The sequence below is a fragment of the Fundulus heteroclitus genome, unplaced genomic scaffold (assembly GCF_011125445.2).
Source record: "Fundulus heteroclitus isolate FHET01 unplaced genomic scaffold, MU-UCD_Fhet_4.1 scaffold_42, whole genome shotgun sequence".
NCBI lineage: Eukaryota > Metazoa > Chordata > Actinopteri > Cyprinodontiformes > Fundulidae > Fundulus > Fundulus heteroclitus.
Window position 1 is genome coordinate 1,801,466 of NW_023396835.1, and position 119,013 is coordinate 1,920,478.

General features: G+C 42.3%; 1 protein-coding gene across 1 annotated transcript; it reads left to right on the top strand.

Moving 5' to 3' along the window:
• Nucleotides 1-24,411: 24,411 nt before the first annotated feature.
• On the top strand, nt 24,412-115,255 carry myo10 (myosin X; the record flags this gene model as incomplete). Its single annotated transcript, XM_036131219.1, has 40 exons — nt 24,412-24,558; nt 35,708-35,866; nt 53,733-53,920; nt 71,919-72,053; nt 72,144-72,268; nt 73,536-73,549; nt 73,820-73,904; nt 74,010-74,113; nt 74,642-74,771; nt 75,557-75,675; nt 76,373-76,519; nt 76,691-76,791; nt 77,851-77,917; nt 78,483-78,575; nt 79,999-80,067; nt 80,207-80,289; nt 80,452-80,560; nt 82,015-82,095; nt 91,622-91,746; nt 93,037-93,151; nt 98,432-98,538; nt 98,618-98,842; nt 98,930-98,969; nt 99,585-100,544; nt 103,603-103,723; nt 103,870-104,113; nt 104,221-104,316; nt 106,269-106,362; nt 106,480-106,535; nt 106,669-106,811; nt 107,018-107,209; nt 108,568-108,725; nt 108,805-108,928; nt 109,977-110,274; nt 110,364-110,571; nt 111,363-111,499; nt 111,592-111,712; nt 112,734-113,210; nt 113,304-113,495; nt 113,581-115,255. Coding segments are annotated over 40 exons (6,300 nt in total), but the record flags the coding sequence as incomplete, so codon positions are not given.
• Nucleotides 115,256-119,013: the final 3,758 nt, after the last annotated feature.

Consider the following 119,013-nt stretch of genomic DNA (forward strand, 5'->3'; position numbering starts at 1 on the left):
GTGGTGGCATCAGCCGTCTCCTATGGTGGAGTTTGTTGGAGCAGCAGTTTATCTACAGCGGTTAGGTGAGGGAGAGGTTAGATGATGCCCGTCTCCACCCGGTGCAGGTGATGGGAGACAGAAGGTAACAGTAACGTCACTGTTGGACAAAGCTTTTATGTGAGCTGAGTTGGAAAACTCAAAGTGATGCATGGTCGGTGTAAAAGCTGCCTTTGCAGAGAACCTGACACACAATGACCAAGACCTCTGTGAAATCCTGCGCAGGTCAACTCGCTTTGGTGCAGAAAATAAACCTTAAAGTTTAAAAAGAGAAACAAGCAAACTTTGATTCCTATAGAAGAATCTACCCATGCACTAAAAACCTTTTTGATGTTTGGAAGATGTTACAGTTAAACGTGTAAATTAAATTCTGTGTAGAAAGTAAACGATTTTGCCAAAAGTCAAAATTAAGATGTACTTCTTATGTCTGCATTAACCACAAGCAACAAACATGGCCTGTAGATAAAGATGCTACTTAATGCGAAATTCCTCAAAGTTTCGGGGGGAAAAAATTTATAAACTCTAAAACAAATAACAAAATGAGATTATCTCACTGCTGCAAATTTCTTTAAACCCACTTTAAACACATTAGCGACACCTAAAGTACGCGTCTGATCCATTAATTGTTACATAGCCAAAAATCGCCGATCTCTGCGATTTGGAAATTGCGTTGTGATTAAATTTCAAATGCAATTAACTGTCCAGCCCTGGTAGGAAGTCCTTCTCACTCATTCGCAGGAACAGCTTTTAATTTGAAAGGGGCCGTAAATTTCTGCTGATGTTTTCAGGTCAAAGTGAGCTACGGCTTTAATACCTTCGGCCCCGCAGAGTTTCTGTGGATAAGAACGGCTCCTCATTGTTCAACCAGGCGTTTGTCCTTTGTCTCCTAAGAAAGAGGAAGACGGTGTTTATATTCCTGCTCTAAAGCTCCACAGCCGATGCCAGGCCGCCAAAGCTGGGTAACACATGGCACCTTTGGCCCGTAACACACAGATCCAGAGATCCAGCTCAGAGCACTGTGCTGAAGGCCATTCTCACTTTCACTCACTTCTTCTATAAACAACAGAAAATGTTTAGACCCATTTCCATCTGCATGAATACACACAGCAGGAGAAAGTAGGTCAGGTGGGCTTTATTTAAAGAAGTTTTAGCCTTTCCCCCTGTGGAGCGATGGATACCAGCCTAAGCCTGGTTAGCTTGGTGTTGGTCTAGAGCTGCACATCTGCAGAAAGTCTTTGCAACCTTTTGTTTATTCTTTGTATCTGTAACTCAGCCCATAAAAAAATGACTTTGCATGCATGATTATTTGTTTCTTTACAAATGTAATCCTTACATGTGATGCCGCATCGTATCGCCCCCTGTTTTTCACTCTTCTGGCATAAATAACGACATAAAACCCTAATTTGCAGCCCTTCTTTCCCCAGCACCGATCCTACTTTGACTAATAGCTCCCAAACAAGACAACAAAGTGGCTTTATTCAATCAGGAACTTGGTTTCCTGTGGTCTGGTCTGGCTTTAAGAAATCTGGAAAGTATAATCTGGGGGTTACGAGCAGAATGAAGAGATGTGATGGTGGAATATTGCACAGCGACGGTGGTTCGGTCGGTCCTTGTGTTTATTTGCATGCAGCACTTTGTGGGTCAAACTTCTGGGAAATAGCTGTGATTAACTTTGGAAATGATGTGTGAAAAGATTTTAGGACCGGACCACCTTCAGAATAATGCTTTCTGATGAGAACCCCGATGTTCTGACTAGGCAGCGGGCTGAGATTCTCACGGCATCGTAACCTTGTGCCACAGTACCACAGGGTGACAGTTTTTACACAGGAATTTAAAACAAAAATGGCCAACATGATTTTATGATTGTCTACTATTGATTATTGCACAATATAATCTTATATATTTATAAACATAAGCCAATATTTATGTTAAATGCCTCTCGGTTCAGTTGTGTTCTGTAGCTTCTCACTGCGCACAGTTTTCTATCATGTTCCACTTCACTTCAAACCCAAATGTGTTACAAGAAACCCCCAAAAAAAGCTTTAGGCATTTGATTGCTTCAACATGTTTAAGTTGAGAAACCTAAAAGTTTTTTTCAGAAATTATTTCCAGTTAAAGTAATTTGTTTATCAAGTCAACAAAATCTAAGAAATTAGGTGGTTAATTAGTTCAATTCAATTCAGTTTTATTTATATAGCGCCAATTCATGATACATGTCATCTCGAGGCACTTTCCAAAGTCAGACTCCATCAGATCCTCCAGGTTGGTCAGAAAGTTTCCTCTCTAAGGAAACCCAGCAGGTTGCATCAAGTCTCTCCAAGCAGCATTCACTCCTCCTGAAAGAGCGTAGAGCCACAGTGGACAGTCGTCTGCATTGTTGATGGCTTTGCAGCAATCCCTCATACTGAGCATGCATGAAGCGACAGTGGAGAGGAAAACTCCCCTTTAACAGGGAGGAGAACCTCCAGCAGAACCAGAACCAGGCTCAGTGTGAACGCTCATCTGCCTCCACCCACTGGGGCTTAGAGAAGAATGTTGAGATGTGTGCTTTAGTTTCCACACTCTGATAAGCAGTAGGTGGGGGAGGGGCAGCGTTGCGTTAAGCCTTGTTTATCCTTGATGCAGCTACGAGGTCCGCTCGGCCGTATCAGTCAAAGATGGCGAACAAACAAGCGCTCCTTCTGGCAGAGGTCGTAAATATAGATATCTTTATGATTCAAACCATAAATTCTTTTAACAATAGCTGGACAGCAATCGCCGTCACTCTTAGAAGAACGTAAGAGCCTTAAATGTTGGAAGTATCTGTGTTTTCTACTTTTATGTGTAGTGGGGTGGCGTAGGAGCACAACGCTGCCCTCTAGAGTCGAGGAGAATAATGCTACTTCAGAGGAAAAGCTGCACAGAGCATAAATGTTGCAAACGTACCTGCGTCAAACACAAAGCAACCTTTAGAACGTTCCGGAAACTACATCAATTTCTCTGGGCCTCTCGTTAAAAGCAATCAAGCACAGGATTGTTTTTGGTTGTGTGAAAACCAGACCTTTAGAGCTTCAGTTTGCTGTTTTGTGTCCACTTCCTGTCATTTTACCAGCCAGCCAGCTCTGGTACATGGCTGCTTACACATGGTTTAGTTCTGCTTCTGCTAAAAGGGAGTCTTTCCTGCCTACTGTTGCCTCCTGCTTGCTAAGGGTTGAGGGATTGCTGCAGCATTAAAAACTTGATGCACCCAGTCCCTCTTTACCCCCCGGCCTTTATAAACTCTGCTGAATTTGATTTGACTGTTTTTGTAATGAACTGCTTCACCCTCTGGATGGTAATCTCTGTGGTGGTTGTTCAAACTGGTGAATTCTTGCTGCAGACGATGCAACATGCGACCGTGCAGGTATGGTTGCCGCAATTTAGGTTCAGAATATTAAAGTTTATTTTTTAGCTGCAGCTAATAGCGGATCAAGCTAAACTTTGTTTTTCTCTGCTGTTGACTTTTCTTCCTATGGTTAAAGTGCTCTACTTTTTAGACGTTTGGCTTCTTTTTATCCGGCCCAGGTCAGTTTTTGTACCAGTGATTCAAAAAGGAAAGTACTACTTCTGTCCAAGAGTTGGAAAGAGTGGAAGAAAGCAGTGCCCAGAACCACCGCTCCTCCTCACAGCTTCCATGTCAGTATTTCTCTGGAATAGTTTTAGATGCTACAGGCTGAATCAGACCTGAATTAATCAAACATAAATCTGTCCTGCGTGCGATTTAACAGCGTAGATCTGCAGCCTCCGTTCTTCACCGGATGCTCCTTCTCTTCCGATCTACACCACATAAAATCTCTATAAACAACGAGACAAGATTAATGGAGTCCTTCTGCCTTCCAAACACGTTAAGCAGAGGTTTGCATGGAAACAATTGTCACGACAGATCCAAGAGATCCACTGACAGAAGAAGGAGAAACCCTGAAAACTGCCAGCCCATAAGAGGCAAACAAACAGGCCTTTGCTCTTTTTTTCTGTGGGTGTTGCATGTTTGCATCAATGAGAACAAAACCCGGGATCTGCCCTGCAAGCAGAACTGAGATTACAGCCTGGGTTTGTGGGATTCCTGCTCACTTTGTTCTGCAAAACCCCAAAAAAAGAGGCCTAAAAGCATCCAACTCATCCAAAAACATCTGCTAAAGAGACGCTTTTATTCAGTGACACGCAGAGTTTTTACTGTCAGGCGGCATTCAGTGACAATCGTTTCGCCGCTGCAATCTGCCAAAGCGCATTAGAAGCCAACAAAACTCTGTTTGTTTGTTTCTTCTTGTCAGATTCTAGATTATGAAAAGGAACCCAAAGTGGCCACTGCTATAAAAAAAACAAAAATCTTCCCAGCAGAAATCAGGAAGATCATCTGCAAACCTTTGGCTCCAGACAGGAAAAGCAAATTGGAAATTCCTCCCTTCAAAGCCGCTGGCTTTCAAAGCCCATCTCTTTTGAACGTGCTCAGCTGTTTTGCATGCACAGGATAAGTGTGTTTATGTTCTAGTTGTTCTGGTTGGAACTTTCAGCCTCTTTTTTTTCTTACCCCTCTGTTGTTTCATGTGGCTGCCTTGAAACAGGAAACCCAAAGCATCGCTTGTAGCGGGGCCAGCATCCAGGTGCCGGCACTAAATAACGAGCCATTCAAAGAAAAATCAGGAGGTCTCGAGCTGAAAGAGAAGTGAATGTGCAAAAGGTCAAACTGTCCAGGTGGCTGCGCCGCGCTGCGAGTCTTGGGTCGGAGAAACACATCAACAGGAAACAGCTCCTCGCTTTGATTTTTAAATGGAGCTGCAGCCACAGATCCATTACTTACTCTCTCCTTGGCTCTTTGTTGTATTTTGTCTTTCTGTAGGATTAGATATCACATCATTTGCTCATTATTTTTCATACTTTCATATAATCGGTCTAACCGACGGACATTTTTTACTATTTAGAAACAGTGCTGCCAACAAGAGTTACACACACACACCTACTGGAGCAGGATTTCTAAACACCAGCTGGTGGCATTTAAAGGCCGGGGGGTGTTTATGAAATTGGATGCAAGTGGATGTTAGTAATTTAACTGAAAACATCCATTGTGACTGCACCACTCTTTGGTGCATCAACCAACAACCCATCTATCACTGGTGGTTCTTTCTGTTTCCACAGAGACTTTTTATTGCTCTTTTTACACTTACCATGCACGAAAATAAATGCACCTCAAGCTCGTCCACAATCCTCCGGAGGAAACCAGGGCCATAAATGGCTACATCTGGTAAATGATCTTGTCTTATAGGAATGGTCAAATGGTCAACGCCCCTCATTGTGCCATTGGTAGAGTACGTTGCTTATTGCTACTAAAAATAACAAACATTAATAATTGTGTTTTTATCAAATTACGTCTTTTCACTCATAATACATTGCATGCAGAGCATTTTTCTTCATCATATGAAAATAAATTCAGGTATAGCTTCTTTAATAAAACCTGAAAAGAATCACCCAAGGTTTTCTCAGAGGACATTGGTCAACTCATCTAAATCACAGTCTGAACCCTGATTAAATTAAATTTAAGCCAAATGGTGAATGCCAAACACTTTAATTAACTCCAAACCTGATTTAAAAATAGAAATAGATAAATTTAAATAGTTTCCTGCATTAATAATTCCATTTTCTACATGTAGAATGAAAGGCCACACAAAATTAAATTGAATATAATACAAAAACAAATAAGGTTAAAAACATTCAACACACACTCAGAGCTGCTCTGACCATGCTTGAACACTGATTGGTTCTTGGTGACGTCAGATTTTGCAAAGATTGTACGTAGAGTTGGAAGCTAGCCCATAAAAAGAATTGCTCTATACTGAAAGTGATAAATAAATATACAAACCGTTTGCCGTATTTGTGTTGTTAAAAGACAATTTTCGTTTACCAGACACGCCCTGCTCCATCTCCACTGAGCTTTACGGACTAAAACCCAGCAGCCGGGTCTTCAGCCTCTGGCACCTCATTGGAAGCAGACATTATTGTATTGCTTTGGTGTGGAGTGCTTTAGCTATTTTTGCTTCCTCTGCCCTTCTTCATTGGTATTTAAAAAATAATAAAAGCACATGCACACATCCTCATCTGAATGAGAGTGATGGTCTGAGACTGACTGCTTGTGCCCTACCGTCTTCCACTATTCTGCCACTAATTCAGCACACAATCTGTATTTCTGTCCCACGTCTCCGCTATCAAACATTTCACGCAGTGTTTGCAATAAGTCATGGCCCAGTTTGACGCGTCAGCTGTAAATATCCCACTCCTGAGTTTCTGCTTTTCGCATTTGGCTCCCGCTCACAAAGGCCCCTCGGATGCGGTTCATCCCAACAGCTTCTTTCAAAAACAGTGAAGTCAAACTTTTGAATTCAAAACACCTGTTTTCTCCATCAGCCTGCGCTCAAACTCGCCCACCTCTCTCAAATATGCAGGGGGAGTCGATGCATTCCAACATTTCCACATCCAACCCCCGAAAAAACAAAAAGCCTGTTTTTACATGTTTTCTCTGCACAATGTCATTTGTTGCTCCTTGTTTGTTTCCTGGTATTTAGGCTGTAATTAGAGTTTGGTTAGCACTGATCTGTCCCACATTCAGACTGGATCCTTGTTGTTGGGGCGAGACTCTTCGTCAGTGGGCCAGCGTGTTTGGCTCTGGAGGCCATGCATGAGTCAGGAGCGAGTTACCAGAACAACATAATGACAACAATGAAAGATTAATGATCCACGGTGAGTCAAAAACTCATCAGCAGGTTCTGGACAACAAAAGCTGGTCGTCATCAGGGTTTCATCAAAACGTTTGAGGCTCTCTGTCGTTGTTTGCTTGCCCTACATAGACTACGGCAGTTATGGCGTGTCTGAAAATATTAAATGACTACTTTCTGTTACATTTCATACACTTTCTGACAGTTAGAAAACCACCGGTACAGTCCAGAGAAGATCTACAATGACAGTAATAATAACTTAGGAGAGAATGCTTTAACGGCTAGCTAAAAGCAGAGAAAACAGAGAGAGTCAGGGCTGGGAGTGAAAACGGCGCTGGACTCAATGTTCTGGCTGTGTGCAGGCTTATGTGTTGCTTGAATACGTCCATGGAAGCGGTGTTGATGTGAACAGGAAGAGCATCCCAGACGTCTCCAGCCTGGCGAGAGGAGCAGGGGAAAGTAAAGAGTTAACAGGGAGTCTCGTCTGTGGAAGCAGGTAAAGACAAAACGACGTGGAGAGACGTTTCCATGATTAGGCGAGAGCCACAGTGGACAGGGTTTTGTACATTTTTCCAGAGCTTTTCTTGCTGTCTCAAACAAACCATTGTTGCAGTGAACCAGACAAAGCGTAGAGGATATATGAATGTTTAATGCAGGGTCAGGAAGGGATGACCAGAGGCTTGACTTGTGTTTGAAACAAAGAAGATTTAAAGGATGATTAACAAGGTTTTTTCACAGTCTGGAAAAGTATGGATTTCTAATTTGAATAATGTTAATTCCTAAGTCTAAGAAAAGTGTGCAATATGAAACCAGAGCAAGTCTTTTTAGTCATTCGTTTGTCTAAAACATCTATCCGTCCTTCAATCTCCATTATTTATCCATCTCTCCATCGCCTTCAGTTTTTGAAGGGTCCCTATTTCTAAAGCCTGACTGCTGTACAAATATCTAAATTCATAGTAAACTGTTGTATTTATGCTTTAAAATAGGATATGAAAAAGAGCAAGATCTCAACAGTTTGAAAAGATATGGCACTTTAAAGCTTAATGTGTTTCTTACTACAGTAGACGGAAAGACCCAAAGTTTTGGAGTCTTGAAAGATGTAAAGATGGGAAACACATCTGTGCCTAAAATGTTTCTTCCACTGCTCCTGAGACTTTTGTTTGTGGATTATTTGGTTACTCCTACTGCTAATTGCTTATTTTCTTTAAAAAAAAAAGTTATTAATTAACAGAGTGTTTTTCCCATTAAGATCTTTTGTGTTTTCAAAGTGTACCTTTATTGTTTTTTTAGAGCTGTGTTCTGTCCTACTCCTATTGCAACCATAGGGAGTTTTTTTTTTTTTTAGCAAGAACAGACTTAAGTTTAACTGAGGCTTTCCTGTTTGTTTATTCATTAAATCCTCCGTCAGTGTCGCTGTAGCAGTGAACTTTCACACACCCAGCTGAATCAGATGAGTTTTATCATCAAACCTTTCCAGAAACAGTCCAACATGTTCCGTCATGTTCCTGTTGGACATGAATACATTTATGACTGAGCCACTAATGAACTGAGGGAAAAACGTCCATGTTTGGACGTCTTCTCTGGAGGTTTCTCTGCGACATGAGACACCACTGCGCTCTCCACAGAGGTGTATTGAATGTCACATTCCTTAATGCTTCACCTTTCAGCTGCTGTCATGAGAGTGAGAGTGAACCATTTGTCATGAGAGAGGCGAGGCGGTCGCTTCTGCCGTCACAATTTGAAGACGTGCTGCTGGGGAAGTCTGCAGGGAATTTTTAGAATAAACAGCGTTCCTCAGGAAGACCCAGGATGTCATTTTGACTGTGTGCACAAAATGCAGCGTGAAGCTAATCTAAAGCAGTAACTCTAAGAAAAAGTTTTCTCTTCAGTGAAAGTCAGAAGTCTGCAGAGAACACGTGGCATCTGACATGAACAGTAACCACGTTTAAGGCGTAAACACGTCGGCGCGTCTGCTGACACGTCTGACACCACCGCTGTGGCGCTGCTTCCAGGGACGCCGCTCGCTCTGAAAATCCCGACGACATTTCTGCACATGTTGCCTCTGCCGAGTCAGCTGGGAACTCGCACGGATCCACCCTACAGCTGCTGGCCACATCCACAGCGACGGGCCTTTTAATTATCCCCAAGCAGCTGAGCGGGACGGAGACGTTCATCTCACGGGTGAAACTTTTGGAGTGCAGCGTGGGAACGTTTGGTGCTTGTTTTCGTGGATTAAAGAGGATCAGGGCAGATTTTTACCAGTAGTTTGGATAGCGCGACCTTGTTGAAGTATAACAATCAGTGGCTGAGCTCGTAGAGGCGTGTTGAAGTCTCTTTGAGCAATTAGTTGCTGATAACCCGACCGCTGACAGGAGGAAGACGAGCTGCTGCTTCCTGTTGTGCCTCAAGTCATCGCCTTTGTTCACACCCCCTTTCTGACACCCGTCTGCTCCGGGATGTCTCCCCTGACCCTTCCTGACAATTGCTCTGTCAATAATTCAGGTCCAGCAGGTGTTCTGTGTTGTTAGCAGGTTTTAGCTCGTCTTTCCGTTCGCTCAGGGGCTTACAGGCGTAACCATCACAGTGTCGCCAAGAGTTATTGCTTCATGATAAAAACCTTGTTGATTCCGTCAATGCAACGTTTAGTTGGCCAAAAGCTGCTGAAATGCTGATTTGGTTCATTAAATGCATCTAAACTGTAAAACTCTGATGTTATATTCCTATCTGTAAAGGCTCTGATGCAGCATGTTGTTTTAGTTTCGTAAAGTCAGATAAAATAGTTGGAGGTTAGATACTTTTTATGCATCACTGGGAATATTTCTATAAAGCGTTTTCTGTTGGATTCAAATCATTGACCCCAACGTACAGTTGTGCCTGTGTGTTAAACTCTGCACAACATTCGCATATTTGCACATTTTGCATCATGGCATCTCCATCTAGCATTAGAAATGCTGCCGAACTCTTAGTTTTTAAGTGCATTCTTGCACAAATGCCCTTTGCACAATCAAATTCTGTACACTCACCTGTACACTGTGACTTTCTCCTGCATTGTTTACATTTCAATTGCTTTACTTTTAAATTCAGTGCTGCACGTTATACTGTATTTTAAATCTACTGTAATTCACAAGCTGTATGCAACGAAATTTCGCTCTGTACGCACTCTGTGCATACAAAATGACAAATAAAGTTGTCTAAGTCTAAGTCATGCAGTTGTTGAGTTTATGCAATTATCCACCGTGGCTTTTGATGTTATCGTGTATCAGCTGCTCAGACCTCAGTGGAAACATTTCTACTGGTGACTGACAACCATTTAACGCCAATAGAAGCCATCAGCACTGAGTCGTTTGTTCAGTGTTCATTTATGGAACAGTTCCCCAGCCTACAGAGTAGTAAGGTTTAAACACGTCTACTCACCGACCGTTTTAATAGGTCCAGGTTGCCAGTAAAGGGTTGGACCTTCACAACTCATTCCACATGGTTTACATTCAGCGTCTCTATCCACATTGACAGGATGGCGGCGCACGGTTGCTGCAGATGGGTCGTCACCCACGATGCAATTCTCCCACTTCACTTCATCCTAAAAGAGAGATCTGATGACAGTGCAGCAGGCTCAATGTCATGTTCAGGCGTCATGGGTATTATTGGCCAATTAAAGCCTAGAATAAAGGACTTCTAAACGTTTTCTTGGTTTTCTCTTTGTGTACAGCTACACGGTTCCTTATTTTTTCAGCCTATAGTGTGTTCAGGTTGAATTCAAAGCTGGTATTTGTGATTAAACTTGTCTTTTCATTGTTTACGTTATTTTTTGTCTGTTCCTTGACGTATGTCCTAGCACATTCTGCTTGATGCAGATGTTAAATCCTGTTACGAATACTAAAAATCTTTTTCAGAGTTAGTTGTTACCTAATATTGGTTTGGTCTAAACTTTTTAAACAATCCCAGCACCTGACTCATTAGATGATAAATAATAGATGTTTGTCATTGCAGACTGAAGTAGCTCTCTTTAAGTCTTGTTATTTCAACCAGATGAGAACGTAAGGTGGAAAATATGGGAATAAATTGAAATTGTGTAATTTCTGCTTCAAAATCCTCTTAAATTACACATTTTTGACAGTTTTGGTGTCACAAAATAAGGCAATTAGCTGGGTGTAAACACTTCTAGGTAGTGAGACTGTATGAATTTGGCTCACTGTGGTTGGGGAACTTGTTCCAGATTTCTTGGATTTCTTTTTAAGGAAAAATCCAAGAAATCTGATGCCAGGATGGCTGAAAAAAACTCCAATAAATGATCCGTTTGGGCTGAAGATGCATTTATTTTCTTGCACCTTCATGATCCAGGATCTCATTTATCGTTTCCTGTAAAGTAAAGATTAATCCTCAGTAACTGGAGTCTTTGTCATTGAAATAAAGTAGCTGCTGCTTGTTTTGCTGTACGAATAACTAAGCTGTAATGTCAGCGGAGAGAACTGAATTAACTCTCCCGGTTTGAACTCTGCTCACCCTGAAAGCCACACGGCGTCTCCGTGAACAGAAAACATCTCCAAGTTGAGTCTGAACTCTAAATATATTCCGACCACAGAACATCTGAGCCCACGGTGACGTTAATCTGAGGTAAAACACGGCGCGGAGGCAAATAAGTGAACGGGTGGAGCTTATTAAAAGGAGATCCTGCGGTCGCTGGGGGCTGGATTCTTCTGGATGGGGCCCTCAGAAACAATTACCTTTTGTTTAGATCCAGCTCAGACTTTTGTGTGAAACTGAGCTGTTTGGACTTGTTGGACTTCACCTCAGCAGCTCCAAAATTACAGAATAAAGTTGCCAATAAATATTAGACAGTGTTAAGTCTCTCTTAAAGCACACCTATTTCCAGTAGCCTCAGACACGGTGTGAGTTAGTGTGCTTCCTCTTTTATTTTACTACAGTACATTTAATTCAGCTTAATTGCTTGTATTTCAATTTTTACCGTTATTTGTCTTTGTTTGATCTGTTTTTTTAAATTTCAACAGTTTCCTTTGAAATAAAGATTCTGGACTCGAGCGTGAAAAGAAGTTTCCATCACGTCGCGTCTTTTTAGCCATTAAAACAGAAACAGCTTGGCACGATGCACCAGGAAAGTCTTGGTCCAGGCAAAGCTGGTCCGCTCAGGCGCTCAAACACTGATCAGTTCCACCAACATGGCAACGCCCGGTATTTAAACGGACCTTCTGTGGCATCTCGTTTAAAGCGGAGGATCGGAGGAAGCCGAGATCCAGAGATCTCCTCGTTATGAACTAGAACTAGAAATTATCCGGTCCTTTTTTGAGAATTTGGCCACTTTTGGTGCTTTTGAGCCACCGTAAAGTTAACGAGGGGACATTTTAAACGACCGATCTGTCTGCTGGTGTTTGGACCGGCCCCTGCTGCTCATTAGAAACCTCAGTTTTTAAAAAAATCTTGCCAGAAACGCAGTTCTCCGCCTGTTTGGTGTTGAATCCCAGGGTTTCACCAAGGCCACAGCTCCCCAGGTCAGCCTCATCCATTGTGGATCCACCGCCTGAGTTATTCTTCTTTCACACTCAAAAACGGCCTTCCTATTTGTTGGAATGCTTCAGGTAATTACCTGCTGCTCTAACCGCAATGAGGGACCACAAAACCCACAATTATCACCGTTGGTTACATCACAGCGATCTTTTTAAATCTGTCATGCCGTACGATCTTAGTCAGTGTTTTTAATTGCAGATGTAAACTGCTCAGGGACAGGTTTTCACCCGTTTTATTGTTTTTAAAAATGAAAGCAGGCTGCCGCGACCATCGTAAAGATGCCAGCGTTGGGTCTGCAGAGGCAGATTGTGCAGTCAGCAGGAACTAAATTGGCCCAAACGTTTAAGCTCAGGTCGTGTAAGCAGGTACATGTGTGCGGCTCTTCTGTACAGGCCTCGTAAAACGGCTTCATACGTGGCCTGCAGTCAGATTATTGCCGCTCATAAAGAACTAATAATCCCCACTTTAGGCGCAGTTCAGTCGGCGACTCCTCGCAGCGCCTGATTGGCTGCTGTCGACTCGTTCGTGTGTTTTATGGCTGCAATCAGTCCTGGATTATCGGGGTCATCCGGCCACGGGAGCGTCTACGCCTCATCGTCCTTATCTTCCTCACTCAGCACAGAAACTACCTTTCCCATCATGCACTGCTTCACTCGCCCATGTAGACGTAGCCTGCTTCAGGAAGGCCGGCGGAGGATTTCACAGCTTTGTGCATCCGGTATCTGCTTCCAGGCCTCACTGAAACATCTGTAAACACTTGCAGACATAGGATAAACTTCAGGTAGGGTTAGTTTCTGCGTGGGGAAGGATCTCCAGCACGTTTTAATAAAAAAAAAAAAAAAAGAGTGAGAAGCAAGCTCTGGTGGATTAAAGGGGAAATGTTTGAGGAGAAGCTGGACGTAGCTGCAGCGCTGATGCGGCACACATGGTTTCAGTTAATCGCCTACAAGCAAACAGTCGTGTTTCTCATCTGGATTGGCTGGAATTTTGTCTCTGCTGTTTCTCACAGACGGATCCAAAGTGATTGGCCCACTTTCTTCTACTTTAGGAAGCTGCGGATGAAGGGAGTCATAAATCAGCTCCTTGATGCTCCTCGTCCTCATCTGCTGCTGGAAGGCATGTTTTTTTTTCTGCAGATGCAACGGCCCTGGCAGAAGTATTGCTTAAATCTAACGTGTCTTTGAGGCCTCAGTCCTTTTAGGGTCTGCTGTTACGTGGCTCTGCTCCCTGCGCTGGGTGGTGGGGAGCTTTGAAACATCTAATTAAGGTGCATTAAAGTCTGGAAACTCAATAGGGGGAGCTGAAGTAAATGCAGCATTTGGTTTGAGAGATGAAGTCTGAACCTGTGCCTCAGGCCTTGCCAAGTTCTGACCCCTTGCATGTTTCATTGCCTTCAGGTTTGGGTGCTTTATTCTGAAGGCGGATGTGTGATGTTAAAAACGTACCAAAAAAAGTATTTTTCTAAAAGATCAAATTATGAGAAAGGGAAATAAAGTCCGATGTGTTTGGTCACAGTCTGCAGAACATTTTACACTGCAAAAATGGATCTAAAAAATAAGTAAAATGTTCTTAAAGTTAGTGTATTTGTCCTTGTTTTGAGCAGGTAAATAATATTATCTGCCAATGAAATGAGTATTCTGACCCCTAAAATAAGATAATTAGACCTACTGGACTTGAAATACGATGATGGAGATGAGTTGTTCCTATTTTAAGTGCAAAAATGTTATTCCATTGGCAGATAATCTTATTAACCTGCTCAAATCAAGGACAAATGCACTAATTTTAACAACATTTTACTTATTTTTAGTTCTGTTTTTGCAGTGTACTGGCACATCCTGTAGGGCTGGGTGTCGATTCAAATCGACACTCAGGATTTAGAATCGATTCTTTTTGAATCTGAAATCTGATTGCTGGTATAACAAATTTTTTTATCTGAATTACATGACTATGCAGTTATGCAACGTATTGATACTAGTATTATATTAACATTTAACAGCAAATTCATAAAGTAATGGTAGCTAACGGCCTGTACATGAGGCGTGTGCGCTTCCCCTGCACCCCCACCACGCCCGTTCCAAGCTTAAAACCTGGGTAAACACAGCACTCACTCAACGGCAGAGGCAGTTCTGCACCACATTTAGCAGGGTCAGGGTAGAGCCAATGTGTTTTTTCATGGTGGCACAGAACAAAAGATTGGGGGGAAAAAACTAAACAGGTCAATAGGTCATCATTTAATATATTAAGTGAGCCAAAGAGGCAACTGCAGCTCTGAACTGCATGCTGCAGACCCCTGATCCTGTCTCAGCACGGCTGGAGCTAAACGTGAAGCAGCTTCATTTTTAAATTATTGTTAGAGTAAAACTGTGCAGGTAAAAAATACAATTGGTCCAAGTGACCAATTAGTTATGGTATCTTTGTAAGAAATGTATTTAATATCATGTCTTTAGTACAGGGGCCATAACAGGATTCACCCCTGCCCAACGATACTGATGCACACTAATTTAAATGTTTTTGTGCATGTGGGGAAGAAGACAACAAACGTCTGACATAGTTATGGAAAAGAAGCCTTGATCACAATTAGTGATTGAGTTTGGAAAAGATTGCATTTGTTGCACCTAATGAACAAAATGAGAGCTAATGGGAGACAACAAAACGTTGTAAGATGCTACTAAGTGGTACCTTTTGGAACTATCAACAGACAAATGCAAAAATAAACCTTTTTAAATCATTGTATTGATTTAAATCATTCTATTGATTTGTTTAAATAGTTTCTTCTCTGCATTAAATCTACCTGGATTGTATGCATGTTAGTTTACATTTAGTAAAGTTGCTCCTTTTAGTGTCTTGACTTGCTTTTAAGTGAACCTGTGCTGATGCATATTTCAGGTACAAACGCTGCTTTGTAGGATCTGTTTTCTGTATTTATAAAGCATTTCATAATGAAAACTTCCACACATCTGGATGGAGTTATACTTTATTGTAAAGGGAACATCGGATCCCATCAGTTTTTTTTCTCTCTGTTCGCTTTCCTGCCTCCGTTTTATCGTCATAAATCTTCTGTTTGCCTTTGCTCTACAATGTTTAGCATTTCCACAGTTTCAAATCTGAATTCCTCCTGCTGATTGGCTCGCTCCAAAGCCGCAGCACAGTGATTGGTCTGTGCTGCGCGCGGGCAGAGGGTCATGGTCAGTTTGCTCTCATGGACTTCCTCATGGCTGTTTCCCAGGCTGCACTTTCACACTGACAGTATTAAGGACAATTTCCCTCGTCTCTTGCGAAATCTGGAACAGTTCTCCTTAAAATCTGCATTTATATCCCTTAAAGAGATCATTTTTGATACAAACGCATGCTTTAAAGAGCTTTATTTCCTCTCCACGACGAAAATAAAAACACTTTTCAATAGTATTCATACTAAAGAGTGCAACTATCATAAAAGCTATCGAAATCAGAAAGATTAATTAAAGTTAACAGTAAATAAGGGTAAATTATCACAGCTATCCATGAAATGTTTTCTCTTTCATCTCAACGAGACAAATTCAAAGCAGGTGAGGTGAGACAGTTGCTCACTTTAAACCCGGGCCATAAAAAGAACCAGTTAATAATTAATTCGACCCAACGATTGATCCAGCACTTATCTCTGGAAAGCAAAACAAAAAAGGAAAACACGAACGCGAGCAAACCCTGCAGGCCGAACGGCGCCTTCCACAGAGAAAGCTAGCAGAGAACGTGTGCTGGAGGAGCACGGCAGACCTTTCGGTTCCCTCTAAAGTGCCGTTAATTGGTCAACTGATGGGAAAATGATCAGGAAAAAACAAGATGGCGTATGGCTTTGATGGCCCGTTAGAGCAGGGAAGCTCGTACGGGCCTGTAATGTTTATTGACTGAGTGGCTGTGCTGTTAATGGACGGTTTTATAGCGGCTGAATCACGTGCATTTCATGTCCTGCGGAGTCTGATTTAAAACCGTTAAATGTTGGGCAGGTGGGGTTTAGTCAGTTAAATTTAATAAACGTTTTCTCTCTGATGACTTGCTTTAAAATGTCTGCTTCTGAGGAGGTTTTGAAGCCCTGCTGGGTCAGCGGAGCGCAGAGGAACAATGTGCACACCTGCACTCAGAGTCAGGATGGACAACCTGAGCACAGAAGCCTCTCAGACGCCAGATACACATCAGTGATTGTTGTCTTGCTGCTGCTTTGTTCCACTTTAGAGTCAAGTAGCACTTTAAGCACAAGGGCTCAGGCTTCTCTTCCGTGTTTGGAGGCAACATGCATGAAAGCTTTGCTGTCCTTGCAGAAATCAGACATCCCCTCTATGTTTGGCCATGGGGATGGTGTGTTCACACTGCAACAACGGATCTAAAAGTAAGTAAAATGTTCTTAAAGTAAGTGGATTTATCCTTGGTTTGGGCAGGTAAATAAGATTATCTGCCAATGGAATGAGTATTTTTACCCCTAAAATAAGATAATTAAACATCCTGCACTTGAAATGAGATGATGGAGATGAATTGTTCCTATTTTAAGTGCAAAAATCTTATTCCATTGGCAAATCATCTTATTTACCTGCTCAAATCAAGGACAAATGCACCGATTTTAAGACCATTTTACTTATTTCTAGTTCACTAGTAATGATACTAGCAGGGCTATGTGCAGCGAATGCTTTACATCTCATATAATTTTGTATGTAGGGAAGAAAAACGCTTGACGTCTTTGCTATGATCCCCATCACCCACTTTATTTTAATTTTTTGCATGTTCCATATTGCAGACAGGCCTTCTTATTGCCTTCCAGGTAACGGTGGCTTTCTTCTCACTCCTGGCTGATGGCCAGGGAGTAAAAGTGTTTCTAGTGAGCTTTAACGTTTATTGAAGGGACTTGTTGGAGGTGCGTTGGTAACAATTTCCCATTTTCTCATTTCTGCCTCGTTGAGTTTAGAGACGAGTTAGCTCATCACTTAGAGGTTACATTTATGAACGTATCTCTCCAAATAAGCTCACGTTAAGTGCACAGATCTGTGAAGCGGCTTCAGCTGGAAGTATTTGACGGAAGGCAGCTGTTGGAGACGTTCCTGTTCGGCAGCACAACTGCTCAGCGCCAGCAGCAGAGAACGACCGGACCCCCTCAACCTGTTAATGCCCGACGTTCACGTCTGACGGCCAATCCGGAATCAGGGAGTCCACGTCAGAGCCGCAGCTTTAACGCTCACATGAAGACAGAACAACGGCCTCCCATGTCGACCCCTGGGGGGCCGGGGGTGAGAGGACGGCTGTGGTGGAGCACAAGACTCAGTCTGTTGCATGAGAGGAAGTGGAATCTGTCAGAGCAGACAGCTGCTCATTCCCAACCCCGATGGCGTAGGAACGCTCCCCGCACAACAGACCCTCCGTCTCCCAGCCCCCCCCACCACCCCGTGCACCCTGCAGAGAGCGCATCAGCCACACATGTCGAGGTTACGGAGGGAAAACACACGCGGGCGACGGGTCAGCGCCCCAGTTCCACTCCCTCAGCTCTCAGGGCGGGAGGTTGATGTCAGTGTTGTGGCTCCTGCAGGGAGGAGGTGTGAGGAGGGAGATAAGGGCCAGAAAGGAGTTTCCTCCTGGATAATAGAAGCATGTTGTCTAGGAAAGACGTGAAAGAGGGGCGCGCACCGTGGGTGGGTTTACACGACTGCATGGGAACTATTTAAGTTAAGCAAACAAAAGCCGCCTATGGACGCTGTTTAGACAGAAAGAGGTTTTCAGCCTCACAGCATCCAGCGACTTTAATGCTGTGGACGGATCTGTGCACGCAGGAGGAGTTTGATTATTACCAGAGGAGGGTAGAGGAGCCGAACGTTGTTCTCAAGTAAGAGCAGCTCTACTTCAACATAGTTTTACTAAAGTAAAAGTAAAAAGTAGTCAGTAAGAAGGTTACTCAAGTAATGAGTAACTAATCATGACAGCTGATGATTTAATATTCAAAAATGATGTAATTGTACAGACATAAATATAAGGTTATGTGCAACTTCTCATATTTTAAAGACAAAAGATGCACTAAAGACACTAAAGACAAAAGAAACACTTTTTCTTTAACATTAAACTTTCTTCAACATTAAACTTGAACGCAATACTTACAGCAGTTAAATTATATACAGTGTGTCAGAACAGTGCAAAGTACTTCCAGTAACAATATCTACTATTTACTTTACGTTAATCTGACCTCCAAATGGCTCAATGAGCTCAGCAGGTAGAAAATAACATTAAAATAACAAAACTTGTGTACAGAGAAGAAGTCTCACTTTAACATAAACTCTAGGTTTTTGTCTCTGGTGCATTTTTGGTTAAAACAAGTTTGTTCTTTTTTCATAAAGTTACTTTACAGGAGATAGAGTAACCAGGTAATTTACTCAAGTAAGAGTAGTGATACTTGAGTGAAGTAAAAGTACAGTGCAGTAAAACTACTCAAGGTAAAGTTCTCAAAAAGTTACTCAAGTAAAAGTAAAAAAAAAAGTCAGCCAAGAAATAACCACGTTGGTCAAAACGAGTTTGTTTTTTATTCATGAAGTTACTCACATTGGGTGGAGTAGCCAGAAAACTTACTCAAGTAAAAGTACTGATACTTGAGTCACAATATGAAGTAAAAGTAAAAAGTACAACGCAGTGAAACTACTCCTAAAGTTACCCAACTAAACATAACTGAGTAAGCTAGTTCCTGCCCATCTCTGAGTATTACATCCCTGCCATCCATGTCTTCCTGCTGTAATCTGCCTCATCAGACTCTGCGCTGTGCGACGCGTTCAGCTGGAAGCGTCTCAGAGGTCTTTGTGGTGCAGCAGCTGGGCTTTAATCCACAGCTCCCAGTCTGTTTAGACTCTTAAGTGACTTCTTGTGCTGCTGTTGACATTAAATCAACTTAGGCTCCGCTTCAGTTTCATCTGATTGTGACTGTTGAGAACAAACCCAACATTTTTAAACAAATCTCTACAGGATTTCATGGACTTTTGTTTGTTTGATCTTTTATAAAAAAAAAAAAAACTTCACAAGCAGTCTCTTGTAGATTTATTGTCATTTTGCAACAGATTTATTTCTTTATTTTTGTTGCAAGCAGGCGCTGTTAAAAGGAGACGATAACCTCCATCCAGCTGATTCAGACCATTCACACCTGGCATGAAAGCCTGAATGATCACACCTACGTCGCTTTTAGACGTAGTTAGGCCTAAAACTGACGTTTTACTGTCAGCACCATGAAGGTGTTCTGAACCAAACCATCCTCAGGATACTAGCAGGGATGTAGGTGTGAGGTTTAAACAGAGCAAAAGACTTTTACTATATCCGTTACTCTTCTGGGGCTAATTTTGGGAGTTTTATTGACAATATGTCAAAATCCATCACAGTTTGTTTAAGCCTTCTTGCTTAAAGTCTTGTATTCTTAAAATTAATATTCCAATGTCAACATGCAGGTGATTTAGCATTATACACCATATAGTTGCATTTTTCTCAATGCATACTCTGCAGTTTTGGTCTTTAAACCTCTTCCAGTGGAACTTTAGTTAGAAGATACAGAGGAGCCGGCTGAACTAATTTTATACATAAAAAAAGCTTAGGTTACAGAAAATAAAATGTTTGTGGTAATAAATGTCTTGTAGTTTGTTTTTTTTTTTTTTTTGGTTGGTTGGTGTACCTCAAGGTTCAATAATAGGCCCCCTAACTTTTATAAATCTTCCTAAATGTCTTTGTTCGCAATAACTTTTTAAATAAATATTGCATCTATAGTCTTTAGCAGTTAAATAAGGCCTCAGCTGAAAAATGGAAACATACACGATTCTTCTATCTGCAAACCAGTATTTAAACATAAAATGTAAAAAAAAAAAATTGAAAACAAAGTGCTGGACGACTATTAAAATAACTATTAAATATTTGTGGCCATATTTAAACATGGACAACAATTTGCCCACTAACGCTTAAAAGTTGTCATATTAAGAAGATGGAGGCAAATGACTTTGGGTCGAACAAATCTGAGACTTTAAAGGTAATGCAGCGTAAATTAAAGTTAATTACTGTAGGTCCTAAAGTAAAAAGAAACTCAACAGAGGAGAGTATGGAAGTTTTTTTTAATTTATATTTATATTATTCACTAGATTTATTAAAGCCTTCGTTTTGTTCACAGCAATGTTTTAAGCAACTTTTCTAATTTAATCTCTGCAAACATTTCTTCCATGTTTGAGTCTGTTTCATCCTTGAAAGCTGGGGGGGGGGGGGAACAAACATTTCTGTCACTTTTATATCTAAATCACTGTTTGGCCTCTCTGCTTATCCTGGGTTTAACCCTCCAGCACAAACGTTGATCGTCTCTTTTATCGGCTGCCTTTCACAGAGTCGGGGCCTTGAGTGCTTTTTATCGCTGGCTTTGTGAAGATGCGCGCTCCTTAGCGGGGATTTTTATCCATTAACGGGGATGTGCGGCTCGGCTTTTCTTCGACTTTAGTCCATCATTAACTCCCCAACAAGAACTTTGATGTGAGAGTTCAGGCAATCGGCGGTGATGAATGAGGCTCGGGAGGCGAAGCGCAGACATTTGGCCCAGAGCCGTGTTTAGAGAGTCTCCTGGTGGATTAAAGCGTGCCGAGGAAGAGGAGGGAGGGCTGAGTAGATTAAGAGAGGGGGCACAATAAGATGGTGCGCCTCTCCTCGTTGCCTCAGAGGAGGGCGGGGGGGGGGGGGGCACATAAAGCCCACAAACAGAATGAGCACGTGTTGGTGAAGGGAGGAGGGACGACCCTCTCTCCTTTCCTTCTGGTCGCGTCGGATTCCCTCGCTGGTGCACATCAGGAATGTCCGTATGGTTTCTGCTGGTAAACAGCGCCGGCCTCTTTTGGTGCTCGCCACAATGGAACGTCTTCTTTTTGTTTTTGTTTGGGTCCTTAATGGATCATTAAACAGCCATCAACCTTCGTCAACATCATGAGTTTTTCCTGTTTTTCATGTTAAATAATAGTCCACACGGAGTCTGGTTACTTGAAAAGCTCAGTTTTTCTCTTCTTGTGCACATACGAATGATTAGGAATAATTACTTCCTCAATTCCCCGTCATTGACTTCACTCCAAAGCCAATTAGCTTCCTGCCAAACGCATTAGCCTTTAAGGTGTGAAGAAAAGGATATAACTCCATGTAAGACTACAGGATGGCCCAAACCTCACCAGGCGCGCTAAGGGGAGTCGTGGTCCCAGAAAAATCTTTGTGATGACAAAGTGCTTTTCCAGAGGTTTATATCAGCCACCTGTCTTAATATAGAAACTAAACTGCACTCCAAAAACGGATCTAAAAACAAGTAAAATGTTCTTAAAGTTAGTCTATTCATCCTTGATTTGAGCCAGTAGATAAGATTATCTGCCAATGCAATGAGTATCTTTGCCGCTAAAATAAGATAATTAGACATCCTGCACTTGAAAGCAGATAATGGAGATTAATTTTTCCTATTTTAAGTGGAAAAATCTTATTCCATTGGCAAATCATCTTATTTACCTGCTCAAATCAAGGACAAATACACAAATTTAAAGAACATTTTACTTATTTTTAGTTCTGTTTTTGCAGTGTGGTACTGATGTCTGCTCTGAAGCAGAGAATCAATACGTCTCATTTCCCCGTGTTAGCTGCATCCTTCACCAGAGTCCTCCATGTGACCTGATAAAGAGTTAAATCTACTCCTTCACCAGTTGTTTCCAGTCTTACATGTGATCAGAAACAGTTAAAATAATCAGGGTGAGAAGGAAAGTACACCTTATTGAAGGTGATACAATTTCACACCTAAATTATTTGTGTGAAATAAAGTTTAAAATGTTACCACAGCTCATTTTAACTCTCAACAGATTAAAAACTGTCAGTTTTTTTTAAGACAAAGTACACGCCATGATCCAACAGCGTGTGGAACCACATTTAGCAGCAATAAATAATTTTCTGTCTGACTTTAACAGATTCTTGCATGGTTGTGGAGCCATTAAAACCACTTTTCATTGTTCTGTGTCTTTAGACGTTTTAAAAAAACATTTATCTTTTTTTCCCATAACTTTGTTGAGTTCATGCCACAGCATTGCAGTCAGGTTGAGGTTGGTACTTTGACTGGGCCATTGCCACACCTTTGTCTATGTTTTGTCTTTTTCAGTCATTCTGTCGTGGATCTGCTGTTGTGTTTCAAATAATTTTCCTTTGGATGTCCCTTTTTGGACCAAGCTTCAGCTCTCATAGTGGACGAAGGTTTCTGTTGGCTGGAAAACCAGCCCCTCCACCACCATGCCTGACATTTGCTGTTAAAATGTTGTATTTTCTTTCTTCCAAAGACCACCCCATGCATAACGGCCGAACATCTCCACCATGCCTAAGGACATTGTTCCAGAAGTCTTGCCGTTTTTTCAGATGCACCTTTTTTCTGCCATGAGGGGCTTTTGGTTTCAACCATCCATCTGTTCCTGCCTGGTTTTTGTCTGTTAGGCATTTTCTGCTCTGACCTTGGTGTGAACTTGCTGGGACGGCCACACTTTGGCAGCTGTCTTAAATGTTTCCCACTTGTGACTAATCTATGATGGACTTAGCTTTGAAAAGAACTCACGCTGCAAAAATGGATCTAAAAATAAGTAAATTATTCTTAAAGTTAGCGTATTTATGCTTAATTTGAGCAGGTAAATAAGATCATCTGCCAATGGAATGAGTATATTGTCCCTTAAAATAACATATTTAGATGTCCTGCACTTGAAATAGGATGATGGAGATTAATTTTTCCTGTTTTAAGTCCAAAAATCTTATTCCATTGGCAAATCATCTTAATTACCTGCTCAAATCAAGGACAAATACACTCATTTTAAGAACATTTTACTTATTTCTAGCTCTGTTTTTGCAGTATACCAATGCCATTGCTGCTGTCTTACCGTCCTGGCATTCTGTTAACACACACTTCTGCTCTGCATAGCGCCAAAAACCCTGCCTTGAGGGGCGGATGATGATCCCTCGATGCTCTCCCTCTTACATTCTGTGAAAGCTGCAAACGATGTAATTATTTTTTTTCACTCAAGGCATTTTGGCTTTATGTATCAAAGAATTCAAGCTGCTGCTTGCAGAGAGCTAAACAAACAGACACAGGAGGAAAAAAAATTGACCTGTCATTTGCCTTTGTAACTTCTTCAGATAAAAGTCGGGATCAAACGTTGGGTTCCTTTATGAGTTTCCTCTGAGTGTCACATTTATTTCTCCCCTGGAGATCCTTTTAGTTGTGCCGCTTCCATCTACAGAGGGAAGGGGGGGGGGGGGGGGGGTTAGAACAACAGACCCTCTGATCTGCTGCTGACGCTGCAAACCTGAGCTTTACTCTCTGTGTGTTTTACGCGGCGAGCATTCATCTGCTAACTCTCCTCCCAGCCAGGTGCCCCCCGGCTGCCTTGCCGCCCGGTATGACTGAGGGGCTTTTAGGGCAAAGGTCGTTTCGTTTTCCTGGTTCAGAGAGGAGGAAGAGGAGGAGGAGGAGGAGGAGGAGGAGGGCTCAGGTCTAACCAAAGCTCCCCGAGTGTTTTTCCCATTAGCGTTACCAGGTCTCCATAATGAGCCGCAGCACATGTGGCCATGCCATTAAGGAAGGGTCTGTCTGAAGGGCCCTCCAATGTTTTACTCAGGTTGCTTTAACTCTAAAATGTCTCCAGTCCCGCTATAATCGCTGTTTATATTAAATACAACCAAACAGGCTCAGCCATCAATCTTTTGTAGCTGTCAGAACAGTTTTATTTACACAACTGAGGCTAAATCAAGGACTGAAGCGACCGAAGTCATCCAAGCCACCCGATACACTTCTTCCAAAAGTCCTAAAATCAGGTACTAATTTAAATAAAAGGTCCGACTGATCAGCAGATATGAAGCGTTTTAAGCTTCTGCTCTTCTGTTGGGCATCAATAAACCTGCATGGCTGAGTGCAGACGTCTGAAACCCAACACTGCCGGCCTTTCATGTGAAATCTCCTCCTGGTTGGAGGTCAGTGCCTTGGTAATGCCATGGCCACCGCTGATCACAAGCTCCAGGCGAAGGGAACCTAATTACAGGAACATCACAGATAATTAAATATAGTCTTTGAGCATTTTTGGGTGTGAATTGGTTTTCTGCAGCATTTTGAAACGTAAACTGGAACCGGTTGATCTATTTAAGGAACATTGCTCTTGTTTTGTTTCAGGGTGATCGGGTTTGGTTACGGGAGGATGAGCAGTTCCTTCCCAGCACGGTGTCCTCCTGTTCTGGAGGAGTTGTCGTCTTTGCCACAGACTACGGCCAGGTAGGAAACACACACACACTCATTCATAACTTAGCATAAAGTCTCTTTCAGTCTCGTCTCCTGTTCAACTGTTTCAAAAATAAATAAATAAAAATGACACACAATCATGAACCTTGTCAGTAACGTAAGGCTGGTTTTTGGTCAAGGAGGATGATATCATTTTCCACAAAGATAAGAAATATTCTCAATAACCTTGCACCAAAAGAAACCAAATGCAGACTACAGAGCAGTTTGTTAAGGGTAAAAAATACAAATATAAATGTTTGAAACCTACAGAGTCTGAAAAAGACTTTTTTGTCCTTTTATCTACCTAAAAACAGGGACTTCTTTGTGTTTATAAGTAGTTTCTCATCGGAGCGGACAAAAGTCACATGTGGGGTACCCCAAAGTTCAAACCTAGGACTCCTTCCATTCAAAATCTATATATCAGGCTTAAAACCCACCTGTTTAGAGTTGCTTTTGACTCATAATAACAGGAACATTGACAATGATACATTACTGCCAGATTAGTTTTTTAAATATAAAAAATAGAGAGAAGTGACCCAGGCTCACCCACTCAGTGAGCCTGAACAGACTGAGAGGTTTACCTACCTTTGGTTGAGGAGCTCTTCTGAAGGTTAGAAGATAACTCCATCATTTATTTAACACGTTGAAGTATTCAGACACGCTGGTTTTAAGCTTTGTTTAGTAGATTGCTGAACTGAATGTGTTTCTGTAATCAGGTTTTCCGTCTGATGGTCCGTAAACCAGATCAGTGAGCAGCTCTGTCTCCTCTCTGGCTGGATCAGAGGTCTTGGTTCCTGCAGGATCCCACAGTCCTCTCTGCAGCCCCTTTGTTTTCCTTCAGATGTTGACCTAAAATCAAGCAGCCGATGCCGACTGACCTACTTTGAGAAACGACATGTTTCAGAAGTGGGAGGAGAACTCCAAGGCTAACTTGATTTGCTTTAGTTAACGTGTAAACGCCAGAAAGCAGACTGTCACAAGACCTGGAGGTCCTCGTCACGCTCCCACGATTTCTAATGGGCTTGATTCGAGTGGCTTAATCTGATCACATTTTCCCTGGACTGTTTATATTTACATATATATATATATATATATATATAAAAAACAACTTTTTTGCCATTTCTGAGTTGAGTTTTACCATCAAGGAGCTGAAAAGGAAAGTTTTTTCCCCACAACTATTCCAGAAACCACGAGGATCCATAATTTGGCTGCAAATCCTTAATAAGACGGTCCGGTTCTGCCGTTTGTCTTTGGTCTGTGTTGTCAAAACAGCGGATTTCAAAAGAAAGGCGAAGGACTTCTGGAGTTGGGGTGACTCTAGGTTTCATGTATGTTTTGGGCATAAAGGAACGCGAGTCCTGCTGAGGAGAAAGTGTTCATTTAAAACCAAAAGTGATCAGGAGAGCTGCAGCATCTTTAAACGGTGTTTTACTCACAGACACACTGGATCCGGTTCTGTGCTTGTCTGCTGACGGGAATAAATTGCAAACTGTGTTAGGGCTTTAATTTATGAATACATTAATAATGCACTAAGAATAAATGCCCATGCTGAGCCTATAGTTGAGCGTTGAATTATCAGCTGATAACACCTCTGGTACTAAGGTTGTGGAGATAAATCTCATTTCATCGGTAATTACCATCCCAGGCCTGATGACCAAGAGTGTGAGATACTAAAGGTGGAGAGGGTGAAAATGGCCGCCTCCTGTGTGGAAATGGCCTGGAGCCTCTTTGCTCCTGACGAAACGGTGTGCTGTTAAATATGAATTTCACTTTCTATTTATTTCAGGAAGTTAAACAAAAAAATGTTTTCTCTGAAATTATAAAATTAATGCCAAAAAAAGAAACGTTTTCTTAGTTTACTGGCGAAACAAATTTTAACCTTATTTGTTAAAACAATTTCCAGCATTGACTAGAAACTAAAGTTTAAACAAAAAAAATAAGCCTTGAGGTTGGTCCAAAAAATGATTACTAACAAAACGGGAGCTCGCACAATCCCAAAACTCAAGAACCTTCATGGATTTAAGCAGATTTTATAAATGTTCAGTCAATCTTAGCCTGTTTTTGTTTTTTATTAAATGAAATCCTCACGTGTGATTATTTACTACACAACCTGCAGGAAACCTCACATTGAAGATGTTTCGTCTAAACTATCTAGAAGGATCTTGGTTCTTCGTAAAGTAAAACATTTTCTGCATTTCAAAGCATAACACATTCTCTCTTTCTCTTCACTGATTTTACCACTCCTACCGGGCGTCACTCAAACCGCTCTGCAGGCTGCAGAAACGAGCCATTAGGAGCGTTCATAAGGCCGGCTGTCACCACCACGCATCCATTATTCAGTCATTCTCACTGCCTGAAATTCTCAGACCTGGTAGATTTTTTAAGCAATGAGACTATTTAGGAAAAGGCTCAAAGTTGTTAAAAAGATCTAAGATGGAAGAACAGTGCTCTTAGCCACCGCTCATGGGTGGACAGACTTTTGCAGTGGTTGCAGGTAATCAGTGTCTGAATGTAGATGTGCGTGCGCTCAGGTGAACGTGTATGTATGTTTATATGTACCGTTTACTGATTTATTTGCTTACTTGAGTAAAGTAGGAATCAGGGAGGCTGTTGGTGTTTAGGACTAGAGGAAGGAGAAAAAGCATGAGTAATAAGTTTTACTTCTTCATACCCCTTTTCAGGTATAATAGCTACATTATACATATGATATAATTAATTGCATATATTATTATTTATACATAATGTTTCTATGTGTTAAATTTATAATTTTGCTGGATTTTCTGAAATACGTTTTTTATTAATCATTTCTGAAGCTTTAAAACAAACAGAAACACATTTCTTAGGTCATTCTTCAAGTAAAACCTTTGTCGTCAGTAAATGTTTTTGTTCAATTATTTAACTTTGTTGAGTTTCTAGAGTTTTTAGTCACAGTTGGATTGTTTTTAAATCAGTTTGAATAAATTGGTTTCGTTTTAATTGGAAATAAATTGGACACTTTTTTGCCTTTTTAAAGCACTCTGAGAAAACTTAGTTTTGTTTTTTGTTGCAAATTGTCTCCCTGTAAGTAAATGGACTTAATAGAACCTGTTTTATCTGTTTCTGCTAAACTCAGCTCAAAGTTTCCGGTTCTGTGTCGGTTTAAGCAGTGTGTTGGGATTCACACCAGCAAACTGTAACCTGCAGGAGCAGCTTGGGTGGATTTACTCTGACAGCTTTAACAAAGACTTCCTGTGCAGCCGGCCAGCAGCCGAGGGTTAGCGCAGCCGCACGGCCTGCCAATGTGTTCGCTGAAGGCTTTAGGCTCATGTCGAGCTCAGGCATTGTCCCCAAGAATTACCGTCCGATTAAGACCTTCTTATCTGAGGGAGTCGGTTGGACCTGCTGGCCGCTGCTGTTAATGATCCAGAAGTTTGCGGTCCGAGGTCCCAGCAGGAGGTCCGGTCAGAGCCTCTCTGGACTCGTCTCCGTTCAGATCCCGCATCGCTGTGCCGCTGCGTTTCCAGGATTCAAATGAACAGATTCTTTCATTTGTGACGGAGGAAGCAGTTTGGTGCTCCTAAAATACCGACTAAACAACAGATTGATGCAAAACATTATAGAAAACACTCACTCCGACCATGTTTGACTTTATATGACCGGATTTCTGCAAAACTATCATCAGCATTAGACCTATTATTTCACTCAGGTGCAAATTCTGAAATAGTCACACGAGCATAAAAGAAAATGATGGAAATTAACTGTATTTGCATCTGAAGCTAAACACTGCAAAAACTGAACTAAAAATAAGTAAAATGTTCTTAAAATGAGTGTATTTTTCCTTAAATAAGATTATCTGCCAATAGAATAAGATTTTTGCTCTTGAAATGGGAACAACTCATCTCCATCATCTTATTTCAAGTGCAGTATATCTAATTATCTTATTTTAGGGGTCAAAATACTCATTACATTGGCAAATAATCTTATTTACCCGCTCATATCTAGGACAAAAACACTAATTTTAAGCACATTTTACTTACTTTTAAATCCGTTTTTGCAGTGAAGCTATTAGTCTTTTTGTCATTTTTTTCTTTCTTCACTTTTACAAGACCATCCTGATAATACAGCACAGACAGCAATAAAATTTTAACTTTTTTGTCAGATAGTTGTGTAGAAAGCAGAGCATCAGTCAGCCAGCGTGTGTTTGCTGATCTCAGCTATCTGAGTTAAACGCCGGGTGCCTTGCTGCGGGACTCTTTGCTGCCCTTCAGGTCCAGGTGACGTGTTTCGGTTGCAGGCTTCTCCTCGTCTTCCTCGGGTTTCAGTGTTTTTTTTTTGACGGCGCGGACAGTCTCCTCCTCCCTCGCTGACGGCGGGACAATGCCGCAGCGGATGAATGGTAATTCAAAGAGCAGCTGCTGCTTTTGATGATCGTAGAAAGGGGAGCGAGGCGAAGCTGGAGGCGAGTCGAGGGTTACCTGTCGACCTTTCTGATTGAGAGCGAGGGGCGGGGCAAAAAGGGTTAACGGGGCTCAGTTTCCCCTCAAACAACCAAAGAGGAGTTTCATTCTGTCTCTCAGACACACTGATCATTAGCGTGAAATATAAGCAGAGTTTTAAAAGTTACTGAAACAGGTAGGCTCTTTTAGCTTCTCCCAGGCTGACACACCTGAGGGCGAGGGATCCGCATAAAGCTGTCTAGTTTTACTCAGACTACTGATGTCAGTGGATATTAAATTTATAATTTCCCCGGATTGTCTGAAATAAATCATTCATCGGATATCACTCCGCATGGTTGTGATCTGCCCATATCCTATCAGTCACACAAGATCTTACTAAAATAAGAAATTATAAAAATGAGAATACTTTATCATAAGAGTTGGTAAAAAAAAAAGGAAAGAAAAGGAAAGCACTTAAAGCAGTTCCTTACTTCCCAGGTTTTTTAATACGTGAATATGTGAAAATACAGCGTGAAAAGAAAAGCAGGCAAAATAAAACCATGACTATGCTAAAGAAGAAAACAAAGGCAGCAGCGACGCTCCTTTGCTAACCTTTGCAGAGCTTTCATGGCAAGGCAGATTTATCTGTATAGCACATTTCAGTACAAAGACAATGCAAAGTGCTTTACATGATTTAAAATATTGGAAAATAAAAACAGAAAAAAAAGCAAGTTGGAATAAAATGAAACAAAATAAAACATTCAAGCACGGAGTCTGGAAAAGTAGTGAAAGAATTTTCCAAATCTGAATTAATAGGATAACGGAGTAGGGAAAAATATTTTTGTGTTTTAAAAGCTGCTAGAAGTGGATGAACTCTTAAAAATTGATCTATTTCTTAAATCAACAAGGACAGTCACTCAGATGTTTAAGTATTTTTTTTTATTTTTGTCTAAATGCAAAGCTCTTTGTGGAGCCGTACGTGTGAAACCAAAGTTTACCCCGACTGCTGATGACGGCAGCTCTCTTCAGCTAGTCCTGCCTCTGTCTGATGCTTTGTGAACCAGAGATTTACTCCTGGTAGCATCTGCTGCCTGGCTTAGTGCCCGGCCCCTGTGGTTTTGTTTCAGAGGTGTGGACCTTCGTCGTCTCTCCAAAGAGACAAATGGGCTAAATATAGAAACATGGTTAAGTGAAAGTCACTGCTGGGACAGAGCTTTAATTCCCCGATTGCTTTGGATGGAGAATGTTTCATGTTTGGGAACATTGGAGGTATTACGGATTAGGGCTGAACAATTAATCGCATTTTCAATATAATCGTGATTTAAAAAAAAAATGCAATTTCCAAATCGCAGAGGTCTGCAATTTTTGGCTCTATAACAATTAGGGAATTAGACACGTCCTTTAGATATCGGTAAAATGTGTAAAGTGGGTTTGCTCCACATGGAAGGGAAGACAGTTGCAGCAGTGAGATAATCTAATTTTATTACTTGTTTTAAAGTTTGTATAATCATACATAGCATTAAGTTCTGGTCAATCAGTTTAATACGTTGACTGGTTACACTTTATCTTCTACAAAGATTGATGTCTAATTAAATTAAAAGCTGTTCTCTTGAATAATATTCTGATTAATAGAAACATTAAAAGTTCTTGTTTTAAATAGTCCTTGTTTACAAATGTCTTTTTTTAGAGGCCATTTTTGTTGCTTGTGGTTAATGCAGAGAAAAGTCAAAATTGCAATTTTGGTTTAAATATATTGTAGGCAGAACACAATCATTACTGCTCCAAGTTTAGATACTGCGGGTCTTTTAGCAACTAATCTGCATGGTGAGGAAACAAATTGATTTGTTGTTTGTATATGTTTAAAAAGACATGATGAATTAAACTGGGGAAAAAATCGCATTAAATTGCAATATTAAGAAAAAAAATCCTAATTAGATTATTTTGCAAAATTGTTCAGCCCTATTACGGATTTCTTTGTTTATCTTCCACAGCAACATGTAACTTTAACTTAGCAGCTTTAAATCGCTCTTATACCCTTGAACGTCAGGGCCGGCGACGCTGGTTGCGTGCCAGGACACTAACCAGGTCCGACAAGTCTGTAAAGTTTCTCTAACCGCCTCTTCTTTGACTGAATGTAAACACTGGGGTCTCCTGAAAGCAGTTCCTACCAGGAAGACATTAACTGTCCTTTCAGTCGGTCTAGCTGTTGGTGTCAGGCAGCAGGAATAATGAGCCGTCAGTAGGCAGAGGACGGACGCCTGTGAACGCAGCGTTTATGTTCTGGAAAAGAACTCAGTGTCGATCTGTTTCTCGCTGAGGCGTCACTGTGGGAGGAATGTGAGAAATGACGGGGGGCTGGGGGGATTTCTGCTGTTAATGTGTGAGGGGTTGGGGGGGGTCGGATGGGTAGGGGTCACATGCGAGGGACTCCTCGGACAGAGATGGGCTTGTTTTAGGAAGAGTCGCCCAGAACCGGTCGGCCACAGCTGGTCACTGAGCGACTTCAGACAGACCCCCGGTTCATTGTGACTTAGCAGTGCTTCTGATTTTATGCTTTTATTCTACAAAATGCACATGCCATCAGAATTATCAGCCATTTTGGACGTGCCAGCTCCTCACATAGCAAACGGGACCGTTGCTTTACTGTGTCCAACACGCCAGTCAGAACCAATCAGTCCTGGTTACTTCCTGTTAGAGATGCACCAGTGACAATACTATGGCAAGTTTGTGATTTTCAGTTTCTGGAAAACTTTGGCCGATACCAGTTTTTAACAATTCAAGTACCGTATTCTCAGGATTATAAGGTGCACTTAAAATCCTTAAATCTTCTGAAAAATGGATGGTGCGTCTTATATATGATTAAAGTTGTGCTTACTGACTGATTTCATGTGGTACAATGCGCTCAAAAACTGGTAAAATGTGTAAGTACAACACAGCCACTCTACTCAGTGGATACTCGGAGCATTACGGTACACGTTGTCACTACCTGATAGGACCCCAGAGCTGCCTACAAGACTGCCTGACTGTAATGTCGAAACTTAAGAGCATTAATTTAAGCTAGCTTGCGCCCAGAGTACGCGCGGCGCTAGCAACAATAAACCAAGTTAATTCAATATAAACGTTTATTATGGCCTTATGTTAGAAACAGGGCAGTGATACAGATGGACAGATGGCTGTGGACATGAAGGAGCGGACTGATATTACACACTTGGGAAGAATATTTAGTGCGCCTTATGGTCCGAAAAATATGGAATCTCTTTCAGAAAGTAACAACACTCAATATATACTATAGTATTTATTTTATTTCAATCATATAATTCATACTATGAGCACAGGAGACAGAGAAGTAGGTCTAAAATAAGGGTTTATCAAGGCTTTAAAACAAAGACAAAGTAAGTATGGAGCGGCTATATTAACCGACCGTCATCACTGTGGCAATTATTTTAGTTAGCATGGCTATCGTTAAGCTAGAATCAAACCCACAACTTTCGGATTGCAAGATGACTACTTAACTTAATCCATCAAGCCAGCTTCCTGCTTCCTGTAAAGTCTGTGATGTATAGATTTCAAAGACGGTGAATAATCTCTGGGTGCGATGGGGCTTACAGTAACTACTGATGTGAAACCTGAAAACCGGCGGTACAGCTGAAGAAAAACGGAACGCAGCTTAAAAACGTGAGAAAATGTTTAACTGGTTAGTAAACGCCATTCCTGTAGACTAAACTTGATAATGAGAATATACTTATAAACTCTTACTTGCATGACATTTCAATAGTCGTTAATTTTATAGAGTAGTAATAACTATACAAACGTGTTTTATGAGTTTATGACCTTTACAATTAGATTTTTTTCTTTTTTGTGAGTTTTAAATTGGATCATGGATTTTCTTTGCTTTAGTTGTTTGAAAGTTTATTTTTCTGTTTGTCAAAAACAAATGTAGAAGGGTTTAGTTGTTTTTACTTGATTTTACCTAATAAAACATCTAATCTTTGAGTGGATCATTGTTTCTGTGTGGAGAAATGCTTCCTGTAGACTTCTAGAAGAAGCTCAGCTTTTTTCCTTGGACCCAAAAAAGAGGAGCAGCGTTCAGCTTCAGCTCAGGATCAAATTTATTTACGCTACCTGCCAGATGTCACCTCTGTTAAAGGAGACACGAAACACGAGATGCATGGGGTTCACTGCATCTAATGGAAGAAGGAAAACATTTGCTAAATGGAAGGTTTTTGTATCTTATTGCGTCTTTTCTTTGCCGTTGACACGTAGAAACCCCTACAAACCGAGGACTTGGCGATGTGAGGATAAGACTCTGAAAACAACACTGTTATGAGTTCAAATGGGATCTCTGAGGGCAGTTTCATCTCACCCGTCTCTTAATCAAACACATTTCATAACCCGTCTGGGGATATTTGGCTCCAGACCTTTGACACAAAGCTTCACATTTCTTTTCAGACTGCGCTCTTTGTCTCTCTGAGTTTTTGTAACCTTAGATGAAGTATTTTCATCGAGGTGTCATTGCCGCAACTGCTGCACCAGACATATGTCAGTCCCTGACTTTGTGGTTAAAACATCTTCACAGGAAACCACAACAAAACTGCTTTATTTATCTTTTAGACCTGCCTCTGGATAATTCTAATTACCTGAGATATCTAAAAGCTGCTGAGTATATGTGTTTACGAAAGTTCGAGACTTTTGCCGTTTGACCCTGATAATTGTGACAAATTTACCCTTTAATATGGTAAATGTCAAAGAATGTGGAGAGAGGTCAAAAGCCGTGTTTTCCATATTTAATCTATTTTTCTACACTCACTGACCAACAATGTTAAGCACCCAGAGAGAATGGTCTGATTTGAGCGTAATGTGGTCCACATGCAGACCATAAATGGGTATGTCAGTGATTTGATCTACAAGCAGCGGGCATGTCTAGAATGCGTGCCAGGCTGAATAATTGCTGGCATCATGTGTGGAGCAACATTTGGTAATTGTAGTCAACCAAAACAATGTGTGAAGGTCATCAGACACAGAAAAAAAAACTCTTCATCTAAAAAAAAAAAACAGCATTAGTGACACATTATAATGTCTGAGTTTGTTTAATAGCTTGGTAGGTGATGCATTTGCATGCTAAGACCATCCAGCACCATGCAAACCCACAATACAACCCTGATCCACATATGATCAAACACCATCCAGTACATAGTCCATATGTAGTCCCTAAACCATAATGACTTTGAATTGTAGAGAATACTACAGGTGCTGATCCAGGGGTGATCCAGGCACCTGGTGTATGACATATGAGATATTATGGTACCAAACTAAAAGTAAGTCCTGATCCTGATCACTTCAAGTCATTGGCGGTCGGAACTTGAATAAAGAGACCCAAACGTGTGTGGAAGAGAGCAGTTGTCTCTTTGCAGATGACTCTTTATTCTACCCAGAAGAACTCAGGTGGCAGGAGGACAAAACTACAAGTAACAAGCCAAACACCGGTAAATTGACATAGAGTTTTTCTGGTCATACCGACACATTCACCCAATCACATTCCCTAATACCCTGACATTCATACACCCACAGGCAGATTGGTACACAGTAAATTTGTCTGAGTAAAATTGACTCAAATTGAAGAAACCTTTTTTTTTTTAGAGTGACCAAATGTTACCTGTTTAAGTTTTTTAATTTAGTTTGAGCACATTTTTCTCAGACAAATTTACTTTGTAGGTTACTTGGGTGTGTTGGTAAGTGCCTTGCCCATGGACGTAGACATACGAGGGAAGCTGGAATCGAATCTACAACCTTCCCATTGGAAGACAGCTACTCTATCCACAAAGCCTAAGGCACCGTTGCATTGGTTGAGATACAAACCAGTTAACGTCTTCTGGTGCCTGTTCTAGACCTGCCAGTTCCTTGTAGATTCAAACTTTAGCAAAGCCTTCAGTCCTTCGCTGTCACTTTGTGAAGGTATTTTATTAATAAAGGGTTTTACCCTTACTGCTCGTTACAGCTCATATCAAATGAAGGTACAGTAACAAACAGCAATGTACCAACATATAGAAGAGGTTCTCCTCCCTGTTAAAGGGGGGTTTTCCTCTCCACTGTCGCTTCATGCATGCTCAGTATGAGGGATTGCTGCAAAGCCATCAACAATGCAGACGACTGTCCACTGTGGCTCTACGCTCTTTCAGGAGGAGTGAATGCTGCTTGGAGAGACTTGATGCAACCTGCTGGGTTTCCTTAGAGAGGAAACTTTCTGACCAACCTGGAGGATCTGATGGAAGCTGACTTTAGAAAGTGCCTTCAGATGACACGTGATGTGTATTGACGCTATATAAATAAAATTTAACTGAACTGAATTTTACCAATGCACCCATTGAACTTCAGACCTTATGAAATTGAAAAGGTTCCTCATTAAATAAAAGCTAATGGCTTCAAGGGACATGGACCCCATTTCGCTGGTTATTCGTTGGGAAATGTATTCGGAAATCTTCTGAAATCAATATTCACAATATGAATCTCCTTGCACAAAAAAGAAGTTTTCGGGAGTTCCAGTTAGTGGGGACAGTTGAAGGATGTATTATGCCCAGAGTATCAAATATGAGACAAATGTTCAGAGTTTGACCTGCTATCATACTGTCATTTTAAATCATTATTAACTTCATAATTCAAATTAAAGTTCCTTTTAGCACCTCATTCTCTGAGTCTGATCTGATTGCCGTATGTTCTGTGCTCTGACCCAGGTGTACACTTACAAACAGAATGCCCTCACCAGACAGAAGGTGCAGCCCATGCACCACAGCAGCATCAGAGGAGTGGAGGACATGGCGACGCTGGAGGAGCTCCACGATGGCGCCATCATGCACAACCTCTTCCAGCGGTACCAGCAGAGACAGATCTATGTAAGTTCACTTGATACGTCCGAGGGCGTCTGCGTGCTTTAAATGACTTGGACCTTAATTAATTTGGCTGCAGGTTGGTAACTAAATGCAATTCATTGTGATGAAGAGCCCAAGAGCTTTGCCCATTAAAAGGCAAAAAACTCATTGCTGTCACTGTGGGATAATGTCGCCATACTGGTGGCTTTATCTTTAAAGATAAATGTGATTCAAAGGATCCGGATTGTTGGCAGAAAGTTCCCTTTTTTGTTTCTAACATGTGAAATCTAAAGTATGTAAGGTGCGTGAAAGAAAATCAGTGCGTCTGATATGAAAAAGCAAACCTGCTTTTCCGCCTCGTTGACAGCTCTTCGTCAGGCAGCGATGCCTTCACTGAACTGCTCTCTGCTGGAATCTCCCATGAACGCCTGAAAGCGCTCCGCTCTGTTGCGTAACTTCCTGATAACCGTCTAGACGCAGGCAGAGAGAGCGAGAGCCACGAGCCTGTTACACGGCTCTCAACTGTCGACCAGGAACTGCTATTGTGAAAGAATTCGTGTCATGTAAGACGTTTCTGTGAGAAACATGTGGTATGCAGGGTTTGAGCCAATGTTCTCAGCAGATAACCTGACAGAAAGCATTAATCTCCCTGTGTCTGATTAATTACAGACTATACATACTCTCTGCTCTCTTCCAGGGAACGTCACGTATAAAATCCTTGGAAGCAATGTTTGAATTTGCTGATTTAAGGACTCTAGGAAAACATGTTAAGACACGACAGGATTACTCAGAAGAGAGCTGACTGTAATATTGCAATGTTTAACGGGGGGGGGGGGGTGACTTCAAGCTAAAAACATAACAAAATGTATATTTATGGAACCTGCAGTTGTGGTCAAAGATAGAAACTGAAACTGATTTTAGCCAAACGTAAGAATCAGAGGCTTTTTTGGTTGCAGTCTAGACTACTGCCACTAGGTGTCACTAAATTGCCCACCGATTGCTTTAATTTCACAGTATTGAGAGTTCAGATGACCGTAGCTAAATAAATGCTTGATGTTGATTCACAAATAAATCTACAATTGATATTTAGTTAAGTCGATGCTGGTTATTATGATATTCTCCAGCTTTTTTTTTTTCTGTTAACAAATTCCAACCTTAAGGTTAAAAAAACTAAAGGCCATGAGGGACAAATGGCTCCCACTCGTTAACGTCCTGATTTTTCCAACTCTTGGATTAATGAACCAACCTGACCCAACGCTTTGTGCAACAAAACAAACACAAAGACGGCCTTGTTCTCTGCATTTGGCACGCATCAGGCAGAGTAACCTTTGACAAATGCCATGTTGTTGCTTTAATGACGTTTGAATGCTCCCGTATGGTTGAAATTATCCAATCAATTCATCACAGCCGCCCAATCGAGAGGCCTGACTGGGATTTTGTTTCTCTTTTTCTTTTCTGAAAGAGGCAGCTGGAAAATTAGAGGGGGAGATTTGGTGAAGTGGATCGTGGTAAACCGAAGGGAAGGGCTACAAACATACATACACGTTGTGTGTCTGATGGGAATAAACGCGAGTCAGAACATGTTCTGCTCTTTTAGGTAAATCTTAGTCATTCTTAGCATTATTATTAAGTAAAAAACATTTTCAGACATTTTTTAACAAGGACCTAGTAAAGTTCCAGAGTGAAAGCAAAGAACTATTTTATAGATTTAGCAACAAAAACAGTTCATTACTAAGATAAGGTCATAAAAGGACCAAAAATAACCTGTTTTAAAGTTTACAGCCATGAAATAGAAACATTAAAACATGCTTTTCTCCGTCTTTACTGACCTTTATTCACTGTCAGCTGCTAAGGCAACTGCCTGATTAGCTTTCTCACAGTTTGCTGAATAAGAAGAGGATGTCCTCTGGTTTTATTTTACCACGTCACAACTGGAGCTTATGTCCAATTTGCTCATGACATTATTCACCAGGAACTGATAAATTAACTCGGTTTAAAAATAAAAATGAGGTTTCTTTTGGTCTCCAGTTCAGGATTTTCACCCAGACTTGTTTTCTTGTTCAGATTCCAAATGAAACACTGAAACGCCTACTCTTTTATATGTTTAAAATCATTTTAAAAGCATCACGGATCGTGAGCTATGCTTTAACAAATCTGTCATTGGTGTGTAATAACCTGGCCCAGATTTGATACGAATTACATGTTCTGAAACGGAGCTGATTGTCCAGGAAGCAGCAAAATATCCCTCCATTCCTCCTGAATTAAAAGACAGCTTCAGAATAGTTTCTCCTTTTCCATTTTCAGGTGATCCTGAAAATAAAACTCACCTAGGAAGAATATTTGTGTTCAAATATCCAGACTGTGAAGAAAACAAGCAGAAAAATGTAGAAATTGTTTCTGTGCATCATTTGATTAAAGAGCTTCTGCGGTGGTGAGAGCTTCTAGAAGTCCAGTAAAGGATTACTCCAGAACGTTTGCTCCAGATAGATATGTTTCCTGTATTTTAATAATTATTCCATGTTTTCTGAAGAGGCGTATCGGTGAGTTTGTACAGATGCTGAACTCTCATCCTCCAGATAGCTGAATAGTGTAGAGCTGAGAGCCCTAACAAAACGTTAAGTTGAAGTATCCATATCAAAGAAGTCATATTACTGCTGCAGGAATAGTTTATCGGTAATTAGAGCTTGTTTAGTTTCATAGTGACACTTTGGACATTAATGGCCAGTTATACATGCGCATCATAATAAATAAAAAGTCAGCTTCCTCAAAGTCTTGGACTTTGCTTCAGTTTTCTCAGAACTGGGGTTATCCCTGTTATTTATTTATTTATAGTTTACCTTACTGTGTGATTTTTTTTCCTTCCACTCAACTTTCCATAATTATTCTTGGATGCAGCTCTCTGTGAACAGGCAGCTTTTTAAGTTGTGGCGTTTCGCAGCTTACTGTCAAGAGTGGCAAGTGACATCACAGAAAGGATGCATAGCATAATATTTCTGTAATAAAATGTATTTGTTTTGTTTGTTATTGGCTGTATGCAATTTAATTTTTTTACTTCTGTAAGCCAGAATCATTTATATATAATTAAATGTGAGTTTCAGTCTTTAGAATTAATTACTGAGATAAATAGATTTTTGACGATAATCTAGTTTATTAAGGTGCAGCATGTATTATAGTAGCAGAGTGCATCCTGTATCTCTTTGCTTATGACTTTAGAGAAATATTTATCACCCCATAAACAATCTGTATATCAGCAGATATCTACGTTAACGTCAGGGACCGACTGCAAACGTTTCAGACCCCGTTTTTTTTTTTTTTTCCTCAGGCATTCTGTCATTTCTGAAAGCAAGAGTGTTTGCATTTCATCTTGTTTGTGTTTTAGATTCTTCAGAGTCGACAGCTGGCAACTAATCAGGCTCTAAGTGACTCAGACGGCAGTTTTTCCACCAATCAATCATAAAAACTCTGCAGGTGAAGACCAGATAATGTTTCTGGCTTTACAGTTCTTTTGTTTGTCCAGACGTCTCTGGGGAGGAGGAGGAGGAGGAGGAGGAGGAGGAGGAGGAGGAGGAGGAGGAGGAGGAGGAGGAGGAGGAGGTGCTGGGGGGAGCGACATGAACTGAAAGGGGGCCCCTGAGTTCTCTGACACAGCCCTGAGGACCTTAGAAAAAAAACTTCTTCTCAGTCTTATCCTTCACTTTAGCCTCCATGCTAATCACTTTGCTGACATGTCTCCACCACAGCAGCAGCGTTTTACAGTGTGCTGACTTGGTTGTTCCTTCCTGCCATGGATGCAGGCAGTAATAAAGTCGGAAACATTTATTTAACAACTTTACAAAAGCCTGAAGCCTTTGATTTCAGTGCAGGATCGCTGAAACGTGATCGGCGGAGCAGAAGTGGCTCCGTCTCTCTTATTCAAGCGTTTAAATTAAAGCGTGAAACGACAGCCGTCTGAAAACTAAGTGACAATAAACTTTTGTGCTCGTCTAAACTGAACCTTTTTAGACTAGACTGACTGGTTTAACCTGAGGTTGCAGACGTCGTTGCTTCTGCTGGATGAACCAACGGTAGCAGGTTAAAACGTTAACCTAAAACTGAAGCAAATGTCAAACGCAGGAAAACACTTTTTAAAGTTTAACTGTGAGCAAACATAGTTTTAAAGCCTGATTTGTGGAGAGCTTCGTTTGGTCCGTTTCTGACCGATTCTTCTGGATAAATGTTGGAGTCGTCGCCAAACTGCATCCAGGCTCGTTTGCATTAACTTCAGCCTGATTGTGTGTGTGTGTGTGTGTGTGTGTGTGTGTGTGTGTGTGTGTGTGTGTGTGTGTGTGTGTGTGTGTGTGTGTGTGTGTGTGTGTGTGTGTGTGTGTGTCTGCTGTGATTGTAACCAGCTGTGCCGTCCACCGGTGGCCTCCCTCGGCTCCTTTGCAGATTCCACTGGAAGCGTTCACACACACACACACACACACACACACACACACACACACACACACACACACATTTCCACAGCGACACTCCGTTCCCCCCAGAATTCTTCACTCCGGCTTGATCCGTACCACATGGTCCCTCTTTTGTTCACACCGACGTACATGTCCTCTCGTTATTCTGTCCCACATGTTTTTGTTTCAGCCTGCCGGTGCCATTCCCCTCACGCGTCTCCAAACAGACAGACAGGAGGGGGGGGGGGCGGCCTGTAGCTCTGTTTCGGTGTCAGGACCCCCTCGGCTCTCTGCAGGGGGTCAGCCGAGTCAAGAAGTCCAGGAATTCCTGAGGAGCTGGTTTGGTGTTCTGTTTTTTGGGAAATGGCTTCAGATTCCAGACGTCCCCCCCCCCCCCCCCCCCCCCCACCTCAGATCGTTGCCTTTAACCTACAGAGATGGCTGATGGCGTATCTGCCTTAGACTTGCCTCTTGGTCCTCCCGCGCAGAGCAGGCTTGTTAAGTGTTGACGTTGTTGTGAAAGATGTGGGCCAATCGGCAGTCGCTTCTGAATTTATGTCTCGACAGAATTAAAAACAAACGGGGGAACTTGAGTTAGAGCCCAGTTGATCAGATATTTTAAACCCTCAGTCACACAAATACCAGTAAAACCTCAGCAGTTGCAAACGTGACTCAGAGCGGCTCTCCTAAGCCTTCGTACCACCGACAGTTGGTCATATCTGGTTTTTGTTGCAGCTTCTTTTTAAAGTGGAGTCATGAAAGATGCAGAAAAGCTGTAGTTTTCATGACACTGGGTGAAAAGTATGTTTATTACTCCAATAAGACGACAGAACTGGGAGAAGAAACCTTTATTTCCGAGCACAGCCATGCATACCATGGTCCATTTTTTCTGCTTCTGAATGCAAAATGAAACACTCTGAATCTGAGTCGCTCAGATTTTCTGCAGCATTGAAGCCTGGAGACTCACGAGGCAAGTCCATGACCTTCCTCTGAACGCTCCTTTGTTGTGGTGAGGACATGTTTTGGGTCACTGGCATGCAGGAGGATTGTGGCGGTCCTGCTGGTTACTGCTTGGAGCCGTTTGAGCTGAAGGAACGCATCCAGAGCCTCGAGTGCATCAGCTAAACTTCAGAAGACCTAAACTGGACCTTCTCCCATTTATAAAGGCCTGAGTGCTATGCAGCAAGTGGGTTTCTATGCACCTGCCTTTATTCACAATATAACCACTCTGACATGGGCAGTTACCAAAGTTCCCTTTAAAAAAACACAGAAGAAGAACTTATAACAAGACTAGCAACAAAGCAGTGTTGTACGAGTTTGTCTGCACTTTCACCAGGTTCTAGTTATGCTTGAAATGTTACTGAATAAAAAAACGTTTTTGAGCTCTAAATGTTTCGAGTAGAAGGGTTGTATCGGAAGCCCGACGTATTTCGCTAAACAACGCGGAAATGCGTTTATGCATGCGCCGCATTCGGAGTAACTTGACCCTGACCAGCGTTTACATGCACGTCGATCAGATTGTCAATCGGCATAAAGCACCGTCTCATTCAGATTACAATTTATCCCGACTGAGCTTAATCCCATCACAATATTCCGATTGCCGTGTTTACATGCCGCATTTTTATTCCGATCGTCCCTTTATTGCGATTTTGTCTGTGTAAACGCAGCTTATGTTAGATAATATCTGACAGAAATTAATCATTTAGTCCTTTTAACAAGATTCTGGCCCAGAACACATGGCTAAATTAAAGAAGATGGTTCATCAGACACAAAAGATACTTCTTCTATGTCAATCCTCAACATCCAGGCCTTAATCCTGTGTAAATCTCTGCTGTGAGCAGAGGAGAGGACATCAGAACGTACCGAGGAGTCTGGTTGATTTACAGAGACTTCTGCACCTCTCTGCTTTGAGTTGAAGCGAGAAGTGTCCTGATCGGGTGGGTCGCATGCTTTTTAACAGCAGGGGTGCCAAGAGTTGTCACCGGGGATTCTGTTGAAAAGTAGTTCCCCCATTGAATCGATTGCTCCTTATTTTCCCACTGCGAGATGTTTCTGCTACAATAAAATGTGTAGTTTAAGGTTTTTTTCTTGCTTGTTGTCACCCAGAGTGTCATTGGTTGTGGGGGGGGGGGGGGCTGCAAACATGGCTTTAAAATGTTTTGTTCTGACTGGAAACATGTGAGGAAAAACATCTCGTCCAAACTTCCCACAGACGTTCTTGATTAAGGAGGAATTTGGGAAATGTAAAATATGCTCGTGTGCCTGATCCTTTACTTTTCTATGAAATCTGAGATGTTTGAAGACGTTCGGTCGGACATGCAGACAGAAAGCGTTTGTTCTGTGGGGGGGGGTGGGGGGGTGGACGGTCCATGAAGGTATGAAGTACAGAGCGCTGTACAGGAAGTGGTTTTAGGTGAATAATTAAAACTGACTTTTAAGTTCAGAGAATTCCCGCCACCTGAGCCTCCGAGCCGAGGGTTGGATGAAGTCTTCTCCAGGCCCGGTGCTGTGAGCGCGCTCCAGAATCCATTTCCTGAGTAACTGAGCTTATTTTAACAGGCTGTTGGCCCGCTGACAGACGGGCTGCAGCAGGCAGCGCCGCTTCGCCTTCACAGGCTCCCTGATCCAAAGTGTGAGTCTGGAATGGGGAGAAACGCCTCGGTGGACCAGAACCAGAACCAAGCTGGGATAATGGTACCTGAATAGTTAAAGCACAACGTGTTTGGGCTGCTTTAGTTGGACCCATCACTATTTTTACAACCCTGTGTTTCATCAGATTTGGAGAAGTGCTTAATCAGCTCCTGGAAGGGATGTTTTCTTTAAATAAAAGACTTAAAATGACTTTCTGCCTGACCCAGGCCTCCTTTCACTCATCTTCTGTTCGATTTCATCTCCTCCTGTAGTTTTACCACAGTGCTGGTTCTGTTGTTACGGTTCTGCTGGCTCTGGAACCAAATCACTTTCCTTTCGTTAGTTTCCTGACATCGTCCTGAGGCCAGTTGTTGTGAGAACATGGAGCATTTAGCCTAATTTTATGTGTGGTTTTATGCTCAGGTTTTCCACAAGTTTCCACAGCTTTTCTTCACTAATTTCATTCTGTTTTAGGTTCCTCGACCATTAAGCTGTTTGTCCTGCTGACAAATTTCCAGATTTATCTGAAAATCGCCAGATCACTGCTTGATGATATTTGGGAATTGGATTTTTATCAGTTTTGCCGCTTTCATCCAAATAATCTCAACTGAATCTGCTCTTTTTATTTATTTTTGACTGTGGAAATCTCTACTTTCTTTTTCTAAATTGTACAAAGACTATTTATTTACAGTGTTAAGTTATTATATTATAAATCCAGAAATCTTCCTGCAATGACATGTTTTCAGCCCTCTCAGGAGTTTGTCGCAGTTTATATATAAGTGTCTCTATACAAAAAAAGTCATTTTGGTTTAGTGTTTAAGGCAACAAATGAAAACTTTAAGCTGCTGTCACACTTTTTTGTAGCTTGTCATGCATGGTGATAAAACGCATTATAAAAGTCCAAATGTGGGGAAATTTTTGTGACGTCTTTAAAATCTGAACAGTGCATGTTTCCTGGGACAAAGGGTGAGAGGCGTTACTTTCATCTTTATCCTGTATATTTTTTAATAACGTGTCAGTGCTCTGATTTCTCCTGACTGGTACTGTAATTAATAATAATGTAATAATAGTTAATTAAATCCCAGACTAGGTCAGGCTGGCTGTTTCACTTTCAGCTTCTAGCATCCAACTTATGGATGAGCGTTAATCTTCATAAGCGTAGACTGAGTCTCTGCATAGTGTTTCATTTGACTAAGTTGTTATGTAGTATTTGTTGTGATATGTGGGTAGAAGTTGTGTAAATGCTGTAGCAGTGACACATGTGCAGCAGAACTACATCATGCTGTATAATTGCAGCAAAAACTGTGCAGCAGCTTGGCTTTTTTCAGGATCGAATCAATAAAGCTGGAGCGTTAAATGCACAGGAAGGCAAACCTAAGCCAGTTTATCTTCCTCTAGTGTGTTGGGATTTATTGTGATGTTATACGGTTATTTGTAGCAGCTAATTTTTTACATCTCAATAACTATTTTTATTTTATCTCAGTTCCCGTGTGTGTGTGAGTTTTTATTACAGGACTTTTACCAGATGAATTTATTTTAAGGCCACGTTACAAACACCAACCTGCATCAGTTTGTCCAATTTTGCTCCGTGACATTAAAGCTTAGTTTTACTTTCTGTGTGTCGTCTTTCTGGGTCGCTGAACTTTGGGTCTCATCTGAGAAGCCGCCCGTGTGACGAAACCACAGTTCGATCTGAGTTTCCAGCGGCGCGTCGCTTTCTCAGCCGTAAAGTCACTGTGGCGGTCCGCTTTGAAAACAAAAAACTGAATTTTAACGTGTTGCAGTTTATGATTTCGCCTGAAGCAAAACTTCCCACGCTTTATGAGCTGTTGAAGGTTTAACGTTGTCTGAAAACCTGTAAAAAAAAAAAAAAAAACGGGGGAGGGGGTCGCTGTGGTGTGTTGCTTTGATGGATTAACCCTTAATTTGTCCTGCACTGCAAAAAGAGAACTAGAAATAATTAAAAATGTTCTTTAAAAGTAGTGTATATGTCCTTGATTTAAGCAGGTAAATAAGATGATTTGCTAATGGAATAAGATTTTTGCTCTTAAAATAGGAACAATTCATCTCAATCATCTTCATTCAAGTGCTGGATGTCTAATTATCTTATTTTAGGGGTTCAAAATAAACATTCCATTGGCAGATTATCTTATTTACCTTCTCAAATCAAGGATAAATACTCTAACTTTAAGAACATTTTAATTATTTTTAGATCCGTTTTTGCAGCAACCTGCCCATCAGCAGCGATATTAAACCCAAACAGTTACGCATTGAGATCGCTGTAACTGCCAAGTGTAACAAATGTGCAGGAATTTCTGTAGTGGCGTAACAGCACCGTATTCCTTCTGCACCCCCCCCCCCCCCCCCCCCCACCTCCCACCTCCCACCTCCCACCACAGTCAGGTTTTCCAGTCCTGCTCCCTCTTGTCTTTCTTCCCTCCTCCATCTGGTCTTCATTTCCCCCTCGGTGAATTTATCCGGCTCAGGGAGATCTTATTTTTTTTTTAATGAATCTGATCTGACGGCCTTCGTGCCTCCCTCCACCGTCAGCAGCGACTGACGCCTCTCCGTAAACACAACGTCGCTCTTCGGTCGCTTCAGTTGATGCGATGCCAGGAGCGAAGCCCGTTCCTCTCTGGATCGGATCCACCGCGTGTCTCCATTCATCAGCGTAGCCGTTGAACTGAAGACGACATAAAACAGGAGAGAGTTCGACACTTTTCTCAATAAAACGTTGTATTAAATGCCAGCGACCGCACCAACTTTGACAAACTGGAAAAAATGGGATGAGAACTTTTCAATTCATGCCCTGCTGACCATGATAGGTATAATATAAGGTTATAAAACTACTAATGAAGAGCTTCAGCCTCAAGGTACAACCCCGGGACTCTAAATTTGTCCTTATTTAGCTTTTTATTTTTAAGAGTGTCAAAGATATTTATGTTGACAGTTTAGTGAATTGCCATGTTTCTGGCTCCTGTGTGTGTTTTATTGTTTTGGCCTTACAGAAAAGGGGGAAAAAGCTGTTTCCCAGAACATTAGCCTGTGGTGGACCAACCCTGCTGTCATGTACTGTAGTCATGGGATTATGCTTGTAATAAAGAGTTTCTGGCAGCACCGTCCGCTTCTTTAAAGCCCATTTTTGGGTGCTGCATTTTTTTTAAAACCATATAACTGGACTAAGATGATTAGTATATATTAATATAAGACTATTTGCCAATGGAATAAGATTCCAGCACTTAAAATAAGAACAATTCATCTCTATCATCCTATTTCAAGTGCAGTATATCTAATTATCTTACTTTAGGGGTAAAAATACTTATTCCATTGGCAAATAGTCATATTTAGCTGCTCAAATCAAGGAAAATATACTAATTTCAAGAATATTTTACCTACTTTTAGTTCCCTTTTTGCCGCGTAGCAATGCAAAATGATAAAATTCTGCTCGGTCTCGATTTGTGGATTAAAATACTGCAGCAACACATTTGTCAGGGGAGTTTTTTTTTGCAGTACACTGATTGCCAACAGATTTATTGAGATACAAGTCATAAGAACTAAAATTAAAGTGATTTACTTGCAGCTACCATTAGGTTTTCAGTGCAGCCATATTGGATTATGGTCCAGGTCAGAATTGTCATTTCGGTGACTTCCAGTTTTAGGAGTTCAACTTGGAAATGATCAAATCAAGACTTCCAAGAACAAATATAGAATACCTCATCACTGTAGACAATGGAGATTGTGGAGAGCAGGATCTAAATGTACAAAATGCTATTTGTATTAAAAAGTTGGATATGATAAAACTCACAGTTTAATTGTTTGCATAATGACAAGCGTAAAACTACGTTGTGAGACATTTTTAGGGGGAAAATGTGCAAAAAGTTCTTCAAAAACAGGAATGGCGTGTTGTGTTTTTGTTGGTTTGTTTTTGGACTGTCTGGACTTTCCATTCCCATCCCATAGTCCTCAGTCCCAGCGACCTTTCACCTTATTCAGCTCCACCTGCTGCCTCCACCAGTCACTCTCCCTATATCTACCCGCCTCGTCCACCCACTCTCTGCCAGAACGTCTGCATGTAATGTTCCCCAGTGTTCTTACGTCGCTCTGCCTGTTTCATCCCTTGGACCTGCTCTCGCCCTCGCTCGTTTGTTGACTAGTGTTTGTGTGGTTGAAGTTCCTCCTGGGACTTCTGTGTCTTGCTCCGCTCACGCTGGGAACACTTCAGCGGCTTCTAGTCAAACCTGCCTGTCTCACCTGTCATTGTTCTTTCAGATTGAAATAACCCTCTTCTGTGCTCGCTGGAATATCGGGTTCCCCACGTACACGCGTTACAGGGAAATGTTTTCTGCTTTAGGTTCATTTGCAGGTGAAAGGTTTTGTTTTTCTCTCCATGTTCAGACGTGAAAATACAAAGACGTAAAAGTTCCAAGCTGGCATTTCTGGGGCTGGAAAGTTGCTGAAGTGTGACTTTATCCGCTTAAAGCTGCGTCTCTACAGTCAAGACAAAGTTTAAAATGTTTCATCTGAGTCGTCTGGCTGAGTTCATGGAGTCTTTGGGCGGCGAGAATGAAAGTTGTATTCAATTAGCTGTGAGCCAGGAGCCTTTCAGAGTAGCCGTTACCAAGACGGGCCAACACGGGGAGTCCAAATGCTCGTAATCCATCATGTTAAAGTCAACTTTACCTTAAATCACCTTCACCATCACCTTGAAATCAACTTTAATCAAAGGCCTTTTATGTACGCGGGCAGTTTCTCTGTGTCCTGTGTGAATATAGTCGCTTTAGGGACAAAGTTGAAGCAAACATGACTTTCCTGAAATTATTTTCCTGTAGGTGCAGCTTCTAAAAGCAACACGGATCATCAATACAGTTACAGCAACACAATATGTTTGACATTTTTCTGCAACATTCAAATACATTTTATTACTGCAATCAATGTGCAACAAAGGCTATAGACACCGTCTCTGACTGACCTAAGGGTTCAACACAGTGCGATGCATTGACAGAAAACCAGAGTTAACTAATCAGTAAGATTCATGCTGGAGTCCGTATGATTAACATATCAGTCCAGATTAATCTAGTCTTGGTAGATCAGGGCCACGGTTTGGTAAACTAGCCGTCCTGCAGTTTTCATTTTCATACTGAATTAAATCTGCATCGTGGAGACAGTCAGACTGTCACCTAAATCTCGTGTTTTACTAAATGTTTAAAGTTTTTCTCTCTCGCTAAAACTACAACAATGCTTTTTGTCAGTAAATGAAAGAGCAAGATAATAAAATAGAAAACATGTTGATTTCAGCTTTTCTTAAGGCCACTGATGGCGTTAAGTTTCAGAAGCCACTTTCCAGTCTGGCCTGAGCTTCCTTCTGGTCATCCCAGTGTGAGATGATAGCCTGTGGGCTCTGACCTCTCAGGGAGGCCCCCACAGCCGAGGCGGGGAGTAGGTGTGAAGCGGAAGCAGCGTGAGGAGTGCTTTGTAAAAATGGCCGCCTCTTCCTGTACTTCTGTGGGTAAATGAAGCATGATCTAGTCCTACCTGCACTCAGGTGTTATTTTACAAACAAAACATATTTAAATGTGGAGCTCTTATCATTTCAGCCATTGTGAGCACGGCCGGCGCTGTGAAACTGATTCAGGCTGAATGCAGTCCAGATAACGCATGCAAACACGAGTGATGAGGACTGCAAGTCGCACTTCTTGCAAAAGCTATTTTGGCAACTGTTGCAAAATTAAGTTAAAGGTGGTTACTGCTTATTACTGCTTATCAGTAATTGGAAAGAAAGGTATCTGTGGGATGTTCCTGCCTCTGTAGGGACCGGCCTTATTGTACTTCCTGCAGAGGACAGGTGTCTCTGCTTCCTGCCTTTAACCTGAGCCGCCTGGCTGGCTTTGCATACCGCTCTGTCTGACAGCTGCCAGATGATGCTACGCTCTGCGTCCCTATTAAACATCCAGCCCCCCCCCCCCTCCCCCTCCTCCCTGTCCACGCGCTGAGAAGAAGGTCTGGGCCCAATATTTGTCATGTAAATAATCTCAGCTCAACTGCCGTTCCAGTGGATTTGCATCTGGGCTGAAAGTGGGTTAGTCCGTCAGTGGAGTCAGGTGTTCGCTCTCAGAGGGTCGCCGCTGAAAATGGATTCAAAGCAGACACGCTGGCCTAATATTAAGATAGAAACAGCTTTATTTTAATAAGCAGGAAATAAAGACATACGTTATACTGATCTGTGGTTTTAGTCACTGTTAAGGCTTTATTATTTAAAGTGTTTTTTCTTTATTTACTGGGAAAGGAATAAAGCGATCAGCAGATGTGTTTACATTCATCCTTATCTGATTACTTCACACTACAGCAGCGTTAGCTCATAGCGATAGCCTCACTGATAACCACATTTACATAAGGCAGCAAAGGAGAAACACAGTTCAGAAGCAGGTTTTAGACAACGTCAAGTTTCACATGACCATGTTTTTTTTCTTTCCTTATTTATAACAAACCAGGAATGTGACATCGATGAAATTAATCATTAATGTGGACACACTGCAAAAAGGGAACTAAAAGTAAGCAAAATGTTCTTGAAATGAATGTATTTGTCCTTGATTTGAGCAGCTAGATAAGACTATCTGCCAATGGAACTGGTAGTTTGACCCCTAAAATAAGATAATTAGATATAATGCGCTTAAAATAAGACGATGGAGATGAGCTGTTCCTATTTGAAGTGCAAAAATCTTATTCTATTGGCAAATCGTTTAAACTTGCTGCTCAAATCAAGGACAAATGCACTCATTTCAAGATAATTTTACTCACTTTTAGTTCACTTTTTGCAGTGCATGTAGTCATGTGGGGATGAAATATCAAAACGTGTAACTTTTATGTTGTTTTACACCATAAATGTGATCACAGTTTACTTATACTGTGTATAATAGTCAGTTTTTTTTAAGAAAAACTGTATGTACAGCACTTCACCTCCTCACAACCACTATTGAAAACCAAAAAACAAAGAATATTTTTCACCAGTTTGTATAATTTTGCTCTCTTCTGTCAAGTACAACGGACATTTATGTACTTTCGACTTGAAGTACGCTCGGCCTTCATGCCAAAACTCTTAAGCTGTGTTTGTAATAAAACGTAAATGCAAACAATACTCTGGTAAAATGTGCGCCTGCTACAGGAAGGTTAGTTTATGAAACCAAAGGAAAGAAGAAAATAAACCTGATGCAGTTGGTGTAGAATGTGTAGAACGGCAATGGATAGAATCTGCATCGTAGACAATCCCAGGATCTATTTACTCTGGAAGGTTTTTTACAAAAAAAATATCCTTCAGTCATTAGACCGATGCCAGAGGTCATGGTTTAATATATAATAAATCATATGTTCGGGTTAAGAGGCCAGGCTTTAGGAACGAGCCACCAGACTCAGCATTTATCCATCTTCATGTTAGTATTTAGCAGCGATCTTCTTACAGCCAGGCACTGAAATTAAGAATAACCTAGACAAGCAGAATATAGATCAGCTTCTCAGTTTGCTGCGCTCATCCCTCCTGACTGTTCTTGACTGGAAACAAGACGAGTAAATGTTTATCTGCCACATTTAAATTGAAACACAGCAGTCATAAAAAACTGCTTTTCTGTTTTAGGAGAAATAGTTTGAGCTGCTACTGCCGCCGTATTCATGCCGCTCTGCTCTGAGGTTTCTCCAGCTGCTGCTGATGTTTCCACCAATAAGACATCATGCTCTGCAGAGTTTAGTCTGTGTTCGTGTCAATAATTGGCCTTTTGGAAAATCAGCCTCATTCAGACAGAAGCTACTGTTTTCTGTCATGAGAAAACCTACAAGCGTTTCCAGTTGGCTCTTATTTTCTCCTGTAAATGTGTCCCAACAAAAAACAACAAAATAAAATCAGTCCACTCCCTGAAACCGTGACAGCAGCTCGATCTTACGGTCGGTAGCCTGAGTCTGTTGTGTTGCTATAATCTGTGTAATGTGAGATAAAACGTCTGCTCTGACACAATAAACTCCAACTGAGGCAATGAGATATAAATAATCACCTTGGATAGTGGGGGAAAATAAACTTTAGTTTCCAGATATGTAGAGTAACAGCATCACTGGCTGTAGAACCTCAGAGAATAAAGATGTTCTGCAGATCAGAACGTCCCACCTGCTCTTCCGTCTTAATGCTTTTCTCCTCCTCCTTGAGGCTACAGGCTCTCCGGGCCTTAATATGTTGTCATGGGAACAGTGTGCACTCACCGCTCTAATCAGATCTCCACTTTCAGTCCTCTGTGCACAAACAAAATAACAGGGTCTTGTCCAAATGTTGCTCTTCTGGGGGTTGAGAACCTGAAATGCCGGTCCAGAAGGCCGTGGAGGTTTGTTGTTGCTCTCCTTTAGTTAGAAACTATCAGATGTCTCTGCTAGTTTGAGTCTGGTTCACATAATTACTGCGTAGGGCTTCAGGAGGAAGAAACGCTCTGATATGTGCCGCATTGGTGGACCTCCTGGCAGCTCCTGGTTTAGCAGTCTTCTGTAAGCGAGTTTGATGAGTGGTTTCTCTGGCTTTCGGGCTCGGAGGTGGAGGAGGCCATGGGTCGCTGATGAGGATGGACCTCTGGTCTGTCGTAGAGAAAAGGCTGACCCTCGTCTATGGTCAGGAGTCCTGGGTGAGGGCCAGAGGAGTCCTGGATCCAAACTGCTGGGGTTGTCTTTGGGCGGTCGCCACATGCAGCTTCAGAGATGGAGTGAGGAGTTCTGTCCTCCCGGCTGAGCTTGGACGTGATTCCCGTCTCCTCCACATCAGACGGAGTCAGCTGGGGTGGTTTGGGAGCAAATAACAGAGGCGGGGACTCCAGCCACTGATCTGATGACTTTAGACTTGACCTGAACGAGTGGTCAGAGACCTGACTTGGACGTTAACACTAATGACTTGAATTGGACTTGATATTTTACCCAAAATCTAAAGCTTAAGACATCTATGATTTAACAACCATGCACCATTAATTCATTTCACTCATTTTATCTACAAATGCAGACCGTCTCTCTCTTTCCCCTCTCTGTACGTATATGTGCGTGAGCTGCAGCACAGCCAATCAAATTAACCAGATTTTTTAAAAGAAAAAGAAATAAAGCTAAGGACAAAAATGCTCCCAAGAGTAATTTCCTTTGGGTCTGAATATGAATTTATGCTGTTGCATTTTTATCTGAATATTCTGGAAAAAATATAGTACAAATGAGGACTGTTGTTGAAGCTAGGTTTAATTTTACTGTTTTCTAAGGTCAGTTGCCATGGTTTCATCACGTTTAGAGATAAACACTGGTTTATCCACTTTTTTGTCACGTTACAACCTCAAATCTGAATGTATTTTATGAAACTTTAGGTGATTAACCAACGTGGTTTTGCAAAACCTGAACTGAAAAGTGCGGCAGGACTTTGTGTTCTGCTCCTGATTGTAGAACCACCTGTTGCTCTAATTGCAGCTGCACTTCTTGGGCATCTCTCTACCAGCTTTGCACACCCAGATGCTGACATATTTGCACATTTCTCTTCATAAAACAGCTCTAGCTCAGTCAGAATGTAGTTTCCAGCCATATTTTGTCTACCGGCCTATAAGCTCCATTTTGGTCTCATCTGATCGGAGCACCTTCTTACCTTCTTCCACAGGTTTTCTGACATTACTGCCCTGTGTTCACCTCCGTACATTGGCATGGCCTTCTTTAAAAAGCCTCCCCATGGCATGACGCTGCCATCAGCGTTCTTGGTGGTCGTATTCTGCAGCGTCTGGCCTTTTGCACGTATGGAAACAGTTTAATGTGGCTCTCATCTGACCAGACCGCAATGTTTGATGTGTCATTTCTTAACACTCTTCCATTAAGCCCAGATTTATGAAGCTCAGAGCTAACGCTGGTCATGATGACCAAATGTCCCCTGAATGCTGTTCCCCTGGCCTTCGTGACGTCGTTCTTCCATTAACGTTCTCCCAAAAACATTCAACACCTTCACACAGCAGACGCGTTTAGCTCTGTTGGTTCTGCTGTCGCAGCGCTTCAGAACAGCGCCAGGATTATCCGGCCTCTTTCTCCCAGATGCATGCAGTTCTGCTGGCTTTTGTTTTTTTTTCCACTCCTCCGTCTCTTCATGCGTTAGTCACCACCGCAGCAGCGACGCTGCAGCCAAGACATATTTTGGCTGCACAAGCTTCTATTTCAGCAGCTTGGTTTGTTTTGCTTTGAACTCTGAAACGGGCCGCCGGGTTGGAACAAACGGCACGCTCACTGCAAAAACAGAACTAAGAATAGGCAAAAAAAAGTGAAATTAGTGCATTTGTCCTGGATTTTAGCAGGTAAATAAGATTATCTGCCAATGGAACGAGTATTTTGAGCCCTAAAATAAAATAATTAGATATACTGCACTTGAAATAAGATGATACAGATGGGTTGTTCCTATTTTAAGTGCATGAATCTTATTCCATTGGCAGATCATCTTATTTACCTGCTCAAATACACTCATTTCATGAACATTTTAGTTATTTTTAGTTCTGTCTTTGCAGTGATGCGGGGGGGGGTTAAGGGGAAAAGAAAAGCAGAAGGTTAAATGCCTCTGCACGTCAGGTTGCTCCGACTATCTGCAGAACTTCTGAAAGCGTTCCTGTGTTGTATGTTCTGATGCTTTGGGAGAGCGTTTATAGGCTGAACACAGCTGGATGATGTGGAGCCTTCACCTTCACACAGACAAAAACACGTTTTTTTTTTTTAAAAATAAGTTTTGTATTCCATGATTTCCATTCGTCGTCAGCTGGTAGCAGCTCTCCCACCCTGACTGTTCCCCTCGGTTTCCCCAGACCTACATCGGCTCCATCCTGGCGGCGGTCAACCCCTACCAGCCGCTGCCCGGCCTGTACGAGCGGCCGGCCGTGGAGCTGTACAGCCGCCACCGCCTCGGCGAGATTTCTCCACACATCTTCGCCGTGGCCAACGACTGCTACCGCTCGCTGTGGAAGAGGCTGCAGAACCAGTGCGTCCTGATCAGGTGGGTGACCCGCTCTTTCACACCGCCGGCTTCTTACGCACCCAAGCAGGAGCAGGTCTCGACCAGCAGGGAGCAGAACTTCCAAAAACAAAGGAAAGGACTGTACTTTCATATTTTTCTATATTTGGCCTCATTTGCATTCAGGATTCCTGTTCCTGGCTGGTCAGAGGATGCTCCGGTCGCCCTTATTTAATTGTCTTTTAACTCGGTGCCAACACTTTGATGGCGTCTCCTGAGCTCTTTGGCTTCACCTCAGACGATCTGATCACAGCGTGCCACAAAAAGATCACACTTCCTACATTTCTTTCCACCTCCTGCCCTCTGCTTCGCTTCCTCGCGTATTTCCCCCTTTTACCTCGCTAACTTTCATCTCCTTCGCTTCATTGTTTTCACCCACCTTGCTTATGTAAATACTCTGACACACGCTGAGATTCGTGTCCCGATTTAGCCCAGATAGATAAGATGATGCTTTTATATTAAAGTTATGATGCACAAAGTTTTCTTAATAGTTGCTGGAATGTTTTTGTTTTTTATCTGAAGACTTCTGAAAGGGTTTTTGCCTTTAAGGTAGCTGTTGTCACTCACACGTTATCCGCCCTTATTCCCTTGGTCAGAATCTTACTTGCTGTATCAGCCGCTAATTTGGAGTTTCACTCATTTGAGAGATTTAAATATATATATATTTTGACCAAATGTGCAGAGTTTCACTGCAGAAACAGAACTAAAAATAAGTAAGATTTTCTTTAAATGAGTGCATTTGTCCTTGATTTGAGCAGGTAAATAAGATGATTTGCCAATAGAATAAGATTTTTCCACTTAAAATTGGAACAACTCATCTCCATCATCTTATTTCAAGTGTAGGATGTCTAATTATCTTATTTTAGGAGCAAAGATACCATTGGCAGATAATCTTATTTACTGGCTCAAATCATGGATGAATAGACTAACTTTAAGAACATTTTACAAATGTTTTGAAAACAGAAACTTTGCCTATTTAGAAACTTAAAAGTGTTGAACTTTAATAAAAAGCATGCATGAAACATCTGAATATGCACCATAGTAAAAACATGTTACATGTCCAAGGAGTCGGATTGAAAGGGTGATCAGGAAGTTTTACAGCGAGGCTCAGAAAGCTCCAGGTGTTTTTAGATCCGTTTTTGCAGTGTTAAAGATGCAAACTGTATAACATCAAAAAAAGCAAAAGCTGCAAACACCTAACCTTTTATTGGATTGTTTAATTAGCTAATTTACAATAAAACTGTTAAAACAGCAGGAGGATGCAGGGTTTTAACAGTTTTTTTAGTTTCTCTCAACATGACCTCACAGAGTGCATCTAAAGCTAATACTTTAAGGCTAATGCTGGTGGTGAAAAATGAGCCTTTTGCAGTCGTAGCTGTGTGGTCTCCTCTACGCTGACGTTCAGCAGAAACTGCAAACTGCTGTAATTGTCTCCAAATACTTGTGATTATATGAAACTGTTCCACCAAACAGCCTCGGGCCGGGCAATCCGGCGTCTCCTGCGAGGGAGGGTGGGAGTCAGTGTGTCCGCTGCAGCCCACCGTGGCTAAGTACAGATGATTTATTTAGCTTGTTTAGGCGGGTGAGCCCTGTTGTTGGCAGCGCTGTAAAACCTGCTCCCTCTGGGTCGCTGCAGGCTGAAACTGAAGCACTGGAGATGTTCGGTGTGATGGTGAGGCTTTTGCTTCGAGGCGAGAATCCCGCAGTTTTCTGACAATTAGCTGCCGCTGCTTTAAAGTCGACCGTTTGATTGGCTCTGGGGATAATTAGACGCATGACGCCCATTTAGAGTCGACCTAAACAGATTTTGCTTCAATGTAAAGTTGGTTGTCTTTGTAACAAATTCTCTAATGACACACAAAGATAAAAAAAAAAATCAAAGCATGTTGTCATCTCTAGAAATGGCGCCTCTGATAGGGCCCTTAAAGACCAATAAATACAATGACTTTCAGATTTTGCAAACAGAAGGTTAAAAGGTGTGACTGCATAAGATCAGAACAATTCTTGTTTGTTTTTTGTCTTTTGTGGGAACATTATGAACGTCCCACGTACGTTTTTAATGTTATTAAGCAGTTTGACTGTCATCAGACAGGGAAGATGTGTTCAGGACAAGGGTAAGAGCCCGGCTGGTGCAGACGACGTTCTGCAGGCAGGAACTCAATACAATTAAATTGTTTTTATATAGCGCCAATTCACAACACACGTCATCTCAAGGCTCTTTCCAAAGTCAAATAAAATCAGATCTTCCAGGTTGGTGAGAAAGTTTCCTCTCTAAGGAAACCCAGCAGGTTGCATCAAGTCTCTCCAAGCAGCATTCACTCCTCCTGAAAGAGCGTAGAGCCACAGTGGACAGTCGTCTGCATTGTTGATGGCTTTGCAGCAATCCCTCATACTGAGCATGCATGAAGCGACAGTGGAGAGGAAAACTCCCCTTTAACAGGGAGGAGAACCTCCAGCAGAACCAGAACCAGGCTCAGTGTGAACACTCATCTGCCTCCACCCACTGGGGCTTAGAGAAGACAGAGCAGAGACACAGAAAGCACAGAAGCTCACATTGATCCAGGAGTACTTTCTACGTTAGATGGTAATAGTGGATGATCTGCCTCCCCTGATGATGTCACAGCTAACAGAACGCCAGACCAGGTGTACCTTGTTAGGGGTCTCTGGGAAATGAAGAGCTTTAAGCATTGAATAAAAGATTATTTTAGTGGAAATAATTTAACCTGTTAAAATTGGCAGGAGAGCTGAAAATGAAATGACAGAATTCCGCGACAGTGATGCCAGGGATTCAGAGAGGATGTTGGAGATGGTTTAGACCCACCGTTACATTCCTCTTGGATTGTTTCCGGTGTGCGCTCACCCCTATGGTTTAATGACCATCTTTAAGCCGATAACCATTCAAGCCAATAGAATTTCTGCCCAGCGTGTCGCTGCGATTGAGACGTTATAAAAGCGTTATGTCCCCTCGGTCGCCTGCTGGTCTGATTTGCCTCCGTCCTTCTGTTAAGGGACCAAAAAGGGACCTTTTGTGTGGCAGGATGTCGGTCAGTGGGAAGACTGTGTGCTGCGGCGCAGCAGAACGAGGCGTAAACACAAACATGTCCCGCTGCCACACAATGCTGCGTTTCTCCATGCAGAGACGTTTCCCTGCAGCAGATCTGCTTTGTGTTCCTTCACGTCCCACAGATTCCTCTGACTTTTACCGCTGCAACAAAGCTGCTGCTTTTCAGGCAAAAGACAAAAAAAAGCGTCATTTCCTACAGGCTCAGCACATTTTGGACTCATGGAGGCCTGAAGTTTCTGAAAGTAAAGCGCCACCGAACCGGTGACTTAAGGAGAAAGAGAATAAGGAGTTTAGTTGGGTTTTTTTTGGGGTTGTTTTGTTTTTTTCCATGACAGCAGCAGCAGTGATGCCGGCCAGAGGGGATAAACCACAGACCACAGCCGTGACCTTTTCCTGTAGTTTCAGCTAAAACACAACCTGGTGGTTTACTCTCTGTTAAAATAGAGTAAATGACACCCGGAGCTTTCCAAGCCCCGCTGTAAAACTTCCTGATCACCCTTTCAATCCGACTCCTTGGACATGTAACATGTTTTTACAATGGTGCATATTCAGATGTTTCATGCTTTTTTTATTACAGTTCAACGCTTTTAAGTTGCTAAATAGGCAACCATACCATACCATAATGTTAAAAAACATTCAAAAGTTTAAATAAATAAACCAAAGTGAGACAAAGATAAAGCCCCGGAGAACGCTACAGCCAAAAGGCAAACCCTCTGGATGCAATTATTTATAAATTACCAATAATACAAAACAGCTTTATTAAGCATTTATAGCATCATTTCCTGGGTAAGAGATTGAGATTTTTTTCTGTAAAGTTTTTGCTCTCAATTTCATACAATGTGTTTTAAAATCAGAGGTAAGTTTTCTCATTAGTGCTGTGAATAGAGTTAATCTCTAATATTTGAATGCATGCGTATTGCATGGATGCTTTAGAATATATATGTATATGATACATAAATTAGTTTTTTAAAGTAAAAAGTAAAACGTGGAGAAGCAGCATTTAGTTCCTATGTTCCACAAATCTGGAACAAACTTCCAGAAAACTGTAAATCAGCAGAAACTTGCTGCTAAAATGTGCTACAAATAAACTTGACTTTTGTTACAAAAAAGCTAAGATAATAATAAAAAAGGTGTTTTGAATTGCATAGTAAATGTAAAATAGTGTATATCTGTGTTCATTTGCCTTTTGACCCCCAGAGTGTGCCATCCTAAAACACGTGGGCTTAATTGAAGAGCCGTTAACTGGTTGGTAGTTTTTACCCTCCAGCAAAATCTTAAAGGGCCGGCTGCAACACAGCAGCAGCTCAGGAAACCGAAAAAAGATAAATAATAGAAAACCTGCTAGTGATCCGCTGACCAATCTGCATAACTGACCCAATGCAGTTTGGGTTTTGTTTTCAGTTTGGGTCCCTTCAGAACCAAAAGATAGCTGTAATATCTGGCCAGACTAAAAGTGGAGATCCAGAAGTGTTGACTGAATCCTGATAGGTGGTTGCTTGGTGGTTACAGTCATAGAGTGATTGAGACACTTAGTAACTTTGTTCTGGTTTGTTACTCGGATTGAAAGCAGAGGGGAGGTGCTGGAGCTTCCACTGATCTGTGAATGATGGATGTGTGAAGGTGTGAATAATTACAGGGCGGGGCAGAAACCTTCAGAAAAGCCCGAGGGCTTCTGCCCGACCAGGAGGTCCGACGTCTGAGTGAGCAGAACTGGACCTGTTGAGGATTTAACCGTGATGCACGCAGCAGCTGGCTGCTAGTGAGCAGCTTTTTAACCGTGAAGCAACGTAATTTACAAAAAAAAAAAAGATTTAAACATCCATCAGTGAGATACAGTGAAGAGTTCAATATAGTTATTTAAATAAAAGCGTTATTAAGTTAAGAGTTATCCCTGGATAGTAGAGCAGGCCAGGTACAGGCTTGTGGGTTCTTAGTTATCTGGATCAGACCTGGGTTTGCACAGAGTAGAATCAGGAGGAAGAGCATAATTGGCTTAGCTGTGAAAATATGCAGGAACGACCCAGAGGGAAGTGCAGAGATCCTGGTGACTCACAGAGAAGATGGAGAGAGAGCAGGAAGGAGGAGAAGCAAACGATCACGGCCATGGAAGATAACCAATGGTTAGGCCAGCAGTGGAGCTCTTAGAAGTTGGCTGTGAAGATGGATGGATGGATGGATGGATGGATGGATGGATGGATGGATGGATAGATGGATGGATGGATGATGGATTTTTTTAAAAATAAAAAAGAACAACAAAATAGATAAATAACTAAACCTGCAGTTTAATGAATGACACGAAGAAGCGCAGGATGGCGGGAGTTTGAACTCTCACTCCTTGGCTAAGACACTTCACCCGCCTTACCTGCTGCGCCACAGTGCCCTCTGGTGGTCAGACGACCCGGTGGCATCAACTCTACGCCAGCCTTGCTTCGCAGTCTTCCCCAGGGCAGCTGTGGCTCCAGCGCAGCTCACCACCATGACGGTGTGAATGACTGATTTTAGTGTTAAGTTACTGGGGTCCTCAGGACTAAATGAAGCGCGATATAAATACAGAACACTTAGCATTTCTAGATGCCCATGCTGGTGTTGACTCAGTTTTATCTACCGTTTTTGTCAGTCTAACATAAATGAGCATAAAGATGCGGTCTTCCTGAATAACCTTTACTCCTAGGTGTTTATTGTAACTGTTTTAAAAAAATTCACATCACAGCTGCAAAGTTTATCAAACATCTGCTTAATCAAGATGCTTTTACTCTGGAGAACATGGCTGCCTTGTTTTCATTAACATGGTATGTGCAAACCCTGGATTTTAATATGTTGCTGGTTTTATTTTCTGACAGTTTCTGTCTGTAAGTGGTTTTTGCCTCCATTTGAACGGAGCACAGCTGCTCCAGAACGTGAACAGGTTCTCAATGATCATGTCTGCGGTGGGTTTCGCCAGGAAAACCCGCCGTGGACCCCCTCATAAAACACAGAACATGCCAGGGCCCCCACCCGTAAACAGAGGGATCCCTTTATTTTAGGCGTGTGTGAGGAAGAGGAGCTATAAATCTGCAAGCTGGCACTTTCAGCCGAGGCAGGAAGCCTTCTCTGCGGATTTAGGGATTGTTGGTAATCAGATCCAGGCCAGTGAAACAGGAGCTGATGTGAAATAAGAAGAGGAGAAGGAGGAGGACCAAACCAGCTCTACCATGAGACCATCTGCTCATTAAAGCCCATGAATGCCACTCTGCGTTTTCTCTAATGCGGGTACCTGCCTGCAACCAACCACGTTGTTTTAATGCATGATTCCTAGGGAGGTTTTATGGCACACTTAAGCAAAAATCCATTCTCAACGCAGAATTTCTTGGAAATCCTTCAAAAATTCACCAGCTAAGGCAAGTTTTTTCTAGTTAATTAAGCTAGAAACAGGAGATCCAGAATTTTAATACACATTTTTTTATAACAGCAGGTCATCTATTTGCATGTCCCTTTATGCTTTAACTGCACACGTAGTAAATGCAGTAAATGCTTTAACTTTACGTGGACATTATGCTCTTGGCAAAAAAACACCTTGATGAAGGAGAAGTTTCACCTGTTTGGTGCAAAAGATCCTAATTGTTTTTTTGGGGTTTTTTTGGACTGAGGCTTCTGACTTTCTTTCCGGACCCAGCACCTTTAGGACAAACTGGAGCCCCAACTGTGAGACACCACATCACCCAACACTACCCCTACACCTCCCTGGGGCTCTTGTGGGTGAATTGGGGCTAATCCCAGGAGCCAGATTCCAACATCTGGTTGAAAGATTGAAACCAGGACAGCGGTGGCTGTTGGAGCAGCTCATTTAGGCTCAGGGTGTCGGGTCGCCTTCAGTCTGTTAGGGTGTTCTCGTAGGATTGACTGTGTTCCTACAGCTTTTCCTGGAATGGAAACCAGACCTCCTCATCAGAAGAAAAGCTTGACTTAATCATTGTTTTTTTTTTTTTTTACCAATTCTAAACAGCACAACAGTTCGGAAACAATTTACTTTCTCTTCGGTTTTAGACCAAGAGAAAAAGGTATTCAAATTAATAATTTTGAATTAAGTAATATTTCTCCTATAACACCTTGTACTGTTACGTTTGTAGCATTTAAATCCAACAGCTGAGCCAACTTTGCCCTGGTTTCTGTTAGATTTTTGATTAATGCATTTTAAACTCGACAAAACCTCCCTGGTTGCATCCATAAATATTAAATTTAGTGTCTTAATTGGCAAGTAAGACTTTTTTAAAGGCACCAGGATTGTACAACCCCTGGTCTCATACGGTCCTTAAACTTCCCCTGACTAGTTGATGAAAAGTTAATTGGTAAAGAGAAATCAAGTACTTAATTGTTCAAGTCACAAGCAAATCCATGTATATTAAAATGCTACAACTTTTTGCATTGGCTCTATTTTGTGTGTTTCTTGCTGGGGGTTTTTCCTGTTTAGCTAAGTATGTTAGCGCCATCTGTGTGTATGCTAGCATATTGCGTTCTGTTTATGCTTGGGACTGAAAAACATAATCCTGGATGATAATTAAAGTTTTAATTCTGACTTCAAAGGGCTGTCACCATACCTGGTCTAAAAATCCAATATGGCTGCCAGGAGTAAATAACAAAGCAATAGCTACAATAAAATGTTAAAGGTATAAAGCCAGGTAATATGCTTATAAATAAAAATCGCAAAAGGTGTTTGCTCATGATAAAATAAGGTTATATACACCAAACCTCCATCTTAGTGCTTTGATGGTCCTTTTTGAGCCAAAAACAAATCTCCTCTCGGGCGCGATTCACAGATATAAACAGACGTGGCGCCATCTAGCGACAGTATCACAAAACTATCATAATGCTGGTTTGCTTAATTTATCACTTGATAATCACTTGATAATACCGGACCGAGCCTGACCCTCTGAATGCCAGTAAAGCGGCAGCTCGGCGTGATCAAAGACCAACGTTATTAATTAAATAAAAAGATCTACAGGAACTTTAAGAGCCTCATATCAGAACATTCACTCATATCAGTCAATTCTGCGTCACATCTGAGCCTCGGCAGGTTTAGCGTCTGCTTCAGTGAACACCTACGTTCAGACTGGATTCCCAGAGACATTCCAGGCTTTTCCCTCTTGGAATCATATATTTTTGCACAATTGTTTTTACTTGATCTTGGACCTTTCTTCATTGTTTTGTTGGGAAATGCTAATAGCCGTTAGCCACTTCTTTGTTTTAACCCCTGCTGCGCATGCCGTCCCCTGCGTTAAAACCCCTGCAGTGGTTTAACCCGTGCTGACATGCCGTTGATATTTTAAATAAACACGGCAGACTTTATTTACTAACAAACTGAGCAGAAACAAAGTATAAAACCAGCAGGACATGATAATCTTTGCTAAAAACGTTGTAAGCAACCAGAGTGAGCTCCTGACGTATAAATAAATAAATCAAATACTGTCACTATGCACCTTTAATTTACAATTTTGCCAGACTATATCTTCTTAATGCAGTCTCCACACACTGTAATCTAAAACCTGTTTTTAAATGTGCAAAAATCCGTTGTTATTAGCTTGTTTTGCTAGCTAGGCTGTTTGGTGAGCACAATAGTTAGCAAGTCCCACATTGTTTTGCCACATGTGATTTGAAGTTGGGTGGGACAACAAGAACAGCCTAAAGTAACAGCAGACATACCCCTGTAAAAACGTTAGTTTCCTTTTTAAAAATCTTCTTACGCCATTATTATTTTCTTTGACTTCATCTTTAAACACCTTATTGATGCTAAAAATTGCTCACTTGTTCACTAAGTAATGACTTCCATACTGAAGAGTGTTGCGGTATGGTATGCAGCCGGTCAGAAAAATAATGTGTTTTTGAGTCGTGGTTGGTCGGTCAGTTCCAGTCACTAGCTGATTACTTAGAGCATCTCAGTGTCTTTTACTGTTAGCAGTTCTTTGTTCTCAGTTTTTAAGAATTACAACAGTCCTCTGATCAGTTTAAACGCAGAGAAGCAGGAACTTCACCAACCGTGGAGAAGGCATGCTCATCAGAGGCTCTGCTTTTACGCTGAAAAAGCAGCAAGGCTGTTTTCTAATGTGTTCTTTAATAAATTGTTTTAAATATTGTATTTTTCATTAGAGGGAAAGTTTCTGTTTAAAAAATTACTGGTTGGGATATTTATTGGCCTCACCTTACGAGTAGCATGTAATTCGATTTATTTATTTTTTGTCTGTGCTTGTTATAAGTTTTACATTTGGCAGAACCAAGTTCAGAGCATTGGCCCGGTTCTCCGGAACAGTCCCGGTTCTTTCTTGGAAATGAATCAGCTGTAGGAAGAAAGAAGGAATCCCGCTGTGTAAAGACATAAGTCCAGTTCTTCTAAAGCTCTTTGCAAAAAAGCTCTTAAGATTACCACGGATGATAAAATCTACGCTGACATATGTACTCAGGATATGCATACAGGGGATAATTCCTCACCATGTGTCCGTTGTTACAAATTATTGGAAAACACAGACAGCAGGACCCCAGCAGGGTCCATTAATTCCTGAAATAGGCTTTGTTTATATCCTGTTAAAAAGTGCACTGACAGAATAATGTAGCATGATGTTTTCTTTTATTTCTAACGGCCTTGTTAAACATATAAAATAGAAATGTTACCTTTTAACTTAATATCCCTTAAGAGTACAGGTCTGTGTGGCTGCTAACCTGCACAGTCATCAGATTCAGACTTTGTCCCTGATCTCCTGACCCCAGAGGTGCAGCGTGAGGTCAACGCAATAGTCTCCATCCTGGTTAATTAGTCAGGCATGTGGGGTCAGAGAAGCCCAGCAGCAAACCTCTCTGAAAACACGCCTGAAAGCTTTCCTCTTGGGATTCTTTTCTGCCTCGTTTCCACCGAGAGGCCGAGTCACAAGTTAACTGTGACTAAAGGAAGGAATGGATCAGAACAAAGGAGGGGGGGGGGGGGGGGGGGTTACGATGCGAGAAAGATACGTCCAACAAGGCGCAGCGTGAGATGGAGGGTGCATTTTAACAGACATCCGTGGCTTTCTAACACCAGTTTGACCTAGTAATTAAAAAATAATGTTTTTTTTTGCAGTCCCCTTATAAAAAAACAAGCGTGTAAGTTGACTTTTTACAAGAGGTTACTCAGAGGTCATTTACAAAGTCAATTCATGTCAATAACAACATAACTGTCTCGTATTCGGAGTCCGTCTCTGCGGCTAATTTGCATCCGGTTCTCTTCTCTTAGCTCACATAAAGTTTCCATCAGTATTGCAGACTTCCAAATTGCTCTAGTTTATGTATTTTGCTGTTATTTCTCTCTATTGGTGGGTGTGAAGCACTCTAAGTTGAGCTGCAGCCGTTTCATATGTAGAAAGGAGTCTGATAATAAACATAAAAAAAATGCAAAGGTATAAAACGTAAGACCCCAATGGAGGAAGGCTGGGGCGGAGCACCAGCGGGTATGAAACATTGGAGCTCCCATAAACCTCTTCTTATTTAGAGGAAACACGGTGTCCTCTTTTTGCATGAAGTACAAAATGTTTTTTGCTGAAATGTTCCTGAGTAAAACCCGCAGTCCACTTAGAAGTTTAGCATTCACACGAAAACAGCTTCACGGGGTGCAGTGTGGCGGCAGCGTGGCCGTGGAACAGGTCAAATGAAGGTCACTGATGCCACAAAAAATAAAAAAATGGCTTATGTTTAAAATTCTCCAAAAATAATCACACCTTCACTCGACTACGTGCTACTTTAAACATTTACGTGCAAAGTTATTGGACCAGACATCCTGCGTTGTTTCTTTTTGACACCAGTTTGTCTTCAGAAATTGAGCGAGTGAAGTGTTGATGTTGACATTGGCCGACATCAGAACAAGCGGACCAGTTGAGTAATGTTACTTAATTTATTAAGAGTTAAATAAATGGACACAAAAAGTCAGATCTCTTAGTTAATTCAAACTATGTACCAAAACAAGGTTGTGAAAAGGTCATTTTCCAAAAGCCTCTGTTTCCTCTGGAAGCTGGTGACGGGTGAATAATGGTCGGTAAGGTGAGAGACGGCCTGTTGCGAAGCTCTTTGTGTGGTGAATTGAATTTGTTGTGGGACAGGAAGCCGGCCGGGGTCCGGCCACTTCCACTGCTCAGGGCACGGCTCTGTCGGTAAACAGCTTCTGTTTGTGTTGTGTTGTCTGCGCCCGAGCAGCCAGGAAGTTACTCCCTAAATCCAAAAAGAGGGGCGGATGTAGCCCACCTCCCGCAGAGGAGCAGAGCGGGCTTTGGCTGTGCATGCAAGTCCACCTTAAGACGTAACTTAATCTTAATCTTCTTTGTTGTCTAACAAGCTGGTGCTTTAGCTCAGTAAGATCATTTCACTGTTTTCTCGTGAAACACTTTTCATTCCTTAAGCGGACAGCAGCCGCTCAAGTGACACGCCAAAGAAGCTTTCTCGCTTTCGGTCACGTCTCGTCTCAGTTTCTCCTCCGTTCTCAGGAAGTCTTTCGCTCCGACACAGCCTGCAGCTCTGTGTTTGCACAAAAGGTCTGGGTGAGGTCCAGAGCTGTGCAGACACTTTGTCCAACAGGCTCTTTGCTTCGTCTAAAGGCTCCCTCCTTCCTGCCTGTGGGGGGTTTCTACCTTGGGTGGCAACGGCCTGTGGAGGTCCAGGGGCCGGCACAAAGCCCGGCTGCTCTTTAGATATATTACTCTGTGTGTGTCCATGTTGGGCCAGCTTGTTTGGCTGCCAGAAGTCCTTTAAATGAGTTGCATTTAAGGACCGCAGTAATAGTCAGCGTCAGAATAGTCTAAACTACTTACAATAACACAGGTGAGGACTTTGACCCAAATTGGCGCATGTAGCATTGCAGCAGGCATTGCTAATCTCTGCTGGTTTACAGCACTGTGCAAAAGTTAAAAACCACGTTTCCCATTGTCCTCCAGTTTCCTGTTTTTGAGACACGCTGCACAAAATGCTGCTGTGGTCACGTAGAAGAACTGGACAGAAAAGTGAGGAAAAGCTTCCGCAGTCCAAGGAAAAACCCTGCACTTAATAAGAATAAGAATTTTTCCTTGATTTGAGCAGGTAAATTGGACTATTTGCCAATGGAATAAGATTTTTGCACTTAAAATAGGAACAATTCATCTCCATCATCTTATTTCAAGTGCAGTATATCTAATTATCTTATTTTAGGGGTAAAAATACTCATTCCATTGGCAAATAGTCTTATTTACCTGCTCCAATCAAGGGCAAATACATTAATTTCAAGAAAATTGTACTTCTTTTTAGTTCTCTTTTTGCATTGTGAAAGTCTGGAGAGCTATTGGTCAAGACTACCTTAAAGTAAAGATGCAGCCCTGAGGCGCGTTTCCTTCTCAATAACTATATAGATATTTTAAAAAGAGCATTTCCAATGTAGGGATTCACAAAAACTGTTTTTTTTTGTTGTTTTTTAAATCGTGCAAAATAAAAACTAAAAACTTTACTCTCCAAAACATAACATCATTGTCCCTGCTCAGATAATTAAACTTACTTATACTTTATATACATGAAAGAACTGGATATTTGACAGAATGCACTTCATTTGTTCATGTTTTAAAAAGTGTTGGAGATACGCCAACACACACGACTCTGTGACTGCATGTTTTTGTTACAAGAGCAATTTTTATTCTATAATTTTTAAAATAAAACACTTAATTTTTTATTTTCTTCCTTAGTCAAATGTTGGTGTCACAATGTTTCTATTTATCATTAAAAATTAAATTTATTTCCTTAAATCTAGTCCTGCTTTCAATAAATAATAAAGCACAATATGCTTAAAAAGGTCTGCAGACTTCCTGAGGCTTTCTTTAATTGTAGCAATAACCACAATATCTAAATAAAAGGAGCAAATCTTTGGTTTATTGTGCAATTAGTTCAAGTAGTATAACTGCTTCTTAAATTATGTGATCAGGTTAGTTTTTTAATTTTTGCTGTTCTTAAGATGGATTTCTGCAATCGTTTCTTGAATAGTTAGTCTTTAGCAACTATTATAGGCAGCAAATAACAAATAATATTTAGCCTGGTAAATAAGGCTTATAAAATTAGATTCCATCAGGGAAGTTCTACACTGATCTTCTGGTTCTGATTTTAACATAAAATTTACTCATTATAGTGTCATAAAGCTGATAATTTAGGGTCATGTTTTGGGGAAATCTTTTTTTTTTTTTAAAGTAAATTCAATATTGGAGGAATTTCCTCCTTTTCTGGAAGTGTTGTTGTACATGTAAGAAACAGGAAATATCCATCCCCCTTTCTTGGAGTTGGTCGATTTCAGAGAAAGTGTGACGTAAATGTAGATAAACAAAGTTACTTTAGAATGAGATTAAAAGGCAGCAGTTATAGTTGTTGAAAGCTCTCCTGGGGATCGTCCCGCTGGTTGGTGACCTGAAGCCTAAATGGCTGCTTACAGTCGTCTTCCTTATGTGTTCCCCATGTTTCTAAACCTCAGTCATATGTAGTGTGTGAGGCTACGGCCAGAGACCCTGAGTGTTTATATTAGCCTCAGTCCTGTTCCCCATCAGCAAAAAGCCGCTGACTTCAGGGACGTAACCTTTTGCTGACACGAGGCTAGCAGGAGAAAGTTCAGCTTTACATTTGAACCTCAGCTAAAGCCTACAATGATTGTTTGAAACCCGTCAGTAATGTTGGCTGTGACTCAGCTGTACATTATAACTGTCTGGTTCCTGGTTCTCAGATATGTCTGCTCTGCTTTTTCTGTATCTTTAACAATGAGGTAAGGTGTGGAGCATATTAGAGCTGAACAGCTATGCACTCACTGCCACAGGTCCAGTTTAATAACACCAGTTAGCTCAACGTTCGCGTTGGAGCATCACAGTGGTGCCAAATACAGCCGTCTTCACTACGTTTGTCTACTCCACCGACTGGTCCTGCAAGTTATGCATCTTATACTGATTCTTATTTTGGTCATCGAGGGGAGCAAAAGCATGAAAAGTTCACAAACATCTCACTATCAGTGTAAAGACCGAGACACATCCGATCCGAATTAGCATCCGATCCGACAGAGAAACGGATAGAATGGAGTCGTAGCAATTACGTCTGCTTGAAGCGAACCGGGGCGGGCAGACCCCTTTCGGTTCTCTGCAACTTTGTCTGTGTAGTTCTGACCGAGGTAGATAAATCCGGGTGTGACAGTGGCCAGACACACAGTTACACACAGTTATTAGCCATGAAAAAAGAAAAAAGAACAAAGTAGCCTAATCTAAAAAAATTGCTCTAAAGAAAGGGCAAGAATAGAAGATAAAAGGTAAATACCGGCACAGATATTGCACAAAGCATTAGAAAAAAACTCCAGCTAGTTTACAGACACACAACAATATAATATCTAATATAGATGATGGTGCAGCAGCATCCCGATGTAGCTAACACGTGCGCTAGTTACCTTAGCATCTGGAGACAGTGTAAACTATTCATGATCAGATCAGAACCTGTGCAGCCATCAGCATGATGTAAGCGGTTATTGAGTCTGTTGTGAGCAGCAGAGATCATAAAGTCTGACAGCAGCTGGGAGGAAGGACCTGCAGAAACGCTCCTTAGAGCATCTGGGATGCAGCAGTCTGTCACTGAAAGAGCTCTGCAGCTCTGCTACAGCTCCATGCATGGAGGGGGAGACATTGTCCACCAGTGATGGGATTTTCCTTACTGTCCTTCTGTCTCCATCACCTGCACTGGGACCAGCAGGGCCAGGCCAGGACAGAGATGGCTTCCCTAATGACTTTATGCAGCCGCTTCTCAGCTACAGATCAGCTGCTGCTCCAGCAGACCACACCATAGACAGACTAGGCAGACTCCTGGTACTATGTAGCAATTTGACGGGAAAGTCAGACAAGTAAAACACATCCACTTTGGAAAAAACTACAAAATGAAACCGCCGAACCGCACGGTAAGCTGTACACTTACCGTGCGGTTTCCAGCGGTTTTCTCTCTGTGATGGACTGGCAACCTGTCCAGGGTGTACCCTGTCTCACCTAATGCCAGCTGGAGACAGGCATCAGCCATCCTGCATGGATAAGCGGGGGTACACAATGGATGGATGTACTTTCTTTATTTAATTAATGTGAACTTCAGACAACGCTGCACAAACTACCTCCTACTGAAAATACAACTAAAAATAATACAATAAAACTGAAAGAAATTGGGTACAAGCGGCCCTGCGTAGACAAGTGGGTATAGATGATGGATGGATGGATGGATGGATGGATGGATGGATGGATGGATGGATTGATGGATGGATGGATGGATGGATAACACAGTACTCCTTTGTGCTGCCTGTGTTGTTTTGGGGATTTTATTTTATTTTTGTGCTTTTTTTTCTCTGCTCGCTGTTTCCTGCAGCTTTGTGGGCAGTATCCTCCTTTCACCTTTAAAGTTCCAAATGTGTCTTTTTATAAGGCTCTACCCAACCATTATGCTGAGGGGCCAGTGTCAAATAAGTCGCACTTACTGGAAAAAGATGTTTACAAATCTAGAGGCAACGCTCCGCTGAAAGTAGTCTTGGTTTAAAGTGCTACACTCGACACGTCAAAGATAGAATTACTGTCTTATAAAGACATTGCAGAAACAAACTTGTAAACATTTAGTCTGCAGCCCTGAATATTTGTCGCACTGTCTGCTGGATTCAGGCTGTGTTTAAATGTAAGGGAAGATGTGAGCTTGTCATGCGATAGTTCTGAGTCGCTGTTATTTGCACAAAGAGTTTTTCTGGTTGAAAATTCACACAATCTGCCAGAAGCTTTGCAGTTAAGCTGTGGGTTGCCAGGTTTGAGGCAACTAAAGTAGATTCAGTCTGGGGCTTTAACGTACCCAACCAGGGCGCTCTGTTATCTGTTACAGTGAAAGAGAAGTTTTTTCTCTGTCCAGTCAGTAAACGTACTCAAACGCAGCGTGAAGAGACCGAAGGCACGGCGGTGATTATAGACCAGCTCAGCGTGTCTGACGTGATGTTTATTATTTTTTTATTATTATTCCTTTATTTAACCAGGAAAGGTTGGACATGAAAAGTCCTAGTAATCAACGCAGCGAAAGGAGAGCAGCTGCTTTAAATGCCGGCCCTGTCTGGGCCGTAGTCGATGGTATTACACCGAGTTACAGCCTGAGATAGTGATGAATAAAGCAGAGTGTCGACCATTTAGCCATCGCAGTACAAAAGCTTCAGAGCAGTTTTAATTCCTTTTAAAATTTGTTCTGAGGAATTCAGTTTTTTAATGGTCCAGGGCTTCCCAAACATTTCAGCCTGCAAACTCCAAAGTAACAGCGGCAGAGACTGATCATGTTCCTTTTTCAGGCTCTTTGTTTTTGGAATTTATGAGAATAAAGTGATAAAGTAGTAATTTTATGTACAGTTATTCTTTGGTATCGGTTTCACAAATAAGAAAATGCTACATAAATTTAGCATATCGGCATCAAATCATTATTAGGGTCCAGACTTTAAAACAATTGTGCAAACGACTGTGTGGCTTTATTCTTGCCATATTCCCACTTTATTCTCATAATGTTATGACTTTGTTCTGGTAATATTATGACTTAAATCTTGCAATGTTCTTTATTGTTACACACCTAATATTATTACTTCATTTAAAAACAAATGAATAAGGGCCATTGTAGATTAAAGAAAACACATTTTTGGCCACATAGAAGTAAATCTTCACAAAAAAAAACTTTTGAGATTAATTTTATATATTTGCAATAAAAAAATTATTTTAATTATTAAAAGAAAAGGTTTCACTATATTAAAAACAGTATATCTCTGACATTGTAAAGTCATAAATTTAGATAATCATCAACCCGCAGTCTTTACTCCCCATTTAGCAACTAGTTAGCAAATTGTAACTAGTTTAGAGCCACAAATGTTGCATAACCTTTTGACAAAAGACAACTCATGACTTTTGATAAGTTTCTGCTATAGGAAATTGGTCATAATTTTACAGAGCAGCCACTTTGTTTTTAATGTTTTAGATTAGATGTTATTTGTGTAAAATAATGTAAAAAATAAAATAAGATTTAGAAAATATAGCTGGGACTTTTCATGTCATTCTGTTTGGATTTGTGTTTGTTTTTATTAATTTTACTCCATGATAGCTTATTAAGCTCTGTGTGTTTAAACAAATAAGCAAGAGGCTGAATTCAGTTCCAAAGATGAACTGAGAGGCCTAAAAAAAAAACATCCAGCAGACTAACAGCATCTGAAAGCCTCGTCAGGAAAAAAAAAAAATTCACATTGGACCTGAGGGAAGCATGAAACTCTAATTAATTATCTACTGCTCGTCAAGTTTTTAGTTAACAGCTCTTTGGGAATCAAAAATCCTATTTTCTGTCTGGAGAACTAGAACTACTGACTTATTCATATGCACCTTTATTCTGTTGTTCTGGGGTTTTTTTTTATCTCTGAAGGGGATAAGTACCAAATAAAATTCACAGCTCTTGAGGTCATGATGATTTCTTCCAAGTCAAACATGGACAAGGATCAATAAATAATAGGAAAGGATGGTCCCTTTTGGGAAGCACCAGGGTGCCATCTAGTGGTGGAAACTGGAACAAACATGTTGCTTATAATTAAAATGAGGAAAAATTAATATTGCACCTCATCAGATTTTCTTTAGTTGCAAACCACACAATCTGAGTCAAAGTAAGACTGATGGGGGTTTGGAATAGTATACTGTGTTTTATTAAACAAAGAGGCTAAAAAAATATTGTTTTTAATTTTTTTGGTGGGTTTTAGAACTGCTTTTACTTCTCCTATAAAACGATTGTTTGTATTGAGTAGGATAAAACAAGCAATAGTCCTTTTTAAGGACACAGCAGTTGCACTGGAGCTGAGTTTTTGTAGGTTGAAGACCTATAACCTTAAAATATCTGTATTTTTGTCCTTGTTTTCCTCAGTGGTGAAAGTGGAGCTGGTAAAACGGAAAGCACCAAGCTGATTTTGAGGTTTTTGTCTGCCATGAGCCAACACTCGCTGGAGGTTTCCTGCAGAGACAAGACATCCCATGTGGAGGAGGCGCTGCTGGAGAGCAGGTAGTTATTCAGTAAAAGTTAGCTGTGTGTCATCTTCCCTGCAGAAATCTACCCAATGGCTGAGTGTCTCACTACTCATTCTCTCATCAGTCCCATCATGGAGGCCTTTGGGAACGCTAAGACCGTCTACAACAACAACTCCAGCCGCTTTGGGAAGTTTGTCCAGCTGCATTTCAGCCAGAAGGGAAACATTCAAGGGGGCAAAATCGTTGACTGTATCCTTTTGAAAGCACTAAGGGTTAGGTTGCCAGCACCCACTTTCCCTTTTTATACTGGGGAAGTGGACATATGTGGGAATGTTATGTGACGTTTATGGATTTTATGTTCATGCAGCTGCAGCAGCCCGTGTTTTTTATTCAGGACAAATTTCCTTTGGTCAATAAAGCTAATCTTAATACCTGAAAAAGCCTTAGGACAAAATGCTAAAATTAGTCAAAGAACGAAGTTTTACTCAATGTTGCTGCGAGTAGCAGCCATCATTAATGCTGAAGCCGGGTACGATCCTGTCGCACAGACTTTCTGACTTCAGGGACCGTTCTATGGAGTGAGAAAGCTGTCAAAAAAGTGTGTGTATGATTTTAACAGTTCATATTCATATTTGTATATCAACAAAAATAGTTTCGTGTCCACAGCAGTGAAGACATGTAGTTATAGAAACGAGTTGTTTTCACAAGACGTTGGACTCACCACTTTCACATTCATACTCACATAAAAACAATCCTAACCCACATTTTTTTTAAATTCCTATGTAAGACAGTAGAAACTTGTGTACAGTATTTTTCTGACATGAAAATACTAATATGCGTTGTTAGAATCTGCACTCATCTTTTTGACAGCTTCTTTACTCCGTACCGTTCCAGTCAACTTTCCAACTACTGAGAACAGATAGAAAGCAGCTTAGCTATAGCTTGAAGCTAGCTTGCAGTTTAGAACAGGTAGTTCATTTAATCAAAGACAGGTGTGAACTAAATTGTGTATGAAAGTTAGCAGTTGTGCATCATTAGCTTATTTACCTGGAGCTGGAGGTGAACTATTGTTACCAGGACAGGTGAATAGTTTATTACCTGGAACCAGGTGGGAGCTAGCTAAAAGCGAAGCAGCTTTGTATAGACAGTTTAGAGCTCACCGTAACCTGGTTAGCGTTGTTTGGACAGTCAATAGGTTAGCATAGCCAACATGTTTGACTGCCTGAAGCTACATAAGCTTGCTTGTCCTTGCTGGCCATTTAGCAGATGTTTTATAATGTGGGCTAAATGTCCTTAAAATAGGGAATTATTCACAAACCCTACTAGTTTATTTGTCTAGTACCAGATCTAAATTAACTATTAGCATATAGCTTTGCATTATGTTTGACTAGGCTCAAATCTTGGTGAACTGATTTTTAGCTCTGAGTGCTTGACTGTTTAATTGGAGCCGCGTGTTGTTTACTCTGCAGAGGTATCTGACTGGTTTGTGCCTTAACTAATCTTTTTCTGATAACAGATCTTCTAGAAAAAGTGAGTGCTTATTTTGTTTCAAAGCTTGTACTTGTGCTATTTAAAAGGTTTTACCTGCAGGGAATTTATTGATGTTGAATTTCCATTGTAAACAAAGAGTAGATTGAGAAAATATCACAAAATTTTGTTAGAATAAAGCATCTCCTTGTCTGGAAATAGTTGGATTTTGATGGGGGGGAAAAAACATTTTTGCTCTCAGTTTTGCTTTTTAAAGCATAAACTTGCATCTGATCGTATTCTAATGAGCATTTATCGTGGTTTCCTCTTCAGAATCGAGTTGTTCGGCAGAACCCAGGAGAGAGAAACTACCACATTTTTTACGCCATATTAGCAGGAGCCAGCAACCAGCAGAGAGGTGAGTTACTACGCCAAAAAAATGGCTCCTTTTGGGTTTTGCCGTAAGTTGCACGTTATTTTGCAGAAGAGGGACTGAGATAGCTCAATTATTCTGTTTTTGCAGAGGCGTTTGGCTTGACGCAGCCTGAAAGCTATCACTACCTAAGACAGTCCAGCTGCATCGCTGACAAGACAATCAACGACAACGGCACATTTCAGGATGTTCTGGTACGAGGGACTGGGTCTGTGATCTTCAGCCTGAGCAGATATTTATACAGCAAACACACTTGGTTCAGTCAAGGCTAACAATGGCTTTAAATATACAGTTATAGAATATAATTATTGGCATTATTTGCTTCTCCTGCTATGTGAAGGGTGATCTGAGTTTCTCTTATTATAAGCTATTATTATTTGTCTGTGATACAAAATTTTCTCGAATCACCTGCCAACCAAACATTTTTATTGCAGCTGAAAATCAATGGACATATTGTCTTTACTTGGATAATTATGATCAATAATTCATAAACTCCTACTACTATAAGAGAAGAAAACTAAAAATGAGAATGTTTTGAGTAAACTGTGCTGCAGAAGCAACTTTCTAAGTTGAGCTGACTCTAAACTTTAAACATCTGTCAGAGAGAGTCAGCGATCTCCAGTCTGTGACTATGTTTAGTGAACTGATTTGCTGAACGATAACACCGGGCCAGCTGAGGTAGCGTCCCCACGTCTTCATCACGTCTTTGTGGTCTGTTTCAGAGCGCCATGCAGACGATGCAGTTCACCGAGGAGAACATCGGTGAGATCCTGCGCCTCCTGGCAGGAATCCTGCACGCCGGGAACATCGAGTTTATGACGGCTGGAGGGGCGCAGGTCTCCTCCAAATCAGGTTGGAGACTTTATCCTCATCATTCCCACTTTTTACCGATGTCTCACCTTTTTTCTACCAGCTGCGACTGAAAATGATGCTGCGACACTGATTACTGTGACACTGACCTCTTTAGCGTCACCTGGCCAGTTTTCAATTTTGTTGTAAAATGTAGTTTTTACCAACAATAGAGAATGTGGGTCACCTTAAAGCTAGAACGGGAGCTTCAAAAAGCGGAACTGAAAGATTAGATTAGATTAGATTAGATTAGATTAGATTAGATTAGATTAGATTAGATTAGATTAGATTAAATTCAATTTTATTGTCATTACACAGGTACAGGTACAAGGCAACAAAATGCAGTTTAGGTCTAACCAGAAGTGCAATAGCAGCAAGTGCAGGATAAACAATGGTTCCATAAGTACAGGACATGGATTATTACTGAATAAATGTAGAGATGGATACTATTATAGACAGAATTTTACTGATAGATTTGTCCTATGAGTATAATATATAGATAACTAGTATTGTGAACTAAATTTACAGCTGGATATGTACCGAATATAGTATACAGGTGGACATTACTATAAATAGAGTTTTACAGATATGTATATATAGATGATTATTATAACAGAGTTTATATGAATATATGAATGAATATATGTACAGGTGGCTATTACTATAGGCAGAGAAAGCATGTTATAACCCAGCGATGGTCTGAAAGGGTTTTCTGACTCTTTATTTTCCGTCCAGGCGCGGGTTAAACTTGTGAAGCTTGAGGTTTTTGTGCTTTTCTCCGTCTGCAGCTCTGAACTGGACGTCTGAACTCCTGGGACTAAACTCGGATCAGCTGGCAGAGGTCCTGACTCACCGCTCCATGATCCTGAGGGGCGAGGAGATCTCCACGCCTCTGACGGTCGAACAGGTCAGGAGGAACACACGCCGAGGAATATTTAGAGATGAAATGAAACGAGAACGTGTTTTTCATAGATATTTGTGATGCATCTTAAAGCAGGAACACTAGACTTAGACTTAGACTTAGACAACTTTATTTGTCATTCGGTATGCACAAAGTGCGTGCAGAACGAAATTTCGTTTCGTACAGCCTTTCTAAATCGCAGTAGAAGTTAAATTACAGTTTTAAGTGCGTCAGAGATTTAGAAGTAAACAGTAGAATTTAAATATACAGTATACAACAATTGAAATGTAACAAAAAAGAGACATTATTTATGTACAGATTGGATTGTGCAAGGGCATTTGTGCATGAATGCATGTGTTTGTGCAATTTTAAGACTAGGAGTCCGATAGCATTTGTAATGCTATATGAGCTGCAATGATGCAAAAATGTGCAAAAAAAATGCAAATGTGTGAATATATCTGTATACTAATTCTACAGATAAAAAAAACTAAGAATGCGCATTTCTTTTAGTCATTCGGTAAGCTGTGTGTTCTGTGACTGTTTGTAAAGTTGTATAAATAATGATTAAAACTTGTTTATAGTTCTTAAATAACGGACAGTTCACTTATTGTTAGAAGTGACGTTTGCCTGAGCCATTAGTGACGTGAGGAGCCTCCTTGGGATTTATCTGCTTACTAAAACGAATTCTTTGCTGCTCCTGAAGGCGGTGGACTCCCGGGACTCCATGGCCATGGCCCTTTATTCTCAGTGCTTCAACTGGATCCTTCACAAGCTGAACAAGCGCATCAGGGGCAAGGAGGACTTCAAATCCATCAGCATCCTGGACATTTTCGGATTTGAGAACTTTGAGGTGTTGCATTTGGGTTAACTCAGGAGTGTGAGATGGATAATAAATGCTTCTGCATAAGCACCATTATTTATTTGTTGTAAATGAAAGTTGAAGCAATGTGTAAATCTCAAGGTTTTCTTGCTGTCCTGATACTGATGTTGTAAATATTTGCTCCATTTTGGCTCCCCTCAGGTTAATCGCTTTGAGCAATTCAACATCAACTATGCAAACGAGAAGCTTCAGGAATATTTTAACAAGCACATTTTTTCTCTGGAGCAACTTGAATACAACAAGTAGGTGATGCTTCATTTCCTTTCTGCCACGCAAGTTGTTGTTTTTAAGCATTTTCCAGGTCTGGAAACGAGGGGAATTGGATGATGGGAAAAATCATTAAAACGTTTACATTTTCACTTTTGTTCCACCGTGTTAAAAAAATGTAAATGGGATTTTCTGAAAGTGTTCATATTGTGAGTAGGATGCATGTTTAACCCTCTGGGCTTTAGTGGAAAGCTTCAACTGTTACCTTGTTTAGTTTTTCATGTAAAAAGAAACTAGAATTTCTAATCGCATTTATTCATTTTAAATTTAACATTTATTTAAAACAGCAGTCTTACTGTCAGTGTAAGTGTTGCGTTAATGGGACATGCACTGAAGAAGCGACACACCTAATTTCATTGGAGCTTGCTATTGATGACAATAAAGCCATTAATTCATTAATTCACTCATAAACTGAGTAATTACAACATTCGGGGTCCTGACTTCACTATATATGTATGTAGTTTGAAAGCGGGACGTGTTTCTTCTTTATTTTTAAAAACATTCACGTCTGCACATGGTCTGAAATTCAAACCGTTTTGGACCGTGACGACAGGTGATGAGGCTCCACTTTTACCGCAGGCACAAAACCGAACACCTACTTTACCGACTGCCAAACCACTCTCTGTTCAGTCTGCACGGATAATGTGTTAAACTGTCCACTTTTTAACTTTTAATGGTGCAAACGCAGCAGAAAATGTCTAATTTGCCACATATCAATCTAAAAGAAAGCCTCCGCTGGGAACAGTGAGACATTTCTGGAGCTCCGTCATCACGTGGTTTCAGATTTCATCCTTTAGCATTGGGATCAGTGCCAGGCCTTTGAAAGGGTAACAAGCTTGTAGTCTTGATTCCCATCAAGCCAGTTGATGAGCTCTTAGCCTCAAACCCTGATGGTTTAAACTCAAACTTAATTTTAATGGATGGAATGCTTCTTTTTCGGCTAAAAGAGTCCAGACTCTGCTTTTAACACGCCGCCTATTGTTTATGTGTTCCTGCAAACACAATTGTTCATTTGTTTCTACTCCTTCCTGCAGGGAGGGCCTGCTTTGGGCCGACATCAACTGGATGGACAACGGAGAGTGTCTGGATTTGATTGAGAAGGTGTGTAGGCGATTTCTCGCTCCACCCAGACTCTCAAATATCCAGTTTAGTGTCAGAGAAATTAAGAAACATGAAGAATTAAAGATGGCGGTAGATCCAGCATTGTTGCACTGGAAAAACAGAACTAAAAATAAGTAAAGGTTTCTTGAAATTAGTGTATTTGTCCTAGATTTGAGCAGGTAAATAAGATGATTTGCCAATGGAAAGAGTAATTTTACCCCTAAAATAAGATAATTAGATATAATGCACTTGAAATAAGTTGATGGAGATGAACTGTTCCTATTTTAAGTGCAGAAATCTTATTCCATTGGCAGATTATCCTTTTTACCTACACAAAAAAAGCACAAATACACTAATTTCAAGACATTTTTAACTTATTTTCAGTTTAGTTTAGTCTGTTTTTGCAGAGTGAAGGAGCAGTCCCATCATTGCCTTCCCTATTTAACAGTTTTTATGATTATATTCATAAGAAACCTTCTTTAAAATGTATTTTCCTGTAAACTCTCTTTTAAAGAAGTAACTTTTTGGACGTCAGAGGTTATAAAATCATGCATTTTTTTCCTAGAAACTGGGTCTCCTGGCACTGATGAACGAGGAGAGTCACTTTCCCAAAGCCACAGACGACACCTTACTGGAGAAACTCCACAGCCAGCACTCGGTTGGTTTTCTGCACGATTCTTTGTTCCGTCGCCTCCAGCGTAGCTGCATTTATTCTGTGTTGATGTAGGCCAAGAAACAAAAGCAAATAGTCAAGGAGTTGTTGCAAGTTTATAGTAGAAAGTTCTGTTAAAGTTCCATTTCTGCCTCAGTGGACACTTCTCTGGCCTTTCCACGAAATGGTTCACCCATATGGTAGCAAGTCAACCACCATACACTTACGTTGTTCCACAATCACGTGTTAACGTTAAAAAAAGCCGGTGGCCCAAACCCGGAGAGCTGTAGAGTAAAGTCAGCCCAGGGAGCAAGAAGGCATTGCTGCCTCTATTGGCCCTCTGCTATTGACGCATAAAAAGCCTTAATGGAAATGAATCTTTCAAGGCAACAGCAAAACCTCGCCCAGATATCACAAATGTTGATACTGCAGCGTATTGACCCGTCTGGTTGGCTCACCTCGCAGGTTTTCTATCAGATTTACGTCTGGGGAGGAAATCTCCTCGGAACATGATTGATTCGGTGTCTAGGAACCCAGAGATTTTAGGTCATTATCCTGCTGAAAGCCCCCATGACGACCCGTTTTCTGTTGCCTGGCAGAGACCAGCACATTTACCTCTGATGCCATTCTCACTGACACGGGAAACATCGCAGACCCTCAGCTGTACCCAATAGTGGGTACCGGCTGTTTTTTCCACACAGTCGTCGTTTGGTTAACATCAAACCCATCTGTGATGTTTGCTGCTGAAAAGCTCAATTTTAGTCTTATCTAAACCAAAAGGTTCAGTTAAGCTCCCAGCAGAGCTGATCAAACTCACCAGGTTTACTTTTGTTATGGACACACTGGACTCCTGGCATCTTCCTCGCTGTCTGAGGCGGGAAGGTTCTGATCCAGCTTTGTTTAAATACTGCTTAAATATTTGAATTGTAGCATCTTCTCGGCATTATCTTACCCGAATGGTATGTTCTCCTGTCTTTCCCATTTTGAAGAGCGGCCTAGGTTCCGCTTCAGATCATATTTGTCTTTATTGCATGTTAATGTCAAATTTATTTATATCGACCATAAAAACAAATCAATCAAACCGTTGTTTATGGAGCACGTTACGCGCCCAACGTGACCAAAGTTCTGCACAGGTCTGCAGATTTATGAGAACACAAACAAGCAGCAACCCTGAATGGAAAAAAAATCCCTGCCAGAAACAGTAAATCAGTGAGTAAAAATAAAATACCAACAAAAGTTGACCAAAGTGCATCACAAGTTCACCCAACAACTTGTAATAGAGATGAAATACTAAATGAACAATGCATTACAACCTCTGATTTTAGCACTTTTTTATTGGAAAATGTGCAGATTAGATTTTTTTTGGTCTGTTTTTTTTTGTGATGGCTATTACCTTATAATAATGAACGGACGCTTCCTTTTTCTGCAGAAAAATCCATTTTATGTGAAACCCCGTGTTGCTGTGCACTACTTTGGAGTCAGACACTATGCAGGAGAGGTAACGCCATCACACCTGAGCCTGTGGTGTTTGTACCGTTCTAGACTTTCTGCTTTACTGAGATCAACTGAAAAGAAAAAGAAAAGAGTTACTAATACGCTGATGTAACACTCTGCTGCCACCTGGTGGCTGTGCGCAGGTGGTGTACGACGTGAGGGGGATGCTGGAGAAGAACAGAGACACCTTCAGGGATGACATCCTCAACATGCTGAGAGAAAGCAGGTTGGCTATGAGAGGATTTTTATATTTCTGGCGTTTTTACAGACAGAGAAGATTTTTGTAATGAAAATGATGGTTTGGGTAAACATTCCTATGTCAGTAAATGCTTTTTTTTAAAATGAATTACACATGGTGGCATCTCTAAACTGGCCCTTTGTTCGCCAGGTTGGACTTTGTCTATGATCTGTTTGACCACGTGTTGAGCCGCAACAAGCAGGACACCCTGAAGGGCAGCACCAAGCACAGACGGCCAACCGTCAGCTCCCAGTTTAAGGCAAGTCCATAAGAAGCCGCTCATTCACTGCCGAGTCATCCTTAAGCATGGTTTAAGTTAAAACATTTCACCAGGAACCGCTGGCCAAGATTGGTCTGCTTTCCTTTTGACACCGAGCCGCTGATATTAGGCATGCCACCTGCTTAGGAGTCTTTCAGGAGCAGTTTTTTTTTTTTTTTTCAGGGCCAGGCCGGGTTTCTCCGGGTTTGCTCGACAGTAGGGCCAAACCGAGTGGACCTGAGAGGAGTTTTGACTGTTTTGACTGTTTCAGTTTTGCTTTTCAGTGATTGGCTGAGGGGGGCGAAGAGAAATGAGAAGGTTTTTTTCTCTAAGGAAGTCCAGAAAAACTGAAGCGTGACAACATTAACAAACCAAAAGACAACTGTATTATTTACAAACCACACCTGAAGGGGGGAAAAAAGCAAAAAGGGCTCTTCCGCTTTCTTTTCCCAGACGTGCTGTAACAGATCTGTAGATTTATCCAGGGCAGGCTTTCTCTCATTTTTCACTGAAAGCTGTTCAGTTTTGTCTCTGAAGTGTCCGTCCATCCACTTCATGCGGTAGAAGGCAGCGCCTCTCGGCCTTTCAGACCCATTGAAAGCATCTAGAACTCGGCCAACGCCATAAACTAACAAACTCAAGAATGCCTCGTTTCTGGTAGCTGTACCTGAGAAGCCAATCATCCTCTGCTGAGAAGCAAATAAACCACCAGCCTAATTCATAGTCTGTTTACATGCCTACAAACACCCCAGCTACTGGTTCCACAGGTTCTTTATCCCATTGAGAATTAATTACACCGTCCCTCACATGCTGAAGTCTTGTTGCACACTTTTAGCTCCTTGGTGAGTGATTGGTTGGACATCCATGCAGATTACACAGTTCTTTAATTTGAAGATTAGCATTTTTTGCTAAAGACTATTTTTACGCTTTAACTTTTCTTTAACTTCTGTACTACATGTACATCTAGAAAGTTGCACAGTGTTTTACGTCGCCCTGTAAACTGACTGCTGCCTGTCTTTTTTGGCATGAGCATCAATTAACGCAAACATTTGAGCTAATTGCTGTTTAAACACCTTTTAATGTTTCCAGGAATGTTTGCCGGATACATTCATGTATATGCACAGTGTTTTACATTGTTCCGTAAAATAACTGCTATCTGTGTGTTTTGACTGGAACATTTAAATCTGATGAGATGCTGGAGGCTAAATGCACACTTTTAGCTCCTCAGGAGCCGTTGTCGGTGCCTTCAACTTAATGTTGTGTCTTTATTTGTGTCTGTGTGTTATGTATGTGCGAACCCTGAATTATGGTTAAATAATGATGATAAAATCTCTTAATTCTAGTGGTTTTGTCCTATCTGACTGTATGCTGGACGTAGAGACAGTGAAAACATTACGTCCAGTGCTACTTTTCTAATACATGGAATAAAATCTATTTCTATTTTTTTCCCCTAGGACTCTTTGCACTCTCTGATGGCCACGCTGAGCACGTCCAACCCGTACTTTATACGATGCATCAAACCAAATACGCATAAGGTGAGTGAACGGCGCCTCAGGGCGTCTGCACATGTGATTCTGTACCACACATTCCCATTTCTACCGTCTAGGGCAAATATTAGTGGGTCAGGATGCCACAGGGCTGACAGTCTGTGTGAACAGGGTGTCATTTAGAAATCAAACAGTCTTCCCGCTCCATGGGGTACACATAAAAAAAAAAAATTGTTTGGCTCCTCTGGTGACCTTTAACCTCAGGTTGCTTAGCAACAGGCTGAAGCAGTGAAGCATGAAGGGCTTTAGTAGACAACTGATATCCAGAATGAGGGTTTTTTTCATACACCATCTGCGCTGTGGCTGCTGCTACCGCCTAAGGACAGAAATGCCACTGATTGGAAGCAGCAATGATGCCAAATGATCTGTGACCACCATTAATGCACACGTTACTGGGAGACTACAGCAAGGTGTGGGGGGGGGGGGGAAGCTGTCATCGATGACGGCCCAAAATGTTACCTGCAGACGTAATAAAGGAAACTGCCTGGAGCGGAAAAGACCAACAGACCAGGCGCTACAAGACGTGTTGCACACTGCACTGATACAATTCACACCTAAAAAACATTGTTTTACACACATGCCAATATGTAGAATACATTTTTTTATTCAAGAAATCGCTCACCTTAAACATGTACCATATGTGTAAAAATCCTTAAAAATAATAATACAAATATTTTAAATAAATTATAGTAAATTATGGTTAAATAAGAAATAAATAATACAATTACAAAATAATTATTTAATGATGATAAAAGAAATATTTATTTAAAGAATATTATGTTGAAATAATGTTAATAATAAAATCTTGAAAATTAAATAGAAATATAGTAAGTTAATAAAATAAAATAATTGGCTAATAAATTATGCTTAAGGAAATAATTAAATGTATTATTTTAATATTTTATTTAATTCAAAAAGTGTTTTTGAAAAGAAAAAAATTTAAACAAAATCTCTGATGACATAATGTCATCAGAGCATTCTCAAAGTAAACTCTCCCGAACATTGTTTTATTTTTGTAAATAAGTCAAATAACAAATTACATTTTGTTTCTAAATGAAGAAAGACAGATGATGCCGCAGGACTATCCACGTCCAAAGATGAAGTTGCATGTTGAAATAAATGTCATTTAAAGAAAAAAGGTTAATAACAATACTGGTAAAAATATTGAAAAATAAATAAATAACAGTAAATTAGTAAAATAAAATAGTTGACAAAAATCACGCTTTTAACAATTACATGTAATATTTACCGTTTTAAAATTCTATTTAAAAAGTGTTTCTGAATAAGTATAAGTATAAATAAAATTTTTGACGACATAATGTCCTTAAAAAAATTCTCAGATTAAAATCTCCCTAATCGGTTACATTGAACGTGTAGCATATGTGTAAAAATCATTTAACGGGACAGTTTGTACCTCATTTGGCTTTTATGTAGCAAAAATCCAGTATTGCTTTTATAAACACATATTCTGCCAAAGTGTAATACCATCAAAAATAAAAGCATTCTCATAACTTAGTAGTTTCTAAATACATATGTGGTGGTGCATCCAGTGACGAAATGGTGACAGCATGCGTCACCATTTCTGATTACAGTAGCCTAATGGGGACAAACTTGTCAGTCATACGAGTTTCTGCTATATGAAGACGTGCTGACAGTGGAGGAAGAGAATAAACAAGCAAAGATGACCGAAAGAAAAAGAAGTGACAACTGTTAGAAAATGAGCGTCTATATCGCCACAGCTATTATTACCAGGTGGAGACAATTCATGAGGGAGCGGGAATTTAAAAGGGAAGTGGCTGTTGCAAGCCTCTCTTTTTTTTCTCTTTAATTTAAGAAGCATAAAAACAGGCTGCCCAGCAATGCCATGAAGTGTTTTTATAACTTTTAAAAAATAGAAATGTCCTCAGTTTTTCCTGCAAAGTTTAATTGTCCAGCCTGTTTTATGAAGTGAAACGCAGACATCTGGACCGCTCTTCAGACTGAATGTTAAACAGGCCTGGATGATGACCCTCTGAGTGGAGCTTAATGTAGTGAGGCACCGAGGTGCAGAGCATGTTAGTATCTCCCCTGGGTAAAAACGGGGGTCAGAGTAACACGGCACGTGGCCCCTAAAAGCCCCCAGGAGGGCCCCCTGTCATCTGCCTGTTTGATTCAGAGCAGGTGTCAAAGGAGGAGAAAGGAAGGACAAGAAAGTGGGTGTCCAAGTTAAAAACATTACCAACAGAAGTTCATTGTTAAACATTTAGTGTGTTCGTTATTATCATTATTTTTAGGCTTTTACGAAATGTAAAAAAAAAGCACACCATCAATGGCTAAGCCGTAAGGAGGGGTGTGATCTGAAAGGCACAAATAAGTAAAGCATTGCTTTATTCCTCTTTGCAAAAGGATATTTTGATCTTGGGTTCCGAACAAAAAATGGGAGAAGCTTGGAAACACTGAAAGTTAACCAGTAAAGCAAAGGTCTGGTACAGAGGGAAGTGATGCAGCAGTATGTTTGAAAATAACCAAGAAGAAGATCTGGGCTGTGTCCAGCGGTGCACCGATGGAAATATCAGTACACTGGCAGTAATGATAATATAATAATAATTATAAAATAATAAAATATTCCGGCTGTGTTTATTGAAAAAAGCCACAAAGGATAATTTTGAGTGTTTTCTTTTAAAAGAAATGAGAAACGTTAGTTTGCTGGACGAGCGTCCTCTGGACCGTCCGTCAGAAATGCAGCGTTGCTCTGCCTTCGTGTTTCATTTTGTCTGCAGTTTCAGATGGCGGTGTGTTGTGCACACAAACAGGTGGAAAAACAGAACAACCAAAAAGCCTGTCTGGGTCTGAAAAAGCTGTCAGAAGAGCGGCTGCAGACACTCCTCACCATAGCAACTCCCCTGGTCTGCTGGCAGCTCAGCAGCCTTTGTGTTTCCGTGTGAAGCGACAGTAATAATGACAGATTCTCCCCACCAAGAACAGTCCATCAATTCAATTTGGTTGCTGCTGTCATCGAGGCTCCCGGCGTTAAGCAAAGGAGAAGCTTTTTGCTTTTCAGGCCATAAATACGTAATACAGATACGAGGCAGCTACGATACAGTGAGGCATTTTCAGCAAAATTGACCTGTTATGGCTTAAGCAGAGTATATCTCTTAAAGGAAGCTTCAGTCTTTGCCTTAAGGCTCGGCTTATCTTCTATTAAATCTGTTGTGAAGAGTGCAGTCCAGTCTGCAGTGGTCAGGTGGGGCAGCAGCAGCAGAACCAGGGATGTAAAAAGGTTAACGAAGCTGATAGAGAAAGATGCTTCAGTAGATTCAGGACATCATGGTCAACCCTGAGGTCACAGTAACTCAGGACATCCGCTATTACACACGATAAGGACTCTTACTAAACATGGGTCATAAGAGCCACTGCACCATTTCATTTCCCTTTGAGTTTTCTGTCTATTTCACCTTTTATTTATTTTTGGTTGGACTTTTTTTGGATCCAATTAAATTCATTAAAATTCAGTTTATATTATTTACTAGAAAATGTCGTCTGGAGGCACATTACAAAAAAAATTAATCAATTGAGTCAAATCATAGACATATTTTGAGTCAAATTGATTCTAGGGATTAAACAAAGCAGTCAAATTGAGTTTATTACTCCAGCATGTAACTTGCATTGTGTCAAAGAAATATTCGCTGCAAAAAGGGAAATAAAAGTATGTAAACTTTTCTTAAAATGTGTGTATTTGTCCTTGATTTGAGCAGGTAAGTTGAAATGATCTGCCAATGGAATGAGATTGCTGCACATAAAACAGGAACAACTCATCTCCAGCATCTTATTTCAAGTAAAGTATGTCTAATTATCTCATTTAAGGGGTCAAAATACTCCTTCCGTGGGCAGATCGTCTTATTTAACCGCTCAAACAAATACACTAAAGAAGATGCCCCATAAATATAGAAAGAGAACATAAACAAGCGATGATGCACATAATCCAGAGAAACAAAGTGCTCTGATCTGTTTCATAGCAGATCAGATTGACAACGTTGTTTTAATCTTAATAATGGTACGGCTTATGAAAACCCAAAATTCCTTGTTAAAGAAGCTGCCTGCATCCAAACATATTCATGGAAAATTGTGTGGAAGGAGAAAAGAGTGTGGCAAAAAGACATTTAAATGTGTTGCTGAGTATATTGAATCTATATGAGTGATCCGAAGGGCTGAAATAAACAAACTGATGATATTCTAGTTTATAGATCCACCTGTTATTAACCAGCTAGCATCTGACTTCTCTAACCCCCAGTGGGTCGAGGCAGATGAGCGTTCACACTGAGCCTGGTTCTGGTTCTGCTGGAGGTTCTCCTCCCTGTTAATGGGGAGTTTTCCTCTCCACTGTCGCTTCATGCATGCTCAGTATGAGCATGCATGAAGCATGAAGACTTGATGCAACCTGCTGGGTTTCTTTAGAGAGGAAACTTTCTGACCAACCTGGAGGATCTGCTGCACTGAGTGGAAACGTTTGAATTTAAACAGCCGGCGCAGAGTCCGAACCCCAGAGTCCGAACCCCAGAGTCCGAACCCCAGAGTCCGAACCCCAGAGTCCGACCCTGCCGGTGGCCGGTGGCCGGCGCAGATCAGCCCCAGCAGGAGATGCGTAGCCATGCCAACCGTGCCCCCCCCCCCCCTCACTCCCTCCACACGTTGCAGAGGGGAGTGGAGTTGTGGGTCTGAAAGCCTTTGTCTGAGTCTGTGGCGGATGAATGTGTGCGAGAGAGTCCGCGTTGCCGGAGGAGCGGATAAACGGCAGCTTTGGGAAGTTTGGCCGCTTGTTTTTCTGATCTGGTGGAGGAAGAAATCCTGCAGGGGAGCTAAGCAGGAAGCCGGGATGCAAGGTGAGAGCGGAGTTCCTGTAAAGGCATGCTTTTTCTGCATGTGCTTTTAAATGTACAGCTGTGGGGTGAGAAGTGAGAGGAGGCTGTTTTTAGGACCCAGGCACAAGGCAGGAGTCTGACTCTGTCTGGAAAGGCTGCTGGAGATGAAATCTGCAGGCTTTTTAAGAAGGAAAATGTGAACTTTGATGCGTCCAAAGCGGTAACTCCATAACTTGCTCACTCACCTGTTAACGCAGCGCTGCTTGAAACGGTGAACGTCCGCCTTAAATCCACCCTGTAGTTTTGTGCTGGGAACTGAAGAGAAGCTGCAGCGGTGAAACTTTAAAAATGTTCTCTCTTTGGTTCCTCCTCTGACATTCATAACGCATTTCTCTGGCCACGGCCCTGATGATCATCCCTGTCTGTCTTCTTGCACTGCAAAAACGGATCTAAAAATAAGTAAAATGTTCTTAAAATTAGTGTATTTATCCTTGATTTGAGCAGGTAAATAAGATTATCTGCCAATGGAATGAGTATTTTGACCCCTAAAATAAGATAATTAGACATCCTGCACTTGAAATAAGATGATTGAGATTAATTGTTCCTATTTTAAGTGCAAAATTCTTATTCCATTGGCAAATCATCTTATTTACCTGCTCAAATCAAGGACAAATACACAGATTTTAAGAACATTTTACTTATTTCTAGTTCCGTTTTTGCAGTGTGGCTAATGGAACATGAAGGCTGTCATTAGTTAATGATGGATGGTGGCTCCTGATGGTTGAGACGACGGCAGAGAGCTTATCTTTGTGACTGTTATCAGGACGTGAAGTTAATGAGTGTAGATGGAGCGTTCAGATATGAAAGTAGTATCTGCAGCATAATAATAACCATAATTCTCTTTATCTGTCATTGCAACATAGGCAAGGCAAGGCAAATTTATTTATATAGCACAATTCAGTACAAGACAATACAAAGTGCTTTACTTGATTAAGATATAGCAAAATAATAAAATGTAGATAGAAAATAGAATAAAAGCAAGTAGGGATAGAATGTAGTAACAAAAAAGAACATTAAAAACAATATCCATACATTCCACCTGAGGAGCATTCTGCTCTAACCACCGGCCACCACTCCCCCATCCATCCATCTATCTGTTCATCAATCTATTTGTCCATCCAGCCATCCGTCCATCCATGTATCTGTCCATCCAGCCTTCTGTCCATCCGTCCATCCATCCATCCATCCATCTATCCATCCATCCATCCATCCATCCATCCATCCATCCATCATTCATCCATCTATCCGTCCGTCCATCCATTTGTCCGTCTGTCCATCCATCCATCCATCCATCTATCCATCCATCCATCTATCCATCCATTCATCCATCCATCATTCATCCATCCATCCATCAATCCATCCATCTATCCGTCCAGCCTTCTGTCCATCCATCCATCCATCCATTCATTCATCCATCCATCCATCCATCCACCCATCATCATTCATCCATCCATCCATCCATCCATCCATCTATCCATCCATCCATCTATCCATCCATTCATCCATCCGTCCATCCATGTATCCATCCATCCATCTATCCATCCATCCATCTATCCATCCATTCATCCATCCATCCATCATTCATCCATCCATCCATCAATCCATCCATCTATCCGTCCAGCCTTCTGTCCATCCATCCATCCATCCATCCATCCATCCATCCATCCATCCATCCATCCATCCATCATTCATCCATCCATCCATCCATCATCCAACATCCATCCATTCATCCATCCATCCATCCATCCATCATTTATTCTATCCATCCATCTATCCATCCATCCATCTATCCATCCATCCATCCATTCATCCATCCATCCATCATCCATCCATCATTCATCCATCCATCCATCCATCATTAGTACCCAGCTATTATTAATATAGGACAATCATAAGTATTAACAGCAACAAATTAAGTTTCTGCTCTCCAGGACACTTAGATGTTCTGTTTTAATGTTAATATTGTGTTTTGTGTCACTGCTGTAAATAAAATCCAATCCTTCTTCATCCTGAGTCCGCCTTAAATCTGACAGAGGCAGAGATTTGGTTTATCTGCGCAGCGCCGTTGTTTCAGGGATCCCCTCCAGGAGCTGGGAGTGATAACCCTCCCTGGATCCCACGGTCCAGGTGGGACCCGGATGCTGCAGAGCAAACGTTCTCCTCACAGACGGGAGGCGCTCAGATTTAAATCCTCTGGGTTCTGGGGTTTAAACTAGGACCAGTTGTTGGTTCCCCTTGGAAAAGTCATCTCTAATACCGTAAAACGTAAAGCTAGCACAATGTGGCTGCATATTAAAGATCTGAGAGGAAATATTTCATGTTTGTTTGATCGTAATATTTTCATTATAATTCTAGAACTTAGACTATTTTAAGTATTTAAAACATTTTTAAATTGAATTGAAAAGAAAATTTGGATAGTTTTATGGCATTTTCCGTTGGGAAGGCAAATGATTTAATTGGATAATTAGCGACATGTTAGACTAAAGAGTAACTGCAGACTCAGAGCAGGAACCTGAAGGGTTGCAATAACACTTGCATCAACATCTGCAGATCCTTCTGTGGGTCATGCTTGTTTTATAAAGCTTTGATCCAGTTACCTTATCTGCAGCATGTAGAAGACATTATTGCATTAATTAACCTTTAATTGAACCTGATTGTGAGCTAGATGGATTTTCAGTTCAGTGGAAGCATATTTTTGATTTATTTTTTCCCCCACGAGACAGCGTGAACTTTGTCAATCTCAGGAAGGGCGACTGAAATGCGGCTCTTTGAAATGTCAGGAGATAATTAGATTTCTTTAACATGCCAACGCTTCCTGTTATCTCATCAGTGAATTATTGGAAGGCTTTGAGTAGCAGAGAGACAGCAGCTGACACTCAGACGCAGCAGAGCGCACATCTCGCAGGCCTGCAGCTAGCCACTTATTGGAGCTGAATGATGGACAGCTAATCCGCAGTTTGGTTGTCCCCCCACGCTTTTCCACCCAACCCCCTCAGGAGCGGACCGCCACGCCCCCGTTTGTACCGCTGAATGCACGGATCTCTGAATCTTTTTCTTTTTCTCTGCTGAAAAGTCGGGCTGAGAGGCCATTGTTGTTCTCTCCTTCCTGATCGCTTCATCCTATAGCAGAAAAACACTGCAAACCAACCAGCGGCTGTTTTAAATCTGCTGTTTTTAGTTAATTACAAGGAGTAAAATAAAATAAATAGATTTTTTTAATAAGGTTTATCCGGTTGAAGTTTTTAGGATTCTTAATAAAATGTGATTAAAAAGAAATAAATGGCTTTACAGTGTTTTCAGGTAAACATTTCAAATCATTAAATTTCTATTGGATGTGTTAAATTGAACAAAGTTGAGTTCTCTTCTCTTTTAAAGTGATTTAGTCTTTTATCTAAATGTATCATTTTTGTATAGAATCATAAAAACCTTCCCCTGCAGATGCATAATTCACTCCCTGCTACTGTTTATAAGTTTCACTCACTAGTGGAGAAATATGAGCGCCCTCTGCAGAACCCTTTAAATCGTTTAAGGTCTGTAAAAACAGCCAGCATCCTCTTCATTGGATCAGTTTGTTTTAATGTAAATAATGAAAATATTGTAGACAAATACACAGTTTCCACACATTATCCCCTATTTTGTTCTCTAGAAGTTGTATTTCTGCGTCCATCCTCATTACGGTCTGTAGTTTCTGCAGGTTCCATCTTTACAGCCTGAGCGCACGGATCCGTTCAGCACCTTTTCTATATTTTCTGCTAAAAAGGACCGAGAACTTTTGAGTCGGGGGGAAAAGCGTGGCTCGTTATTTTTAAGAGGGGACGGATCCCCGGCTGTCGGCGGAGCAGAGAGAGGAAACGGCTGCAGGATCTTCCTGACACCGCTCGCCTTTGTGCGGCTGCATCCACGTCCGTATGCAAATGCTAATTATGCTAATGCTGTGTCCTCTCTGCTGGCCGGTGGCTTTAAAGGCCTCCTTTCAGTCGCTCAGGGAGGATCTGCTGCTGCCTTCTTCCAGACAACTCTAATGGGCCATCGGCTGAATAAAGGGGGCATTACGAGTGGGAATGAAAGCTCCCACTTATAGGGAGGCCCCCCCCCCACTGACGCCCACCGAGGTTGCAGGGTGACAAGGGTCTCTCCTACTGAATGCAGTCCTGTTAGTGGTGACGGAGTCTCTGTGTTTGCTGCTCACACCATGAAGCCTCCAGTGGTTGGTGTGAAGCTTTGACTTTAGATTGAGCTGCAGATCCAAGCCTGCTCCTAATGCTTGTTGTTTTTTTTGGCTCCTGCAGCACCAACAGTTGCATTTCATCTCCGTTTCTTCGCAGTAGCGCTCATCCTGATAATACCCCTGGTAGCACAATGCGTTGAGTCAAGCCAGACCTCCAGAATCAACGACCGTGGAAATGACATCAGACTGTGGGCTGAGAAGGTCAAACAGTAACGAGCGTTATGGATCGGTCGGTAATGCTGTTACGCTGTGATGGGGGGGGAATAACATCAATAGTCAGGTCCGGTTAGATAAGAGCACGCAGACGATGGATTCCCGTTGTACAGACAGGAGCCTGGAGTATGTTGGTTAATCTCTGGAATGATGTTGGTCTCTGTCTCCCACACAGATGCCTGACCACTTCGACCAGACGGTGGTTCTGAACCAGCTCAGGTACTCCGGCATGCTGGAAACGGTCAAGATCAGACGCACCGGGTTCCCGGTCCGCAGGTCGTTCCAGGACTTCTGCTCCAGGTTTGCACCAGTCTGACTGAAGGGGAGCTGGCAGGTTCCAGACAGACAGCTGGACACGGGCACCATCAGGTTCTGGTCTGCAGCAGCAGCGCTGTAGACAGAACTGCACTGCAAAAACGGAACTAAAAATAAGTCACATTTTCTTGATCTTATTGTATTTATCCTTGATTTGAGCAGGTAAATAACATGATCTGCCAATGGAATAAGTATTCTGATCCCTAAAATAGGATAATTAGATTTCCTGCACTCAAAATAAGATGACGGAGATGAGTTGTTCCCATTTTAAGTGCAAAAATCTTATTCCATTGGCAGATCTTATTTGCATTGCTTAAATCAAGGACAAATACACTAATTTTAAGAAAATTCAACTTATTTTTTTTACTTAGTTTTGTTTTTGCAGTGTGGATTCACCGCATGGATGTCACGGAAAAGATGTAGAAATGAAACATCCACAGAAAATGTTCACTTAGAGCCAATGGGCTTTTCCACCAGGGCAGTGTGTTGTCGTTTGTAGCCGTGTCTTTATGTAGCTGGAAACATCTCTGCTGCTTTCCCAGCTGCCGTCACCGTTCCTGTGCACCTGTGACCTCTGCACTGCAAAATGGACGTGTTTGTCCTTGATTTGAGCAGGTGAATAAGATTGTTTGCCAATGGAATGAGTATTTTTACCCCTAAAATAAGATAATTAGATATACTTCACTTGAAATAAGATGATTGAGATGAATTGTTCCTATTTTAAGTGCAGAAAATCTAATTCCATTGGCAAAAAATCTTTTTTACCTGCTCCAATCAAGGAAAAATACTCTAATTTCAAGAAATTATTTCTTATTTTGAGTTCTATTTTTGCAGTGTGATTTAGTTTATAAACAGAGCCGAGTTATATATATATATATATATTCACTGGATTAGAATATTAAGTGAATCAGTTCACTGAGTGAAACACGTCATATAGATCAATTACACACCGACTGCTGTTTTTAAGCCTTTTATATTGTTAAATATGAGGATTTTCTGCTTATAGCTACTGAAAATAGAACATTTAAGATTATAGCTTTCCATCAGACTAATGAAAAAAACAAAAACGTTTCATACCCAGATATGGGTTTAATGAAAAGTATGTAAATAAATATAAATAAATGTTGGATGTTCTGTTTTTTAGCTTCTGCGTGTTTGGAAAAAAAACGCAAATTTTTTTTTAATGAAACTTAAGGAGCAGGGTGTTTAGCTAATAAGGACCATTTACGGGAGAGAAGCTGCTGCTGCTTAGACCAACCTTCTGCTCTTCTTCAGGTACAAGGTGCTGATGCGGGGCGTTCTGGATCCAGACGACCACAGGGGGCGCTGCAAGCAGCTGCTGCACCTCTACGACAGCAGCGCTGCTGATTGGCAGCTGGGCAAGACCAAAGTAAGGCCTGAAGTTTCTGTTTTTAGACTCTTTCTGGTCATTTCCCGTTGTTACGTCATTCTCAGATAAATAGATCATTAAATTGAGATTTTTTTACTGTCGTTTTGAGCTGAAATTGAAAGTTTTTTTTAAATATAAAAAGGATTTTATTGTTTCTTAAAGAAAGCCGAACAAGCATAAAATGGTTCAGTGGATTAAAAACAACGGCAGAGGAATGGTGTTTAAGTCTCCCTGGGCCTATTAGAGACGAACTGCAGCCAGAAAATGAATTTTCTCAAAGCATTTCTCTGCAGATTTGCATTTCCTGCCTATCAGCCGTCAGCTCCATCCCCTGTGCTCGGTGGTCTGCTGTGTAATCGACTCTTCGCTGTCAGACCCTGAGCTCCAGCAGCCTTTTTTGCCTCCGGCTAACAGCGGTGGAAACGTTTTCTCCCCGCTAACGCAGAACATGATTTGAAGCAGACCCTGGAGAGAGGTGCCAATCCTTTCTGGCTTCTCTCTGCCTCCCTCAAGGCTTAATTTGGCCTCATACATGTCCCACAAATTCAGCTCGCTGAAATCCTTCACAGCCACTGTGTGTGTGTGTGTGTGTGTGTGTGTGTGTGTGTGAATAATGGAGGTCACTGAACGTGACAGTTACTGGATCCACTCCTCACTCTCTGCCTCCACCCCACCGGATCAGGAGGAAGCGCCGCTGCCAGCGCGTGCGGCTCGGTGTGTCGCAGAGTGTTTGTGTGAAGGCGTCAGGAAAGCGACAGATGGTGGACACAGACCACCGGGCGCAGCATGACCGAAGGACGCTGCGGGAGGTGCTGAGGGGAAACCGCGCGTGGACGTTTGCATGTTTGTGTTCTTTCAGAGCAGAAACACGAAGAACTGAAACAAAAACACGGTTCTTTAAAATAAATGGAAATGGATCCATCTATCCTTCCTTCTATCCAATCAGCCGTCCGTCTAACCATTTATCCATCCACAGAGAGAGGCGGAGGAGCCAAACATTTTACTTAAGTTAGAATAGCATTACTTCATCACATTTTTATTCAAGTAAAAGTAAAAAGTAGTCAGCCAAGAAATCACTCAAGAGTAAAAAAGTATTCAGTAAGAAGTGACAGCTGATTTTGAATTTAATATTTAAAAAATCTTGTAATCAGACAGACAAAAAAATAAGGTTATGTGCAAATTCTGGTATTTTAAAGACAAAAATAAAAATAAAATAAAGGCAGAAGAAACTTTTCTAAATTATTTTGTTTCAACATTAACCATGAAAGCAATACTTACAGCATTGAATGTATATACAGTGTGTTAGAACAGTGCAAAGTACTTCCAGTAACAATATCTATTATTTACTGTACATTTTCTGACCTCCAAATGTCTCAATGAGCTCAGCAGATAGGAAATAACATTAAATAACAAAGCTGGTGTATAAACAAGAAGTCTCACTTTAGCATAAACTCTAGGTTTTTGTCTCTCTTGTGCATTTTTGGTTAAAACAAGTTTGTTCTTTATCCATGAAGTTACTCAGAGTAGCCAGAAATTTTACTTAAGTAAGAGTACAGTAGTACAGTCTTAAGTACAGTCTATCAGCCGCTGGGGGGAAGGATCTGCGATAACGCTCCTCTGTGCGCCTGGGATGGAGCCGCCCACCCAGGAAGCTGTGAAAGTCAGAGCCAACATGGCTGCCAACCCCCTAAAGTATTCAGGTTCTGTCTTTTTGCAGTTTCAGGGTTCATCCATCAGTTTTGGATGAATATGGTTGTAAATGGAAAAAAGAATGGAATTAAGGCTCACGGTTTTAGGCATGAGAGCCAGCGCTCATATGTCACCTGACTTGGTGTGGCGGGTGTCCGGCCTCCAGCTGTGCCGCTGAACATCAGGCCTCGCTACACTTGCCTGTAAGCCGTTAAATCACTCCAACGAGCCTCTGAGGGATTCGTCCTCTTTGTCCCGCTGGGAGATTTACAGTGAGCCGCTCCTGCCGCTCCTTTTCAGTCGGCACATGTCCCGACCGTCGCCTCCGACGTATTCTTTGTGCTTTTTGGAGCCTGACAGCTGATCTGCTGGATGGGATGCGGCTCCGCGTGCCGCTGCTCGGGCTCTGCTCCCTCTGAGGGCCTGACCTGCGACAGCGGCGGCCCCCGCTCAGCGAGAATCAGAAGGCAGCCATGCTTAGCAAAGCTTTTTGTTGTGCTAATTAACACAGTAATGAAGCAAAAGAAAAGGGCTTTTCTGTTTAGCCCATCAGGATGCAAATGTGTGCAGTGGTACACAGAGGCTGGATGTTCTGAGCGTGTTGATCCGTGTTTTAAACTTTAAACCGGGTGGGTTTGTGTGCTGTGCATGTTGGCTTTGGTGCTTAATTAGCTTCGTTTGCGTGTTCGACTTCCCGTCTAATAAGCATCCTGCACAGAAATACGTTTGTTTTTTGGATGCAGCGCTCTTGTTGAGCCTTTTGTGCGTTCATGCTTCCCTTTTTAATAAACTTGGCTTATTTACAAAGGAATGAACAGCGCTGTGGCAAAATGAAAGCAGGAAGGCAGAGAACGGGGGTCTAAACTGACCCAGAACCGTCCGATTACCCCTCTGGACTGTCCTGCGGCAGCTCCACTGTGGCTTTTAGGTTGGCCCAGTTGCCTCCCAGCAGGAAGTGTGTGGAGTCGGCATGTTTTCCCTCTACCTACACGGCTACTGTCGTTTCGTGATTGGGTCCTGTCAGGTTCGTTGGCTCTTCAGGGTGGAGCTACTCGGCTGGTAGAAGCTTCTTTTCAGCCTGACTCTGAGAAACCCGCTTTCCTCTCGCCGTGCTCCGGCATGTGATGCAGAAGTTAATTAACCCGCGTGTAGGTGCCATCCAGACGAGGCGACATCCCCTCGTAAAATCTCGTTAGTGCCTCGGCTCGGCCGATGTCGTTCAACAGGAGGAACGTGCTCCTGTGATATTTCCCCCGCCGTATCGGTCCCCAGAGGCCGTGTCCCTCGTCTCATTTTCCTCCCTCCCTAATCGGATTAACCTCGGCATCCCCAGCGGGCCCAGTTTCTCTATCGATGACCGACAGCTTGGCTCATAAAGCGGCCAGCTGCCCTGAAGGCCTGCAGGGTCGGCCTTTTCACACAGAGCCGCAGCAGAAAAGTCTCACAGCGCTAATCTGCAGACTTTAGTTGTTCTGGATCTGATTTACGTCAAACGCCTTGTTCAGCTCCGTTGTTTTCTTTCTTTATTATTATTATAATTCTGCTGGATTTTAAATGTGTTATTCATGGTCTGGTGCATAAAAAGCAGCGTTTTGAACAGAGGATTCAATTAGTCAGTGATTCTTTTTTTTTAAAGACATGCAGCCGGCCGAGTTTTCATCTTCTGTATCATCCGTCTGGCAGCTTTTCACAGTAAAAGTGCAGATTTTATCAAACATTTGTGGGAACCGGGAGAAGAACATCACTTCTCCATAAGTTGCTGAGACCAAGCCGGGTTAGAAGGTTCTCTGCAACGTGGGTTTACGTTACCGTTCATTAAACATCTCCAGGGTATAGAAATGAAACGTGTACGCGTAGAAAATCTCTCGACTTGTTGAATTGTTGCTCCAGTCTGGAGGTTACGGGCACTCATCACGGGCTTTCATGTTTGGAAAGATTTGAGCTTGTAGAATTTCACATCAAGGCTCATATAAGTGCATACCCTCCCAACACCACCTGGTTAAATGTCCTTCGTTTGGCTACACATCACTGAGGTTCTGGCTCGGTTCTGGTTCGGTATTTGATGGAATTCAGCTAAACTGGTTGTTTTTCTGGCTAGGACGCAGCTTTAAGTGTAACTGAGGTCAAAGTTTCCCAACATCCTACCGTTTGCTTCCTTTATTAAAGGTATACTATGCAACCGGGGTTGATTTTCCAGCGAGGCTCCCCCCAGAGGGCGAAAGTAAAAGTGCACTGTCATAAAGATGCTCAGCTGTTCTGGTTTCTCCGTCAAGCCAGGCGCGGTTGTTTTGAGCTTAGCAGACAGGCGAACGCAACGAAAAGTGGAAAAAACGGCAGAACAAACAATGACTAACACAGTGAAAGTATGAACATCAAGCTTCCCGCAGCGCTATCTTGGCGAGGCGGCCGCGGTAGCGTCTCGCCAACATTCAAAAAAAAAAAAAAAAAATAATAATAATAATAATAATAAAACTCGATATGCTTGCATGTTTATTTGACGTTAACACGCGTTTCTTTGTTGTTGCTTTCGCGCGTGCATATAGTGAATGGCAGGGCAAAAACACATGGAGTTCTCGCAGTAAAGCAAGACCGACTCTCACGGTGCACGAGACTTCTGAGCCTGTGTGTGCGGGCCGAGGGCTCCTGCAATTGCAAGTACAGTATTTCCCCCACAGACCACCAGGGCGGCCGAGAAAACCTTAGTTCCACCTGAAATGATTCATTTAATCATCCAAAACGGTATGGAACACATTAATTAACTGAAAAATGTTGCACAGTATGCCTTTAAGCACAAAGGAGCTGAGAAGTCTGCTTGGGATTGTTGACCCTTTAAGCACCCAGTTATGTCCAAGATTCAACCATCTAGCTTCTGATTGGAGGGGAAGTTATCGAGTCTGGAGGTGGTTGACCTTCATTAATCGTCGGTAAAACTGAAAGCAGGACCTCCCCTCAGCATGATGCTGCCACCACCATGCTCTGCCACCAGGCGTCTTAAAACCATCACCGTATCTCCTTCAGACTAACTTCCTGTCATCGTGGTCAGAGAGCTAAGTCGTTGTGTCATGGATCGACTTTGAGTGTTTCCATCTCGTATGAAGGCTGCTGTAACACTGTCTCCGCTGTGGACGATGACACCGACGTTCCAGCTGGGTTCAACCCAACCAGCTCCTGCTCGTCTAAACGGGACAGTCTGGGTCAGAGGGTTGTGGTTTGGATTTAGTCGGGTCCGTCTTCCAAAGAGACAAATAACTCCAGGGGTGTATGGATACATCTGAGGCTGTCTAAGTAATTATGAGCCTGTCTTAATCGGAGGAAACCCCAATAAACTCAAACTTCTTGCTCTTGGGATTGGTGCCAGGGGATGTAAACTTCTAATTTGGACTGAATCTTTGTGTTTGTCATGAAACTTGAGAAGAAATGTTCAGGAAATAAAGCATTTTTTGTCTTTTGGAAATTCCAGGATCATCTGGACTTCATTCTTTTGTCGCCTAATGTTGTAAAGACAAAATCGGAGGAGAAAATAAAAAACAAAAAACCCTTCATGTTTGGTTTAATTTTGTAGGTAATTAGTATTTTTCCTGCCAAACTCAGGTCTTCCTGCGAGAGTCTCTGGAGCACCGTCTGGAGAAGCAGCGGGAGGTGGAGGTGCTGAAGGCGGCCATGATCATCCAGGCCCACGTCACGGGCTACATGGCCAGGTACGTTCACAGCCAGACGCCGGGCGACGCCCTGGTTTCCGCGCGGAGAGAGAGTGACGTTTGGTGTGTCGGCCCGCAGGAAGCATTACAGGAGGCTGCTGCAGTGCATCGTGGTCATTCAGAAGAACTACCGGGCCGTCTACTGGAGGAGGAGGTTCCTGCTGCTCCGCTGGGCCGCGCTCACCTTCCAGAAACGCCTGCGGGGCCAGCTGGCCCGCCGGGCCTTCAGCCGGCTGCTGCAGGAGAGGAGGAGGAGGGAGGAGGAGGAAGAGCGGCGCAGAAAGATGGAGGAGGAGGTGGAGAGGTGATCCTGGTTCTTATGCGTCCTGATTGCTCCTCCGACCGTTTCTGCCTCCAAGCGGCTGACGTCTTTTTTTTTTTGTCTGGGCAGGGAGAGGCTGAGACTGGAAGCAGAGAGACTCGCCAAGGAGGTAGAAGAGCTCATATTACCTATTTATTTGTTTAAAAGGTGGAAGTATTGGAGCAGGTCTTGAAAGAATAAAACTCACTAGAAGAGAAACATGTTAAATCCACATTTAACGGTTCCAGATGTGCTATGAATAATAATTAGTTTGGTTCCACCTGTCTCAGAAAGTTTCCACCTCATCGTTTCTTCTGGTTCCTCAGAAAGTTAGAGACGGATTAATGCGTCACACTGCAAAAATAGACCTAAAAATAAGACATTTTTTTCTTGAAATTAAAGTATTTTTCCTTGATTTGAGCAGGTAAATAGAACTATTTGCCAATGGAATAAGATTTTTGCACTTAAAATAGGAACAATTCATCTCCATTATCTTATTTCAAGTGCAGTTTATCTAATTATCTTATTTTAGGGGTAAAAATACTCATTCCATTGGCAAATAGTCTTATTTACCTGCTCAAATCAAGGGCAAATACATTCATTTCAAGAAAATTTTACTTATTTTTAGTTCTCTTTTTGCAGTGCAAATAGCCGTTGGGTACCTTTAATAAACCATTTTAGCCGTTTACCGCCGTCTAAAACCCGTCTCCATCAGACCGTTTCATGGTTTCTTGTCTGTTTCAAGGTGGAGGAGGAGGCGCGGCGAATGGAGGAGGCGCGTCAAGCCGAGGAGCTCGCCTCGCTTGCTGCGGCTCAGCCCCGGCTGGAGGAGGCGGCCGTGGCGTCCCCCAAAACCCGGCGGGAGCTGGAGGCAGCGGCGCTCCCCCAGGAGGCCCCGGAGGAGGAGGAATCCATCCGCCCTCAGGAGGCATCTCAGGTGGAGGAGATCCTCCGGCTGGAGCGGGAGATCCAGGCGCTGCAGAGGCAGAAGGAGCGGCAGGAGCTCTCCCTGACCGAGGCCTCCCTCCTCCGCCTGCAGCGCCTGCGTGACCAGGAGCTGCGGCGGCTGGAGGACGAGGCCTGCAAGGCGGCGCAGCAGTTCCTCGACTCGCTCAACTTCGACGAGATCGACGAGTGCGTGAGGAACATCGAGAGCTCGCTGGGCGTCGCGGAGGAAGAGGAGGAGAAGGAGAACGAAGGGGGGGCGGGCGACGAGGAAGAGGAGGTCGACGAAGGCTTCGGCGCCGACGACGAGGCGTTCAAGGACTCGCCCAACCCGAGCGAGCACGGCCACTCGGACGGCCAGCGGACGAGCGGCATCCGGACGAGCGACGACTCGTCTGAGGAGGACCCGTACGCCAACGACGTGGCAATCCCGCCCATGCCGCTCACCGCCCTGCTCAGCCAGCCGCTGCCGCCGCTGCCCCCGGCCTCCCACAGCGTCTCGTCCAGCGCCGACTCCGCCTTCTGCCGCCCGCAGGCGTCGTCCGAGGCGCCGTCCGACGACCTGGTGGAGCTGATCCCGCCGGACGAGGACTCGGACTACGACCGGGACGACTACGACGAGGGCGCCATCGTGTGCGGGGCCGGCGCCGCCTTCTCCCACCCTCGCAGCGGCCAGTGGTCGCCTGACTACCGGGGCTCCGTGGGAACGTACAACAGCTCCGGGGCGTACCGCTTCAGCTCCGAGGGCGCCCAGTCATCGGTGAGTCCCTCGCCTGCAGGGTCAGAGTCGGCCGTGCTGTTGGTAGATGAACCGCTCCATGGTCCACTCATTGGTTTACCAGATTTTCTGAAGACATTGTTGCTGTTGAAATAACCCCCCCCCCTCCTCCTCCATCCTTCTCTGTTTTGGGTTAAAGCTCACACTGCAAAAACGGATCTAAAAATAAGTAAAATATTCTTAAAGTTTGCGTCTTTATGCTTGATTTGAGCAGGTAAATAAGATCATCTGCCAATGGAATGAGTATTTTGTCTCCTAAAATAAGATAATTAGACATCCTGCACTTGAAATAAGATGATGGAGATGAATTGTTCCTGTTTTAAGTCCAAAAATCTTATACTATTGGCAAATCATCTTATTTACCTGCTCAAATCAAGGACAAATACACACATTTTAAGAAGATTTTACGTATTTCTAGTTCTGTTTTTGCAGTGCAGACCAGCTAGGGTTCTAAAGACCTCTGAATCTAACGAGTGTTACCCTGCTTAGAGTTCCTGTCAGACCTTTTTAGCTAACTAGGACACGACCGATCTGCTAGCCGCCTCCCTCCTATGGCCACGCCCTTTTTCAGTAGACAGGCTGGGCTGGCATGTAGCCTGAGGACACCGGTTTCCTGACCACGGCACTTGTTCTTGGATCGGTTAAGTTTTAGTGACTCAAACGTCCCTAAGGGTGTTGTTTATTAAATCTTGGCTACATGCAACCTTTAAGGACCTCCTAAATATTTTTAGAACCGTGCACCATGTCTGTTTTACAACCATTGAAGAACTCAATAATTGAATGTCCACCGCTACTAATAGAATTTTATATGCTTCTTTAATTAGTGCGCTTTTAGAGGGTAATCAGTTACAGAAATAACAGATCCTAACTTTGTCTAAGGCTGATTCCTATCATGTTCAGGAGAGGCTCGTACTGCAGATGGAGTCCCGAAGTGTCTCTGATTTCTGGGCGTGTCTGCCTTCTGATAAAATCAGAAAAGCTTTTACATTTACAAAGTGTGTTGTGTAGCATTCGATAAAATAACCTCATTAAGTGTTTAATCAGCCTGTTCCCCCTCTAATCAATCCTCTCAGAGCCTAAAATCCAAGCGAGGAAATATTGAAAGTGCTGCAGAGGAACGGCTAACATGGGCTTACCGTCCGGACAGATGCCTTAAATTTGACTCTCGCATATTTTTCACGGCTGACTCGACCACTGCATGCTTCCCAGGTCCTGTGTCCGTAAAGCTCGCCCTCATCATGACCCGCCCACCTCCGTGCCTCACAGCTGGTCCCGCTTGGCTCAGCTGTGTTGGGTTTTCTCCGAAGACGGCATGCGTCATAGCCCCACGTCTTTGCTTTGGTCTCGTCCGTCCCGACCGCCTGGTTGCTCCGCGGGAAGTCTGATTGCAATCTCGTGTGTTGACGTGCCCATGTGCAAGGCACTTTTCCTCAAGCGGCCTACCGCTCTGAATGCCTGGCCGTTTGTGCCGCTGGATGAAGGCGGCTCTGGTCTGAAGCCTGTGGGTGGTCAGCATGACTAGAAAAGCCCAATGTAAGTCGGTCCTGTCACCTTTGGCTTCTGTTTAGTCGTTTTTCTTTAATCATTCCAAAAAAAGTAAAAAATAAAGCAACTGTAGTAGTTGAAGACGTTTCACTTCCTCTCCAGGAAGCTTTCTCAATTCAAAAAGTCTGGAGTAATGTGGAGTACCAAGCTTTATACTTCTGCCTAACAAAGGCCTTGTAATGGCTTAGATAACATGCAGATTCAACAGAAACAGGTCCACCCCGTAGTAATGGGCGATCGGTTTTATTTAATCCTTCATTAATCCATGATGAGCCGTGCCTGTTAAATTATTTTCCCAGTTGTTTTGTCCTGACCTTTAACTTCTAACACACTGACCGAAGCCTGTCTGAGACAAAGCTCTCGGTTCTCTCACCTGTGAACTTACGGGACGTCCTCTCCGGGAAGACGAGCGGCAGCCTAAATGTTCTCTGCGTGTCTCTGGGGGACGATGGACCTCAGCCCGTCTGATGGCCCTGAAACCCTCCCAGACTGATGAGCAGCAACAATTAATTCTCCTCGCTGACGTCTTTCCATCTCACACTGCAAAAACGGATCTAAAAATAAGTAAAATGTTCTTAAAGTTAGTGTATTTATTCTTGATTTGAGCAGTTAAATAATATAATCTGCCAATGCAATGAGTATTTTGAACCCTGAAATAAGATCATTAGACATCCTGCACTTGAAAAAAGATGATGGAGATGAGTTGTTCCTATTTTAAGTAGTGTTGCGCCGATGCCATTTTTTGGCCCCGATACCGATACCCGATACCTAGCTGTGCAGTATCGGCCGATACCATTACTTTGAAATTTATGTGTGTGTGTATATATATGAAGAACAGCATACTACTTGGATGTAAAATAATTGCTATCATGACTTTGTCAAGCTGCGACCTTATTAAAGCAGGAAAAAGACTAATACAAAGTGAATCCAGTAGAACTAGTGAGTATCGGGAGAGAGAAGGCTGCGTTTAAGTGACATAAAAACATCAAAATGGTATCTGTGACCTATTTGTTGGTACTTGCCGATACTGATACCACCATTTTGTGTGGTATCTGCGCCCCGGCCGATACTGGTATCAGTATCGGTGCAACACTAATTTTAAGTGCAAAAAATCTTATTCCACAAGCAAATCATCTTATTTACCTGCTCATATCAAGGACAAATACACAAATTTTAAGAACATTTTACTTATTTCTAGTTCCGTTTTTGCCGTGCAGCGTTGTGCCCACACACATCTGCACGCTGCGTAGCGTCAAACCTGCAAACACCTTTCTTTCCTGCTTGTGTCCCCTGGACGCTGAGTTTCTGACACACAGCTCTTCCATTTGGGCTTTGGGTCGTGAAGACCAGGTGGAACCTGTCTGCTTTGCTGCGGTTGAGCCTAAACTGAAGTGATCGTTTGTTATTACGCTCCGTCACCCAGAGCTGTGAGCTTTCTTTGTGCCGTGGCCGTGCCAGCGAGAATCTGACGCCCTGGACTTGTCTTCTGTTGCAGTTCGAGGACAGCGAGGACGACTTCGACAGGTTCGACACAGACGACGAGCTGTCGTACCGACGGGACTCGGTCTACAGCTGCGTCACTCTGCCGTACTTCCACAGCTTCCTCTACATCAAAGGTGGGTCCCTTTAATCCAGCGTCTGCAGACGGCTTTCATTTCTACGTGAAGTTCCTCCCCTTTGGTGATGGAACCAGTTTCAGCCGCCATCAGAGGCGTTTCCTGCCCCCCCGGCAGCGACTAACCTGCGCTCCTCCCGCCTTCAGGGGGCCTGATGAACACGTGGAAGCGGCGCTGGTGCGTTCTGAAGGACGAGACCTTCCTGTGGTTCCGGGCCAAGCAGGAGGCGCTGAAGCAGGGCTGGCTGCACAAGAAGGGCGGCGGCTCGTCCACGCTGTCCCGCCGCAACTGGAAGCGGCGCTGGTTCGTGCTGCGGCAGAGCCGGCTCATGTACTTTGAGAACGACAGCGAGGAGAAGATGAAGGGCGTGCTGGACATGCACAACGCCAAGTGAGAAACCCGGCCTCTGCCGCCGCAGACACGCTGCGTTTTTTAAAGAGTGTGGTCGGATCCTTGGTTACGCCTCTAAGAACCGCTTTGATTCCTGTTCCCTGCAGAGAAATCGTTGATAACGCGGGGAAGGAGAACGGCATCGATATCGTGATGCCGGAGAGGACCTACCACCTGATCGCAGACTCTGCAGAGGATGCCAGGTTTGTCTCACTTCTTTTTCACGTTTGTCTTTAAACGGTAAAAACTAAATCCCTTCAGCGCCTCCTGGCTTGTTAAAAACTCTTGGCTTACCAGAAAACAATAGTTAGCGATGGTCTGCTGCGCTGCAGGCTGGCACAACCTCCTGGTGATCTGGAAAACGCCTTTTCCCCTACCTTTACCCTAAATGTTGAAAATAAAGCAAAAGGATGAGTCTTTTCCACATGCACACAGTGACTCGATTACCACCAGGTGCTCTGGTGCAAGAAAAGTCCGACATCACCACCTCTGCACCACTGCTGCTACGGTGGTGAAGTCTTAAGGCTGGTTCACAGCAGGATTTTAGCCCCTTCTTGGAGGCCCGATTATCGCCGTGTTTTTAGAGACATTCCTGGCGTGTGTGGTGTGTCCGACCTCAAATAGGGGAAATTCAACATGTGGGATTGTCTTGGCCGGATATCATAGCGTGTGTGGTGTCACCCTGAAGACTAAGGAGCACAAAGCCAACCCTTTTATTTTTCTTGTGCTTTTTCTCTGTTTAAATTAGTCCACAGACTATCGGCATTACTCTCTGAACTCACGTGTGATCTTGAGAGGATTCGTTAGATTTCCCGTCTGAAATCTTAATGATCTTAAGTGAAATCTGTTGGTGTGCAGCGGACACCACACACTGTACGAGCTAACCTGTTTTATCTAAGATTTCTTTATCGTTACGCGTCTCTCAGGCTTTGAAAGTTGAACGACTGTTTTTAAAATGCTGCTGTGTGAACCAGGCTTTACAGACTAAACGCCTGAGGTGTGAAAACGATGGATTGTCCCTCAGCAAACCAGTGGAGCATTAATATATTGTTTTTCTGTCAATAGTTAGTCTAACACTGTAAAAAAAATATGAATCTGTTGTGTAGCAGCTAAAATCCTCTATTTTAGGCTACTGGTTGTGATTTCTGAAAGGCGTTGGTTTTTTACATGCGCTCGATTAAGATTTGCAAGGCCGAACTTCAGTTTGACTTATGATAAAGTCATTTATTATCAGAACAGTTTTCATTGTCTTAGTCTTTCCATTTAGATCCACAAACATTCAAGTTCAATTCAAACCAAGCACAATAAAAAACTGTTGCCTCTTCCCATTAACAACACCTGAACACAATCATGGTTGACCTTAAATAACCCCATCCATCCCCCATCAGACACTCAGAACGCAAAATGAAATACGCCCCCTGGTGGCGATAAACACAGGAAAGGAAAAATGGCTCCTACATGTTGTTTTTACTGAAAAACTTTGGCAGCTGTGGTTACCAGAATGTTTCAGTAAAAATATAAACCAGTTTACAGAACCGCCTGCATAATTTACATGATAAAACTAAGGACTGCTTGTTATCTTTACATTTTTTATTATATTTTTATGGACAGAGGCCTCCGTACATACATAAATTATGATTATCACTATTACCATGGCTACATTTTTTAATAATAATTTATGTATTTAAAGAACCAATAAGGGCGCTCTAGTTGTGCAGCTTTGGTGCATGCGACCCAGGTACGGAGGCCTCCGCCCTCGGCTTCCTCTCAGCCCACTTTCAGTAAATAGTGCCACGAAAAATCATGAAAAAATATAATAAAAAAAATATGCAGTTAAAAAGGTAAAGATTCTGCAGGTGATTCTGTAAACAGGTTTAAATTTTCTCTGTAAAATCTACATGTAGGTTGGTAACCTTGCTCACAGTGTTACTGTAACTTTACTGTAAAATTCTGGTAACCACAAAGTTTTTCATTAAAAACAACGGCGTAGCAGTTGTTACGTGGGTCAGAGTGACCTCTGTGTTGTTGATGATGATGATGATGATGATGATGATGATGATGTTGTTGCTGCTGATGATGATGTTGTTGCTGCTGCTGATGATGATGATGATGATGATGATGATGATGGTGATGATGATGATGGTGTTGGTTGCAGTCAGTGGTTCAGCGTGCTGAGTCAGGTCCACGGCGCCACAGAACAGGAGATCAGCGAGATGCACGACGAACAGGCCAATCCCCAGAACGCTGTGGTGAGTTCAGCCGTCACCACGAGTATGCAGCTCCACCTCCTGCAGGAGTCTGATTTTTAAGGAGCGGAAATGTGGCAACGGGACTAATGGTCCTTCACCTCCTCCTCTGCACCCCAGGGCACGTTGGATGTGGGCATGATCGACTCGGTGTGTGCGTCCGACAATCCAGAAAGGTGCGTCTCTGCCTCAGACGTCCCGAGACGTCTTACTGACCTCCTTTGTTTTATCCGGAGGAGCAAAGATGCATTTCACACCCAGAGTCTGTTGTCTTGTCTTTAACCTGCGTCCCTGTTGTGTTGAAATCAGACCCAACTCCTTCGTCATCATCACGGCGGAGCGGGTGCTGCACTGCAACGCCGACACGCCCGAGGAGATGCACCACTGGATCACGCTGCTGCAGCGCTCCAAGGGCGACGCCCGCGTCGACGGCCAGGAGTTCATCATCAGGGGTACGATGGGGGGGGGCAATTAGCGCTTCACTGAATAAGAGCCTCTGTGAATAAAACAAAGTGCTTTAGAGGTGAAGGGTTTAAAAAGCAGCTTCTGGATGGTTGGTTGTGTTATTTTCAGACGTGTAGACAGATAAATGAGCCGTTGAGGCAAATAGAGCGAAGCCTGTTCTAAACGCTAACAGAGATGCGTTCTGCTCGTCCAGGCTGGTTGCACAAGGAGATGAAGAACAGCTCCAAAGCCTCGCTGAAGCTGAAGAAGCGCTGGTTCCTGCTGACCCACAACTCCCTGGACTACTACAAGAGCTCAGAGAGAAACGCCTTGAAGCTGGGCACGCTGGTGCTGAACAGCCTCTGCTCCGTGGTGCAGCCCGACGAGCGCTTCTACAAGGAGACCGGTAGGTTAAGGCACGCGCCGCCGGCTCGCTGTTTTGTTTTTATATTAGTAATTAGGTGTGCATTTATTCATTTATTGAAGAACAAAACAATTACTGTATACAAATAAAAGCGTGATAGAAGGTCAAGAAGACCGACTCTCTTGCTGGCTGTGCATAATCGGATCAAATGCTTAACTGATGCTACTACAATTTACACTTGCTAGTTGGGAGGCCAAGAAATGGCATGGGGGGGCATGGACACCCCTCGCCACCCCCTGGTGGCGCCACTGGTCCAGACCAGCTTGACCAGCTGACCTGCAAGAGACCAAAAACTAATAAGCAGTACACATAACACCGCTAGATATGAGAGACTCTAAACCAGGGGTGTCAAACTCATTTTGGTTGAGGGGCCGCATGCAGCTTAATGTGATCTCAAGAGGGCCACACGAGTAAACTCATTGCAAGATTAAATAGAACTAATAAATGTGGACTTGTTGTTGATTTTTATATTAAATGAATTTCACTTTTACACAATATATTATGAATAACCTCAGCGTTTTTAAGAAAAGTATGTGCAATTTTAACAATACTTTTACTCAGTTAAACATTTACTTGTGCATTATGAATAAGAACTGATCACAGTGATTATACAATGTTGAAAAACATTTATTCACATTTTTTGGAACTTAAAAACACTGTCCTGTATGACAAAATACATCAAACAGATAAAAATTAAGAAATGATTTGAATTTTTCCACACCTGAAGCTTAATCTGCTAATTAAAACACAGCGCCCCTCATGGACAATATAGGAACTGCATATTTTCAGTTAAACGAAGTACATGTTTTTTTCCATCATTCTCTTCCTTTTATCTTGTCCACTTGTGAAAGTCAAATCTGATGAGCTCTTTTTTTTTTTTTTTTTTTTTTTATAATGATAATGCATTTAGCCACAGGGCCGGACTAAATTGTCCGGCGGGCCGGATGTTTGACACCCCTGCTCTAAACCAACAGGAGACTGGAAAAGAGTAGAGAGCTTTTTTTTATTTCATGAATGAAATTGACATTTGAAAACTTTACTCAGGTCATTATTGTCTGCCATTGTTTTTCAAATATCTGAAACATTTTGAGCTGACAATCAAAGAGGGAATAAATCTGAGTGGCACTTTGTCACAGCACTACATGCCATTAATGACAAAGACCGGTCTTTTGACAAGATGCTCAATCTTTCGCCATTCTTCAGTTTTTTTTTTATCTTAAAAAAAGAAAATTGAGAAGTTATCTCTTAAGAGAAAAAAATGAATAACGGCACCGAGGCCAACATTTCCCTCGCTGTTTTTTAACCTGACTCACTGGTTCTGCTTTGCCGCTGCCCGGCAGGATACTGGAACGTGATCGTCTACGGGCGCAAACACTCGTACCGGCTCTACTGTAAGCTGCTGAACGAGGCCACGCGCTGGGCCAGCTCCATCCAGAACGTCATCGACACCAAGGCCCCCATCGACACGCCCACCCAGCAGCTCATCCAGGACATCAGGGTAGGAACGGGTTCCCGCCGCGGCTCTGAAGCATGGCAGGACGCGGGTGCTGACGCTCCGGCTGTCCTTCTGTCTGCAGGAGAACTGCCTGAACTCTGAAGTGGTGGAGCAGATCTACAAGAGGAACCCCATCCTCCGCTACAGCCACCACCCGCTGCACTCGCCGCTGCTGCCGCTGCCCTACGGAGACATCCAGCACAGCGGTGAGTCCCAGAGGAGGCGACTCTCCTTGGCTTTTAGCATCTCTACCAGCTCATCTGTAAGGCCCTAAGCGTAGCAGATGTTGCCCCGAAGCAGCTTGTTATTCTTTTACAGATTAGATTTTATTTATTTATTTATTTATTTATTTCCCAGTGTCCTGTCTAGCAATGTGGCAATAAGAATTAATGTCTTAACGCCACATAGAGCTCGACAGATTTTACTTTCCCAAGTGGAGCAATCAGCTTTCGCCATAATGCTCCGCTTGATTTGTGCTTGTAAATAGCTTTATTGGGATTCCTGCAGGGAGAATTTCAAATTATGTGGACACTACAGTGGGAAAGTAGGAGAGTAAAGAAAGAACAAGATAAGAAAAAAAAGAAAGAGAAGAGGTGAAAGAAAGAAGAGATAAAAGGGAAAGAATGATAAAATGTCTTCCGTCTGCTTCATCACCTGGAAAGAGAAATGCAAAAAGAACAGCACAACAAACGGCCATACTGTAACAGATACAGTAGAGTAACACCTTGATGCCATGGCTGCACTGCAAAAACGGATCTAAAAATAAGTAAAATATTCTTAAAGTTCACGTCTTTATGCTTGATTTGAGCAGGTAAATAAGATCATCTGCCAATGGAACGAGTATTTTGTCTTCTAAAATAAGATAATTAGACATACTGCACTTGAAATAAGATGATGGAGATGAATTGTTCCCATTTTAAGTCCAAAAATCTTATACTATTGGCAAATCATCTTATTTACCTGCTCAAATCAAGGACAAATACACAAATTTTAAGAAGATTTTACGTATTTCTAGTTCTGTTTTTGCAGTGTGATTTATATGTATTATTTAATCTGACATGTATAATGTGATAGCTGAGAGAAAAATAAACAAATAAAAATAAATATATTCTGGGCTTTCTGTATAGAAGTAAACACAGATTAGATTTTATGAAGAAAAAGCTCTGTGATGTTCTTGTACCACCTTAACAGCATCCCACCTGCCTCACCAGAGAGTAAATTTCCTCTTCCTCTTCCTCTTCCTCCTCCTCCCAGCGTCACGGAGCAGGAGCTACACGACCCTGCAGGACGAAGCCCTCAGAGTCTTCGGCTCTCTGCAGCACCTGGACGGCGTGGCCGACCCCGTGCCCATCATCCAGGGCATCCTGCAGACGGGCCAGGAGCTCAAGCCGCTGCGCGACGAGCTCTACTGCCAGCTGATCAAGCAGACGGCCCGGCCGCCGCAGCCCGGCAGCGCCGCCAACGTCTGCAGCTGGAAGATCCTGGCCTGCATGTCCTGCACCTTCGTGCCCTCGCGCAGCATCCTGCGATACCTGAAGTTCCACCTGAAGCGGTGAGCGCCGGCCCGGGGCGGTTTTTAGTCCGCTCAGTTCCGGGCGGAGCTGTTTTAACGGGTGCCGACTCTCTCTCTCCCCCCCGCAGGACCCGCGAGCTCCTCCCCGCCTCAGAGATGGAGCGCTACGCGGCCTTCGCCCTGGACTCCCTGAAGAAGACCCGAGCCAGGGAGAACGTGCCGTCGCAGGAGGAGATCCGCTCCATCGTGGCCCGGCAGGAGATGAGCACCACGGTGCACTGCCACGGAGGAGGCTCCTGCAAGATCACCATCGACTCGCACACCACCGCCGGAGAGGTGGGCTCCTCCGCCATGACCCCGAAAGGCTTTAACAAGCGCTTTCATGTTGAAATATGGATCACGGTTCAGTTTTTTTTTTTTTATGAATTATGTTTATTTGGTATTTTTAAACATGTATACAAAAAAAAAAAGAAACAGAAAAGAAAAGAACAGTAACAGGGCAAAACTTATACAGCATTGATACAGAAAGCAAGACAAAAATCAAAAAATTAGAGGCATGTGCATAGATAACAGCATCATATGCACTGCAAAAACCGAACTAGAAATAAGTAAAATGTTCTTGAAATTTGTGCATTTGTCCTTGATTTGAGCAGGTAAATAAGATGATTTGCCAATGGAATAAGAATTTTGCACTTAAAATAGGAACAATTCATCTCAATCATCTTATTTCAAGTGCAGGATGTCTAATTATCTTATTTTAAGGGGTCAAAATACTCATTCCATTGGCAGATAATCTTATTTACCTGCTCAAATCAAGGACAAATGCACAAATTTTAAGAACTTTTTTACTTATTTTTAGATCAGTTTTTGCAGTGTGAGAAACCTAGCCAATTTATATATACTTCCTTCAGATTCACATTACTAGTTTTTCCTCTGTGAAATTTTGAAGTATTCAAGAATACGTTCCACGTGTCAGTTTTTTGTTCTGATTCCCTGGAGAAGAAGAGTGTTTTAGGTCCAGGTCTAAGTTTTCCCGGAGGTTTCTTGTCTAGAAGGGATGTCTGGTTCACCAGAACCGCGTTGGTGTCGGTTTAAACGTCCTGACCGGTCCGTCTGTCTGCCGTCAGGTGGTGGAGAAGCTGATCCGCGGCCTGGCCATGGAGGACAGCAGGAACATGTTCGCTCTCTTCGAACACAACGACAGCGCCGAGAAGGCCATCGAGAGCCGGACCGTGGTGGCCGACGTCCTCGCCAAGTTTGAAAGGTGAGCGCCGGAGCCGGATTAAAACGTGTTGGGGTGTTTTTTTTTTTTTTATGCTGCGGCTGCAGTTATCGCTCCACGTCTTTGCTCTGCAGGCACGCAGGGAGCGCGGACGAAAGCAACACGGGCTGGAAGCTGTACTTCAAACTCTACTGCTTCCTGGACACGGACGGCGTCCCCAAGGACAGCGTGGAGTTCGCCTTCATGTTCGAGCAGGTGAGCATGTGGACACGCTCTCCTCACAGCTAAAACAGAACTAAAAATACGTAAAATTTTCTTTAAATGAGTGCATTTGTCCTTGATTTGAGCAGATAAATGAGATGATCTGCCAATGGAATGAGATTTTTCCACTTAAAATACGAACAATTCATCTTATTTCAAGTGCAGGATGTCAAATTATCTTATTTTAGGGGCAAAGATACTCATTCCATTGGCAGATAATCGTTAACCTGACGCCGCCAGATAGATTTGCTTCGCATATCCATCTGGAAACCTTCCGTTGAAGTAATTTTGGGAAGGGGCGAAAATACTGGTTAGCTGATTGGCCTATGTTGGTGATAGACGGGCCAAATAAACCAATCAGATCAACGAAGCATATGACGTACTCGTCAACATGCTTCGAGCGACGACGAAAACACAAGCCAAGCTACTCTTGCTGCTGCAGGTAAAGGCTCGTTAGCTCAGCAGAGAAATACTCTGTAATTCCGATAAAACTTGCTCGATAGCCACGCTAACGCTAGTTTCATCGGCTGAAGCCGCCATGTTCTTTAGGCTGAACTGTCGCGCTTCCCGTTGCGTCACACCTCAACCCGCCTCAAAGCCAACGCTGATTGGACGTTCGTTTGGTGAACGGCTCCAAATTTTCTTCAACGGAGGGTATCCAGACTGATCTGCGAGTGAAACCTTGAAAGCTCGCGAGATCAGGATGGTCTCACAAGGCTAGATAATCGTATCTACTGGCTCAAATAAAGGACAAATAGACTAACTTTAAGAACATTTTAGATCTGTTGGTGTTTTACACACCTTAACAGCCCTTTTTGCTGTTAGTTCTTCTCAAATGAATCCGTTTGTGGTCTTTTTAAAACAAAAAGAAGATGATAAAAGACTGATTTTATGTCAGGGTTCTAACAATGTCTGGGTTTGTTTGTTGAGTTTAGCCTCTGATTGAATGGAAAGATGATGACTCTGATGGGAAAAGTAAGTGTTTGTATAACGATTCGTTTCCCCGCCTCTGAAGGCCCATGAGGCGGTCATCCAGGGCCACTATCCCGGCCCGGAGGAGACCCTCCAGTTCCTGGCCGCCCTCAGACTCCAGTACCTGCTGGGCGACCAGAACCCGCAGGCCAACGTACCCGAGATGTCGCAGGTCTTCCCCATGGCGCGGCTGCGGGCCCGCGTGCACAACTCGGCCCGCACGTTCGCGCCGGGCGCCGGCTCGCCGGCCGAGCGCTCGGGCACGGCGGAGCGGAAACGCTCGAGCTTCCTGGAGGGGACGCTGAGGCGCAGCTTCAGGAGCGGCTCCCTGAGCCGGCAGAAGCTGGAGGAGGAGAACAGCCTGGAGGCCTGGATGAGGGAGGAGGCGGCGGCGGTGAAGACCAGCGTCATGGACAAGTGGAGGAAGCTGCAGGGCATGAGCCAGGAGCAGGCCATGGTCAAGTACATGGCGCTGGTGAAGGAGTGGCAGGGGTACGGATCCACGCTCTTCAACGTCGAGGTGAGGGCTGGAACCCTGATTTTTGCTCCGGTCGTTTTAACGGAGGCCAAGCTGAGCAGCGTTGACTCTCCTCCTGTTAATCTGTCGTTGCAGTGCCGCGACGGAGCCTTCCCCGCGGAGCTGTGGCTCGGCGTGAGTAGGGAGGCCGTCTCCGTGTACAAGCGCGGCGAGCCGTGGCCGCTGGAGGTCTTCCCCTACGAGCTGATCCTGTCCTTCGGAGCGCCGCTGCCCAACGCCTACAAGATCGCCGTGGAGGGCCGGGAGCTGGTCTTCGAAACCCAGATGGTGGGTGCTCAGTTCGCCGCCTGCAAACGCTTTCATGGTGTGACGTGTACCCGACCGTAATGAGCCTCGTCTACCTCCCCTGCAGGTCATGGACATCGCCAAGCTGATGAAGGCGTACATCAGCATGATCGTGAAGAAGCGCTACAGCACCGGTCAGTCCGTCAGCAGCCACGAGAGCAAATGCAGCGCCTGGTGAAGGCGGCCGAGCGAAGGCCAAGCCGCTCCTCACGCGTCTGCAGAAGCATCCTTCAGTGCTCGATGCAAACTCTCCGCTGTGAACTGCTCTCTGGCTCCATCTACCAAAGGATTACTGAGGCTGCACCTCGATGCAAGACTTTATTCCCCATGAGAGAAGTTTCTGTTCTTTGTGTGCAAGTTCTGCTGGGAGTGTCTGAGGCAACCTGAGCTCAGACCAAAGCAGCGCATCTTACGCAGAAACTCCTGTTTCCGTCTGCCGGCCAGAGCCAGGAGCAAACCTGGAAGCTCTTCTTCTCTGCACAGTCCGCCATGGGAAGCAAACCAGCAACCAGTGCTGGAGTAAAACCCATCTGGTGCCTGGACCACTTAAAATGATGCTTTTTATGTAAAGCGGAGTGTGGTCTGTTTCACAGTAAAAATCCTTCCAATGACGTTCCCACAGAGCAGGAGGAAGCCTCGCCCTAAACGGGCAGATTTAAGCAAATATTCATCAAATCTGAGAGGGAACAAAAAGCAACAAACGGTATTAGAACAACGATAAACACACAACAACAACTCAATATTCCTGTTTTTCAAACCAAAGATAACCAGTTCTCATCAAGTCCCTTTTTTTTAACCGCTCTTCAAAATGGGAAAGACAAGAGAACATGTCATGAGAAGCTGACTTTATCCTGCTGTGGAAGAAAAGTGCTGAAACTGCAGCAAAGCAGTGATAAAAAGGCGCTTGTTTTAAGAAAAGACTGCTTGAATGTATTTCCCCCCCTCCAGGAAACATTTTGATTCTTTTGTAACCGATTAGCAAACAGTCAGGAGATCCTAAGTGCCTGTTTGTAGTAAAGCAGGATGAAGCTCGCTCTGAAAGATAAAAAGTTTCTAAAACTGCTCCAGCTTCTCCAGTCCAGACATGTTCTCCTTCCCTTCATGCGTGGCAGTCCGTTCCCAAAATATTAAAGCTTACCGACCGAGTTTTAGACAATCCGTTGCTGATGATAGATCCTTTCTGGTGGATCGCAGAAAAGACGATAAGAATCGATTCACACTTTAAATTACCGAAAGGAAAAACCTCTAAAGTGAGATATGAAGAGCTCCTCCTCATCTGGAGGAAACTTTGGGGACTTTACGGCCCACAAACAGCTTTTCCGCGGCGGTTAGCGTGACCGTGGTGGGAAATGCGAGCCGGTTCTGTCGGATCTTTGACTGACCCGTTCGGTGGGACTGAGGTCTGCAGCGCCGCGTCCCGCCAACGTTTCCCTGGAGCGCCGCGGGCGGCAGATCCATCCAGAGAGGAAGAGGAGCAGCTTACTCCCACAGCTCAGTGCCTTGTTGTAAATTCTGTACACTTACTTTGTTTTACACGGTTTGTTTTTGGTATAATGTACAATGTAATATAAATATATATATTATATGATATAATCATGTGGACTGTACATTTTTAGGTGTCTGCCTTCTGATTTATTATCCCAGCATTTTCTCTCTCGTATCGTTTTTGTATCTTTTTAAATCTGAACTGGCAGCAGCGGGTGTTGATCTGATGAGTCTTTCAATAAATTAACAAAAAAATATTTGCTCTGAGGGTGCGTCATGTTTTTTTTTTATTTTTTTTTTATTCTGATATGAAAAGAAAATCTACAAAACTTAGTTTAAGTCTTGTTGATAGAGTCAGACGTCTTAGAAATCAGCTTATGGCGTCAAAGTTTAAATGTGCATTGCCACGTCCTTGATTTGAGCAGCTAAAATTATTATTTTGACCCCTAAAATAACAAAATTAAGAAATAAATCAAGTTTAAATGCAAAAATCTCATTCCATTGGCAGACCATTTAAACTTACCTGCTCAAATAAAGCACAAATACACTAATTTCAAGAACATTTTACTCACTTTTAGTTCCCTTTTTGCAGTGCAACTTCAGTAACGTGCTTCTTCTAACTCAAGAGGGCTGCTTAGTTTTATGAACACATTTGTATTTCATATCCAAGATCAGATGTTTTCACCGAAGGCTCCAAACTGAATCACTAGGAGCCCATAATAGCACGCCGTGTTCATCCAGGTGAGGGTTGCTTTCCACCAACATGATCCGTGCTTATTTCCCTCCTCACAGATTTCTTCACTTTTTGCTTTTTCAATTGTTTAAATTCAAAAGGCAGTTTTAAAATGTCAAATTAAATGAAAATAGACAATAACTGCATTGTTAATGATAGCAGAATTCAATTTCACCGAGCATAGCCCGTCTGACAACACGGAGTAGGGTAAAAAAATATCTACCGGTAGCTTATTGGGAATTTCCACATCATGCTGGAAAACTTTAACTTTCTTAAGGAAATCAAACATTTTCTACGTGTGGAAAAAATGCTGCGGTAAGACGGATCAGCAGCATCTGCTTTACTCTGCAGATTCATAAGAGTTTAACTCACTTGCTTTGATTCCTCAGTTCCTGAAGTGCTCTGCAAAAAGGGAACTCAAAGTAGGTAAAAGTTTCTTGAAATCTTTGTATTTTTCTTTGATTTGAGCAGGTAAACAAGACTATTTGCCAATGGAATAAGATTTTTGCACTTAAAATAAGAACAATTCATCTCCATCATCTTATTTCAAGTGCAGGATGTCTAATTCTTTTATTTTAGGGGTAAAAATACTCATTACATTGGCAAATAGTCTTATTTAGCTTTTCAAATCAATAAATAAATACACTAATTTCAAGAAAATTTTACTCACTTTTAGTTCCTTTTTTGCAATGTGAGATCTGCACTGCAAAAATTGAACTAAAAATAAGTAAAATTTTCTTGAAATTAGTGTATTTGTCCTTGATTTAAGCAGGTAAATAATATGATTTGCCAATGAAATGAGATTTTTGCACTTAAAATAGGAACAACTCATCTCCACAGTATTATTTAGAGGGCAGAATATCTAAATATCTTACTTTAGGGGTCAAAATACTCATTCCACTGGCAGATAATCTTATTTACCTGCTCAAATCAAGGCCAAATACACTCATTTCAAGAAAATTTGACTTATTTTTAGTTCCGTTTTTGCAGTGTGGTTCTGCTCTCAAGAGCATCTCGTTGTCCATCTCAGCGAACCTTAAAAGAAGACGAGGCACTTAAACAAATCAACCCACGTTCCTCTCGCTCCCTCGTTGTACAAATAACCTTTATGCATTACAACCATGTTACATACAAAGGAAACAAACACAGTCACATTCTGTGCTGCACAACCAGACGTTGATATTCAGCCCCTTAAGGCACAAAAAGAACCAAAATTACCAAAAAAAACAGGTTCACTGCAAAAACAGAACTAAAATAAGTTAAATTTTTCTTGAAATGAGTGTATTTTTACTTTATTTGCGCGGGTAAGTAAGATAATCTGCCAATGGAATACGATTTTTGCACTTAAAATAGGAACAACTCATCTCCATCAACTTATTTCAAGTGCATTATATCTAATCATCTTATTCTAGGGGTAAAATTACTCTTTCCATTGGCAAATAATCTTATTTACCTGCTCAAATCAAGGACAAATACAGTCATTTCAAGAAAAGTTTACTTATTTTTAGTTCTGTTTTTGCAGAATCCTCAGAATCCCCCACATTGCCCGGGAAGCTCAACGGAGCGGCCTTCCCCACACCTCTCATTCATCCCAACAGAAGCAAAGCCTTTCACGGCTGAATGAGCGTCGCGTTAGCAGCATATTGCAGCATATGAACACAGAAACGCATGAAATAAGACACCAAAGTGAGCTGCTGCGTCACAGATTCAAATCAACACCATTCCGACGTCACATTGTGCTCGTTTGAAACCATCTGGGCTCCTGAATCTCCAGCTTCTACGTCTTCTTAAAACACGGCGGGCTTCACAGCCGTCAGTGCAGCAGAGAATCTGGAAATGAAACACTGACGTTTGTGGCTGGAGCTGATGAGAGCTGGCAGGGTTTAACTTACCTGGGGCTGTAAAGTCTAACCTCAAAGCGCACAGGTGCATCCTGGTCCAGTTCGATCTAAAGATGCCTCCATCCCTCCTCTACTGATGTGGATTTCAGCGTTAGGGGCGGATGCAATGCTGCCTTGTGTCCTGTAGGATTTTCAAGGTAAGAACTAAAGGTTAACAGGTCATCTATGACCCTCCCACATCTAGGATCTGTACTAGGGTGAATTCAGACTTTTGGTGTCCAGGTGTGGCAGAGGGACGAGGCGGAGCTACAGTTAAAGAACGTAAATCCTCTTTCAGGCTTTGGGTTTTCTGTATCAGGACATTTCAAAATGGATCAGGTCTTTACTGGGTTGTAAAGCGGTATAAATCTCGCCTCAAGTGTAGAAAATGTACAGCAGATTCAGGATCTTTATTTAGATGAAGCCGACGTGGAAAAGCTTCTCATCCTGGCTGCTTCTAAAGGATTTAGGATGGAAAGTAGCGGCCAGGTGCTGCTGATCAAATGCATTAATTAGCCGATCATCAGCGGTGGGCGGACCTCCATAAAAGCAGGAGTTTTGTTTCTGGAGCACAGAGCTGTGCGTTGATGGCGTGCCAGGACAGAAAGTCTTCAGCAATTGCCTTAAAACAGAAACTTTTTCTGCTCATTACTCTGAAGGGTTGGGAGGTCATTTCCAGACAGTTTCAGCTCCACCATACGGCAGAAAGAGATCATTGGGTAAAACATTTAAGGCGACTGCTCAGGAGTAGAAACTCTCTGCAAACTCACACAAAGGTCAGAGAGTGCAGTGGTCGAAGAAACGAGAAAAACCCGACGCTGTGCCTGAGTCTGCAAAAAGGGAACTAAATGTATGTCAAATGTTCTTGAAATGAGTGTATTTTTCCTTGATTTGAGCAGCTAAATAAGACCATTTGCCAATGGAATGAGATCTTTTGCACTTAAAATAACAGTTCATCCCCATCATCTTATTTCAGGTGCAGGATATCTAATTCTCTTATCTTATCTTATCTTACCATTGGCAAATAGTTCCATTCAGCTGCTCAAGTTAATGAAATATACTAGTTTCAAGAAAGTTTTACTTACTTTTAGTTAAATTTTTGCAGTCCAGTCAGCTGGCTAAATGTTTAGGTTTGTGGAAAGGACAATTAGAAAAAGATTGGACAAGCATGGCTTGCTTGGGGGGAGATGGATGAGAAAGCTTAGTTTCTCTACACAGAACAGATCTGGATCAGCTGAGACCAGAGTAGTGATGTTCGGCCGTCATGCAATGCTTGGAGAAAGCCAAGGAGCACAAACAGCTCTGTGTCAAAGCATTCAGAAGTCAAACTCAAGGTCTGAAGGTCTGACAGCTGAAGCTTCGTCCAAACTGGAGATCAATCCCAAACGGCCTAGTCAAAGTC